Below are 144179 nucleotides of genomic sequence, written 5' to 3'. Positions count from 1 at the left end.
GGAATTAAAAATACAATATCTTGTGGTTTTAAAGACACAGAAGTTTTAAGATTTAGATTAAACCAATAAGTAATTTTTGACCAAAGTTGGTTAATTTTGGGGCAGAACCAGAACATGTGCATAAGATCTGCACTCATGTGCGCACATTTGGGGCAACTACTTGATCTTATAGGATAGAATTTAGCAACTTTCTGCGGATACAGATAGAAATTATTTATCAGCTTAATGTGAGATTCTTTCCAGCCCACAGAAACCTTACATTTCTTTAAGATAGAAAAACTCTTTTCAATTGTCTCCTGGTCTATTTCCATTCCCAAATGGGACCAGAAATTACACATTCTATTTACATAACCTTGACTTTGTTTAGAGAGCATGATGTCATAAATTAGTGAGATTGAAGTATCTCTTCTAGTAAACTTCTGAATAATGATTCTGACTTCGGACCATGCAACTGAGGGAGGAAAGATCCAACCTTGAGCTGAAATAAAATGTCGGATCTGAAAAAATGCAAACAAATTAGACCTAGGAAGATCATACAAACGAAAAAAAGATTCGACATCAAGCACTAGATAATTGCCATCTAAAAGCTGATTTACCATATCTAAACCTTTTTCAGACCATTCCAGGAGTAAATTGTGGGTTACCCCTAATTGGTAAGAATTCTGAGAAAAAGGGATCTATGCCTAATATAATACAGAACTTGTGCCAAGCCACGACTATGTTCTTAAATGATATAAGAGAGAACACATTGGTTGGCAACTGTCGCAACTTACAATGAAGGATAGCTTTTAAAGCAAAAGGTTGTATATAAAACGTCTCCTCCTCCACTGATGTGACGCTATTCGAATCTGCTACCCAGTCAAGCGCAAATTTAGCTAAGGTGGCTATATTATAAAGCTTGATATCAGGCACAGATAGCCCACTGGAGGAGGACTTCTGCATCAGCCTTTTCAGCGCAATACGTGGTTTTTTATCTTTCCATAGGAATTTAGAAATATATCCATTTAATTTCTTAATATCTTTATTCGGTATAAAAACTGGTAGATTTTGTAAAGGATAAAGAAGGCGGGGAAAAACAATAGTTTTAATTAAATTCACCCTAGCAGTAATGGCTAGAGGAAATGAAGCCCATAATCGTAGGTCATGTTTGATCTTTTGCAACAAGGGCATATAATTTGCCGAATACCACAACTTAGGATTCCTATGTAATATTAACCCTAAATATTTAATGGCATCGACCGTTTTAAATGGAAGTTCAGCCTTCGCAGCAGTAACTTTCCCTACAAACATAAGTTCGCTTTTTTCCAAGTTGACTTTATATCCTGAAAAGGAACTAAACTCTTGAAGCAATAGCAATAGTGCTGGAAAAGATTGATAAACATCCTGCAGGAAAACTAAAATGTCATCAGCATATAACAGAAGCTTAAGGCTTTGGGACCCCAGAGGGACGCCGGATAGACCGTGCCTTAATCTAATTGCAAGAGGTTCAAGGGCGATATTAAACAAAGATGGTGATAGCGGACAACCCTGTCTAGTACCCTGTTGCAGAACAATAGGAGGGGAGCAAGCTCCATTTATCAATAAATATGAAATAGGCTTAGCATAGATCCTCTTGATAAAATGAACAAAATTTCCCTTGAACCCGAACTCGTCAAGCGATCTGAATAGATGTTCCCATATAATGGAGTCAAATGCTTTGACTGCATCTAGTGTAAGCACGGCCCTATCCGGAATCCCCCGCCCTGCATCAACCTGACTGCTGTTCCAAGCATAATCTAAAAAGGTAATGAGCTTACGAAAAAATTTTATAGGATTTCTAGAAGTCATGAACCCCGACTGATCTGGATGTATAAGATCCTGTAGACAGCGAGATAGTCTAGCCGCTAAAATAACTGTTAATATCTTGTAGTCGGTATTTAATATTGGTCTATAGGAAACTGGATCTTCCTGGTCTTTACCTTTCTTAAGAATGAGGGAAATATTAGCTGATGAAAAATAGGCTGAAATAGGATTGTCCAAAGTATAATAGGAGTTAAATAGGTCTTCTAATATATCCAAGAGTTCTTCTTTCAGACATTTATAAAATTCAGCCGGAAACCCGTCCGGTCCTGCTGCTTTATTCAATTTCAACTGGTCAATTGCCTTGCTAATCTCTATAGATGTTATAGGGTCATTCAATAAAACCAATTCCTCCGAGAGAATCTTTGGGGTTTTGATCTTGGACCAAAATGAATCTTGGATAGAGCGATTTATGCTAACCGAGGCATATAGTTTTTGGTAATAATTAAAAAATGCCTGACCAATATCCTGACTGTCCGTATACCTTACATCCTAGTATTTAATAGCTGCTATGAAATTTCTTCTTTTCCTACTTCTGGTTAGTCTCGCAAGATATTTAGCAGAGCTCCCATTAAACCCTCTGTAGTGTCTATTAATTCTCAATTCTTCTTCCTGTGATCTTTGTTTTATAAAAGCGTCCCTTTCCTTCCTGCTTTCTAAATATCTATCCCAATTAGCCGACGAGGGCTCCAGCTGTAGATCATTATACGCATTCTTAACCCTGTTAGATAATTGGCGCTCCCTCATATTAATGGTCTTATCTCGTTTTTTCAGATAAGCAGGAATCTCCCCCCGTAAGACCGCCTTCAATGTTTCCCAAAAAATGTCTACCTTATTTCTATAAGCGGCATTAAACCTACTAAAGTCAAGCCATTTTTGTCTAATCCAAGAGCAAAACCTGGAATTTGTATATAGATGCCTGGGGAAGACAAAAACACAGTTACCGGGGTTAGTTTTTCCCGATGGGGGAAAAGATAAAGAAATAATTGCATGGTCCGAAACCAGAATCTGACAGATTTCTGCTTGCAACTTCCAATTAGATAGAACTTCCGAAACTAAAAACAGATCGATTCTTGAAAAAGTTCTGTGGGCTTTGGACTCACACGTGAATTCCTGGGTATCTGGATTTTGCGTGCGCCAGATATCTACCAAATTTAATTTATAGCAAAAAAATTTAAAAAACTTGGCATCTTTCTTATATATTAGCATATTTTTTTTTGAAAATCTATCTAGTGCGGGTTGTGGCGTCATATTAAAATCTCCACAAAGCACCATATTCTCAGCTTTAAACGGATATATTTTGCCTTTAATATTTTCCCAGAATTCAGGAGAAAATCTGTTGGGAGCATAAATGTTACAGAATGTAAATTTGATATTCTTAACACTAATTTGAAGTAGAATAAATCTGGCTGCTGGGTCGATATCAGTTTTGATAATCTTATAATCAAGATTCTTATGAATTAGTATAGCTACTCCTGCTTTCTTCGTAGAACCCCGACGAAGAGATTACCTCTCCTACCCATTTAACTTTAAGCTTAGCAGCTTCCTGATCATTTAAGTGTGTTTCCTGTAAGAAAACCAAATCTGGTTTATGCTTGGTGAGAATCTTAATAATTAATTTACGCTTAGTCGGCGAAGAAATCCCCCCCACGTTCCAAGATAAAGTCTTAAAACCTTCCACTAATGTGCCCTTTCCTTAATTCCCTTATTCCCCTTCATATTACCTTGCCAATAAAAACCGGGGGGGAAAAAAAAAGAAGAAAAAAAAAAGAAAGGGAAAAAAGGGAAGAATGGGGTAACCAAAATATCAAATAAAACTTAAACCTTTCCACTTGGAATACCTTCATCACAACAATCCAAACACAGAAATAGCTTCTATGCTTAACAAATCTAACTGAGGAGATTATCTAGAAAGATAGATATTTGGTCCTAACTACCTTTATGCATCTTAATAACATTTTTAACTTCCTCAATTTGATTAAAAATGTGTCTTACACCTCCGTCTTGTACTACAATTCTAGCTGGGTATAATAATCGCGCATTAAGGCCTCTGTTTATTAACTGGGTGCAGTATGGTGCCATACCTTTCCTCCTGGAGGAGGTTTCTGAGGAAAAATCCTGAAACAAGAGGATCCTACTATTGCCAAAAGTCAAAGGGCCAGAATTTTTAAAGCATCTTAATATTTCAATTTTGTCCTGAAATTTCAAAAATTTACATATTGTCATCCTTGGTCTAGTAGTCCCCGTCTCTGCAACTCTCTTGTGGCCAACTCTGTGCGCCCTTTTGATTGTGAGTGGCAGAGAATGGGTTGGTATACCAAGAGCCTGTGGTAATTTGAATGATGCGAACTTAGCTATATCCTCAAATTCTGGTGATTCTGGTAAACCGATGATTCTAATGTTATTGCGTCTGGAGCGATCTTCAAGATCCTCCAGACGCAATTGCATAGCATTAATCTTGGCCTCCTGGCTGTGGACAAAAATCTCCTGACTGTTAACCTGATCTTCCAGTGTGGAGATCCTATTCTCTGCCTCTATCATCCTAGAAGAAAATTGTTTGACTTCTAAAGAAAGAACCCCTATTTCAGATGATATAGACCCTAGCTCCTTTTTTATTATCTCAAACTGAGGAGAAAACAGGGCTGTGAGTTGACCAACAAGGGCCTGTGTATCAATGGCAGATGGATTAGTATCCATTACTATATCAGTACTAGTGTCAGCCATTTTAGCTTTTTTGTCCTTGGACTTTACTGGCATCTTTGGGGAACTGGTTTTAACCTGGGATACAAACTTATCCATACACTGCAGTGACAAAACAATAATATAAAAGTGAGAGTAATAAAAATAAAAAGAACAAAACAGGCCAATGCCCTAACTAATACTCTAGGACCGGCAAGAAAGTGTTAAAAAAAAACAAAAAAACAAAACAAAACAAAAAAAACAATAAAGAAGGAGAGAAGAGATATCCAACAGCCAACATATATCATGGACCGTATAGGCCCCTTCAAATATTCTCCTTCTACTTGTGATTGTGGTATTTTAGATAAATAGTGATTGTGCAATTTAAACTAATCTGTATAAAGTTGAGACAGTGACTCTGTCAAGTGATATATATATACAAGTGCTATGAGGATAAGTCAGGATCCAGGACTAATCTAAACTTCAGCCTGTAGCATAGATTACAATTCTGACTGAAAAACATAGACAAATAGGACTCCAGTGAAACAGTTTGACAATAATTTCAGCAGACTATTGCCTAGAACTGGGTATACTCTAACAATACCTGGGCTTGCTCTAATAGCCTATAAATTTTAAACACATATTGGCCTACTATTTAGCCCATATAACATCCAAGAATCATTAGATACTAATAGCATCGAGAAAAGACAATATTTGGAAGGGACTAAAAGCCCTTTCAATTTCTTCAATAGAGACAGTTCCTCTGGGGTTTTCTCTTTAGATTTCTTTATCTCCAACACGAGTGCCCTTAGAATAGTTTTGTAGTTTGGCAGAAAATTACTTGCTAGGCATCTTATGGTATAATAACATATGCTCCAACGCAATTTTATAGCCCAAGGTCTTAGAAAGGTCTATTATATCATTTTGTTCCCAGTAGCCTTGGACCTTTAGAACATGAACAGACAGATTCTGGGCTCCCAGGAGTTATAAGGCCTCAGCTAGAAAAAAAAACGTTTAGCTCTGCAGCAGCCCTTAGCTGTAACCTTAACAATGATGAAATGGATAGCAATAGCTGCGGCAGATATAGCAAACACCAAGACAGTCAGTATTATAAACCCTTCAAGTGATACTCTGTATACTAGCAGTCTCTAGGGAAGCGGCAGGTGTCCACAGCTTCACCGGTTGTTAGTTTACCATTCCTTTCCGGATTCTGCTGCCACTTTACTGCACCAGCTTCTTAGGGTCCAAAAGGGAGAACTACCAACGGTCCTCCTGTCCCCCAATCCTCCAATCCTCAGGGCAATACTGCACCACCGATCCTCACTGCTGTAGGAGAGAAACACGACGCTCGGATCACTCTGCGTGCCGACAGCACCTCCCACCACAGCGTAGCCGGAACGCTGCACGTAGCTCTCTGAAGCTGCTGTATGCCAGGATACACCCTTCAATGCCGCTTCCAGGTCTGGACAGGAAATCTTCCGTGAGTAACCATCAGTGTTGCTACGCCTCCGTAGTGAGCTTGTCAAGGTAGATTGCATATCACCGGGTAATTTAGGCAGTTATACATCCAAGTTTCTTGAGATAAGTGGTAAAATGTTTATTGAGCGGTTCCCCCGCTAGGCTATTTTAGCCAATCTGGTTTCCTCCTCTTGCTGACACTTGGCCACGCTACAGCCCACTGAACCCCTGGCAAGTAGGGGCTATGAGGCAAAGAGAGGGAGCAAGCTCTTTTCCTCGGTCGAACCACCACGCCGACATGGAGCGTGTAGCTGTTGCGCTCCGCCCCCTAACCGGAAACCACCACAATAATGGTAAGTAAATATTTTCTATGCCTGTTACTAACTAACTACCCCAAATACGCTTTTTATCAATAGCATTTCATTAACATATCTCTACCGTATATCAAAAATCTTGTCTGCAAATTTAATTGTTTTCCAAACCCACTCTGTGGGTATCCTTTGCTCTGTACCAATCCGTTTACAATACCTAGGTTTCAAAATGGCGCTTTAAACACAAAGTTATTGGTTTAAGTATTTTGAACATGCAGTGCTGAAAATAGTGGGCAGGATAACGTGACATCAACGGCGAATAAAAGATATAACTTTTAGAACGTTATGAAACTTCGTTTTGGAGAAAATATAGGTCAGTAGGTTTTAATTAATGTTTATTAACTTTAATATGTTAGTTGTTTGGCTTAAAAATTATAACAGAAAGTAATCCTTTAACAAAGGAGTCTGGTATTTACTACCATCAAGGGAAAATATTAATTCCAACACCACTTAGACCTACAATATTACGTTATCACCATGATACTCCCATGTCAGATCATCCAGGAATAAAACGCACATATGACTTAATATCACAAACTTTTTGGTGGCCAGACATGAAAACCTCCGTTGAAGAATACATACGCTCATGTATCACATGTGTCACATCAAAGACCCAAAGACAACTACCTTATGGCTTACTTATGCAATTACTATTCCTGAAAAACCATGGCAACAAATTTCCATGGACTTCATCGTAGATTTGCCACTCTCTCAAAACCAGAACACCATACTAGTAGTAATAGACATGTTCACCAAGATTGCTCACTTTATTCCTTTTTGAAAATTACCAACCTCATCTGAGACTGCCAAACTGTTCCTTGACAATATTATTAAACTACATGGAATGCCTGCAATCATTGTTACTGATCGAGGTACGCAGTTCACCTCACGATTCTGGACCAAGCTTTGTCTCATGATGCAACTGGATCACCGCTTCAGTACATCTTTTCACCCGCAAACTAACGGGCAAACCAAACGACTTAACCAATGGTTAGAAGAATATATTAGATGTTACTGTTCCTATCAACAACATGAGTGGCTTAACTTTCTCTCCATGGCAGAATATGCTTACAACAGTACGATCAATTCCTCAATAAAGACGTCACCATTCTTTGCAAATTATGGCTATCATCCTGCTTTCAATTTAACACCTTCTACAGCTACAGACTCCCCAAAGGTTGAGGAATTATGTAATGGCCTCTTAGATAATTTCAAGGTCATCAGAGAAAACATCCAACTTGCCCAAGCGTCTCAAAAGCATTTTTATGATTTAAGACATAGAACACCACCAAAGTATGCCATCGGAGATAAGGTCTGGCTCTCTACTAAGAATTTGTGCTTACAAGTCCCTAGCAAGAGGTTTGCTTGACGGTTTTTAGGACCATTTACCATTAGCAAAGTAGTTAACGACAATGCTGTCACTTTGACTTTACCACCCCGCGCTCAGAGTTCACCCTACTTTCTAGTGAAACCTTACCACCCAACCAGGGTCATGGATCCAGTATTACCTCCTGTTGCTACATCTCCTGATTCTGATATTTACGAAGTCCAGTCTCTTCTTGATTCTAGGTACCGAGGTCAGGAATTACAATATCTAGTCCACTGGAAGGGCTTCTCATCGGAGGAAGACTCATGAGAGTCAGCCTCTAACCTTGCCGCTCCCAGGCTTGTCGCCTTATTCCATCGAAGGAATCCTGACCGGCCTAGAGCGCAAGCTGAGGATCAGCTTGTTAGGGGAGGGGGTCATGTCAGGGATTCTATGTAATTGAAGTACTTCTCCTTTAAATCTCCTGTTTGTCTTTGGGACCTGCCCACTTTATCTTTATAGGTAACTTCCTCCCTAGGCATTGTGCTTAGTGTTTTGTTGCTGTGCAACCTGTCAGCTGCATTAACTTGAGCCTTGCACTGGATTACACTTGTGTGAAACTTTTCCAGAGACTAACTTTTCTATTTTGCTTGTTACAAGTTCTAGGGTGAAAAACTCTGTATTTATACTTTCTGCAGTGCTACCGGAACCTACAATAGACTGTATTGACTAACTTGTATTACAAAAGACCTCCCAGGGGGAATCATTCCTTCCTGACTTAAAGGCACACCACCTGGTGTTACTTATAAACCTCATTCATTCTGAAATATATTTGGGACACTTTCACTTACCATAGTGTTCTTAAACTTCAGAGGAGTGACACAAACAAAATTCTCTACACATAATCTGCAGTTGTGTTCCACTGAACTCTTCACTTGTTGCAAATCAAGTGCATGAGCTCAATGTTATCTATATGAAATACGTGAATTAACACCCTCTAGTGGTCAAAATGCATTCAGATTAGAGGCGGCCTTCAAGGTCTAAGAAATTAGCATATGAACCTCCTAAGTTTAGCTTTCAACTAAGAACACCTAGAGAACAAAGCAAAGTTGGTGATAAAAGTAAATTGGAAAGTAGTTTAAAATTACATGCCCTGCCTCTTCTACAGAGTCGAAGAAGAAAATTTGACCCCCAAGTGTCAGCTTAAGTCTGGCAGGATAAATAACCGTAGCCTGCCACCCAGCTTTTATCATTTGACCACAGATTGGGGAGAGTTCCCTCCTTTTTAAGGAAGTCTCAATAGAGAAATCTTGAAAAAGCTAAATTTTGGTATTGTTGTGGAAAATAGGTTGATTTTTGCGATAATGTTGTAGAAAAGCATTTTATCCTAAAAATTCAGGAACCTTGCAATAATTGGTCTAGGTTTAACCAAATTAACAGAGCTATCCACGAATCTCCACAATATGTGGACTCTTTCAATGAGGATGGGAACCTGTGATGAAGGAATGTTTAACATTTGGGGCAAAGTGTGTGTCATAAATTTCATAAGATCTTCTTGGTTAGGCGATTCTGGATAGCCAATAATTCTAAGGTTATTCCTTCTCGATCTATTTTCTAGATCATCTATCTTGACCTGAATTTTAAATATCTCGCTCTGGTTACCCTCCATTTTGGGAATGTAGGTATTTATTACGTCTTCTAAATCTGAAATTCTTTGTTTTACTTCCAGGAGCCTTTTAGAAAATTGCCTTATCTCTGTTATTAATAATTGAATATCTTGCTTAATTTCATTTTTTAAACGATCAAACTTAGGAGATATGGCTTCTAGTATATTGGATGCTAGGGCTTGAGTATCTTGCGTGGTCAGGAGATTTTGAGAATCTGTTGGGATTGTTTCGGCGTGGGTCTCTGCAGGAGCCTCTGTAGGATTCTTGTTCCTGCATTCCCTGTTCTTAGCTGCCATGCCTGGATTATTTTTTGAAGTGAAGGATGGTGAAGTGATGTACTTATCCATGAAAAGTAGTGCAATTATAGAAATTGTGGTGAGACACGGAATTAAATTAATCGGAATTAAAGGAGAAAAAATCCTATTGGCTGATGCAATCAGCCAATAGGATTGAGCTTGCATTCTATTGGCTGATTGGAACAGCCAATAGAATGTGAGCTCAATCCTATTGGCTGATTGGATCAGCCAATAGGATTGAAGCTCAATCCTATTGGCTGATTGCATCAGCCAATAGGATTTTTTCACCTTTAATTCCAATTGGCTGATAGAATTCTATCAGCCAATTGGAATTCAAGGGACGCCATTTTAGATGACGTCACTTAAAGGAACATTCATTCGGGAAGAAGACTTTGTTTGAAGAGGATGCTCCACGCCGGATGTCTTGAAGATGGACCCGCTCCGCGCAGTATGGATGAAGATAGAAGATGCCATCTGGATGAAGACTTCTGCCCGTCTGGAGGACCACTTCTGCCGGCTTGGATGAAGACTTCTCCCGGCTTCGTTGAGGACTTCTTGCCACTTCGCTGAGGACTTCTTGCCACTTCGCTGAGGACTTCTCCCGGCTTCGTTGAGAATGGATGTCTGTCTGGTCTTCAAAACTGTAAGTGGATCTTCAGGGGTTAGTGTTAGGTTTTTTAAGGGTTTATTGGGTGGGTTTTAGTTTTAGATTAGGCTTTGGGCAATAGAAAAAGTGCTAAATGCCCTTTTAAGGGCAATGCCCATCCAAATGCCCTTTTCAAGGCAATGGGGAGCTTAGGTTTTTTAGTTAGGATTTTATTTGGGGGGTTGGTTGTGTGGGTGGTGGGTTTTACTGTTGGGGGGGTTGTTTGTATTTTCTTTTACAGGTAAAAGAGCTGATTACTTTGGGGCAATGCCCCGCTAAAGGCCCTTTTAAGGGCTATTGATAGTTTAGTTTAGGCTAGGTTTTTTTTTTATTTTGGGGGGGCTTTTTAATTTTGATAGGGTTATTAGATTAGGTGTAATTAGTTTAAATATCTCATAATTTCGTTTTTTATTTTGTGTAATTTAGTGGGGGGGGGGTTGTAATTTAGGTAATTGTATTTAATTTTGTTAATTTATTTAATTGTAGTATAAGGTTAGTTGTTAGTGTAACTCAGGTTAGGTTTTATTTTACAGGTAAATTTGTATTTATTTTAGCTAGGTAGTTAGTAAATAGTTAATAACTATTTAGTAACTATTCTACCTAGTTAAAATAAATACAAACTTGCCTGTAAAATAAAAATAAACCCTAAGCTAGCTACAATATAACTATTAGTTATATTGTAGCTAGCTTAGGGTTTAATTTAAAGGTAAGTATTTAGTTTTAAATATGAATTATTTAGGTAATGATAGGAATTTGTATTTAGATTTATTTGAATTATATTAAAGTTAGGGGGTGTTAGGGTTAGACTTAGGTTTAGGGGTTAATAAATTTAGTATAGTGGCGGCGACGTTGGGGGCGGCAGATTAGGGATTAATAAATGTAGGTAGGTTGTGAAGATGTTAGGGGCGGCAGATTAGGGGTTAATAATATTTAACTAGTGTTTGCGAGGCGGGAGTGCAGCTGTTTAGGGGTTAATATGTTTATTAGAGTGGCGGCGATGTCCGGAGCGGCAGATTAGGGGTTACTAAGTATAATGTAGGTGTCGACGATGTCGGGGGCGGCAGATTAGGGGTTAATAAGTGTAAGATTAGGGGTGTTTAGACTCGGGTTCATGTTAGGGTGTTAGGTGTAAACATAACATTTGTTGCCCCATAGGAATCAATGGGGTTGCGTTACGGAGCTTTATGCTGATTTTTTGCTGGTGTTAGGCTTTTTTTCAGCTGGCTCTCCCCATTGATGTCTATGGGGAAATCGTGCAAGAGCACGTAAAACCAGCTCACCGCTGACTTAAGCAGCGCTGGTATTGGAGTGCTGTATGGAGCACAATTTTTCTCTACGCTCACTTCTTGCCTGTCAACGCCGGGTTTATGAAAACCTGTAATACCAGCGCTGTAGGAAAGTGAGCGGTGACAATAATGTGCAAGTTAATACCCCACCCCTCATAGCGCAAAACTCGTAATCTAGCCGAAAGATAGCAAGAGAATGAAGAAAAATTGTTAATAGGTGTAAATTAGAAAGTAGAGAATGTAGATGAATGAGGGTGAAAGCTATTTCTAGGTCTGAGAATATGATTCCATATTTCTGGATTATAACTGTAAAGATTCTTTGGAAATCATACTCAATGACTTTATAGCATATTAGCCTCAAAAGGTGTTCAGAAAAGAAATAAACAAGATATATATTTGTAACCATGCCCTGCATATGCTGTGACTACATGATGTTATTCTTCATTCAGCCTGGAATATGCCTAATACCTCAGGGGAAACTGGAAATGTAAGTTCAGATGTGTAAGCATTCCAGCCACTGGCCAAGACAGACTGGATTGGTTCCTGAATATAAAGATGCAGTGTGGATATGGCAAGCATGGATAAGTCAAATGCAACGGAAATACCACATCCAATGTTCTCCTTTTTGTGAGAAGTTATGTGAGGAATACTGGACTTTAGGTGATTTATCTGCACAACATGTCTCTTAAAAACAAAATTTATGCTTACCTGATAAAAAGGAAATTTATGCTTACCTGATAAATGTATTTCTTTTACGATATGACGAGTCCACGGATTTCATCCTTACTTATGGGATTACGCCTCCTGTTCAGCAGGAAGTGGCAAAGAGCACCACAGCAGAGCTGTATTTATAGCTCCTCCCTTCCCTCCCACTCCAGTCATTCGACCGAAGTTAGGAAGAGAAAGGAAAAGCCAAAGGTGCAGAGGTGACTGAAGTTTAACAAAAATAAATACCTGTCTTAGAAATGACAGGGTGGGCCGTGGACTCGTCATATCTTGTAAAAGAAAAGGAAATTTATGCTTACCTGATACATTTATTTATTTTCATCCTTACTTATGGGATACAATACCAAAGCTATAGGACACGGATGAAAGGGAGGGACAAGGCAGGAACCTAAATGGAAGGCACCACTGCTTGAAGAACCTTTCTCCCAAAAGAAGAAGAGACTCTAACCGAGTCCACACACCCTGCTTAAAATTGCTGCTCTATCTGAATCATGAAAGAAAAAAAATGGGTCTAGTATCCCTTTAAACGCATGATTGATAAATGCCATTTCTCGATGCTATGGTTGTGACTTCCATTTTCTCAGATTTCCTGCAGATCTCATTAGCTGTATGAGATATCAAATAGCTGTCAAATAAAAACATATATGTAATGTCTATCCCACCCACTACCGAGAGATTATGCTATAGTGCTAAATATAGGTTTAATAAATCTAGACCATATATTTATATATACATTTATAATGGTGTCTATGACTGTTTCAGAGTGTATTGCACATGCACAAGATAAAAGAATTTATTAAAAATCATCTTGGAATACCATTAAACATGCTGAAAAGTAAACTGCATGGGTGATTTTCCATCTAATGCTGGTATTGCTTAGATTGTGATCACTCAAAACGTAAAAAACACAGATTGGGGCCTGAAAAATAACCAATAAACCGTAACAGATGGATTGGAATTGACCACCATGTGTTTAACCCATTTCCAGGGGTAAAACATGGATATAAGCCAGCAAAAGAACAATAATAAAATGCCCCAACTCATTAGAGCATATACTCTTTGCACTTTTATGTCCCTTTAAAGGGACATGAAACCCAAACTTTTTCTTTCATGATTCGGAATAAGAATACAAGGTCAAGATCTGTATCCAAAAATTCATAGCTGGAGACATATCAATCTCCTTAATCTACGATATTATGCTTACTAAACAGGGCATACTGATGGGTGAAAAATTGGTTAATTTGTGGCTTACCTGTATTCCTACAATTGATCAAGAGAAGATCTCTCGTAGCCTTGAGATGGTAGCCAATTATCCTATCTCGGTAAGTTGGAAAGAACCTCATGTTAAATTAATGAATAAATTCTATTTATCTCCCTTTAGGATAGCGAAATTTTATCATCTTAAAAAGTCTGATTGCCCGCGTTGTTCATATGGTAAAGCAGATCTTATGCACATGTTATGGCACTGCCCTAAAATAAAACAACTCTCTCTCAGTATTGGTTTAATAGACTTTATAATGGGACTTACTTGTTTTCTCTGGAAGATATAATCTGTTTGATACTTAACTCCACATCAGACCCGAAAACTCAGATTCTGAATACCATTATATTAATAGTCAGATACAATATCTTTAAATCTTGGATCGCTAAGAGGCCTCCTAGCCTAGGGTTAATTCTTAAAGGGATACAATCCCAAATTATATATGAATCTTTTCATCTATCTCAGGCTTCAGAGAAAATAATCAAGACATTCTTGTTAGAATGGGCACCCACCATCAAGACTTATCCATTACAACTTCAGTGGCGGATCCTGTCTCCATTTGTTTCCTCTATCAGCTTCGCTGAACTAGTTTTGTTACAAGTATTCCCCGCCTCCTGGATAAGAAACTTTAGAGATATACCATAAGAAAAAAAGGTAGGAGCTACTGCTTGTAAGGTGGATCCTTGTGGGCTCGGAGACCCATTATTCCCTTCTCCTTCCTTTTTCTTCACTCTGGTTCTTTTTCTTTTTCTTTTTTTTCTTTTTTTTTACTTTATTATTTTATTTCTAGATTTTAGCGCAAAAAAAAAATACATAGCTAATTATTTCATTCAAATTGCTTCTTCCTTATTTGTGAAGGACTAAAATACATTTAAATTTGTAATGCTTATGTTATATTTTTTTTTTCGAATTTTGCCTCAAAACCAATTAGAAATAGATATGTAAATGCTGGGTACCAAGTCCGGTACAATGACGAATGTGTGGTTTCTTATTGTTTGTATTTCATGTTCGCTATGTATAATAAAAGTAATTTAAAAAAAAAAAAAAGAATACAATTTTAAACAACTTTCTAATTTACTTCTATTATCAATTTGGCTTAATTCTCTTGGTATCTTTTATTGAAGGAACAGCTATACACTACTAGGAGCTAGTAACCCAAATGAAAGAGAAATATATTTCACATATATATGAAACATATATTTAACAAAATAATGGCCTTCAACAATGTATTTTAACATTCTTTTAAAAAATGTAAATATATTTTCAAAAGACATATATTTGAAAATGTATTTTTAAAATATATTTGCTAGATATTTTTTTTTAGTCTAAAAAGGGCATTTATACATGTATTTTTAAAATATATTTGTAAATGAATTCTAAAAATATAATTAAAAATGTAATTTCCAAGCACATATATTTAAAAATGTATTTTTAAAATATATTTGGCAGATATTTTTAACATCTAAAAAAGCAATTTAAACATATACGGCTAGATTACGAGTTTTGTTGGTAAAGCATAGAGCAAAATTTAGCTCCACATCTCACCTCAATACCAGCGCTGCTTACGGTAGCTGTGAGCTGGTAAAACTTGCTCGTGCATGATTTCCCCATAGGAATCAATGGCCGAGAGCCGGCTGAAAAAAAACCTAACACCTGCAAAAAAGCAGCGTAAAGCTCCTAACGCAGACCCATCGATTCCTATGGGGAAATACATTTTATGTCTACACCTAACACCCTAACATGAACCCCGGGTCTTAACACCCCTAATCTTACACTTATTAACCCCTAATCTGCTGCCCCAACATCACAGACACCTGCATTATATTATTAACCCCTAATCTGCCACTCCGGACACCGCCGCCACCTACATTATACTTATGAACCCCTAATCTGATGCCCCCAAAGTCATCGCCACTATATTAAATGTATTAACCCCTAAATCTAAGTCTAACCCTAACCCTAACATCCCCCTAACTTAAATATAATTTAAATAAATCTAAATAAAATAACTATCATTAACTAAATTATTCCTATTTAAAACTAAATACTTACCTATAAAATAAACCCTAAGATAGCTACAATATAAATAATAGTTTTATTGTAGCTAGGTTAGGTTTTATTTTTATTTCACAGGCAACTTTGTATTTATTTTAACTAGGTAGAATAGTTATTAAATAGTTATTAACTATTTAATAGCTACCTAGATAAATAAATTCAAATTTTCCAGTAAAATAAATCCTAACCTAAGTACAATTACACCTAACACTACACTATAATTAAATTAATTACCTAAACTAAATACAATTAAATACAATTTAAAAAAATTATCTAATGTACGAAAAAAAAAAAAAAATTAAAGAAAATAATAAAATAATTACAAGTTTTTTAAACTAATTACACCTAATCTAATCCCCCTAATAAAATAAAAAAGCCCCCCAAAATAATAAAAAACCTTACCCTATACTAAATTACACATAGCCCTTAAAAGGGCCTTTTGCGGGGCATTGCCCCAAAGTAATCAGCTCTATTACCTGTCAAAAAAAGTACAATACGCCCCCTCAACATTAAAACCCACCACCCACACACCCAACCCTACTCTAAAACCCACCCAATACCCCCTTAATAAAACCTAACACTAACCCCTTGCAGATCACCCTACCTTGAGAAGTCTTCACCCAGCCGGGCCGAAGTCCTCAATGAAGCCGGGCGAAGTGGTCCTTCAGATGGGCAGAAGTCTTCATTGAAGCCCGCCAGAAGAGGTCCTCCAGACGGGCAGAAGTCTTCATACAGGTGGCATCTTCCATCCGGCGCGGAGCGGCTCCATCTTCAAGACATCCGACGCGGAGCATCCTCTTCAAATGAAGTCCAAGTTCATTAAGGTAGAAAAAATCCTATTGGCTGATGCAATCAGCCAATAGGATTGAGCTCACTTTCTATTGGCTGATCCAATCAGCCAATAGAATGCCAGCTCAATCCTTTTGGCTGATTGGATCAGCCAATAGGATTGAACTTCAATCCTATTGGCTGATTGCATTAGCCAATAGGATTTTTTTTCTACCTTAATTCCGATTGGCTGATAGAATTCTATCAGCCAATTGGAATTCAAGGGATGCCATCTTGGATGACATCATTTAAAGGAACCTTCATTCTTCAGTTGGACTTCGTTTGAAGAGGATGCTCCGCGTCGGATGTCTTGAAAATGTAGCCACTCCGCTGTGTAAACATTAATTTGTGCTGTGTTTATGCTGATTTGTGCTGCAAAAATTAAGATTTGGAGATATTAAGCATTATATATGATCAAACTCCGCCCACTTTGCACTCTACGTTATTACATTTTAAAAACAATATATACCATTTGTTTATGCTGATTTGTGCTGAGAAAACGAACATTAGTGCCGTTTTAGTTTTTGAAATATTGAGCATTATATATGATCAATCTCTGCACACTTTGCACCACATTTTAAAAAAAATAAATATATCATTAGTTTGTGCTGAGTTTGCAGCATAAATCAGCACAAATGCAGCGCAAACAAATTGTATATTCGCTTTTAAAATTGAATAAACATGGATTGAAAAGTGGGCGGAGCTTGATCAAATATACTACTAAATATTTCCAAGACCAAACTGGCACAAACGTTATTTTTATTATTTTATTAAAATATTTTTTATTCATTAAAGTTTTCCATGTCTTTGTTAAGGTTATAAATACTTTGCATACAATCGTATTAGAGACAGAAAAAACAAACAAATCCTCACTGTATACAGTAGATACAATAACAAAACTATATAATTTAGAAAGATTCATCCCTTCTTCTCTGTACATATAACCATGTTATAGTATAACAGTGAAATTAATCAGTTTTGGAGAAACTGTAATTGGCATCTAAAGATTTTAGATATATATGAAATAGAAATAGAGATAAAGAAGGAAGAGAGAAAAGATAAAGAGAGAGGTCAGATTAAGAGGAGGTTATTGGTCAGTTAGTAAGTCATTCGTGTAGAGGTTCTCCGCTCTCAAGTAATCTCCCATTATTGTCATCATCCGTTCATAAGCTTTGTCTATTTTGCATACTTTCGGCTAGATTACGAGTTGTGCGTTAGGGTAAAAAAGCAGCGTTGAGGTCCTAACGCTGCTTTTTTGCGCCCGCTGGTATTAGCGCACACTTCTTTGGCCTTACCGCAAAATGACTTATGTAAACTTTCTATGAGGCTTCCATAGCGCTGATATTACGAGTCTGTCCTGGGAGGCCAAAAAGTGAGCTGTACACCATACCCCGTCAAGAGTCCTAATGCATTTAAAAGTCAGTAATTATGAGTTTTATGGTACAACGCCGTAACATAAAACTCATAACTAAAGTGCTAAAAAGTACACTAACACCCATAAACTACCTATTAACCCCTAAACCGAGGCCCTCCCACATCGCAAACACTATAATAAAAATTGTAACCCCTAATCTGCTGCTCCGGACACTGCCACCACTTTCATTATATTTATGAACCCCTAATCTGCTGCCCCCAACATCGCCAACACCTACATACTATTTATTAACCCCTAATCTGCCGCCCCCCAATGTCGCCGCAACCTACCTACATTTATTGACCCCTAATCTGCCACCTCCAACGTCGCCGCCACTATATTAAAGTTATTAACCCCTAAACCTAAGTCTAACCCTAACACCCCCTAACTTTAATATAATTACAATAAATCTAAATAAATATTCCTATCATTAACTAAATTATTCCTATTTAAAACTAAATACTTACCTATAAAATAAACCCTAAGCTAGCTACAATATAACGAATAGTTACATTGTAGCTATTTTAGGATTTATTTTTATTTTACAGGCAAGTTTGCATTAATTTTAACTAGGTAGAAAAGTTATTAAATAGTTATTAACTATTTAATATCTACTTAGCTAAAATAAATACAAAAGTACCTGTAAAATAAAACCTAACCTAAGTTACACTAACATATAACACTACACTATAATTAAATAAATTAACTAAATTAAATACAATTACCTAAATTAAATTAAATTAAATTAGCTAAAGTACAAAAAAAACACTAAATTACAGAAAATAATAAACAAATTACAGATATTTAAACTAATTACGCCTAATCTAATAGCCCTATTAAAATAAAAAAAGGCCCCACATAATAAAAAAAAACCAAGCCTAAACTAAACTACCAATAGCCCTTAAAAGGGCCGTTTGCGGGGCATTGTCCCAAAGTAATCAGCTATTTTACTTGTTAAAAAAAGAAAATACAAACACCCACCACCCACACAACCAACCCCCCAAATAAATTACTATCTAAAAAAACCTAAGCTCCCCATTGCCCTGATGTTAGAGTTTTTTCCCTGTTGTGTTTGCCATGTGCTGCTGGCAGCCATTTTACTCACCTCTCTTCCTGACTATGTTGCATTGTGGGTGATGCTGCTCATTTCCTGCACTTCCTTTTATGGCCAGACTGGTGTGCATCATCCATGCATCATCCATGTGAGACAGGATGCAGTCTCAGAATTGTGATGTCATCACTTATTATTTAAAGGGCCTCTGTTCAGTATGCTTTGACTTTGCGTTGTCTCAGACCTGTTTGTGAGAGCTCCTGTGTATTACCTGGCTGCCTGACGTCCTTCCTGGTTCCTGATCCCTGGCTTGTTCCTGACGCTGCTGTTTTTCTTGTTCCTGATTCCGGCTCGTCTGACTATTCGCTTTGGCTCCTGACTCGGCTCGTCTGACTACCAGCTCTGGTTTTGACTCCTGGCTTGTTATTTGACTTGTGGACTTTTTATTATTTTTTGCTATTAATAAAGGTGTAATTATTTTTGCACTTCTCATCTCAGTCTGATTCCTGGCACCCTGACATTATGCAAAGGCCATGAATCCTGATGGTGCTAATAATACACCTTTACCTGCCATCATTTCCAGGATGGATGAACAGGATCACCGCTTGGATCAATTTACACTAGCCCTGAAAACCCTGCTTACTCGCATTGCACATTTGGACCAAAGTGTCCCGTAAGTTATGACTGCTCTTGTTTCCGCTGCTGCACCTATGCCTACCAGGAGCATAGCTGGTTCTGCACCTCTACCTCAGTGATATGGAGGCAATCCTATTCAGTGCAGAGGATTTTTGAACCAGGTGGGCATTTACTTTGAGATGTTACCTCAGGCATTTCCCTCTGACAGAGCTAAGGTGGGATTTCTCATATCGTTACTCTCTGACACAGCTCTTGCCTGGGCAAATCCCTTGTGGGAGACTAATAAACCTGTGATTTCAAATTACCCTGAATTTGTGGCCTCCTTTCGAAGGGTATTTGATGTTGCGGCTAAATGACTCATGTCTATTCAGCAAGGTACAAGATCTGTTGCTCAGTATGCTATTGAGTTCCGTACGCTTGCCGCAGAGGTAGGTTGGAACAATGAAGCCCTTGTTGCCGCCTTCTTTCATGGGCTCTCTGATGTTATTAAAGACAAAGTTGCTGCCAGAGATTTACCAGAGGATCTCGAGGTATTGGTGTCTTTTTGAATCCTAATTGACATCAGACTCAGAGAGAGGCCCTCTTTCAAGGAGCACTTGCGGAAGCCTCCTGTTCCGTTGTCTCCTACGTATTCGTTCCCACCCATGCCTCCCTCTCCTCCCATGCCTCCTGGTCCCGAGTCACCAGGTACTGCTGAGCTGATGCAGTTGGGATTCACGCATCTCTCCGCGGCGGAGAGGGCCTTTAGCAGGAGGGAGGGGCTCTGCCTCTATTGTGTGTTACAGGGCCACCTTTTGAAGTCTTGTCCTACACGGCCTGGAAATGCTCACACCTAAGGTCCTGTCGAGTTAAGACCATGTATCGATTATAGGGGTCTTAATCGTCTTACCATTAAGAATGTTTACCCTATTCCGCTCATTACGGAACTCTTTGACCACCTCAAGGAGCTACGGTTTTTACTAAACTTAATTTGAGAGGAGCGTACAATCTCGTTAGGATTAAGGAGGGCCACGAATGGAAAACAGCATTTAACACCAGGAGCGGCCATTATGAGTATCTTGTAATGCCCTTTGGCCTATGTAATACTCCTGCTGTTTTTCAGGAATTTATTAATGATGTCCTACGAGATATGTTGCAACAGTGTGTTGTGGTGTACTTAGATGACATCCTCATACACTCACCCACACTTGGGACTCATAATTCTGATGTTACACGAGTTCTTCAGACACTACGTGAGAATGGCCTGTTTTGTAAATTCGAAAAATGTGAGTTCCATCAGACTCAAGTAACCTTCCTAGGTTATGTTATCTCCATCGCAGGGTTCTCCATGGATCCTGACAAGTTATCTGCAGTTCTGCAGTGGCCTCGCCCAGTTGGTCTTCAGTCTATTCAACATTTTTTGGGGTTCGCCAATTACTATAGAAAGTTTATTAAAAACTTTTCTTCCTTGGTCAAACCTATCACAGACATGACCCATAAAGAGAATTATCCACTTCATTGGTCACCTACTGCCATTAAGGGCTTTGATAGTCTTAAGACTGCCTTTGCTGCTGCTACAGTTCTGGCTCATCCTAACCCTGTCCTGCCTTTCGTTCTTGAGGTCGATGCGTCTGAGACTGGAGTAGGTGCCCTCTTGTTTCAACGCCCTACGCCTGACGGTTCCTTGCATCTGTGTGGTTTCTTCTCTAAGAAATTGTCTCCAGCGGAGTGCAATTATGAAATTGGCGACAGGGAATTACTGGCCATAATTTTGGCACTCAAGGAATGGAGGCATCTTCTCAAGGGTACTAGCGTGCTAGTACTCATTCTTACTGATTACAATAATTTAACTTATCTATCTGAAGCGAAACGTTTGTCGCCCCGACAGGCCAGATGGGCACTATTTTTGTCTCGGTTTAATTATGTGGTCTCCTACCTGCCTGGTAGTAAGAATGTTAGGACTGATGCCCTCTCTCAACAATTTTTACCTCTGTCCAGGGAGGAGTCTGTACCTACTCCTGTTATACCTCCTGACCATATTTTGGCTACCATACGTACTAATTTGACTTCTCCCTTGGGGGAGGAGATCCTGGCTGCACAAACCAATGCACCTTCTGAGAAACCTAGTGGTAGGTGTTTTGTTCCTGAGAATCTTCAAACTAAACTTTTGCACACTTACCACTATCCTAAAGCCGCAGGTCACCCAGGCAAGAACCAAATGGTCTGTCACGCGACATTTCTGGTGGCCAGGTCTTCGTTCTGATGTTGCTGCGTATGTTGCCTCCTTCTCAGTTTGTGCACAGAATAAGACTCCTCAACGTCTTCCTGTGGGTCTTCTTCAACCTATTGCTAATGGTGAGCGTCCTTGGACACATCTTTCCATGGACTTCATTGTCGAGCTCCCTGTTTCCAATGGCAATACTGTTATCCTTATGTTGGTTGACCGTTTTTCTAAAATGTCACATTGCATTCCCTTGATGAAGCTGCCTACCGCTCAGGAGCTTGCTTCAATTTTTGCCCGGGAGGTCTTCCGTTTACATGGGTTACCCAAGGAGATAGTGTCAGACAGGGGTAGCCAGTTTGTCTCCAGATTTTGGTGTTCCTTTTGTGCTCAAATGGGCATCCAGCTTTCCTTCTCCTCGGCATATCACCCTCAATCCAATGGGGCTGTGGAACGGTCTAATCAAGCTCTGGAATAGTTCCTCCATTGCTATGTCTCAGATCACCCCAATAATTGGTCTGAACTGTTACCTTGGGCAGAGTTTGCTCGTAATAGTGCTATTAATGCTTCCTCCAAGTTATCCCCGTTCATGGCAAATTATGGGTTTCAACCATCCTTGTTGCCCGATTCATTCATGTCTCAGGGTATTCTGGCTTTGGAGGAGCATCTCCGGCAACTCCGTTCCACGTGGGTGCAGATTCCGGATTGCCTTCATCGTTCTCTGCAGCGCCAAAAGTTGCAGGCTGATCGTAGGCGTCTGCCCGCACTTTCCTACTAGGTTGGTGAGAGAGTTTGGCTGTCCTCCCGCAACTTGATCCTTCATGTGACTTCCAATAAATTGGCTCCCTGTTATGTTGGTCCTTTTTGAATACTCCGACGGGTTAATCCTGTGGCCTACGCTCTTGACCTTCCTCCTGCTATGCGCATATCCAATGTTTTTCATGTCTCCCTCTTGAAACCATTGGTTTGTAATCGGTTTACCACTGTGTTGCCTCGTCCCCATCCTATCTTTGTTGACAACCATGAGGAGTATGAAGTCAGCAGCATTATTGACTCTCGTATGTCCAGGGGCCGTGTACAGTATTTAGTTCACTGGAGGGGTTACGGTCCACAGCAGCGTTCTTGGGTTCCCTCCTCTGATGTTTATGCTCCTGCCTTCCATGCCCGTTTCCCCAATAAGCCTTTTGTCCTCCCGCAGGGGAGGGGTCGTTGAGGGGAGGGTACTGTCAGAGTTTTTTCCCTGTTGTGTTTGCCATGTGCTGCTGGCAGCCATTTTACTCACCTCTCTTCCTGACTATGGTGCATTGTGGGGGATGCTGCTCATTTCCTGCACTTCCTTTTATGGCCAGACTGGTGTGCATCATCCATGTGAGACAGGATGCAGTCTCAGAATTGTGATGTCATCACTTATTATTTAAAGGGCCTCTGTTCAGTATGCTTTGCCTTTGCGTTGTCTCAGACCTGTTTGTGAGAGCTCCTGTGTATTACCTGGCTGCCTGACGTCCTTGCTGGTTCCTGATCCCTGACTTGTTCCTGACTCTGCTGTTTTCCTTGTTCCTGATTCCGGCTCGTCTGACTATTCGCTTTGGCTCCTGACTCGGCTCGTCTTACTACCAGCTCTGATTTTGACTCCTGCCTTGTTATTTGACTTGTGGACTTTTTATTATTTTTTGCTATTAATAAAGGTGTGATTATTTTTGCACTTCTCATCTCAGTCTGATTCCTGGCACCCTGACACCTGAAAAGGGCATTTGGATGGGCATTGCCCTTAAAAGGTCAGTTAGCTCTATTGCAGCCCAAAGTCCCTAACCTAAAAATAAAACCCACCCAATACACCCTTAAAAAAACCTAACATTAACCCCCTGAAGATCGACTTACCGCGATACGTCTTCATCCAAGCCAGGCCGAAGTCCTCAACGAAGCCAGGAGAAGTCTTCATCCAAGCCAGGCAAAGTGGTCCTCCAGACGGGCAGAAGTCTTCATCCAGACGGCATCTTCTATCTTTATCCATCCGGCGCGGAGCGGGTCCATCTTCAAGACATCTGACGCGGAGCATCCTCTTCATCCGGAGTCTTCTTACTGAATGAAGGTTCCTTTAAGTGACATCATCCAAGATGGTGTCCCTTAGATTCCGATTGGCTGATAAGATTCTATCAGCCAATCGGAATTAAGGTTGAAAAAATCCTATTGGCTGATGCAATCAGCCAATAGGATTGAAGTTTAATCATATTGTCTGATCCAATCAGCCAATAGGATTGAGCTCGCATTCTATTGGCATCAGCCAATAGGATTTTTTCTACCTTAATTCCGATTGGCTGATAGAGGGCAATGCCCATCCAAATGCCCTTTTCAGGGCAATGGGGAGCTTAGGTTTTTTTAGATAGTATTTTTTATTTGGGGGGTTGGATTTTTTCAACCTTAATTCCGATTGGCTGATAGCATTCTATCAGCCAATCGGAATCTAAGGGACGCCACCTTGGATGACATCATTTAAAGGAACATTTATTGTAAAGAAGACGTTGAACGAAGAGGATGCTCCTCGTCGGATGTATTGAAGGAGCCGCTCCACGCCGGATAGATGAAGATAGAAGATGCCGTCTGGATGAAGACTTCTGCCTGGTTGGATGAAGACGTCGGCCCGCTTGGATGAAGACTTCTGCCGGATTCGATGAGGACTTCTGCCTCTTGGTTGAGGATGGATGACGGCTCTTCAGAAACTGTAAGTGGATCTTCAGGGGGTTAATGTTAGGCTTTTTTAAGGGTTTATTGGGTGGGGTTTAAGTTTAGATTAGGGTTTGGGCTTTTGAAAAAGAGCTAAATGCCCTTTTAAGGGCAATTCCCATACAAATGCCCTTTTCAGGGCAATGGGGAGCTTAGGTTTTTTAGATTAGGTTTTTATTTGGGGGGTTGGTTGTGTGGGTGGTGGGTTTTACTGTTGGGGGGGTGTTTGTATATTTTTTTTACAGGTAAAAGAGCTGATTTATTTGGGGTAGTGCCCCGCAAAAAGCCCTTTTAAGGGCCATTGGTAGTTTATTGTAGGCTAGGGGTATTTTTTATTTTGGGGGGCTTTTTTATTTTCATAGGGCTCTTAGATTAGGTGTTATTAGTTTAAATCTTTGATAATTTATTTTTTATTTTGTGTAACTTAGTGTTTATTTTTTTTGTAACTTAGTTGTTAGTTTTTGGTAACTTTGTAATTTGTAATAGTAGATTTAAATTATTTGAGTAGGGTTAGGTTTTTAAATATATAATATATTTAATTTAAGTTGTAGTTTAATGTAATTTTAGTATAACAGTTAGGGTAGGTTAATTATTAGTTTAATATAGTTTAATGTAATTTAGTATAACAGTTAGGGTAGGTTAATTATTAGTTTAATATAGTTTAGTATAGTTTAATTTAAATCTAAAGTTAAGTTTAAATTTATTATAAGATAGGGATGAGTTAATATTTAATATAAAGTTAGCGGGTTGTTAGGTTTAGGGGTTAATAGATTAATTTAGTTTATGGCGATGTGGGGGGCTGGCGGTTTAGGGGTTAATAGGTTTAGTAAGTGGTAGTGATATGGGAGGCCAGAGGTTTAGGGGTTAATACATTTAGTTAGTTGCGGCGGTGTTGGGGAGCGGTGGAATAGGGGTTAATAAGTTTATTAGAGTTGCGGCGGTGTCAGGGAGCAGCGGGATAGGGGTTAATAACTTTATTTAGTTGCGGCGGGGTCCGGGAGCGGCGGGATAGGGGTTAAACAGTTTAGTATGGTGGCGGTGTCTAGTGACAGGGTATAAATAAAGCTGTGAAAAAGCCGAATAGCAGCAAGATCGATGACTGTTAGTTAACAACAGTCCGCTGCTCATCGCCCCGTATTTGGTGCACGGCTCTTTTACAGCTTTTTATATAAATATGGAGAGCGTATTCAGGTCCGTGGCCGCGATGTTAGGCGATGTCAGGCGAGCGTATTGTTGCCGTCGAATGCAAGTAAGTTAATGGCTTGATAAGTAGGCCTCATAGTTTTATACACATATGCACATTTAACAATGCACTTATTTAGGGTATTGTTAATGTTAACACAAGTTATGAGCTCCTTGTAAATACATGTCTTAATGTGTTACAACATGTTAAATTGTTTGAATACCAGCACTTCGGAATTTGGCGGCGCTATACAAATAAATGATAATAATAATACTGATTAATTCTGATTGAGACCATCAACATGATGTGTGTTTAAGATATGAGGTAATAACATACATTTATCCATTGAGTATTTTATGTGATCTTTCCAATGTAAATATTAATTTTGTAAAGTTATTGATAAATTGTCTCTAATTTTCACTATACTGTATATACTAAATGTGTTATCAATATCGAATATACCTCTATGTACATGTATTTAATTCTTATTGAGAGTGTATTGCTTTAGGATGTATAGAGTTAAATTCCTGGCTACTTTGTTTTTAACCAATCAGGAAGTGATGCATTTTGTTTAAACAGGTGCTTCACATGACAGATGTTAGTCTATGATTACGGTCTGGAAGACCGAAACCGGTCAGACTTTGTTTTGCCAAGACAGTTACCTACATAGTTCCTGTTTATTTTAATTGGAATAAAGCTAAGTGAAGTTTGTTTAAGTGGCTTCTGTTGGAACTTTTTTTTCTTATTAGAATTTTATATTTAGTAGCAGAACACTATAATGGTTTTAATTATATTGTAATGGTCCAATCTCATACTACATTTGTGACATTGCCTGTGAGTATCAGTACTGTAATTTTTAACTACAAGAAAATAAAAGCAGACTTTCATTCTAGTATCTTTCCATTACAGCTGTTTTGTATTTATTCATATATTTATTTTGATAGAAATTATGTTGAATGTATAAAAAGTTATTTTACCCAGAAAACAAACTGCTATAAATTGGGTTGACAACTGTGCATCATGCATGGGAATTGTGGCCAAACAAGTGGTTAAATTATTTGCAATAAAAGGGTTAAATAGCTGTCTCTGTGATACTATTAATGCTGTAAAATACTAACTTGGTAACATACAACAACCCAGGGGGTCAGGAAGTCATGGCTCATAGAATTACAATTCTTGTTCTTCGCTCTTTGAACCATTTGATTTAGGTTCCTTTGATATTTGATTTTTATTTAATATAATAATAATAATAATAACAATAATAAAGATTTGTTATTCCATGACCTTACATGGTGATAACTGTAATGTACAATTAAACTGAAGTTTAAACCAATTGGCATGTGTGTGTATGTGTGTGTGTGTATGTCTGTGTGTGTGTGTATGTGTGTGTGTATATGTCTGTGTGTGTATGTCTGTGTGTGTGTGTGTGTGTATTTATGCATGTATGTTTGTGTTTATGTGTATGTATGTGACTCCGTGTGTATTTATGCATGTATGTTTGTGTGTATGTGTGTGTGTATATATGCATGTATGTTTGTGTTTATGTGTGTGTATTTATGCATGTATGTTTGTGTGTGTATATTTAAGCATGTATGTTTGTGTTTATGTGTATGTGTGTGTGACTGTGTGTGTATTTATGCATGTATGTTTGTGTTTATGTGTGTGTGTATGTGACTGTGTGTGCATTTATGCATGTATGTTTGTGTGTGTGTATGTATGTGACTGTGTGTGTATGCATGTATGTTAGTGTTTATGTGTGTATGTATGTATGTGACTGTGTGTGTATTTATTCATGTATGTGTGTGTGTGTGTGACTGTGTGTGTATTTAAGCATGTATGTTTGTGTTTATGTGTTTATGTGTGTGTGTCACTGTGTGTGTATGTATGCATGTATGTTTGTGTTTGTGTGTATGTATGTGACTGTGTGTATTTATGCATGTATGTTTGTGTTTATGTATGTGACTGTGTGTGTATTTATGCATGTATCTTTGTGTTTATGTGTTTGTGTGTATGAATGTATGTGACTGTGAGTGTATTTATGCATGCATGATGTGTTTATGTATGTGTGTATGTATGTATGTGACTGTGTGTGTATTGATGCATGTATGTTTGTGTGTATGTGTTTATGTGTATGTATGTGACTGTGTATGTATTTTTTTTTTTAAGTTTATATTAACATTTTCCATATTACAACAAGAAATCTTCTCAACACAAAGACACAAACAAAATGGTCTCAACAATGACATTTGTAAAGTAAGGAAGAAAAAGACTGCTTGTTCCATATGTTATAGACCTTACGGTGTTATCACTGCTGGTTTCAGTCCATATTGAAATAAAAACAGGTGTTTTAGCATGCCGTTATTTGGTTCTTCTTCCATATAAAAAACAGAAACATTAAGTCCACCAAGTTCAGGTACTATTGTGCATGGTCTGAGAAAATATTCTGTCTAAAAAGAAAACGTATTGTCAGCTGCAATTGCTATTTATATAGAAGTGGATGTTGTTCAAAATAGTAATTGACAAGCGCCGCAAAAGAGGTTGGGCCCTGTATCTAGTGAAATACTTTTGTAGTATAGTTTGTTTAATAGAAAAAAAGTTAATAAAGTGGAGAGATACAGATAAGAGGAGAGTGGTAGGGGGAGAGGGGAAAAAAGGGGGCGGGGTGATGGGGGGAAGTATTTGGGAAGGGCTTCTCTGCCTCGGCGGGGGGGGGAGGGAAACTGGTTGGTGGATCTCAGGATGCTCTCTTAGAGGGAGAAGCGGGGAAAAGGGTGTGGATATTTTATTGGAGGTGGAGATGAATTTGTCCCATTCTTTTAGTGTTTATTGGGTGATTGGGTAATGGGTTAGTATGGGTGGTCTGTAGCGTGGCGTGATCCACACTAGTGTTGCCATGTTGCTCCTCGAGAAAATTAGGTTGTCTAGTTGAACTCATGCTTTCTGTGTGGTGTTGTGGCTCCAGTCTATTATATGCTACAATATTACCGCCTTTCCATATAAAGTAAAATTTGGTAGCCCTAGACCTCCTCTGTTTTTGGGAAGGTACATGGTTTGTCTATTAATTCTGCTTTTTTCCCCCTGCCATATGTAGTTATTTATTATTTTTTGTAGTTGTATGATAAAAGGAGACGGGAGAGGGATGGGGAGAGCTTGAAGAAGATATAAAATTTGTGGTAATATGTTCATTTTTATGATGCCAATTTTGCCAAACCACGAAATTAGTTTGTTACTCCAGGATTGCAAGTCTCTCGATATTTCATTCTAATGTTTTGATAATTAAGTGTGAAGAGGTTGTTATTATTATTTGCTAGGAATATCCCTAAGTACTTCAGTTTTCCCTTTGCTATATGTATGTGGTAGGTTTTTTTCTAGTTGGGTGATAATGTGTGGAGGTGCGGATATGTTGAGAAGTTCTGTTTTTGTTACATTTAGATGGAAGTTGGAGACTTGTCCATAAGCGTCCAGCTCTCTTAATATTTGTGGGAGTGTGTGCTCCGTGTCAGTTACTGCAAAAAGAATGTCGTCTGCATACATGATCATTTTATGATCTCTGTCCCCTATCGTGATGCCGGTTATATTTTGCTTTAGTCTTATTTTTAACGCTAGTGCTTTGATGGAGAGTGTGAAAAGCAGCGGAGAGAGAGGACAGCCCTGTCATTTGCCATTAGAAATTTTGAATGAGTCTGACAGGGTGCCATTGGCTCTGACCTTAGCATTAGGGTTAGAGTATAAAGAAAAAAACATGTTTAAAAAAGGGGTTCCAAAATTCATTTTACGCATGACCTCCCTAAGGAAGTGCCAGTCTACTCTATCAAACACCTTTTCAGCATCTGACGAAAATAGAGTGAGCGGTATAGAGTGATGTTTTGCATAGCTAATAATCTGATGAACTCTTATCCCTTGCCTCTCGACCTGGCACAAATCCAGTGGACACAAGGTCCGGGAGAAATTTATTTAATCTAATTGCTAGTGCTTTCGCTAGGATTTTTATATCTGTGTTCAAAAGTGAGATAGGCCTGAAATTACTTGGTGTATCGGGTATCCTTCCTGGCTTTGGCAGGACCGTTATATGTGCTTCTAACATGCTTGGCGGGAGGGTTTTTATTGTAATCAATTAGTTGAATAATGTTTGTAAGTGTGGAAGTAGAATGTTCTTATAAATTTTATAATACTTAGGTGTTAGCCCATCCGGCCCAGGGCTTTTGCCCGAAAGGAGATCTTTAATTGCTTGCTCTATCTCTTCCGCGGTAAGGGTGCATCCAGAGAATTTGAGTTGTCTGCTGTGAGGCAGTTAAGTGGGAGATCTGACAAGTAGTCTTTGTTAGTTGTGTCTTCTGGAGCACCCGATCCGGGGGGGGGGGAAGAGTCGATGTTATATAGAGTATTGTAAAATATACGTAATGTATTGGCTATATGTTGAGAAGTTCTGATTTTGTTACATTTAGATGGAAGTTGGAGACTTGTCCATAAGCGTCCAGCTCTCTTAATATTTGTGGGAGTGTGTGCTCCTTGTCAGTTACTGCGAAAAGAATGTCGTCTGCATACATGAAAATTTTATGATCTCTGTCCCCTATCGTGATGCCTGTTATATTTTGGTTTAGTCTTATTTTTAACACTAGTGCTTCAATGGAGAGTGCAAAAAGCAGTGGAGAGAGAGGACAGCCCTGTCATATGCCGTTAGAAATTTTTAAGGAGTCTGATAGGGTGCCATTGGCTCTGACTTTAGCATTAAGGTTAGAGTATAAAGAAAAAAACATGTTTAAAAAAGGGGTTCCAAAATTCATTTTACGCATGACCTCCCTAAGGAAGTGCCAGTCTACTCTATCAAACACCTTTTCAGCATCTGACGAAAATAGAGTGAGCGGTATAGAGTGATGTTTTGTATAGCTAATAATCTGATGAACTCTTAGGGTGTTATCCCTTGCCTCTCGGCCTGGCACAAATCCAGTGGACACAATGGCCTCTAGTTATCAACTGTCTACTTACCTGCATTCGCCGGCCCAATACGCTTGCCTAAGCTCGCCTTACATCGACGCCGCGGACCTGAATACATTCGCCAAAGTTATCAAGAAAGCTGTCAAGAAGCCGCGCACCAAGTACGGAGCGATGAGCAGCGGACTGTTGTTAACTGACAGTCATCGATCTCGCTGCTCATCGGCTTCTTCGCAGTTTTCTTGCTAGCCTCTCACTAAGCATCCACACTAAACTATACTGTTTTACCCCCTAAACCACTGCTCCCAGAGCCCCCCGCACCTAAATAAAGTTATTAACCTCTAAACCGCTTCTCCTGGACCCCGCTGCAACTATAATAAATATATTAACCCCTAAACAGCCACTCCCGGACCCCGCTGCCACCTACATTATACCTATTAACCCCTACTCTCCCCCCCACACCCCCGCCACCTACTTTATACTTATTAACCCCTAAACCGCCGCTCCCAGACCCCGCCGCAACTATAATAAATATATTAACCCCTAAACCGCCGCTCCCGGACCCCGCCGCCACCTACATTATACCTATTAACCCCTAATCTGCCCCCCCTACACCGCCACCACCTACTTTATACTTATTAACCCCTATCCTGCCGATCCCGGACCCAGCCACAAATAAATTAATTGTTTAACCCCTAAACCGCCGCACCCCTAAACCGCCACCTACATTACATTCATTAACCCCTATCCTGCCCCCCCTACACCGCCGCCACCTACAGTACATTGATTAACCCCTAATCTACCCCCCTACACCACCGCCAATATATAAAATGAATTAACCCCAAAACCTAAGTCTAACCCTAACACCCCCCTAACTTAAATATTATTTAAATTAATCTAAATAAATATTCTTATAATTAAATAAATTATTCCTATTTAAAACTAAATACTTACCTATAAAATAAACCCTAAGATGGCTACAATATAACTAATTTAATTACATTATAGCTATTTTGGGGTTTATTTTAATTTTACAGGCAACTTTGTATTTATTTTAACTAGGTACAATAGCTATTAAATAGTTAAGAACTATTTAATAGCTAACTAGCTAAAATAACTACAAAATTACCTGTAAAATAAATCCTAATCTAAGTTACAAATACACCTAACACTACACTATCAATAAATTAATTAAATAAATTAACTACAATTATCTATAATAAAATACAATTAAATAAACTAAACTATATTACAAAAAAACAAACACTAAATTACAAAAAATAAAAAAATATTACAAGAAGTTTAATCTAATTACACCTAATCTAAGCCCCCTAATAAAATAAAAAAGCCCCCCAAAATAATAAAATTCCCTATCCTAAACTAAATTACAAAGTAATCAGCTCTTTTACCAGCCCTTAAAAGGGCCTTTTGCGGGGCATTGCCCCAAAGTAATCAGCTCTTTTACCTGTAAAAAAAAAGAAATACAATACCCCCCCAACATTACAAACCACCACCCACACACCCCTACTCTAAAACCCACCCGATCCCCCCTTAAATAAACCTAACACTACCCCATTGAAGATCACCCTACCTTGAGCCGTGTTCACCCAGCCGGGCACCACTGGTCATCCGATGCGGCAGAAAAGGACATCCGGACCGGCAGAAGTCTTCACCTGATCGGGACAGAAGAGGTCCTCCATCCGGCAGAAATCTTCATCCAAGCGGCATCTTCTATCTTCATCCTTGCGGCGATGAGCGGCTCCATCTTGAAGACCTCCGGCATGGAACATCCTCCTTGGCCGACGACTACCCAACGAATGACTGGTCCTTTAATTGACGTCATCCAAGATGGCGTCCCTCGAATTCCGATTGGCTGATAGGATTCTATCAGCCAATCGGAATTAAGGTAGGAAAAATCCGATTGGCTGATTGGATGAGCAAATAGAATGCGAGGTCAATTCTATTGGCTCAGCCAATCGGATTGAAGTTCAATCCGATTGGCTGATTGGATGAGCCAATAGAATGCGAGGTCAATTCTATTGGCTCAGCCAATCGGATTGAACTTCAATCCTATTGGCTGATTTCATCAGCCAATCAGATTTTTCCTACCTTAATTCCGATTGGCTGATAGAATCCTATCAGCCAATTGGAATTCAAGGGACGCCATCTTGGATGATGTCAATTAAAGGACCAGTCATTCATCGTGTAGTCGTCGGCCAAGGAGGATGTTCCACGCCAGAGGTCTTCAAGATGGAGCTGCTCATCGCCACAAGGATGAAGATAGAAGATGCCGCTTGGATGAAGATTTCTGCCGGATGGAGGACCTCTTCTGTCCCGATCAGGTGAAGACTTCTACCGGTCCGGATGTCCTCTTCTGCCGCATCGGATGACCAGTGGTGCCCGGCTGGGTGAACACGGCTCAAGGTAGGGTGATCTTCAATGGGGTAATGTTAGGTTTATTTAAGAGGGGATTGGGTGGGTTACTATTATTTGTAGTTTAGGATAGGGAATTTTATTATTTTGGGGGCTTTTTTATTTTATTAGGGGGCTTTGATTAGGTGTAATTATATTAAACTTCTTGTAATATTTTTTTATTTTTGGTAATTTTAGTGTTTGTTTGTTTTTGTAATATAGTTTAGTTTATTTAATTGTATTTTATTATAGATAATTGTAGTTATTTATTTAATTCATTTATTTATAGTGTAGTGTTAGGTGTATTTGTAACTTAGGTTAGGATTTATTTTACAGGTAATTTTGTAGTTATTTTAGCTAGGTAGCTATTAAATAGTTAATCACTATTTAATAGCTATTGTACCTAGTTAAAATAAATACAAAGTTGCCTGTAAAATAAAAATAAACCCTAAAATAGCTAAAATGTAATCATTAGTTATATTGTAGCTATTTTAGGGTTTATTTTATAGGTAAGTATTTAGTTTTAAATAGGAATAATTTATTTAATTATAAGAATATTTATTTAGATTAATTTAAATAATATTTAATTTAGGGGGGTGTTAGGGTTAGGGTTAGACTTAGGTTTTGGGGTTAATTCATTTAATATAGTGGCGGCAGTGTAGGGGGGTTAGATTAGGGGTTAATCAATGTAATATAGGTGGCGGCGGTGTAGGGGGGGCAGGATAGGGGTTAATAAATGTAATGTAGGTGGCGGCGGTGTAGGGGGGGCAGGATAGGGGTTAATAAATGTAATGTAGGTGGCGGCGGGGTCCAGGTGCGGCAGTTTAGGGGTTAAACAATTAATTTATTTGCGGCGGGGTCCGGGATTGGCAGGATAGGGGTTAATAACTTTATGTAGGTGGCGGCGGTATAGGGGGCAGCAGATTAGGGGTTAATAGGTATAATGTAGGTTGCGGAGGGGTCCGGGAGCGGCGGTTTAGGGGTTAATAAATTTATTATAGTGGCGGCGGGGTCCGGGAGCGGAGGTTTAGGGGGTAATAAGTTTATTATAGAGGCAGTGGGGTCCGGGAGCGGTGGTTTAGGGGGTAATAAGTTTATTATAGTGGCGGCGGGGTCCGGGAGTGGCAGTTTAGGGGTTAATAAGTATAAAGTAGTTGGCGGCAGTGTAGGGGGCCAGATTAGGGGTGTTTACACTCGGGGTACATGTTAGGATGTTAGGTGCAGACACTTCCCATAGGAATCAATGGGATATCGGGCAGCAGCGAACATGAGCTCTCGCTGCTGTCAGACTCTCATTGATTCCTATGGGATCCGCCACCTCCAGGGCTGCGGATTGAAAACCAGGTACGCTGGGCCGGAATAGTGGCGAGCGTACCTGGTAGGTATTTGATAACTACCAAAAGTAGTCAGATTGTGCCGAACTTGCGTTCGGAACATCTGTAGTGATGTAAGCATCGATCTGTGTCGGACTGAGTCCGGCGGATCGTATGTTACGTCACTAAATTCTACTTTTGCCGGGCTGTAGGGCTTGATAACTACGGCGAATCAGCCTCGCCACAGATATGCTGTGGAATTCCAGCGTATTTGCGGTTGACGGCTTGATAACTAATTCCTAGTGCTTTCGCTAGGATTTTTATATCTGTGTTCAAAAGTGAGATAGGCCTGAAATTACTTGGTGTATCGGGGGTGTCCTTCCTGGCTTTGGCAGGACCATTATATGTGCTTCTAACATGCTTGGCGGGAGGGTTTTTATTGTAATCAATTTGTTGAATAATGTTTGTAAGTGTGGAAGTTGAATGTTCTTGTAAATTTTATAATATTTAGGTGTTAGCCCATCTGGCCCAGGGCTTTTGCCCGAAAGGAGATCTTTAATTGCTTGCTCTATCTCTTCCGCGATAAGGGGTGCATCCAGAGAATTTGAGTCGTCTGCTGTGAGGCAGTGAGTGGGAGAACTGACAAGTAGTCTGCGATAAGTAGGTCTTTGTTAGGTGTGTCTTCTGGAGCACCCGATCCGGCGGGGGGTAGAGTCAATGTTATATAGAGTATTGTAAAATTGACATAATGTATTGGCTATACCTCTACTGTCTTGTGTAATTGTGCCGTCGGGATTAGACAAGGTTTGAATATAAGTTTTGTATTTCTTGCGTTGAATAGACCTAGCAAGAAGCTTGCACCGGAATATTCCCCTGATCATAGTACATTTGTTTCAGATATATATATATATATTTTTACTTTTATTTTAACAGCTCGCCCTGTATAACGCATTTATGCGCTTCCCAGTACTTGGTGTTAGAGGTGTCTACGGAAGAGTTAAAGGAAAAATACTCTGTCAGTGTTGTGCCAACAGAAGCCGCTATCAGCGGGTCCTGCAACAGCTGATCGTCGAGCCTCTATATGTAGTCAGTCAGGGGTGCCTCTGGCCAGACAACATTACTCGTTGCTGGCACATGATCTGCCAATGTAATAGAGCCTATGTCGCAAGAATGTATAATTGGAAGGCTAATGGAGTCTGTAAACCAGTAGTCAATTTGTGAATATTTATGAAATACATTTGAGAAATAAGTATAATCCCTTTCTGTAGGATGTAGATTTCTCCAGACATCATGGAGATTGAGTTCCGCTAGTGATGTTTTGACCGTCTTTAGTATGGTTTTGGGCATACTAGATGTAGAGTTGAAGAAATCAAGTGTAGGATTTGATGGTACATTGAAATCCCCACCTAGTAATACTGTTCCCTTTGTATGGTCTAGAAGTAGTCGCTAAACATTTATGCAGTTGGGTGTTTGGGGCGTATACGTTGAGTAGTGTTATCTGTCTGGCAAATAGCAGCCCCATTATTAGTATGAACCTACCATCTGGGTCTTTAGTTGTTGTTAGAGTTTGGAAAGAAATTGAGTTATGAATCAGTATCCCAACCCCATTCTTTTTCTGAGGTTCCAACGCGAAAAACATATTTGGGTATTTAGCATTGGACCATTTGGGCTCTTTGCCTTTTTGGAAGTGTGTCTCTTGTATTAAAAACAATGGAACTGTGGAGTTTGGTTAGCTCCCGAATTGTTATGGAGCATTTCCCAGGGCTGTTAAGGCCATTAACATTAACTGTCGTCATTGTCAGAGAGTGTTCCAAATTGTGGGTGCGCCTAGCAGTAATTTTGTGGTACTTAGGGGTGCTAGGGGAGGTGAATGAGGTTACTAGGGAGGGTGTGAGAGGGGGAGAAATAAAAAAAATAAAAAAATAAAAAGGGGGAGAGGGAAGGACAAGGAGAGTGAGATAGAGAGAAAGATGATATAGAAGTTGTTGAGAGAGTACGGGTTTAAAAGGAATGTTAAGAGAGATAATCTAGTTATTGAAAACTGAGCCAAATCAGAAAATTAATCAGTTTTAAGTATTGCAGGGTGAGGTTTGTTAATTCAGTTCGTATTAGAGGTTTTTAAGATTAAAAGAATGTAAGAGATTGAGATTGGTACTCTCTTTGAGAGTGTACAACAGAAGAAAAGTACAATAGTGGAGATGTGTCCCGGTGGTGTTGGGCTGTGTAATGTGATTTAACTTAGATAGAGGCGAGTAATCTTTTCATCTCGTCTCTCTGTGAGGCTTGTAATACTGTGAGAAGGGAGACTATGGGGCCCATTTATCAAGCTCCGAATGGAGCTTGTGGGCCCGTGTTTCTGGCGAGTCTTCAGACTCGCCAGAAACACCAGTTATGAAGCAGCGGTCTAAAGACCGCTGCTCCATAACCCTGTCCGCCTGCTCTGATGAGGCGGACAGGAATCGCCGGAAATCAACCCGATCGAGTACGATCGGGTTGATTGACACCTCCCTGCTGGCGGGTCAGCAGGGGGCGGCGTTGCACCAGCAGCTCTTGCGAGCTGCTGGTGCAATGTTAAATGTGGAGAGCGTATTGCTCTCCGCATTCAGCGAGGTCTTGCGGACCTGATCCGCACTGTCGGATCAGGTCCGCAAGACCTTTAATAAATAGGCCCCTATGTGTAGAGTAATAAGTAGAAAAGATAGGGTTCTATCTATAGAGTTATTTTACTTTATGTTTGAGCACTTGGTGTGGGTTTGCATATAAAAGTTGTGTATGTCTATCCAGGCTAAACATATACCATAACAATTATAATATATATAAATTATAATATTTCAAAACAGTTAGATTAAAAAATAAAAAAAACAAGAATAAACATTACAATTCAAAACAAGAAGAACCTTCCCAGGTGCAACTGGGCTCAAGTGATGTCTGTGCTGGTGTGTTGCTATACATAAGACCAATCACAATTTGGGGATTTCACTTAGGAGTGGCTATTTGAGTATGGTTTCCCCTCGCCAATCCTATATGATATGCATGTATTTCCAAGCTGTCGTGGGTTGAAGCAGAAAAGACAACAATGCTAAATGCTTAATACAGTGTAGCCTTTTTAGTGAGACTAAGTGGCGGCATAAATAAGGATGGTTCCTTTTAGGAGTTAGGTTATGATGCACTACAAGTGGGGTAAGCAGGTCCATGTGTATCTTATGTGAAATTGTGGTTGAATGAGCAAAGCCTTGTCTAGTTTGATGCCATTACTTTGCTATCGTAATAGTTGAGATATTGTTAAATAGTTGGCTTGGTTAATAACCTGGTCTGTGTGTATGGCATCCTAGATTAAGTAAATAAGTAGGCTTAGTTATAGAGATGCTTTGCAACTAGTGTGATTGCGTCAGTGACATGTATGACCTTGCATAATACCGAAAACAGGCACCATGTTTTAAGGATACTTGCATGAAGGTTGTGAAGTGCATGTTAGAGCGGGTGGCCTTAAGTTTGTGCACTTGGAATGGACTTGCATGTGTAAATTGGGTGTAACTATCCAGATTAGACATGTCATACTTTGACATATCATAACATAAATAACAAAACAGGTAATAAGGAAAATCAGTACAATTCAATGCTATTCATACCTTTTACAGGTACAGTTGGGCTCAAGTGATGTTTGTGCTGGTGTATTGTCGTACCCCTGGCCAACCCCATTTTTCTGGTTTCACCTTAAAGTGGCTGATTGAGTAGGGTTTCCTCTAACTGATACTGTATGGGCTGCATACGCCATTGCGCTGTTGTGAATTAGTGCAATAAGGACATCAATATAACTGGTACTGGATCAGAGGTTATGGGAGGTGGGAACAACCGGGGAGAGCATTCTGCTCAGGTAGGGTGGGAGCTTCCCAGAAAAGCTCTTAAACACAAGGCTGGAAAGATGGAGGGTGCGTCTGGATTCCAGCGACAGCCAGTTTAGTTCTTTTAGCATGTCACAATGGTGGGTCCTGTAGTTACATTGTAGCACAAAGCGGCAGAACGAGTTATACTGTGTATTAAGTTTATTAAAGGGACACTGTACCCAAAAAAATTCTTTCGTGATTCAGACTGAACATGAAATTTTAAGCAACTTTCTAATTTACTCATATTATCAAATGTTCTTCATTCTCTTGGTATCTTTATTTGAAATGCAAGAATGTAAGTTTAGATGCCGGCCCATTTTTGGTGAACAACCTGGGTTGTCCTTGCTGATTGGTGGATAAATACATCCACCAATATAAATGTGCTGTCCAGAGTACTGAAACCAAAAAAAAGCTTAGATGCCTTCTTTTTCAAATAATGATAGCAAGAGAACGAAGAAAAATTGATAATAGGAGTAAATTAGAAAGTTGCTTAAAATTGCATGCTCTTTTTGAATTACAAAAGAAAAAATTTGGGTTCAATGTCCCTTTAAGGTGAGTTTGCTGTGCAAGTGCATATATTACATCTCTATAACCCATGATTGGCATCAGCATTTGCTGTACAATCTTTTCCTTTACTGTAGGGCTGAGGCAAGATTTGTTTCTGTACAGGGCACCTAGTTTTGTATAGAGTTTAGATGCAAGTTTTTCTATGTGGAGTCCAAAAGATAGATTGGGGTCTAACAACATACCCAAGTATTTGAAAGAGTGGACTGCTGTCAGTGTGCAATTTGATTTTGTTTTAATGCGTAGATGGGAATTTTGTAGTTTGTGTAATTTAGGTACCGTTCCAAAGATCATTGTGACCGTTTTGTCAGTGTTTAGGAAGAGTTTGTTTTTTGAGATCCATTTTTCTACCTCTGTGAACTGGTCTTGGAGCACTGCCTCAAGCTGCGGCAGATCGGATTTGTTTGCATAGTTTACCATGTCGTCAGCGTACATGTGTACAGTTGAGGATTTGCAGACATTTGGCAGATAATTTATAAATAATGTGAATAGTAGGGGGCTGAGAATGGAACCTTGGGGAACTCCACACTTGACTGGGAGAGGGAGGGAGTCGCTGTCAGAAATGGAGATATTCTGTGATCGATCCGATAAATATGATCAAAACCAGGTTAGCGGACGATAACCAATACCTGAGTTTTTTAGTTTGAGCAGTAGTATGTAGTGGTCTACTGTGTCAAAGGTCTATGCAAAATCAAGAAAAATAGCTCCAGTTAGGTCTCCTTGTTCCATGCCAGTTTGGATGTTGTTGCAAACTTTTAAGAGGGCAGTTGTAGTGGGTGATTCAGGCAAAAACCCGATTGAACAGGGGTCATATAGCTAGATTGTTGGTAATACTCACATAGTTGTGTATGGACAAATTTTTCGAATTTTTTTGACAATACTGGGAGTAATGATTTTGGGCGATAGTAACCATGGTTAACTCACCACTTTTATGGATAGGCACTACTCTTGCAATCTTCCAAAGTTTGGGTATGTATCCAGACAACAAGGATTCGTTAATTAGGGTTGTGACAGGTTTAGCAATTGCTGGCGCACTGAGCTACAACAGCATTGCTGGGATAGACTGAGATAGACTGAGATCTGCCTTAGTCACGTAGTCGGTGGGTAGTTGGTCATGAACATGTGCCTGTGTAGCACTTGTTTGCTGCCTATCTTCTGCAGGGCTGGGCTGAGAGGGTGTTGCTCGTTCTGCAGGTTTCAAGTATTGGCTTAAAGTTTTTGTAGTTGATCCTCTCTCCATTTTGAGAGATATCTTATTTGGCATATCTGATGGAGAGTCCTAAGACACTTAACAAAGAGTATCTCCTGCTGTGCAGTGTTTTTGTGTTGTTTGAGATATGTATGGTTATCCTCTGTTTCCCTGTCGTTCTTATCCCTCACTCCCTGTAAAAAACCTCTGTATCGGGCATTATGTGCTGTATGCTGCGTTGCGTCACTTATATTACCAGAGTGACCAACTTTTTATGAGTGTCCAGCTCTCTGTGGGGCTTAATCTTTTATTGACCCCCAATTATTTGTTTTTACATAGACCTGCTATACCCTGCTTTCATAGAACTGGGGTTTATCTCTGTCAGCCGTGCCACCCACGTGTATATTTGGGAGGTGAAGTTGCGCACTTACTTTATCACACATCCGTTCCGTTCCTGCTCCGTTGCTGTGCTTTTTATGTGCTGCGTGCTTAGAGTGTGTGAGCCGTCCAGATAATGGGTGCCGAGTACACAGTCAGCGGCAGCTCAGCCTTCTTCTCTGTCAGGATCGCTCCGGTCTGTTCCGGTAATACCTCTTCACATATCTTTTTGTTGCGGTCCCAGCTATTCAATCCCAGCTGTTTTATTGACCTTTGTACACCACCGGGCCTAAGAGCTCTAATTATGTGCTACCATTCAGCTCTGTACCTAGGCTCCGCCCCCACATTCCAACCTTTTATACTGTCGACTGTGTGTGTATTTATGCATGTATGTTTGTGTTTATGTGTGTGTGTGTATGTATGTATGTGACTGTGTGTATTTATGCATGTATGGGTGTGTGTGTCTGTATGTATGTATGTGACTATGTGTGTATTTATGTATGTATGTGACTGTGTGTGTATTTATGTATGTATGTGACTATGTGTGTATTTATGCATGTATGTTTGTGTTTATGTGTGTGTGTGTGTGTGTGTGTATGTATGTGACTGTGTGTATTTATGCATGTATGGGTGTGTGTGTGTGTATGTATGTATGTGACTATGTGTGTATTTATGTATGTATGGGTGTGTATGTATGTGACTGTGTGTGCATTTATACATGTATGTTTGTGTTTATGTGTGTGTGTGTGTGTGTGTGTGTGTGACTGTAAATGTATTTATGCATGTATGTGTGTATGTATGTGACTGTGTGTGTATTTATGCATGTATGTTTGTGTTTATGTGTGTATGTATGTATGTGACTGTGTGTGTATTTATGCATGTGTGTTTGTGTTTATGTGTATGTGTGTATGTATGTATGTATGTGACTGTGTGTGTATTTATGCATGTGTGTTTGTGTTTATGTGTATGTGTGTATGTATGTATGTATGTATGTGACTGTGTGTATATTTATGCATGTGTGTTTGTGTGTGTGTATGCATGTGACTGTGTGTGTATTTATGCATTTATGTTTGTGTTTATGTGTATGTGTGTATGTATGTGACTGTGTGTGCATTTATGCATGTATGTTTGTGTATGTGTATGTATATATGTGACTGTGTGTGTATTTATGTATGTATGTTTGTGTGTATGTATGTATGTGATTGTGTGTGTATTTATGCATGTATGTTGGTGTTTATGTGTATGTGTGAATGTATGTGACTGTGTGTGTATTTATGCATGTATGTTTGTGTTTATGTGTATGTGTGAATGTATGTGACTGTGTGTGCATTTATGCATGTATGTTTGTGTGTGTATGTATATATGTGACTGTGTGTGTATTTATGTATGTATGTTTGTGTGTGTGTATGTATATATGTGACTGTGTGTGTATTTATGTATGTATGTTTGTGTGTATGTATGTATGTATGTATGTATGTATGTGACTGTGTGTGTATTTATGAATGTATGTTTGTGTTTATGTATGTATGTGACTGTGTGTGTATCTATGCATGTTTGTTTGTGTTTATGTGTATGTATGTGTGTATGTGACTGTGTGTGTGTATTTATGCATGTATGTGTGTGTTTATGTGTGTATGTATGTGACTGTGTGTGTATTTATGTATGTATGTGTGTGTGTATGTATGTATGTGACTGTGTGTGTATTTATGCATGTATGTGTGTGTGTATGTATGTATGTGACTGTGTGTGTATTTATGCATGCATGTGTGTGTGTGTGTGTATATATGTGACTGTGTGTATTTATGCATGTATGTCTGTGTTTATGTATGTATGTATGTGACTGTGTGTGTATTTATGCATGTATGTTTGTGTTTATGTGTGTGTGTGTGTATGTGTGTGTGTATGTTTGTGTGTATGCATGTATGTGTGTGTGTGTATGTATGTGTGTGTATCTTTGTGTGTATGTGTGTGTATGTATGCATGTATGTGTGTGTGTATGTGGGTGCGTATGTATGTATGTATGTATGTGTGTGTGTGTGTGTATGTGTGTGTGTATGTTTGTGTGTATGCATGTATGTGTGTGTGTGTGTGTATGTTTGTGTTTATGTGTGTGTGTATGCATGTATGTGTGTGTGTATGTCTGTGCGTATGTATGTATGTATGTATGTATGTATGTGTGTGTGTGTGTATGTTTGTGGAACCAGCAGATTACAGACCTTGTTACTACAGCATGGGGGGAGTGGGTAAACAGTGTCAGTCTATAAAGTACCACTATATACAGTACGGGGGGGGGCTGGACCATTTCACAGACTACTGTGGTCACTTTATAAAGTACTGGGGCGGGTAGGGTCAGGCCAGCCATTTCACAGGCAGATTACAGACTGTGTCACTAACTCACTATATACAGTACTGGTGGGTTAAACAGTGTCACAATATACAGTAATAGGGGGTCAGACCATCTCACAGACTGTGGGCACAGGGTACTTCCTTTTTCAGACATGTAATCTAATTCACAATTTTTTTTTCTGTGTTAAATGTTAAAAAAAAATATATGTATCAAATACACATTTTTTGGGGTGGCTTGGGGGGCCCTTCTTAGATTCTTGCACCTGGGCCCTGTGGTTTCTAGTTACACCTCTGTGGTGGCCCATGGGCCACATGCAGTACTCTGCACTATTTTTTGCTACACCTGGCTTAAACCAGAACTAAGAATGTGCATCATGGTTGTGTGGTCCAAGGAAAAGGTGGGACTAAGATGTGGGCTTTGGGGACTTCTGGTTAGTGAGCAAATAAGGTAGCCACAACTCAAAAGAGCCCTGTGGGGGGGAGAACAGCAGAAAGAGGGTACCCTGCAAATTCACTTTAATCTGACCCTGTGCCACTGGATAGCTGGGTAACGTATTATTATTTAGTTCTACATTTATATGTGGCCCTTAAAGGCTTCCGAAATATGGCCCTCGTGTGTTAAGAAGAACATAGTCTTACATTAAATTCATTACAAATTATACAAAGTGCTTTATTAATCCAGTATAGTTTAATCAAATAGAAGTTAAATCTTATATGACTGTTTACAACTGAATATTTATTTCAGCATATCATTCTGAATAACAAAAAGCTTCGAAAATATCAAGTTTTAGTAGAATTCTTCTCCACCAAGCACCATGAACCTGATTTTGATAGCCCTGTTTTATTGGCCCTGAAAAAGAAAAACGAAAAGTGCACATAAATAATATTTCTTACACTTATATTAGGGACTTAAGGATAATAATTTGTTGTTTGCTGTTTTGATCCAGCCTTTCAATTCTGAGTCAAATAGTTCCAAAGATAGTTACATAAAATGAGTACAGTGAAAGGAAAGGAAACAAAAATGACCAAATTAAACATTCATGATTCAGATAGAACATGCAATTTTAAGAGATTTTTCATTTTATTCTATTTTTAATGTTCTATTTGTATCCTTGGTTGAAAAGCATTCCTAGGTAGGCTCTTGCCATTGGCTCACCAGTTGTGTTCATCTAGCTCCCAGTAGTGCATGTTACTCTGGAGCTGACTTTAACTGTGTGTTTAAAACCTTTGCAAGTTATATGCAAGCAACAGTGCATTATTACAATGTGTTTCTTTTTAAACTTTTATGTCCTTTTAAATTTACAACGTAAAACAGATAGAAACGGTAATCTAATATAAAAAGTATTCCTGTACCAAACAGATAGACAGACTGACAGACAGAGATAGACTGACAGACAGACTGACAGACAGAGATAGACAGACATGATCACCAAAAGGTTAGAAAAACAGCACACCTTCTTTGCTTGTAGTAGGGCACGGAATAAAGGACTTGCCAGGTCCCAATCAATCCAAGTATAAAGAATATTCCAGCCTCCAATTTCTTTAAAAGACCTTTATTTCATATAGGGTCCTGAGTAGAAATTACAACGTTTCAAGCCTAAACAGGCTCTTAATCATGTATAATTGAATACACACAGGTACATGTCTTTAACCCCTTAATGACCACAGCACTTTTCCATTTTCTGTCCGTTTGGGACCAAGGCTATTTTTACATTTTTGCGGTGTTTGTGTTTAGCTGTAATTTCCCTCTTAATCATTTACTGTACCCACACATATTATATACAGTTTTTCTCGCCATTAAATTAACTTTCTAAAAATACCATTATTTTCATCATATCTTATAGTTTACTATAAAAATTTTTATAAAATATGAGGAAAAAATGGAAAAAAAACACACTTTTTTTAACTTTGACCCCCAAAATCTGTTTCACATCTACAACCACCAAAAAAAAAAACATGCTAAATAGTTTCTAAATTTTGTCCTGAGTTTAGAAATACCCAATGTTTACATGTTCTTTGCTTTTTTTGAAATCTATAGGGCCATAAATACAAGTAGCACTTTGCTATTTCCAAACTACTTTTTTTCAAAATTAGCGCTAGTTACATTGGAACACTGATATCTTTCAGGAATCCCTGAATATCCCTTGACATGTATATATATTTTTTTAGAAGACATCCCAAAGTATTGATCTAGGCCAATTTTGGTATATTTCATGCCACCATTTCACCGCCAAATGCGATCAAATACAAAAAATCGTTCACTTTTTCACAAATTTTTTCACAAACTTTCGGTTTCTCACTGAAATTATTTACAAACAGCTTGTGCAATTATGGCATAAATGATTGTAAATACTTCTCTGGGATCCCCTTTGTTCAGAAATAGCAGACATATATGGCTTTGGCGTTGCTTTTTGGTAATTAGAAGGCCGCTAAATGCCACTGTGCACCACACGTGTATTATGCCCAGCAGTGAAGGGGTTAATTAGGGAGCATGTAGGGAGCTTTTTTGGGGTAATTTTAGCTTTAGTGTAGGGTAGTAGACAACCCCAAGTATTGATCTAGGCCCATTTTGGTATATTTCATGCCACCATTTCACCGCCAAATGCGATCAAATTAAAAAAAACATTAAATTTTTCACAATTTTAGGTTTCTCACTGAAATTATTTACAAACAGCTTGTGCAATTATGGCACAAATGGTTGTAAATGCTTCTCTGGGATCCCCTTTGTTCAGAAATAGCAGACATATATGACTTTGGCGTTGCTTTCTGGTAATTAGAAGGCCGCAAAATGCTGCTGCGCATCACACGTGTATTATGGCTAGCAGTGAAGGAGTTAATTAGGAAGTTTGTAGGGAGCTTGCAGGGTTAATTTTAGCTTTAGTGTAGAGATCAGCCTCCCACCTGACACATCAGACCCCCTGATCCCTCCCAAACAGCTCCCTTCCCTCCCCCACCCCACAATTGTCCCCGCCATCTTAAGTACTGGCAGAAAGTCTGCCAGTACTAAAATAAAAGTTTTTTGGGGGGTTTAGGTTTTTAAAAAAAAAATTAAAAAATTCTTCTGCTGTGTAGGACCCCCCTTAGCCTCCAACCTCCCTGATCCCCCCCCCCAACACCTCTGCAACCTTCCCCATCTGCCTTATTGGGGGCCATCTTGGGTACTGGCAGCCAGTACCCAGTTTGCAGAAAAAAGGGCTTTTTTTTCTTAGTTTTTTTTTCTGTAGTGCAGCTTCCCCCCCCCCAGACAAACCCCCACCACCTCACTGATCGTTTTTTTTTTTTTAACAGATTCCTTTTTTACCATTATTTTTTAACACCTTTTTCTGTAGTGTAGCGGTTCCCACCCGCTCCCTCCCCGTGCATGCACCCGCCCCCGCCCTCCCGTGCACGCGCGCACGTCCGTGCGCACCCCCGGGCATCCCCGCCCACGATCCCGCCCCCTCCACATCTCCAGGGCCATCGATGGCCGCCACCCGCCTCCCGGTCCTGCTCCCACCCACCAACGAAGGAAGCCACCGATCTCCTGTGCAGAGAGGGCCACAGAGTGGCTCTCTCTGCATCGGATGGCTTCAAAAGGTTATTGCAGGATGCCTCCATATCGAGGCATCACTGCAATAACCGGAAAGCAGCTGGAAGCAAACAGGATTGCTTCCAGCTGCTTTCCACACCGAGGACGTGCAGGGTACGTCCTCAGGCGTTAACTGCCTTTTTTTTGAGGACGTACCCTGCACGTCCTCGGTCATTAAGGGGTTATATCCCCTTACCTGTTTATTCAACATCCTGTGTTAAGCTAATTGCACAACAGTGCCATCTTGTGGATATAAAATTCAATGCAGCACAAAGTTATCACAGGATGTGCACAAACATACAACAAAACATTTACTTAAAAAAAACACATATATCTATGTACAAAATTTAAAAGAGGTACATAACACAACTTTTTAGAAAAAATGTGTGGTTCAACTCATGTTTTTTTATATATTATTCAAAATGTATACATAATTCTTTTCTCAATAATTATTCGGAAAAAAAGACTAATCAAAATCCTTGTTCATGCCTTTTGGTCTCATTGATTCCAATTTATATACCCAAAACATTTCCCTCATCTTCAACAAATGTTCTCTATCTCCACCTCTTCTAGGCCTATCAACCTGTTCTAAGATTTGAAACCTAAGTTGGCTGATATTATGACCCATAGAGAGGAAGTGAGAGGATACTGGAGCTTCTTTATTTTTGCATCTAATGTTGGATTTATGCTCAGTTATCCTCTCCCTTACCTCTCTACAGGTCTCACCAATATAAATTTGGCCACATGGGCATTTAATAAGGTAGATACAGTATGTGGCTCTACAAGTTAAATATTTGTTAATTTTAAATCTCTTCCCAGTGGTGGGATGATAAAAACTATCTCCCTTGATCATGGAACTGCAGTTGCTGCAATTCAGGCATGGGTAGCAACCTAGTTTCTTAGGCCCAATAGTCTCTGGCTTTCTTGTTTATGGCTACCAATGTCTGAATGCACCAACATATCTCTAATGCTCCTGTTCTTTTTATAAGCCACCATTGGGTTTTCTCTGAATTCAATAATTTCTGGGTGGCACTCTCTTATTATACGCCAATTCTTCTTTAGAATACCAGTGACTTTGTTGCTCAACCTATTATATTGTGTAACAAAAATCATACGATTAGTTTTTGGTTGCTTACTTATCTTATCTGTTCCCTCCAAAATCATATCCAATTGTTTAGAAACAAGCAGAGGAGGATCATTTCTATCTATGAACTTACTGGCCATCTGCTGCAGTCTATATTTACATTGGTCCTGATCTGTTACTATTCTTTTAACTCAAGTAAATTGACTCTTAGGGATTGATTTAAAAATGTTTTCTGGATGACAACTCCCATATTTTAACAAATTATTCCTATCTGTACTCTTAACATAGAGGTCTGTATGTAAGAACCCTCCCTTGTTATACACAAATGTATCCAAATATTCAACTCCTACTTCATTCATGTTCAATGTAAATTTAAGTCCCATAACTGAGTCATTAAGATCTTGTACAAATGACAAGAGGCTACCAACGTCGCCCCCCCCCACACGCCAAACACATCATCAATATATCTCCACCAGGAGGCGCCATATCATTGGAATAATGGATGGGAATATACAAAATATTCCTCAAAATTATTCATGAAAATGTTGGCGTATGTGGGGGCGACGTTGGAGCCCATTGCCATCCCTTGTCTTTGTAAATAATATACATCACCAAATAAAAAATAATTTTGATATAGTATAATAGTAAGTAATTCAACAAGAAAGCCAATTTCCATCTCAGTATAATCACCATTTGATCTCAAGACATTCTCAACTGCTGTAACCCCACTAGTGTGTTTTATAGAGGTGTATAGGCTAGAAACATCCAAAGTATATCAAATACATTTACTTCCAACAAATCCAAGATCTTTAAGTTTAGCTAGAAAGTCACTGGTATCTCTAATATATGAATTTGCTTGTTTTACAAATGGCTGCAATACCCTGTCTAAAAAGACAGAGATAGAGGAAAAAATGGAGCCCATACCTGCCACAATTGGCCTACCAGGGGGCTTTTTTGGGGCTTTATGAATTTTGGGTAATACATTTATCACTGGCCTAATTGGATTAGTAACATATAAATCCTCTCCAAATGTTTTTGTTATTATTCCCAACAGACTATATGGCAGAAATGTACAAACAATTGGCTGATAGTCAAGTATATCAAGAATTAAGCAGAGATCCAACTATTGAGATCAATAAAGAAATTAAGAGCATTTTGGATCGTGCAGTCAAAAGGGGAATAATAAAAACATTTGGAGAGGATTTATAGGTTACTAATCCAATTAGGCCAGTGATATATGTATTACCCAAAATTCATAAAGCCCCAAAAAAGCCCCCTGGTAGGCCAATTGTGGTAGGTATGGGCTCCATTTTTCCTCTATCTCTGTCTTTTTAGACAGGGTATTGCAGCCATTTGTAAAACAAGCAAATTCATATATTAGAGATACCAGTGACTTTCTAGCTAAACTTAAAGATCTTGGATTTGTTGGAAGTAAGTGTATTTTATATACTTTGGATGTTTCTAGCCTATACACCTCTATAAAACACACTAGTGGGGTTACAGCAGTTGAGAATGTCTTGAGATCAAATGGTGATTATACTGAGATGGAAATTGGCTTTCTTGTTGAATTACTTACTATTATACTATATCAAAATTATTTTTTATTTGGTGATGTATATTATTTACAAAGACAAGAGATGGCAATGGGCTCCAACATCGCCCCCACATACGCCAACATTTTCATGAATAATTTTGAGGAATATTTTGTATATTCCCACCCATTATTCCAACAATATGGCGCCTCCTGGTGGAGATATATTGATGATGTGTTTGGCGTGTGGGGGGGCGACGTTGGTAGCCTCTTGTCATTTGTACAAGATCTTAATGACTCAGTTATGGGACTTAAATTTACATTGAACATGAATGAAGTAGGAGTTGAATATTTGGATACATTTGTGTAGCAGTCAATTTACTCGAGTTAAAAGAATAGTAACAGATCAGGACCAATGTAAATATAGACTGCAGCAGATGGCCAGTAAGTTCATAGATAGAAATTATCATCCTCCTGCTTGTTTCTAAACAATTGGATATGATTTTGGAGGGAACAGATAAGATAAGTAAGCAATCAAAAACTAATCGTATGATTTTTGTTACACAATATAATAGATTGAGCAACAAAGTCACTGGTATTCTAAAGAAGAATTGGCGTATAATAAGAGAGTGCCACCCAGAAATTATTGAATTCAGAGAAAACCCAATGGTGGCTTATAAAAAGAACAGGAGCATTAGAGATATGTTGGTGCATTCAGACATTGGTAGCCATAAACAAGAAAGCCAGAGAACTATTGGGCCTAAGAAACTAGGTTGCTACCCATGCCTGAATTGCAGCAACTGCAGTTCCATGATCAAGGGAGATAGTTTTTATCATCCCACCACTGGGAAGAGATTTAAAATTAACAAATATTTAACTTGTAGAGCCACATACTGTATCTACCTTATTAAATGCCCATGTGGCCAAATTTATATTGGTGAGACCTGTAGAGAGGTAAGGGAGAGGATAACTGAGCATAAATCCAACATTAGATGCAAAAATAAAGAAGCTCCAGTATTCTCTCACTTCATCTCTATGGGTCATAATATCAGCCAACTTAGGTTTCAAATCTTAGAACAGGTTGATAGGCCTAGAAGGGGTGGAGATAGAGAACATTTGTTGAAGATGAGGGAAATGTTTTGGGTATATAAATTGGAATCAATGAGACCAAAAGGCATGAACAAGGATTTTGATTAGTCTTTTTTTTCTGAATAATTATTGAGAAAAGAATTATGTATACATTTTGAATAATATATAAAAAAAACATGAGTTGAACCACACATTTTTTCTAAAAAGTTGTGTTATGTACCTCTTTTAAATTTTGTACATAGATATGTGTTTTTTTTAAGTAAATGTTTTGTTGTATGTTTGTGCACATCCTGTGATAACTTTGTGCTGCATTGAATTTTATATCCACAAGATGGCACTGTTGTGCAATTAGCTTAACACAGGATGTTGAATAAACAGGTAAGGGGATATAAAGACATGTACCTGTGTGTATTCAATTATACATGATTAAGAGCCTGTTTAGGCTTGAAACGTTGTAATTTCTACTCAGGACCCTATATGAAATAAAGGTCTTTTAAAGAAATTGGAGGCTGGAATATTCTTTATACAGAGATAGACAGACAGACAGACAGACTGACAGACAGAGATAGACAGACAGACAGACAGACTGACAGACAGAGATAGACAGACAGACAGAGATAGACAGACAGATATACTGACAGACAGAGATAGACAGACAGACAGACAGAGATAGACAGACAGATAGACTGACAGACAGAGATAGACTGACAGACAGACTGACAGACAGAGATAGACAGACTGACAGACAGAGATAGACTGACAGACATAGAAACATAGAATTTGACGGTAGATAAGAACCAAAAAGGCCCATCAAGTCTACCCATATTACATGTTACTTTTTCCTTAGGATAGCCTTATGCATGTCCCAGGCATTTTTAAATTCCTTTACAGTCCTTCGGCTAGATTTAGAGTTTTGTCGGTAAAGACCCGCGTAGCTAACGCTGCTTTTTTTCCCAGCGCACCCTTAAGACAACGCTGGTATGGTGGACTGTAATAGTTATTTAGACTTTAACAGTCACCATCATTTTCCATGGAAACGGAACGTGCCCTATGGCCAATTCAAAAGAATTTGTCGCAATTGTAGCACCATGGTGGACTATGAGGCTCAAAGTTTGATATTGAAAGAACGTTTCAGGGAAAAACATTATCCATCACAGATTATAGAAAATGGTTACGAAAGAGCCAAACAAGATAATAGGGACAATTATTTTTTGACAAACAATAAAGAGAAATCAAAATTCATGGAAAACTTTACTCCATTTATCACAGAATATAATTGTAACCATAAAAGAATACGTCAAATTATCAATAAACATTGGGGTATTATTAAAAAATACCCTATACTAGGAAACCTAGTTAGTAATAAACCAAGGATAGTATATAAAAAAGCACCTAGTTTAAAATCCCTTCTAGCTCCCAGTAAGATAGTCAAACATAAAATTCTTAATAGTCGCCAACGAGTGGGTAATATACCAGTAGGATCCTATAGGTGCAAAGATAGGAGATGTAAACTTTGTGTCAAGATTACACACCAACAAACCACTTTTAAATCAAATATAACTGGGAAACATTTCTCTATAATTGGTCATATTACATGTGCCTCCAGATATGTAATATATCTGTTGTCCTGTGTCTGTGGAGTTCAGTACGTGGGTAGAACCTGTAGATGCCTTAGTATTAGATGGTCCGAACATGTGAGAAACATGAAAAAGAACTATAAGAATCACAGTGTTCCCAGACATTGCAATCAATCACATAATGGCAATAGTGACTGTTTTAGTATTTGCCCTATTGAACACATCCCTGTATCACATTTATATAATAGATTGTCCAGACTTAGACAGAGGGAGACCTACTGGATACATATCCTTAGAACCCTCCATCCCACTGGCCTTAATTTAAATATAGACTTGGCAGCATTTTGAATAGGGTCGGTGTCCAGTGGGCCTCCCTCTGCCATACATATTATGTACATGTCTCCCATATTTAGGGATCTATCTTAGTGACACAATTTTTTCTCATTTTTTTCAATTGTTTGGGTCATATATTATAGTGCCAATGTTATATATGTGTTGTTGGCATCTGACACATTCTTTTTATATATCTGTTCCAACTTGTATATTAATTTGATCTCGGTCTAGCAAATCAATTTACCTTATTACATCCATTTAATCCTCCAAGATCAGTTTCCCACACCATAGTCATTAATTGACATGATTTAATTATTTGTTTTTAGGAACCAGTATGATCACTATTTGAACTGATGATGGTATAGATGTTTATTTATTTATGTTTATTTCATTTTATTTTTTATATATTTTGCCGATATATTAATTCTGTTAATGTTTGTATATTTATTATAACTTTATATTGTATATATTATGTTTTATATGATAGTTCATTATGTTTTTAATTATAGTCATTACTATGAAATGTTAGGCTTTTAACTTTTAGCCATTACAATGAGATGTGAACAGCTTCCAAATAGTTAAAGATTTGTCAGAGACAGGAACTTCATGTTAGAACCGCCCATTAAGACAGGTGTAGCAAGGTATAAAAGGTGTGATAATGTATTCACTGATACAGCCTCATGAAACGGCCATCCAACCGAGAAACGCGTTGCTGTGATTGCTTTTAACAAATAAACCTTTTTATATTTGAGATACCTTGCCGCCTGTGTATCTATTGCCGTTGTGCAAATTCTATCCATGCCGAATTAATAGCGTCTCTGTCAGGGTGCTGATTACCTTTCTCAGCTGCACTTGTAATATGAGTTGGATTCTCAGCTGCGGAACTGGTACTGAAGTGTATCACAGTGTATTCAGGCTGTAACATACGGAAGGTAACAGCAAGGAATATGTTGTGATATTAATATATTAAATTGCTACTATTCCCCAATGTTATGTTTAGCACAATTGGGAAAAATATAGCAGCAGCAAAATAAACATAAGGAATAACTATCCTAAGAATAACCCTAATGTAGACTAACATAAAACTAACAGCTAAATGAAAATAGGAACGGATACCTGTTTCTTCACAGGAGTAAGTATACAACTAAAGTAAAACTTGCACTGAACACAAGAGTCTCTGCACTCTAAGAGGAGTGAATACAGTGTAGCAGAGATTGCGCAGACAGCGCATATGGTAGTAGCGGTTCGTTACTGAATCTGTGAGCCGTTACCTGTTACGTCACAGGTGGGCGTGTTGAAGTGCCGTGTAGCGGCGAGTAAAATACAATCCGGTAAGGATGTTTGTTTGAAGCTTAAATCCGTATGAGGTATGGAGGTTGGTGCAAGAGAGTCACTCAATTGATTGTGGAAAGTAAAGCGTTTGCCACAATGTTTCAGATGATGAGCTGAGTTAGAAGTTGTGACGTTGTAGTACTTTGCAGTGGTAGATAAAAGGCAGAATCCAAGAGAAGTGATTTCCAGTATCAGTGAGTAGAAAGTAGATGAAAATCCGTTGTTGAATCCTTAGCATCAGGATATATTGGAAATTTGGTTTGGCGGTTTAGCTTGTATTGAAATCAGGAAACAGACAGGAACTGCAGGGAGGTGAGACATGCAGGTCTGCACACAAAATACTAAGCACCTGTCTGCACTAAACTGGCAGGCTTTATAGGGAAAGTGGGTGGAGTGTAGTAAAGGTGATTTCCTGACATCACCCCCTCCTCAAAGAAGCGCTCCCAGAGCTTGAGGTCTCGGTCTATCCGGATGTCTACGGTGAAATAGAGAGACAAGAGCCGGAGCATGAAGATGGGTAGAGGGCTCCCAGGAATCTTCATCCGAAGAATAACCCTTCCAACGGATAAGATATTCGAGAACGCCACCCCGGTGACGGGAATCAAGAATCGATTTCACCTCATACTCCTCTGAGTCAGGAAATTGGGAGGATGGAGGCATGACAAGATGGGTACCACTACCTCGTGAAGCTGGCTTCAGTAGGGAGACATGAAAACTGGGGTGTATACGCAAAGTAGCAGGTAAGTCCAGTGTTACTACATTGGGGTTTATAACCCTAGTGACAGGAAAAGGACCAATGTATAATTTACCCAGTTTCTTGGTAGGAACACGAAGCTTGAGATTTTTCGTAGATAGCCAGACAAGGTCTCCCACAGCATAAGATGGGGGAGTACGGCGCCTTAGATCGTAATGATGCTTCTGAGACTTTTGGGCATGGAGGATGTTCTCCCGAACGGTCCGGAAAGTTTCCAGCAGGGAGTTGGATAGATCATCAACTTTGGGTGAATTGGGAACAGACCCAGGTGAAATATGGATAGTGGGATGGTACCCGTAATTGGCGAAGAAAGGTGTCATCTTCGTAGTTGAATTGAGAGAGTCGTTGAATGCGAATTCGGCCATAGGTAGGAAACGGACCCAGTTGTCTTGATGTTGCGAACAGTATGCTCGTAAAAACTGTTCAAGCCACTGGTTTGCACGCTCCATTTGGCCGTTGGTTTGAGGATGGAAAGAAGTGCTGTACCGATGATCTATTTGGAGAAGAAAAGAGAGTTGTTTCCAAAAATTTTGAAGTAAATTGTGTTCCGCGATCAGATGTCAGGATACGAGGAACACCATGTAAGCGGACTACGTTCTGTAGGAATAAGTCTGCCGTTTCCGAAGATGAAGGTACCTTATGGAAAGGGATAAAGTGTGCCATCTTGGTGAACAAGTCTATAGCAACCAATATGGTATTTTGTTTAGATGAAAGTGGAAGATCGACGATGAAATCCAAGCCTACATGTTGCCACGGTTTGTCTTGGACCTTTATGGGCATAAGGAAACCATATGGTGGTTTATTCTCTGATTTTGTTGTTATACAGACCACACAATTTTTTATGTATTCAGAGACAGACTGGGTTAAGTCGGGCCACCAATAACATCTTGAAATCTTTTCAGCAGTTCTGGTAATGCCTTGATGACCTGAAGTAGGGGGAATGTGGTGGCGTTGGATGATGGTTTGTCTGAGAGAAGGAGGTATATACAGTCTTTTGTCATGATAGTAGAGACCATCTGAACCTTTAGTGAGCTTGTGGAGTGGTAATTGTATGTCAGACAACAAGGAATCTCGTAACTGGTTTGGAAGCGGATCAGAAAAACTAATGAAACGTTCAGTGGGTATGATCTGCTTTATGGAAGTAGGAGAAGGAGGAGTGTCCACCATCCTGGAGAGAGCATCAGCTTTATGGTTTTTGTTTGCTGGTTTGTAGACTATGTTGAAATTAAAGCGTGTGAAATACAAATACCACCGGATTTGTCGAGAGGATAGGGTTTTATTCGTTTGTAAGAATTCAAGGTTTTTATGATCAGTAAATATGGTTATTGGTTTCTCAGTCCCTTCTAGGAGATGCCTCCAATGTTCTAATGCGCGTTTGATAGCAAGAAGCTCCTTCTCTCCTATTGGGTAATTGCGTTCGGCAGGTAACATGAGCTTCGAATAATACGCAACTGGATGAATGGGTCCGGAGGAAGTGGGTCTCTGGGAGAGGACGGCGCCTATAGCGAAATCTGAGGAGTCAACCTCGAGGATGTATGGTAAGGACTGATCAGGAAAGGCTAGGATTGGGGCAGTGGTGAAACGGTGCTTTAAGTTGTTGAAAGCTTCTGTAGCCTGAGGTGTCCATTGAAAAGGAGTATTAGTAGCAGTGAGACGTGACAGAGGTTTGGCAATTTGTGAGAAATTTTTTATGAACTTCCTGTAATAATTTGCGAAACCTAGGAAGCGCTGTACCCCTTTTCTAGTTTTAGGTCTGATCCAGTCCCTAACAGTTTGAACTTTAGTGTCTTCCATCTTAATTCCATCAGGACTAATGTGGTACCCGAGATATGAGAGCTCTGTGGTATGGAAGGTACATTTCTCCAATTTTGCAAATAGATGGTGTTCTCTCAATCTCTCAAGAACCTTCCTGACGTGTAAAACATGCTCTTGTTCTGAGTTGGAAAAAACAAGAATATCATCAAGATAAATTACAAGGCATGTGTCTAGAAGATCTCTGAAAAAGTCATTGACGAAGTGCTGAAAAGTAGCAGGGGCATTGCAAAGCCCGAAAGGCATAACGAGATACTCAAAATGCCCGTATCTTGAGCGGAAAGCTGTTAGCCACTCGTCCCCCTTTCTGATTCGGACAAGGTTGTATGCCCCGCGTAAATCAAGTTTTGTGAAGATCTTTGCCTGATAGAGCCTTTCAATAAGTTCAGGGATGAGGGGTAATGGGTAACGGTTTTTTATGGTTCTCTTGTTCAATTCACGGTAATCTATTATTGGTCTGAGGCTGGAATCCTTATTTTTGACGAAGAATATTCCGGCCCCAGCGGGAGAGGTGGAGGGACGAATGAAACCCTTCCTGTCATGATCCGGTGTACATGCGCTCAGGAAACAGACCCTCGGGGCAGTGGTAGGGATTTGAAGACACCGACCCCTGACCCGGGGAAGAGTATCCTGGACGTGGATAGATGATATTCTGTGATTCATAGTTGCTAGAAGTTATTGTAGAATAAATGGAGAGTGCAACATTTGTATACAATATATTCTGAGTTCACTGTGACTTATAGTTAGTTAATAGAAGTAACTGCAGGATTCAATGAGAGAGAAATATAGCAAAGTGGAATGTTCAGGCTTCAGAGTAATCTGGTGAAAGTTTGACACTTAGATGCAAACTAAGGATTGTTGCAGGTTCACAGTACATAATATTATATAAAGCTGTATGTCAGAGTTAAAGCACAGCTGCACAGGTACTTAGACAAGCTGCAAGTTTAGGCATTAATTACTGTTTGTGCATTTAGATGCAAACTTGGTTTATTGCAGGTTCACAGTACATATTATTATAATGAGCTGTATGTCAGTAATTAGCAGAGCAGCACAGGTGAAAGTTAAGTTTAAGGCATTAATTACTGTTTGAACATATATTGGAGAATCACAGGAAAGCTTTTAATTGAACACATAGATGCAGAGTTCAGAATATGTTAACATATTTGCAGCAGGATATTTCAGCAATGACAACTTGTAGCAGAGAAATAGTTATAAAGTTCTGAGTAAGATGCTGTTGTAATTAGAGAGTGATGGTAAGCAAAAGCATAGTTGAATTATAATAAAGTTCAGAGATTGTTAAGTAGCTGTGTCCAGGAAACAGAATGGAGATATTTTTGATACTTGCGGTTTGATGATATTTTGCATAGGTAATAGGAAATGCTGTATCTTGGAATAGTTGCTAAGTTCATGCAGGAAACAGTCACAGACCTCTGTTCAGGATCACAACTTCATTGTTAATGCAAGGCACATTAGACCTGAGAAGGCTTAAAAAGAGGCTGAGGTAATCAGGTGCATGAATGATTAATCAGGCAGGCAGGCAAGCTGAATGTGAATACTGCCCAAATGCAGCAGTCAGAAAAGGATTTCTTAAAGGGATAGTGACATTAGGCTGAGATATGTTACAGATTCCCCTCCTTAAAGGCGACCTCCGGGCGCCCAATACAATCCAAAAGGAGAGAGAACAAAATTGATATGGAGAATCGGTAGTAGGTGTATGGAGGTAGTGAGTCCAATCGGAAATCAAGAAAGGAGGGTTGGAGATCTCTTGAAAAAGTTGAATGACGAAGTAAAGGCCATGTAATTCAGGTATCAAAAGATCTTGACAATGATGAGAGCAAAACTTGAAGTCAACTTTTTTGTAGTCATCGTGAGAATGCATGAACGTAACATACAATGAGCTTCCTACCACAGAATCATTCTGAGGGTAGACAGGTGGATGTTCTTCATGATAGATGACCATGTATATAGCCAATGAAAAGGCAGCCAGTCCTAGAGATATGAAAAGGCTTTCCTCAGCTTCAGAAATAGAGATGCAGCATTCTGGATTGATAACCAGATTAACCACCTTTGGGTCAGAGATTTGAGTATCCTCAGAATTAACCTCTTGGCTGAGGATTAGATATACTCCAAAAGAAAAAGCTATAGCCACTTCTAACGCAATAGCAGGGCTTTCTTCAAAATAGGAGATAGGAGTGTAGAGTGCAAGATTTGTCCAGTTCTTGCCATCTTCTAATTCAAAATGAAATGTCTCCTTACTGGATTCAGAATCAAAAGTGTTCTCACTAAGAATAGGTATATGAATGTCCACACCAGGGTAAGGTTCAGGAATACCCACATCTGGGCAAGGTTCAGTCATATCCTCAGTAGGATCAGGTGAAGGAATGCCCATGCCAGGGCAATGTTCAGAAGTACCCACATCTGGGCAAGGTTCAGGACTATCCTCAGTAGGATCAGGTGAAGGAATGCCCATGCCAGGGCAATGTTCAGAAGTACCCACATCTGGGCAAGGTTCAGGAATATCCTCAGTAGGATCAGGTGAAGGTATGCCCATGCCAGGGCAAGGTTCAACTATAGAGAAAGAAAAAGAACCCACTTTAGAGCCAGGAACCATACTCTCTTCTGAGCAGAGGGCAAGGCTTTCTTCAGGGTTCATAAACGAAGAATTAACAAGACCCACTTTAGAGCCAAGAACCATACTCGCTTCTGAGTAGAGGGCATGGCTATCTTCAGGATCAAGTATTATTACACCCATTTCTGGGTTAAACAAAGGAATACCCATACCAGGGTCAAAAACAGGAGAGTCCACCTTGATGTCAGGTTTAGTAGTATAATCATGGAAAACAGGAACAGGAATGGGCACAGGGGAATCTTCTTGAAGAACTTTTGTACAAGTTTCAGGTTCAAGAATGTCCACTTGCAAACTTGGTTCAAAGTTGTCCTCACAGGATTGAGTATCAGGAATTCCTGTACAGGAAACTGATGTAGTAGAAAATGTAGGTTGATGCAAAGTATCTCCCAAGGGAAACAATTTCTTAGATGCAATAACAGAAGAATTTTGAGAAGGTGAAGTGTACTGCAATATGCCACACTCAGGTAGATGCGGAGGAATTGTGACACAAGATTCTGACTGAGAAGTTATCTGGAGTTCAGCAGGCATGCTTATTTGAGTTTGAATATCAGAGCTAAATTCTCCAGGGATTATCTCTGGTAAACTGAAAGGTTGTATATCTGGAACAGAATTATCTTTTGCTTCTAGCACAGGGTTTACAGGTATTGAGGCAGCATGAGAGGGATGCAAGAAATCAATAGTTGGAAACAGTTTTTGTAGTTGTTGTAGAGTCTGAGAAGAGATACCATTAGATGCTTTAAGAAGAGACTGATAGTGACTATAGACATCATCCAGCTCGGTGTTGACAGTGTCAGGAGGCAAGAGAGGGTCTGGTACAACAGAATCTAAAACAGGGGAATCAGGCTGAGTTTCCTCTTTGCACTTCTGATTTTCTGTGGGCAGAAGGATTTTCTTCTTCTTCTTCTTTTTCTTAGAGAGCTTAGATTTCTTCCCAGTATGAGGCTTCTTAAGTTGCTGCCATTGTGGCTTGTAGTAAGGTTGAGAACAGAAATCCTCTTCATCACTGGATGCATAATTCTGATGTGATAAATCAGCATAGTAGTTGAGCGGACCTTTACTCCTAACAGCAGTCTGTAAACCAGATGTCCTTTCTTCCAGCTCTGAATCTGTCCAATCTAACGAATCCATGGTAATATCAGTATTTCCATGAGAGGTTTCATGATGGGAGCTGTCTGTATCATCCATGTTGTAAATATAACAACCAAGGATGTCATTATAGCAAATAGGTTGAGGTCTTGTCTGAGTTTGTGGCGAATTAAAGTTGCGCTCATACCAGTCTAATGCCAATTCAGCTGGATCTGTGAAGTCATCCTCCTTGTTGACATATACAGACTCAGAATCAGTATCATCAGGATAGGAATCACAAACATGAGGAACAGATGAAATTCTAGAAAAGTGGTTCTGTCTCTTTAAATCTTTAAAGATCTGATTTTTTTTTCTGCTGAAGCTATGGTTAAATCCTCTTCATTTTCATAGTCAGATTCAGGATCAGTTTCACCAAAATGGTAACCACGAACATGAGTAGAGGATTGTCTAGAATGGGAGTACTGTGTCTTTAAATTTTTTAAAGTTTGAAAATCTTCTGTTTTTCCTTTAGGGATTGCTTGGGTCTGAGTTATGTTGTAATTTTTTATTTTCCTTTGAGGGTCGGTGCATCCACTACCACTGCGGATCCCTTTTTTAGGCATTAACATTCTGTCATGATCCGGTGTACATGCGCTCAGGAAACAGACCCTCGGGGCAGTGGTAGGGATTTGAAGACACCGACCCCTGACCCGGGGAAGAGTATCCTGGACGTGGATAGATGATATTCTGTGATTCATAGTTGCTAGAAGTTATTGTAGAATAAATGGAGAGTGCAACATTTGTATACAATATATTCTGAGTTCACTGTGACTTATAGTTAGTTAATAGAAGTAACTGCAGGATTCAATGAGAGAGAAATATAGCAAAGTGGAATGTTCAGGCTTCAGAGTAATCTGGTGAAAGTTTGACACTTAGATGCAAACTAAGGATTGTTGCAGGTTCACAGTACATAATATTATATAAAGCTGTATGTCAGAGTTAAAGCACAGCTGCACAGGTACTTAGACAAGCTGCAAGTTTAGGCATTAATTACTGTTTGTGCATTTAGATGCAAACTTGGTTTATTGCAGGTTCACAGTACATATTATTATAATGAGCTGTATGTCAGTAATTAGCAGAGCAGCACAGGTGAAAGTTAAGTTTAAGGCATTAATTACTGTTTGAACATATATTGGAGAATCACAGGAAAGCTTTTAATTGAACACATAGATGCAGAGTTCAGAATATGTTAACATATTTGCAGCAGGATATTTCAGCAATGACAACTTGTAGCAGAGAAATAGTTATAAAGTTCTGAGTAAGATGCTGTTGTAATTAGAGAGTGATGGTAAGCAAAAGCATAGTTGAATTATAATAAAGTTCAGAGATTGTTAAGTAGCTGTGTCCAGGAAACAGAATGGAGATATTTTTGATACTTGCGGTTTGATGATATTTTGCATAGGTAATAGGAAATGCTGTATCTTGGAATAGTTGCTAAGTTCATGCAGGAAACAGTCACAGACCTCTGTTCAGGATCACAACTTCATTGTTAATGCAAGGCACATTAGACCTGAGAAGGCTTAAAAAGAGGCTGAGGTAATCAGGTGCATGAATGATTAATCAGGCAGGCAGGCAAGCTGAATGTGAATACTGCCCAAATGCAGCAGTCAGAAAAGGATTTCTTAAAGGGATAGTGACATTAGGCTGAGATATGTTACACTTCCGTAAGTTCTCATCGATGTAAGCCTTCAGATGTTCTAACTCAGGTTGGCTGAGAGGGTAAAGGTGTCCATATGGTATTGTAGCACCTGGTTGTAATTCAATAGGACAGTCGTACTCACGGTGTGGTGGTAAAGTCTCTGCCTGTTTTTTACTGAACACATCAGCGAAATCTGAGTATTGTTGAGGAAGAGTTGGTGGAGCTTCTGAGAGTTGTAAACAGCAATTTGTCTGAAGGTGGCAGTGTTGTTTGCAATAAGGGGAAGAGAAGGTAAGTTGTAAGCTACCCCAATTAATCTGGGGCTGGTGTCTTTGGAGCCACTGTAAGCCGAGAACAACTGGGAATAGAGGAGAAGGAAGGACGTCAAATGATAAACATTCAGAGTGTCCATCAGTAGTAGCGACAAGTATGGGGAGTGTTTGATGTGTAATAGGACCAGAAGAGATGGTAGAGCCATCAATAACTCGAATGGAGACAGGGTTAGGTTTGCTAATCAGTGGAATTTTATTTCTTTTAACCAACTCCTTATCTATATAGTTGCAATATGCACCAGAGTCGATGATGGCTTCAAGGTTGCAGGTTTTGTCTACTCCCCACTGTAAAAGTAAAGAAAGATTACAGTAATTAGGTTGAATTCCAGTGACATGAGAAGAGAAGAAATGGAACTTACTTTTCTTAGACTTGAGCAGAATATCACAGTCCTGTATGGTATGAGCAAGGTTAGCACAGTACATACACAGTTGTAGGTTTCTACGTCTAGCTCTTTCGGTAGGTGAAAGTGGACCACGAATCACACCAATCTCCATTGGTTCAGTTTGTTGTTTGGGTGGCGTGGTGTTTGAGACTCTGTGTGTGGTAGAGGGAAAAGGGTCAGACTGAGCTCTTTCCTGTCTTCTTTTTCTGAGCCTTCTATCTATTTGTATGGCGAGTTTCATGAGGGCTTCAAGTGTTGAGGGAAGGTCAATTCGAGCCAGTTCGTCTTTCAACTGGTCTGAGAGACCAAGCCGGAACTGGTTTCTAAGAGCCACTGTATTCCACTGGGAATCAGTTGCAAACTGCTTGAACTCAGTTATATACTCTTCCACGGCCCTACGGCCTTGTTTTAGCCACCTCATCTTAGTTTCAGCGGTGAGCTGTACGTCAGTATCTTGATACAACTCGTCCATAGTGGTGTAGAAATCATCCAGAGATGATAGGATGGGATAATTGCTCTCATAGCAGGTATCGGCCCAAACCCTGGGTTCACCTCTCAGGAAAGAGATGATTGTGAGAACCTTAATGCGGTCATTATTGTAGGTTTTGGGTTTGAGGTTGAATAGTAAATTACAAGCATTTTTGAATTGCCGATACTGTTTTCGGTTGCCTGAGAAAAGATCTGGTAGTGAGACCTGCGGTTCAGGTGTGGAGTCAGGCAGTGGTGATTTGGACATAGAGTCCTTTATTATTCCTCGTAAAGTCTGATTCTCCATCTGTAGTTCGCGTAAGCCATGACTTAACTGGTCGACTCTCTGTGATAAATTGTAGACAATCTGAGGGAGTTCCGCTGGATACATTTTGAGGCTTAGTATTATGTCAGGGTGCTGATTACCTTTCTCAGCTGCACTTGTAATATGAGTTGGATTCTCAGCTGCGGAACTGGTACTGAAATGTATCACAGTGTATTCAGGCTGTAACATACGGGAAGGTAACAGCAAGGAATATGTTGTGATATTAATATATTAAATTGCTACTATTCCCCAATGTTATGTTTAGCACAATTGGGAAAAATATAGCAGCAGCAAAATAAACATAAGGAATAACTATCCTAAGAATAACCCTAATGTAGACTAACATAAAACTAACAGCTAAATGAAAATAGGAACGGATACCTGTTTCTTCACAGGAGTAAGTATACAACTAAAGTAAAACTTGCACTGAACACAAGAGTCTCTGCACTCTAAGAGGAGTGAATACAGTGTAGCAGGGATTGCGCAGACAGCGCATATGGTAGTAGCGGTTCGTTACTGAATCTGTGAGCCGTTACCTGTTACGTCACAGGTGGGCGTGTTGAAGTGCCGTGTAGCGGCGAGTAAAATAGAATCCGGTAAGGATGTTTGTTTGAAGCTGAAATCCGTATGAGGTATGGAGGTTGGTGCAAGAGAGTCACTCAATTGATTGTGGAAAGTAAAGCGTTTGCCACAATGTTTCAGATGATGAGCTGAGTTAGAAGTTGTGACGTTGTAGTACTTTGCAGTGGTAGATAAAAGGCAGAATCCAAGAGAAGTGATTTCCAGTATCAGTGAGTAGAAAGTAGATGGAAATCCGTTGTTGAATCCTTAGCATCAGGATATATTGGAAATTTGGTTTGGCGGTTTAGCTTGTATTGAAATCAGGAAACAGACAGGAACTGCAGGGAGGTGAGACATGCAGGTCTGCATACAAAATACTAAGCACCTGTCTGCACTAAACTGACAGGCTTTATAGGGAAAGTGGGTGGAGTGTAGTAAAGGTGATTTCCTGACAGTCTCCCTTGTTTGAGACCAGTTTTATCAACCTTCAGTGAGCTACGGGTGATCCGGGTCCAACAGGTGAAGTGGTCTGTGATTGGAGTCCTGAAAACCACGTGCACCGGCTCCTGGGTGTGTCTGTCGGGTGACTCTGAATAGTCCCAATCTGCTTCAATAGGCACAGTACGTGTGCCGCTTCACTTGTGAGTATATCCTGAACGGGGGGGGGTAACGTTGGGTAACCTGGTCCTTTGCCCCTACGATAATGTTTTATGGTTGGCGCCTCTCTTGTCTCTTCCTCTTGTCTACAGCTGGTATTTAGAGTTGTCTGAGGGGCTGCGTTAGGCTCAGAAAAGGGAGCGTTAAGCAGAATTTAGCTCCACTTCAACCCTCAATACCAGCGTTGCTCACGGTAGCGGTAAGCTGGAAAAACAAGCTTGTGCACTATATCCCCATAGGAAACAATGGGGCAGTTTGGGCTTAAAAAAAAACGAACACCTGCAAAAAAGCAGCGTTCAGCTCCTAACGCAGCCCCATTGTTTCCTATGGGGAAACACTTTCTAAGTCTGCACCTAACACCCTAACATGAACCCCGAGTCTAAACACCCCTAACTTTACACTTATTAACCCCTAATCTGCTGCCCCCGCTATCGCTGACACCTGCATTTTATTATTAACCCCTAATATGCCGCTCCGTACACCGCCGCAACCTACATTATCCCTATTAACCCCTAATCTTCTGCCCCTAACATCGCTGACCCCTGTATTATATTTATTAACCCCTAATCTGCCCCCCCAACGTCGCCGCCACCTCACCTACACTTATTAACCCCTAATCTGCCGACCGGACCTCGCCGCCACTATAATAAATGTATTAACCCCTAAACCGCCGCACTCCCGCATCGCAAACACTAGAATAAATAGTATTAACCCCTAATCTGCCCTCCCTAACATCGCCGCCACCTACCTACAATTATTAACCCCTAATCTGCCGACCGGACCTCGCCGCTACTATAATAAAATTATTAACTCCTAAACCTAACTCTAACCCTAACACACCCCTAACACAAAATATAATTTAAATTAAACTACATAATATTCCTAAAATTAAATAAAATAATCCTATTTAAAACGAAATACTTACCTAGAACATAAACCCTAATATAGCTATAATATAATTAATAATTACATTGTAGCTATTTTAGGATTTATATTTATTTTACAGGCAACTTTGTATTTATTTTAACTAGGTAAAATAGCTATTAAATAGTTAATAACTATTTAATAGCTACCTAGTTAAAATAAGTACAAAATTACCTGTAAAATAAATCCTAACAAATACACCTAACACTACACTTTCATTAAATTAATTAAATAAATGAAATACAATTAGCTAACTTAAAATACAATAAAACAAACTATTCTATAAAACAAAAACAAAAAAAAAAAATTACAAAAAAAAGAATTATAAGAAGTTTAAACTAATTACACCTAATCTAAGCACTCTAATAAAATAAAAAATCCCCCCAAAATAAAAAAATGCCCTACCCTATTCTAAACTACCAAAGTAATCAGCTCTTTTACCAGCCCTTAAAAGGGCTTTTTGCGGGACATTGCCCCAAAGTAATCAGCTCTTTTACCTGAAAACAAAAATACAATACCCCCCCAACATTACAACCCCCCACCCACATACCCCTACTCTAACCCACCCAAACCCCCCTTAAAAAAACTATCGCTAACCCCCTGAAGATCATCCTAACTTGAGTCGTCTTCACCCAGCCGAGCCGAATTCTTCATCCAAGGTGCGCAGAGGAGGTCCTTCATCCGGTAGAAGTCTTCATCCAAGCGGGGCAAGAAAAGGTCCTCCATCCGGTAGAAGTGTTCATCCAGGCGGCGTCTTCAATCTTCATCCATCCGGAGCGGAGCGAAACCATCTTCAAAGGAGACGACGCGGAGCCATCCCCTTCAACCGATGACTGAACGACAATCGGCCAATAGAATGCGAGCTCAATACGATTGGCTGCTTGGATCAGCCAAGAGGATTGAACTTCAATCTGATTGGCTGATTGCATCAGCCAATCAGATTTTTTCTACCTTAATTCAGATTGGCTGATAGAATCCTATCAGCCAATCGGAATTGAAGGGACGCCATCTTGGATGACGTCCCTTAAAGGAGCCTTCATTCGTCGTTCAGTCGTCGGTTGAAGAGAATGGCTCTGTGTCGGCTCCTTTGAAGATGGCTCCGCTCCGCTCCGGATGGATGAAGATTGAAGACGCCGCCTGGATGAACACTTCTACCGGATGGAGGACCTTTTCTTGCCCCGCTTGGATGAAGACTTCTACCGGATGAAGAACCTCCTCTGCGCACCTTGGATAAAGAATTCGGCTCGGCTGGGTGAAGACGACTCAAGGTAGGATGATCTTCAGGGGGTTAGCGATAGTTTTTTTTAAGGGGGGTTTGGGTGGGTTAGAGTAGGGGTATGTGGGTGGTGGGTTGTAATGTTGGGGGTGTATTGTATTTTTATTTTCAGGTAAAAGAGCTGATTACTTTGGGGAAATGCCCCGCAAAAAGCCCTTTTAAGGGCTGGTAAAAGAGCTGATTACTTTGGTAGTTTAGAATAGGGTAGGGCATTTTTTTATTTTGGGGGGATTTTTTATTTTATTAGGGGGCTTAGATTAGGTGTAATTAGTTTAAACTTCTTGTAATTCTTTTTTTTTGTAATTTAGTGTTTGTTTGTTTTTGTATTATAGAATAGTTTATTTTATTGTATTTTTTATAATTTATTAAGTTATCTAATTGTAGTTCATTTATTTAATTAATTTAATGATAGTGTAGTGTTAGGTGTATTTGTAACTTAGATTAGGATTTAATTTACAGGTAATTTTGTACTTATTTTAACTAGGTAGCTATTAAATAGTTATTAACTATTTAATAGCTATTGTACCTAGTTAAAATAAATACAAAGTTGCCTGTAAAATAAATATAAATCCTAAAATAGCTACAATGTAATTATTAATTATATTGTAGCTATATTAGGGTTTATTTTCTAGGTAAGTATTTAGTTTTAAATAGGATTATTTTATTTAATTTTAGGAATATTATTTCGTTTAATTTAAATTATATTTATGTTAGGGGGGTGTTAGGGTTAGGGTTAGAGTTAGGTTTAGGGGTTAATAATTTTATTATAGTATCGGCGAGGTACGGTCGGCAGGTTAGGGGTTAATAATTGTAGGTAGGTGGCGGCGATGTTAGGGAGGGCAGATTAGGGGTTAATACTATTTATTCTAGTGTTTGCGAGGCGGGAGTGTGGCGGTTTAGGGGTTAATACATTTATTATAGTGGCAGCGAGGTCCGGGGTTATTAATTGTAGTTAGGTTGCGGCGACGTTGGGGGGGGCAGATTAGGGGTTAATAAATATAATATAGGGGTCGGCGATGTTAGGGGCAGCAGATTAGGGGTTCATAGCTATAATGTAGGTGGCGGCGGTGTCTGGTCGGCAGATTAGGGGTTAAAAAAAATTATTAGAGTGGCGGCGATGTGGGGGGGCCTCGGTTTAGGGGTACATAGGTAGTTTATGGGTGTTAGTGTACTTTGTAGCACAGTAGTTAAGAGCTTTATATTCAAGCGTTAGCCCATTAAGCTCTTAACTACTGACCTTTTTTGCGGCTGGAGTCTTGTCGGTAGAGGGTCTACCGCTCACTTCTTCCAAGACTCCAAATACCGGCGTTAGGCAGATACAATTGAAAAGATAGGATACGCAATTGGCGTAAGGGGATCTGCGGTAGCCTGGAGTCGCGGTGAAGAAGTGAGCGTTAGACCCTTTCCTGGCTGACTCTAAATACCAGCGGGCGGCCAAAAGCAGCGTTAGGACCCCTTAACCCTGCTTTTGACGGCTAACGCAGAACTCTGAATCTAGCCGATAGTGTTTACCACCTCAAATGGAAGTTCATTCCATGAATCCACCACCCTTTCTTTAAAAAAATCCTTCCTTAAATTTCTCCTGAATATGCTACCCTCTAACATTAGATTGTGATCCCTAGTTTTGGCATTTATTTTTTTGTGAAAAATGCTTTCAGCTTCTATTTTAATATGTCCCTTCATATATTTGAAGGTTTCTATCATGTCACCGCTTTCCCTTCTATCCTCTAAACTACAGGGAGTGCAGAATTATTAGCCAAATGAGTATTTTGACCACATCATCCTCTTTATGCATGTTGTCTTACTCCAAGCTGTATAGGCTTGAAAGCCTACTACCAATTAAGCATATTAGGTGATGTGCATCTCTGTAATGAGAAGGGGTGTGGTCTAATGACATCAACACCCTATATCAGGTGTGCATAATTATTAGGCAACTTCCTTTCCTTTGGCAAAATGGGTCAAAAGAAGGACTTGACAGGCTCAGAAAAGTCAAAAATAGTGAGATATCTTGCAGAGGGATGCAGCACTCTTAAAATTGCAAAGCTTCTGACGCGTGATCATCGAACAATCAAGCGTTTCATTCAAAATAGTCAACAGGGTCGCAAGAAGCGTGTGGAAAAACCAAGGCACAAAATAACTGCCCATGAACTGAGAAAAGTCAAGCGTGCAGCTGCCAAGATGCCACTTGCCACCAGTTTGGCCATATTTCAGAGCTGCAACATCACTGGAGTGCCCAAAAGCACAAGGTGTGCAATACTCAGAGACATGGCCAAGGTAAGAAAGGCTGAAAGACGACCACCACTGAACAAGACACACAAGCTGAAACGTCAAGACTGGGCCAAGAAATATCTCAAGACTGATTTTTCTAAGGTTTTATGGACTGATGAAATGAGAGTGAGTCTTGATGGGCCAGATGGATGGGCCCGTGGCTGGATTGGTAAAGGGCAGAGAGCTCCAGTCCGACTCAGACGCCAGCAAGGTGGAGGTGGAGTACTGGTTTGGGCTGGTATCATCAAAGATGAGCTTGTGGGGCCTTCGGGTTGAGGATGGAGTCAAGCTCAACTCCCAGTCCTACTGCCAGTTTCTGGAAGACACCTTCTTCAAGCAGTGGTACAGGAAGAAGTCTGCATCCTTCAAGAAAAACATGATTTTCATGCAGGACAATGCTCCATCACACGCGTCCAAGTACTCCACAGCGTGGCTGGCAAGAAAGGGTATAAAAGAAGAAAATCTAATGACATGGCCTCCTTGTTCACCTGATCTGAACCCCATTGAGAACCTGTGGTCCATCATCAAATGTGAGATTTACAAGGAGGGAAAACAGTACACCTCTCTGAACAGTGTCTGGGAGGCTGTGGTTGCTGCTGCACGCAATGTTGATGGTGAACAGATCAAAACACTGACAGAATCCATGAATGGCAGGCTTTTGAGTGTCCTTGCAAAGAAAGGTGGCTATATTGGTCACTGATTTGTTTTTGTTTTGTTTTTGAATGTCAGAAATGTATATTTGTGAATGTTGAGATGTTATATTGGTTTCACTGGTAAAAATAAATAATTGAAATGGGTATATATTTGTTTTTTGTTAAGTTGCCTAATAATTATGCACAGTAATAGTCACCTGCACACACAGATATCCCCCTAAAATAGCTAAAACTAAAAACAAACTAAAAACTACTTCCAAAAATATTCAGCTTTGATATTAATGAGTTTTTTGGGTTCATTGAGAACATGGTTGTTGTTCAATAATAAAATTAATCCTCAAAAATACAACTTGCCTAATAATTCTGCACTCCCTGTATACATATTTAGATCATAGAGTCTTTCTTTGTACGTTTTATATTTTAGACCATGTACCATTTTAGTAGCCCTCCTTTGGACAGCTTCTAGTTTATTTATATCTTTCTGAAGATATGGTCTCCAGAACTGTACACAGTATTCCAGATTTGGTCTAACTAATGATCTGTAAAGTGGCATAAGAACCTTACTATTTCTGCTACTAAAACCTCTTCCAATGCAACCAAGCATTTGACTGGCCTTGCTGGCTGCACTGCGGCATTGTGTACCAAATTTTAAATCATCTGAAATAATAATTCCCAAATCCCTTTCTTCTTTAATTACATTAATGTACAATTGAGACTATAATTGGCCTTTGGGTTTTTGGATCCTATATGCATAATTTTGCTCTTGGTAATATTAAATTATTTATTTGACCAGTCCTCTAGTTTATTAATATCACAGTTCATTTGATCAACTCCTCCTGGAACATCTACCCTGTTACAAATGTTTGGATCATCAGCAAACAAGCAAACCTTCCCCTTAAACCCACTTCCAATATCACTTATGAACATGTTAAACAAAACAGACCCAAGAACTGACCCTTGGGGAACACCACTAGTAACTGATGCCTCATTTGAATGTATTCAATTAATTGAAACCCTCTGTTGTCTATCTTTAAGCCAGCATTCTACCCACTTAACAATCTTACGCCTAGATTACGAGTTTTGTCGGTAAAAACTTGCGGAGCTAACAAGCCTTTTTTTTCCAGCGCTCCCTTAAGCCAACGCTGGTATTACGAGTTTTCTGAATGGCTGCGTTAGCCTCAGAAAAGTGAGCGCTGAGCCAAATTTAGCTCCAATTCAACCCTCAATACCAGCATTGCTTACGGTAGCGGTAAGCTGGAAAAACTGCTCATGCACGATTTCCCCATAGGAAACAATGGGGCTGAACTGGCTGAAAAAAAACCTAACACCTGCAAAAAAGCAGCGTTCAGCTCCTAACGCAGCCCCATTGTTTCCTATGGGGGAACACTTTATAAGTCTACACCTAACACCCTAACATGAACCCCGAGTCTAAACACCCCTAATCTTACACTTATTAACCCCTAATCTGCCGCCCCCGCTATCGCTGACACCTGCATTATACTATTAACCCCTAATCTGCCGCTCCGGACACCGCCGCCACCTACATTATCCCTATGAACACCTAATCTGCTGCCCCCAACATCGCCGACACCTATATTATATTTATTAACCCCTAATCTGCCGCACTCAATGTCGCCGCCACCTACCTACACTTATTAACCCCTAATCTGCCGACCGGACATCGCCGCCACTATAATAAATGTATTAACCCCTAAATCGCCGCACTACCGCCTCAAACACTATAATAAATTGTATTAACCCCTAATCTGCCCTCCCTAACATCGCCGCCACCTACCTACAATTATTAACCCCTGATCTCCTGCCCCCAACGTTGCCGCTACTATAATAAAGTTATTAACCCCTAAATCTAAGTCTAACCCTAACACCCCCCTAAGTTAAATATAATTTCAATAAAACTAAATAAATTTACTATAATTAAATAAAATATTCCTATTTAAAAATAAATACTTACCTATAAAATTAACCATAAGATAGCTACAAAATAATTAATAATTACATTGTAGCTATTTTAGGATTTATATTTATTTTACAGGCAACTTTGTATTTATTTTAACTAGGTACAATTTATTGATAGTGTAGTGTTAGGTGTATTTGTAACTTAGGTTAGGATTTATTTTACAGGTAATTTTGTAATTATTTTAACTAGGTAGCTATTAAATAGTTATTAACTATGTAATAGCTATTGTACCTAGTTAAAATAAATACAAAGTTGCCTGTAAAATAAATATAAATCCTAAAATAGCTACAATGTAACTATTAGTTAAATTGTAGCTATCTTATGGTTTATATTATAGGTAAGTATTTATTTTTAAATAGGAATAATTTATTTCATTATAGTACATTTATTTCGTTTTATTTAAATTATATTTAACTTAGGGGGGCGTTAGGGTTAGGGTTAGACTTTAGGGGTTAATAACTTTATTATAGTGGCAGTGGGGGCGGGAGATTAGGGGTTAATACAATTTATTATAGTGTTTGCGAGGCGGGAGTGCGGCCGTTTAGGGGTTAATACATTTATTATAGTGGCGGCGATGTCCGGTTGGCAGATTAGGGGTTAATAAGTGTAGGTAGGTGGCGGCGACGTTGGGGGGCAGATTAGGGGTTAATAAATATAATATAGGTGTCAGCGATGTTAGGGACAGCAGATTAGGGGTTCATGGCTATAATGTAGGTGGCGGCGGTGTCCGGTCGGCAGATTAGGAGTTAAATAATTTTATTATAGTGTTTGCAATGTGGGGGGGGGGCTCGGTTTAGGGGTTCATAGGTAGTTTATGGGTGTTAGTGTACTTTGTAGCACATTAGTTAAGAGCTTTATGTTCCGGCGTTAGCCCATAAAACTCTTAACTACTGACTTTTAAATGCGGTAGGAGTCTTGGAGGTAGAGGCTGTACCGCTCACTTCTTCCAAGACTTGTAATACCAGCGTTAGCCAAATCCCATTAAAAAGATAGGATACGCAATTGACGTAAGGGGATTTGCGGTAGCCAAAAGTCGCGGAAGAAAAGTGAGTGTTACACCTGTACCTGCCATACTCGTAATTCCAGCGGGCGTTAAAAAGCAGCGTTAGGACCCCTTAACGCTGCTTTTTAAGGCTAACCCAGAACTCGTAATCTAGCCGTTAGCATCTATTCCAAGGCAATACATTTTGTGAATAAGTTTGTTGTGTGGGACGGTGTCAAATGCTTTGCTAAAGTCTAGATATGCAACATCTACGGATCCTCCCTGGTCTATTATTTTAGTTACATGGTCAAAGAAATCAATTAGATTAGTCAGGCATGATCTTCCAGCAGTGAAACCATGCTGTCCTTTGTCCTCTAAATTGTTTGTCTGAATGAAAGATTCAAGCCTTTCCTTTAAAAGAGTTTCCATTAATTTCCCTGCAATTGAGGTCAAACTGACTGGCCTATAGTTATCAGAATCTTCCCTACTACCCTTTTTATGAAGTGGGACAGAGATAGACAGACAGATAGACTGACAGACAGACAGAGATAGACTGACAGATAGACAGATAGACACAGACAGACAGACAGACTGACAGACAGAGATAGACTGACAGACAGAGATAGACTGACCGACAGAGATAGACTGACAGATAGACTGACAAATAAAATCCATATAGCTATTATGGAATTGTACAACACCTGGCCATGATACAATTGTTTTGTTGTCCATATAATCTTTTCTCAAAATTGCATAACATTTTATAAGAGAGTTATTTATACAAATTCAGAAGCGAATAAAGTTTTCATGTGCCTTTTAACGTGCTACGTTAGTAGCAGATGACATAGGACAATTATGGGGCTGCATACAATAGTTTTAACTCACCATACTTCCCCAATAAACAGGTCGATCATTGCATAGAAGGTTTATGCTGGTCCCAAGCTGTGTATAGTTTGACTTTTTAATATCCACAAAATTGTAGGATTCAGCGTTGTCAATCTTTCCATCCTGTAGTAAAATGTATAGGGTTACACGATAATAATCTGACACCAGTTAATTTCTAAGGAAATGTTCATAATGCAGAGACGTCTTCCAGACATTTTAACTGATCTGCTTGCATTCATTTTTTATTAGGACACAGCAGCTATATTCTTATCAAATGAGTTGTAGTATTTTATCTACTCAAAGAGGGTCAAAGGGTCCTAAAGAAATTTTAGAAAGTCACCAGACCACCACCAAATGGCTAGATGTCTTAGTCTTATGATTAATGACTTTGGTAACACACTAATGGATGGGTACAACCATAATCTCACTCAAAATTTATAAAATTCATCCAGATCACATATTGCAAAATATCAAATTTTTCATCCTTCAAACTAAAAGGTAATAACAAGGCTTTTCACAAGGAGTTCAAGATCATTAGATTTTGTTCCGTTAACAGGGACAATGTTTATGGACATCATGGCCTGGATTCCAAATAGTGTGACAATCTGTGCAAAAAAAAGAGGATGGCGCTAAAAAGCTATTCTTTTCCCAAAGTAAAAATGTTTAATAAAATCAATACTATGAAATACTTAAAACAGGATGCATCCATAAATGTAATACAAACAATATGTCATACAGTACATGAATAAGTAAGAAACTAATGGGCCGATTTATCAAGTGTCTGGCGGACATGATCTGCTGTAGCGATCATGTCCGCCAGACATCGATAAATGCCGACAGCATACGCTGTCTGGTGAACTGCTTGTGCAATGCCACCCGCTGCAGATTCGCAGTCAATCGGCCGCTAGCATGGAGTGTCAATCAACCCGATCATATAAGATTGGGCGGATTGATGTCTGCAGTCTCAGAGGCAGGGGACGAGTTAAGGAGCAGCGGTCTTAAGACCACTGCTTCTTAACTCTTGTTTCCGGCAAGCCTGAAAAACAGGGGTATACGGCCCCATTCAGGCCATGATAAATCGGCTCCTAGCTATCAATATCTTACTCAAACTTAAAAAAAGTCTCTCCTTAATAATATAATCGTGAGTGATACAGTATCGTAACAAACTGAATTAGTATCCCAAAGATGGTGTAGATACACTACCCTTTAACTCCCTGTTACACAACTAAACTTATCCATTAGCTACTGTCCCTGTGATTGTTGATAAATGTAACAAATATTCCAATCCTTACCCTATCTTATTTATTTAAACTGGTATCAAATTTGATTGTGTCTAAATGTTCTATTTATGATGCCATAAAATAGCAATAAGAGATCATAAGGCCTATTTATCAAGCCGTCAACTATGCTGCATTCAGCGGCACCAATACGCTCGCCTAACATCGCGGCCGCGGACCTCAATATGATCTCCATATTTATAAAAAAAGACGGCAAAAAGCCGCGCACCAAGTACGGGGCAATGAGCAGCGGACTGTTCTTAACTAGCAGTCATCGATCTCGCTGCTATTCGGCTTTTTACCAACTTTATTTATACCTTGTCAGTAAACACCGCCACTATACTAAAATGTTTTACCCCTATCCCGCCGCTACCAGACTCCACTGCCACTAAATAAATGTATTAACCCCTATCCCGCCGCTCCCGGACCCCACAACAACTAAATAAATGTATTAACCCCTATCCCGCCGCTACCAGACCCCACTGCCACTAAATAAATGTATTAACTCCTATCCCGCCACTCCCGGACCCCACAACAACTAAATAAATGTATTAACCCCTATCCCACCGCTCCCGAACCTCACCGCAACTAAATAAATGTATTAACCCCTATCCCGCCACTCCCGGACCCCACCGCAACTAAATAAATGTATTAACCCCTAAACCCCTGGCCTCCCACATCACTACCACTTACTAAACCTATTAACCCCTAAACCGCCAGCCCCCCACATCACCATAAACTAGATTAAGCTATTAACCCCTAAACCTAACAACCCGCTAACTTTACATTAAAATGACCTCATCCCTATCTTATAATAAATTAAAACTTACCTGTACAATTAAAATAAACTATATTAAACTATTAATTAACCTACCCTAACTATTATACTAAAATTACATTAAACTATATTAAACTATTAATTAACCTACCCTAACTATTATACTAAAATTACATTAAACTATATTAAACTATTAATTAACCTACCCTAACTGTTATACTAAAATTACATTAAACTACCAATTAAATTAACTATATAACATACAAAAAGCTAGAAACCTAGCTACTCAAATTATTTAAATATACTATTAAAAATGACTAAATTACAAAAAATAAATAAATGCTATGTTACAAAAAATAAAAAACACTAACGGCTAGATTTAGAGTTTTGTCGGTTAAGAACCGCATAGCTAACGCTGCTTTTTTCCCCAGCGCACCCTTAAGACAACGCTGGTATTTAGAGTTGTCTGAGTGGCTGCGTTAGGCTCATAAAAGGGAGCGTTGAGCAGAATTTAGCTCCACATTAACCCTCAATACCAGTGTTGCTTACGGTAGCGGTAAGCTGGCAAAACGTGCTCGTGCACGATATCCACATAGGAAACAATGGGGCTGAGCTGGCTGGAAAAAACCTAACACCTGCAAAAAAGCAGCGTTCAGCTCCTAGTGCAGCCCCATTGTTTCCTATGGGGAAACACTCTCTAAGTCTACACCTAACACCCTAACATGAACCCCGAGTCTAAACACCCCTAACTTTACATTTATTAACCCTTAATCTGCCGGCTCCTCTATCGCTGACACCTACATTATATTATTAACCCCTAATCTTCTGACTGGACACCGCCGCCACCTACATTATCCCTATGAACCCCTAATATGCTGCCCCTAACATCGCCGACACCTACATTATATTTATTAACCCCTAATCTGCCCCCCCAAATGTCGCCGCAACCTAACTACAAGTATTAACCCCTAATTTGCCGACCGGACCTCGCTGCCACTATAATAAATGTATTAACCCCAAAACCGCCGAACTCCCACCTCGCAAACACTAGAAAAAATTGTATTAACCCCTAATCTGCCCTCCCTAACATCGCCACCACCTACCTACAATTATTAACCCCTAATCTTCCGCCTGCAACGTCGCTGCTACTATAATGAATGTATTAACCCCTAAACCTAAGTCTAACCCTAACACCCCCCTAACATAAATATAATTTAAATAAAACGAAATAATATTCCTATAATTAAATAAATAATTCCTATTTAAAACTAAATACTTACCTATCAAATAAACCCTAATATAGCTACAATATACATAATAATTACATTGTAGCTATTTACGGATTTATATTTATTTTACAGGCAACTTTGTATTTATTCTAACCAGGTACAATAGCTATTAAATAGTTATTAACTATTTAATAGCTACCTAGTTAAAATAATAACAAAATTATATGTAAAATAAATCCTAACCTAAGTTACAAATACACCTAATACTACACTATCAATAAATTACCTAGAATTAGCTAAACTAAAATACAATTAAATAAACTAATCTATAATACAAAAAAAACAAACACTAAATTACAAAAAAATAAAAAAAATTACAAGAATTTTAACCTAATTACACCTAATCTAACCCCACTAATAAAATAAAAAAGCCCCCGTAAATAATACTAAAATTCCCTACCCTATTCTAAATTACAAAAGTAATCAGCTCTTTTACCAGCCCTTAAAAGGGCTTTTTGTGGGGCATTGCCCCAAAGTAATCAGCTCTTTTACCTGTAAAAGAAAATACAATACCCCCCCAACATTAAAACCCACCACCCACATACCCCTATTCTAACCCACCCAAACCCTCCTTAAAAAAAACTATCACTAACCCCCTGAAGATCTCCCTACCTTGAGTCGTCTTCACTCAGCCAAGCCGAAGTCTTCATCCAATCCGGCAGATGTGGTCCTCCATCCGGGCGAAGTCTTGATCCAAGTGGCAAAGAAGAGGTTCTCCATCCGGGCGATGTCTTCTTCCAAGCAGCATTTTCTGTCTTCTGGATCCATCTTCATCCTGCCGACGCGGAACATCCTCCTTCCCCGATGGACTAACGACAAATGAAGGTTCCTTTAAATGACGTCATCCAAGATGGCGTCCCTCGAATTCCGATTGACTGATAGGATTCTATCAGCCAATCGGAATTAAGGTAGGAAAAATCTGATTGGCTGATTCAATCAGCCAATCAGATTGAATTTCAATCCGATTGGCTGATCCAATCAGCCAATCAGATTGAGCTTGCATTCTATTGGCTGTTCCGATCAGCAAATAGAATGCAAGATCAATCTGATTGGCTGATTGAATCAGCCAATCAGATTTTTCCTACCTTAATTCCGATTGGCTGATAGAATCCTATCAGCCAATCGGAATTTGAGGGATGCCATCTTGGATGACGTCATTTAAAGGAACCTTCATTCATCGTTAGTCCGTCGGGGAAGGAGGATGTTCCGCGTCGGCGGGATGAAGATGGATTCGGAAGACAGAAGATAGAAGATGCCGCTTGGAAGAAGACATCGCCCGGATGGAGGACCTCTTCTTTGCCACTTGGATCAAGACTTCGCCCGGATGGAGGACCACATCTGCAGGATTGGATGAAAACTTCAGCTTGGCTGAGTGAAGACGACTCAAGGTAGGGAGATCTTCAGGGGGTTAGTGATAGTTTTTTTTTTAAGGGGGGTTTGGGTGGGTTAGAATAGGGGTATGTGGGTGGTGGGTTGTAATGTTGGGGGGGTATTGTATTTTCTTTTACAGGTAAAAGAGCTGATTACTTTGGGGCAATGCCCCGCAAAAAGCCCTTTTAAGGGCTGGTAAAAGACCTGTTTACTTGGTAATTTAGAATAGGGTAGGGAATTTTATTATTTTGGGGGGGCTTTTTTATTTTATTAGGGGTCTTAGATTAGGTGTACTTAGATTAAAATTCTTGTAATATTTTTTTATTTTTTGTAATTTAGTGTTTGTTTGTTTTTGTATTATAGATTAGTTTATTTAATTGTGTTTTAGTTTAGCTAATTGTAGTTAATTTATTTAATTTAATGATAGTGTAGTATTAGGTGTATTTGTTACTTAGGTTAGGATTTATTTTACAGGTAATTTTGTAATTATTTTAACTAGGTAGCTATTAAATAGTTAATAACTATTTAATAGCTATTGTACCTAGTTAAAATAAATACAAAGTTGACTGGAAAATAAATATAAATCCTAAAATAGCTACAATGTAATTATTATTTATATTGTAGCTATTTTAGGGTTTATTTTCTAGGTAAGTATTTAGTTTTAAATAGGATTAATTTATTTAATTATAGGAATATTATTTTGTTTTATTTAAATTATATTTATGTTAGGGGGGTGTTAGGGTTAGGGTTAGACTTAGGTTTAGGGGTTAATACATTTATTATAGTAGCGGCGATGTTGCGGGCGGGAGATTAGGGGTTAATAGTTGTAGGTAGGTGGCGGCGATGTTAGGGAGGGCAGATTAGGGGTTAATACAATTTATTCTAGTGTTTGCGAGGCGGGAGTTCGGCGGTTTAGGGGTTAATACATTTATTATAGTGGCGGCAAGGTCCGGTCAGCAGATTAGGGGTTAATAAATGTAGTTATGTCACGGCGATGTTGGGGGGGCAGATTAGGGGTTAATAAATATAATATAGGTGTCACGATGTTAGGGGCAGCAGATTAGGGGTTCATAGCAATAATGTAGGTGGCGGCGGTGTCTGGTCGGCAGATTAGGGTTTAAAAATTTTATTATAGTGTTTGCGATGTGGGGGGCCTCGGTTTAGAGGTTTATAGGTAGTTTATGGGTGTTAGTGTACTTTGTAGCACAGTAGTTAGGAGCTTTATGTTCCGGCGTTAGCCCATAAAGCTCTTAACTACTGACTTTTTTTGGCGGTAGGAGTCTTGTCGGTAGAGGGTCTGCTGCTCAGTTCTTCCAAGACTCCAAATACCAGCGTTAGGCAAATCCCATAGAAACGATAGGATACGCAATTGACGTAAGGGGATCTGCGGTAGCCTGGAGTTGCGGTAAGGAAGTGAGCGGTAGACCCTTTCCTGGCTGACTCTAAATACCAGCGGGCGGCCAAAAGCAGCATTAGGACCCCTTAACGTTGCTTTTGATGGCTAATGCAGAACTCTAAATCTAGGCGTAAGTTACTAAAAAAAAACACAGTATCAAAAATAAAAAAGAACTACACCTAATCTAATAGCCCTATCAAAATACCCCCCCACCAAAATAAGCCTATATAAACTACCAATTTGCTTTAAAAGCGCCTTTTGCGGGGCATTGCCCCAAAGAAATCAGCTCTTTTACCTGTAAAAAAAAAATTACAAACACCCCCCAACAGTAAAACCCTATCTAAAAAAACCTAAGCTCCCCAATGCCCTGAAAAGGGCATTTGTATGGGCATTGCCCTTAAAAGGGCATTTAGCTCTTTTACTGCCCAAAGTCCCTAACCTAAAAATAAAACCCACCCAATAAACCCTTAAAAAAAACTAACAATAACCCCTGACAATCCATCCTCATCCAAGCGGGCTGAAATCCTCATCGAAGCCTGCAGAAGTCTTCATCCAGACGGCATCTTCTATCTTCATCCATCCGGCGCAGAGCAGATCCATCTTCAAGACATCCGGCGTGAAGCATCCTCTTCTTCCAATGGTCAACGTAGAATGAAGTTTCCCTTTAAGGTACGTCATCCAAGATGACGTCCCTTACATTCCGATTGGCTGATAGAATTCTATCTGCCGATAGGAATTAAAGAGGAATCAGCAATCAGCAAATAGGATTGAGCTTTCATCCTATTGGATGAAAAAGAGCTTAATGCCCTGTTAAGGGCAATGCCCATACAAATGTCCTTTTCAGGGCAATGGGGGGCTTAGGTTTTTTAGATAGGTTTTTTATTTGGGGGGTTTGGTTGGTTGGGTGGTGGGTTTTACTGTTGGGGGGTGTTTGTATTTTTTTACAGGTAAAAGAGCTGATTTCTTTTGGGCAATGCCCCGCAAAAGGCCCTTTTAAGGGCCATTGCTAGTTTATTGTAGACTATGGAGTTTTTTATTTTGGGGGGGGGGCTTTTTATTTTGATAGGGCTATTAGATTAGTTGTAATTCATTTTTATTTTTGATACTGTGGTTTGTTTATTTTTGTAACTTAGTGTTTTTTATTTTTTGTAACTTAGTGTTTATTTTTTTTTGTAATTTAGTAATTTAGTAATTTTTAGTAGTATATTTAAATAATTTGAGTAGGGCTAGTTGTTTTTTTATATGTAATATAGTTAATTTAATTGGTAGTTTAATGTAATTTTAGTATAATAGTTAGGGTAGGTTAATTAATAGTTTGCTATAGTTTAATGTAATTTTAGTATAATAGGGAATGTTAATTAGTAGTTTAATATAGTTTATTTTAATTCTACAGGTAAGTTTTAATTTATTATAAGATAGGGATGAGGTAATTTTAATGTAAAGTTACCGGGTTGTTAGGTTTAGGGGTTAATAGCTTAATTTAGTTTATGGTAATGTGGGGGGCTGGCGGTTTAGGGGTTAATAGGTTTAGTAAGTGGTAGTGATGTGGGAGGCCAGGGGTTTAGGGGTTAATACATTTATTTAGTTGCGGTAGGGTCCGGGAGCAGCGGGATAGGGGTTAATACATTTTATTTAGCTTGCGGCGATGTCGGGGCGGCAGACTCGGGGCTTATGTTAGGGTGTTAGGTGTAAACATAATTTGCTTTCTACCATAGAAATCAAAGGGATATCTGGCAGCATCGAACATAAGCTTTCGCTGCTTTCAGAGTCCCATTGATTTCTATGGCATCCACGGCCTCCAGGGTTGCGGATTGAAAACCAGGTATAGTGGCGAGCGTACCTGTTAGAAATTTGTTAACTTCCAAAAGGTGTCAGATAGTGCCGAATTTGCATTCGGAACATCTGTAGTGACGTAAGCATCGATCTGTGTCGGATTGAAACCGGCGGATCGTATGTTATGTCACAAATTTCAACTTTTGCCGGTCTGTAGGCTTTGATAACTAGGTCGAATCAAGCTTGCCACAATTACGCTGCGGAATTCCGGCATATTTTTGGTTGACGGCTTGATAAATAGGCCTCCTAGACTTTTTTTGTGCTTATTTATTTGGTAGAAAAAATAAATAATTCTTCACTAACCCAATGGAAGTCAGTGTAGTTTTAGACTGTTTACAGATCAGTCTGTGGCTGTGTACATAACTTGTCACCATCTTTTTTAACCCCTTCCTGCCATTAGGACATCCTATCTATGCCATCCTAAGTGCGCTGGGCTTTAGGCCCGTTAGAATGGCATGGAACGTCCTAACCATTCAGTTCTGAAACCTTAGCCACTTCCTATATGGGATATAGAATGGTGACTAGTAGCAATGCTACTGTTGTTATACCCAGCAGTTTAATGACCCTTTAAGTATTTCTTTTTTTAAGTTCAGCCACTGTGGTTAAAAAAAATAATAATAAAATAAACTCTATTGAATATGAAGTGAAGTTATTTAACATAATTTCCCTTTAAAGGGGAAAATTGGTTTCCCTTTGTTGCTTGTCATTGGAAACAAATTAGAGTATAAAATGTATGAGAAATTGCTGCTTTGGGTTTAGTTTTGCATAAGAAATGGCTGATTGTGTTCTTTGAAACCACAACCCATTAAAATGGGCTACGCTTGCAGGGAAATTAGACCTTATCATATCACTTTCTATACATACAAATGCTTCCTTCTGTTATCTATTATCTTTGTCTGTATACCAAAGCCCAATACTTTGAGAGAACAATTGAAAATCAATACTTTATTAGTTATCTCTCCTACCTCTCACTGAGGGTGTAATTACTTCGTCTGGCTATATTTACATAGCTTATCTTTAGCCAATAATTAAATACTGAACGTTTAAGTGTACGTGGGAATACTATATATGAAAAAGAAGCTATTTCAAGTGCCAAAACAAAGGCAAAATAGCTATTTGAAAACACTAATACACTCCAGCAGGTAAAATGGATCATTGGGAACAAGTTTCTTTAAAATGACAGCATTTAAACCATTTGGGGATATTTAGAACACAGTGTTTGCTTACATTTTGCTCAAAATAGTGCATTCCATTTATGACATCATCCAAGCTCGGCACATGGTTTTTATTCATATTCATGACAAAGCAGTGGTCCATGTTTGACTGTTTAAATGCAATTAAGTCCTAGGTAAAAAAAATAGAGTAAAAAAACAGTAATTTTGATGCATTTTGGATAACAAAAATATCTAATTAAACAAAACTTAAGATGTAAGTTAAGGGACAAAGAAATCAACATTAAACTTTCATGAATCAGATAGAGCATACAATTTAAAGATTAAAAACATCCAATTTTGATATGAAACGTTCCTTCATTGTTTGGTATCCTTTGTTGAAACAGCTCCTTTTCATGAGAGCATACTGAGGTAGGCTCAGGAAAGTGCACATGTTTTGAGCACTAAATGGAAGCAGTGTTTGCACCAATATTTGTAACAATGTTATAGATATTGTACTTGAGAACTTTTGCATACTCCTGAGCCGACCTCAGTTTGCTCTCATAGAAAGGAGCTATGTATTAAAGGAGCAGTGTACACCAATTTTTGGTCATTGGTTACACCAAATTTGGGGATTGGTTAGGAGTCAGAACACATTACAACTATACTTTGTTACAAAAACACTCCCAGACGGGCTATATAAATGGATCAAAAAATGTATGCAAAGAAAAATCTAGTATACAATGTCCCTTTAAATTAACATTAAATACTGTAGATTTGTATAATTAACAAGTGCACAACTAAAAAGAAAATGACTCAAGACTTTGAGGTAGATTTACTAAAGGTCGAGCGGACATGATTCGCTGTAGTATACGCTGTTAGCATTTAACATTGCACAAGCATTTCTTGTGAAATGCTTGTGCAATGCTGCCCCCTACTCACTCGCGGCCAATCGGCCGCTAGCAGGGGCCACCTGTGGAAAAGTTAGGGAGCAACAGTCTTACGGCTGCTGCTTCTTAACTTCCGTTACTGGCGGACCAGAAACTATGGGGCATCGATGGAGCATCCGCTGCTTGTTTAATTGACCCCATAATCCCATGCGGCCAGATTACAAGTTTTGTCGGTAAAGACTTGCGGTGCTAAGGAACCTTTTTTTTCCAGCGCTCACTTAAGACAACGCTGGTATTACAAGTTTTCTGAATGGCTGCGTTAGCCTCAGAAAAGTGAGCGTCAAGCAAATTTAGCTCCACTTCTCACTGTAATACCAGCATTGCTTACGGTAGCGATAAAGTGGCTAAAACGTGCTCGTGCACGATTTCTCCATAGGAAACAATGGGGCTGAGCTGGCTGGAAAAAAACCTAACACCTGCAAAAAAGCAGCGTCCAGCTTCTAACGCAGCTCATATTGTTTCCTATCGGGAAATTAATTTTATGTCTGCACCTAACACCCTAACATGAACCTCAAGTCTAAACACCCCTAATCTTACACATATTAACCCCTAATCCGCTGCCCCCGACATCGTCGCCACCTACATTATATTGTTAACCCCTAATCTGCCGCTCCGGACACCGCCGCCACCTACATTATACTTATGAACCCCTAATCTGCTGCCCCTAACATCGCCGACACCTACATTATGTCGCCGCAACCTAACTACACTTATTAACCCCTAATCTGCCGACCGGACATCGCCGCCACTTTAATAAATGTATTAACCCCTAAACCGCCACACTCCCGCCTCGCAAACACTAGTTAATTTGTATTAACCTCTAATCTGCCTGCCCATAATTTATTTAATAACTACAATTAAATAAATTATTCTTATTTAAAACTAAATACTTACCTGTAAAATAAACCATAAGATAGCTACAATATAACTAATAATTACATTGTAGCTATCTTATGATTTATTTTTATTTTACTGGCAACTTTGTATTTATTTTAACTAGGTACAATAGTTATTAAATAGTTATTAACTATTTAATAACTACCTAGCTAAAATAAGTACAAAATTACCTGTAAAATAAATCCTAACCTAAGTTACAATTACACCTAACACTACACTATCATTAAATAAATTACCTAAACTACCTACAATTAATTACAATTAAATACAATAAACTAAATTACGGAAAAAAAACCCACTAAATTAAGAAAAAAAAAAAACACTAAATTACAGAAAATAAAAAAAATTACAAGAAGTTTAAACTAATTACACCTAATGTAATCCCCCTAATAAAATAAAAAAGCCCCCCAAAATAATAAAATTCCCTACCCTACACTAAATTACAAATTGCCCTTAAAAGGGCCTTTTGCGGGGCATTGCCAACACACCCCTACTCTAAAATTCACCCGATTCCCTCCTTAAAAAACCTAACACTACCCCATTGAAGATCACCCTACCTTGAGCCGTCTTCACCCAGCCGGGCACCACTGGTCATCCGATGGGTCAGAAGAGGACATCCGGACCGATAGAAGTCTTTATCCTATCCGGGCAGAAGAGGACATCCGGACCGGTAGACATCTTCATCCAAGCGGCATCTTCTATCTTCATCCATCCGACGAGGAACGGCTCCATCTTGGAGACCTCCGGCGCGGAACATCCTTCAAGGCCGACGGACTAACGATGAATGAATATTCCTTTAAATGACGTCATCCAAGATGGCGTCCCTCAAATTCCGATTGGCTGATAGGATTCTATAAGCCAATCGGAATTAAGGTAGGAAAAATCTGATTGGTTGATTTAATCAGCCAATCGGATTGAAGTTCAATCCTATTGGCTGATTAAATCAACCAATCGGATTTTTCCTACCTTAATTCCGATTGGCTGATAGAATCCTATCAGCCAATCAGAATTTGAGGGACAACATCTTGGATGACATAATTTAAAGGAATATTCATTCGTCGTTAGTCCATCAGCCTAGAAGGATATTCCGCGCCGGAGGTCTTCAAGATGGAGCCGTTCCTCGTCGGATGGATGAAGATAGAAGATGCCGCTTGGATGAAGATGTCTACCGGACCGATCCGGATGTCCTCTTCTGCCCGGATAGGATAAAGACTTCTGTCGGTCCGGATGTCCTCTTCTGACCCATCGGATGACCAGTGGTGCCCGGCTGGGTGAAGACGGCTCAAGGTAGGGTGATCTTCAATGGGGTAGTGTTTTTTAAGGAGGGAATCGGGTGGATTTTAGAGTAGGGGTGTGTGGGCAATGCCCCGCAAAAGGCCCTTTTAAGGGCTATTTGTAATTTAGTGTAGGGTAGGGAATTTTATTATTTTGGGGGGCTTTTTCATTTTATTAGGGGGATTAGATTAGGTGTAATTAGTTTAAACTTCTTGTAATTTTTTTTATTTTCTGTAATTTAGTGTGTGTTTTTTTCGTAATTTAGTGGTTTTTTTTTTCGTAATTTAGTTTATTATATTTAATTGCAATTAATTGTAGGTAGTTTAGGTAATTTATTTAATGATAGTGTAGTGTTAGGTGTAATTGTAACTTAGGTTAGGATTTATTTTACAGGTAATTTTGTACTTATTTTAGCTAGGTAGTTATTAAATAGTTAATAACTATTTAATAACTATTGTACCTAGTTAAAATAAATACAAAGTTGCCAGTAAAATAAAAATAAATCATAAGATAGCTACAATGTAATTATTAGTTATATTGTAGCTATATTATGGTTTATTTTATAGGTATTTAGTTTTAAATAGGAATAATTTATTTAATTGTAGTTATTTTATTTAGATGTATTTAAATTATATTTAAATTAGGGGGGTGTTATGGTTAGGGTTAGACTTAGGTTTAGGGGTTAATAACTTTATTATAGTAACGGCGACGTTGGTGGTGGCAGATTAGGGGTTAATAAATGTAAGTAGGTGTCGGCGATGTTAGGGCAGGCAGATTAGGGGTTAATAAAAATTAACTATTGTTTGTGAGGCGGGAGTGCGGTGGTTTAGGGGTTAATACATTTATTAAAGTAGCTGCGATGTCCAGTCGGCAGATTAGGGGTTAATAAGTATAGTTAGGTTGCGGCGACATTGGGGGCGGCAGATTAGGGGTTAAAAAATATAATGTAGGTTTCGGCGATGTTAGGGGCAGCAGATTAGGGGTTTATAAGTATAATATAGGTGGCGGCGATGTCCGGTCGGCAGATTAGGGGTTAAAAATATTTATTATAGTGTTTGCGATGTGGGGGGCCTCGGTTTAGGGGTTAATAGGTAGTTTATGGGTGTTAGTGTACTTGTTAGCACTTTAGTCAAGTGCTTTATGTTCCGGCGTTAGCCCATAAAACTCTTAACTACTGACTTTTATATGCGGTAGGAGTCTGGACAGGAGAGGGTCTACCGCTCACTTCTTCCAAGACTCGAAATACCAGCGTTAGGCAAATCCCATAGAAAAGATAGGATACGCAATTGACGTAAGGGAATTTGCAGTAGCCTCGAGTCGCGGAAGAAAAGTGAGCGGTGAGCCTCTACCTGCCAAACTTGTAATACCAACGTTAGAAAAAAAGCAGCGTTGGGAGCTCTCAACGCTGCTTTTTAAGGCTAACGCAAAACTCGTAATCTGGCAGTTAGTTCCCATGGAGGGTCATCTTAATACATCTAGATACAAGGATATTTTAGACAAATGGGTGCTTTGTGTCAACAGTTTGGGAAAGGCCCTTTCCTATTCCAGCATGTCTGTACCCCTCTAAATGTCATTGTTTATCTTATCGCTTGTGTACATTGGGAAGCGCTTATATTACAAGTTGAAAGTAAAAAGTTTTTGCTCAAGCACTAACCCTATGTTCGCAAAAAGACAAACTTGGAATATCGCAACCGCATCAACGTATTCCCCCATAGACTTTGATAGAGCCGGAAAAGTTGAAAAAAACACCTATTCTCGCGAAACCTGATCGCATTATCAAGTGCTCTAACGGCAAACTAAATATTAATATTTCACATTACAATGTTTTTTACAATTTGCGCTATCCTGACGTGCGTTAAATTCAATTGTGCTCAAGTAAACGAGTTTTCTTTTAACCTGTAATATGCACGCTACAAACACCTGCGATAACCCCCTTTTTGCTCGCTTGCAACAGTTAGTGCACCACTTATAAACTAGCCCTAAATAAAGCTGACAGTTGAGGGAAATACTAACTTAAAGGGAGATGAAACCCAAGATTATTTTAGGTAGAACATACAATTTTAAACAACTTTCCAGTTTACTTTATTTGCTTCATTCTCATTGTATCATTTGTTGAACGAGCAGCAACGCACTACTAGTTTCTAACTGAACACATGGGTGAGCCAATGACCACCGGTATATACTGTATATGCAGCCACCAATCAGCAGCTAGAACTTAGGTTCTTTGCTCCTCCTGAGCTTACCTAGATAAACATTTCAGCAAAGATTAACAAGAGAAAAAAGCAAATTAAATAATAGAGTAGATTTAAAATTTGTTTAACATTCTATGCTCAGTCTAAATCAGGAATGTCTAGTTATGTTTCTACTGTCCCTAATTGAATTCTCTGACCTTATCTTGACTTTGTTGCAGGTTGCCATCGTGACAACAACGCTTTTGCAGAACTATTAATACTGGATACCACTTTCACATAACCACAATATTTTCTGTGACAGAAGCTGATTACTGAAGACTAAATACTTTTATATGAGAAATACTGCACAGATTTTAGAATATTTCACAATGGATGGCAAATAAAAAAACTTATTGTGGTTTTGAAAATAGAGAAGTATAGAAACACTGTAATGTTGGTCTCCATATTAAAAAGATGCATAAAATTTTACTTAAAGGGATAGTAAAGACCAAAAGTGTTGTTGTTTAAAAAGATAGATAATACCTTTATTTACCACAGTTTTGCATAATCAACACTGTTATAGAAATATACTTTTTACCTCTGTAATTACCCTGTATCTAAGCTTCTGCAGACTGCCTCCTTATCTCAGATCTTTTGAAAGACTTGCATTTCAGGTAGTTAGTGCTGACTCTTAAATAGCTCCACGTGCATGAGCACAATGTTATTTATATAAAACTCATTAACTAACGCCCTCTAGCTCAGATAAGAGGCGGCCTTCAAGGGCTCAGAAATTTGCATATGAGCCCACCTAAGTTAAGCTTTCAACTAAGAATACCAAGAGAACAAAGCTCACTCTGTGGCTCTCTGCATTGCGCAGCGGTGTTGCCGATCGTTGGTAGGTAGGAGTGTAATGAGGGAGGCGGGTGGGCAGCTTTGCCACGCAACACGTTAGCGGGGGGGAAAAAAAGACCCTGGAAGTAAGGGGCAAGGAGGGAGGAGGGAGTAAGGGCAATGAGGGTGATCCTATGTGGGATCCATTGAGGGAAAGGGATCTGGGAGGGTGAGGGGGGAGGGTAATGAGGGGGGGCAGCTACACAACAGAAAAAAAGGGTATTTTAATTTTTTTTTTTTTTATTTTAAATTGCCAAATTTTCTGCAACCTGGGTACTGGCAGTACTGCCAGTACTTAAGATGGCGGCAAATAGGTAGAGGGGGGGGTCAGGGAGGTTGGAGGTAAGGGGGAATAATACACTGAAGAAAATCTAAAAAAAATTATAAAAAAAAAGCAGCCTTTTATTTTAGTACTGGTGGGGACCTTTTGAGAGGGGTCAGGGAGGGATCAGGGGGTGGGATGTGTCAGGTGGGAGGCTGATCTCCACACTAAAGTTAAAATTAACCCTACAAGCTACGTAATTAACCCCTTCACTGCTAGGCATAATACAAGTGTGGTGCACAGCGGCATTTAGCGGCCTTCTAATTACCAAAAAGCAATGCCAAAGCCATATATGTCTGCTATTTCTGAACAAAGGGGATCACAGAGAAGCATTTACAACCATTTGTGCCATGATTGCACAAGCTGTTTGTAAATAATTTCAGTGAGAAACCTAAAATTGTGAAAAAGTTAACAATTTTTTTTATTTGATCGCATTTGGCGGTGAAATGGTGGCATGAAATATACCAAAATAGGTCTAGATCAATACTTTGGGTTGTCTACTAAAACCAAATATATAAAAAAAGGCTCTGTTTATGTTTAAATGTAGTGATGGCAAAAATGTTCTGGTCTTTTGGGGAAGTATTTGTCTGAAATGCCCGGGGACACTAAACCCGAATTCCTTCATGATTCAGATAGAGCATGCAATTTAAAGCAACTTTCTAATTTACTCCTATTATCCATTTTTTTCGTTCTCTTGCTTTATTTATATGAAAAAGAAGGCATCTAAGCTAAGGAGCCAGCCAATTTTTAGTTCAGGACTATGGACAGCACTTGTTTATTGGTGCTGTCCACTCACCAAGAACAAACCAGGTTGTGAACCAAAAATGGGCCGGCTTCTAAACTTACATTCTTGCTTTTCAAATAAAGATAGCAAGAGAACAAAGAAAAATTGATAATAGGAGTAAATTAGAAAGTTGCTTAAAATTGCATGCTCTATCTGGATCATGAAAGAAACAATTTGGGTTTAGTGTCCCTTTTTAAGGGGTTAAAATTACATGTCCTATCTGAATTATGAAAGTTTAATTTGGACTTTACTATCCCTTTAAAATAGACATATTATACATACAAATTATACATACATTATTACATATAAAGTAATAGTGAATTCAAACGTTTATTTGAGACAATTTTGACAATTTGCTAATTCTAAGGTTAAATCATGAGTTTTTATTGCACAGAGTGTGGTCTTTATCTCAGCTATGTTATGCGGAAAAATAATTGCTACATCATTGTAACTAAAAAATTGTGCCATTCATTAGATTTGTACACCCACCTGGAGCCCAATGATCAAAAACTCACGCCATAGGGAGAACTCACATAATATTTAGGGATTTTTGTAGACCTTATTTTTAATATGGGAGTATTCCCTTCAGTTACAGAACAAGCATAGTGAGATAAACCTCACCATACTGACAAGACTTAGATAATATCACCTGAGCAGAGCACTTTAGATTCTCGGTCCCCTGGTGACAGTTGTGTTTTCTGAGTCACTTTCTAGTATAATCAATTAAAGGGACAGTCTAGTCAAAATTAAACTTTCATGATGTACATAGGGCATGTCATTTTAAACAACTTTCAATTTACTTTTATAATCAAATTTGCTTTGTTTTCTATGTATTCTTTGTTGAAAGCTAAACCTAGGTAGGCTCATATGCTAATTTCCAGCTAGACAGCGCTAGTGTGCCATATAGATAACTTTGTGCTCACTCCCATGGAGTTATTTATGAGCCAGCACTGACTGGCTAAAATGCAAGTATGTCAAAAGGACTGAGATAAGAGGGCAGTCTACAGAGGCTTAGCTACAAGTTAATCACAGAGGTAAAAACTGTAATATAACAGTGTTGGTTTTGCACAACTGGGGAATGGGTAATAAAGGGAATATCTATTAAACCACATCTATATGGCAATGGTTCACATTTCTGTCCCTATAACTAGTTCCTCTGTGAAGGATTCTGTAATTGCAAAAAAAAAACCTTGAAAACATTAGAAAAAAATCATTAAAATTAAAAAAACCTCCTCCTAAAAAGATCACTATAACATGCAAAAAGAAAAACTTCAAAATATTTAAAGCGACAGCAAACCCCCAAACGTTTCTTTCATGATTTGGATATAACAAACAATTGTAAACAACTTTCTAATTTACTTCTATTATCAAATGTGCGTCATCTTCTTGTTATCCTTTGGTGAAGGAACAGCATTGCACTACTTGCAGCTAGCTGAACACATCTAGTTAGCCAATCACAAGAGATAATTGTGTACAGGCACCAATCAGCAGCTAGCTCACACTACTGTTGGATATGTGTGTATTGTTTTTCAACAAGGGATACAAAGAGAACGAAGCACATAAGTGTGTTAACATGACTTGCGTTATATGAATTGTGCAAGTTTAATTTTGACTTTCCTATCTCTTTAAAGAGACATTAAACACTATATAAATGCTAGATAGAATGATGCATTCAAATAAAAGATTAGCCTGAGAATAACCTGTAGATTTATGTTTTAAAGTAGTATTAGCTGTTTAAATAGTGACAAAATAAGTGTAAACTTTTAGTGTCTATAACACAATGGGGGCTGCCATGTTGTAACTTAGGTTACCTTCTCTTTTGTGGCCAATTAGAGACAGTTATAAATAGGTCACTAGAGTGTGCAGCCAATGGCTTTGTGGAATATAACAGTGCTCTGCACTTCCATTTCTAACAGGAGCTGAAATTCTCACAATTTCAGAATGGAATTACAGGAAATGGGGAAAAAATAAATACTGAAAGTATATTGCAGAGTTAGACCGCTCCATACGGAACTTGATAGATATGCCCCATTATGAATTCCTCACGCTTGAACAAATTGTATCTGAAAAATCCCAAAAACCCCAGAACGCCCACAGCCAGCCCCTGAGACACCTCTTGATCTATCCAGTGACAGCAATTTACTCTAACAAAGCAGAAAAGTCAATGGCCTCTATTTATCAAGCCATCAACTTGCTTGCATTCGACGGCACCAATACGCTCACCTAACATCGCCTAACATTGCTGCCGCAGACCTGAATACGTTCTCCAAAATTATCAAAAAAGCTGCCAAAAAGTCGCGCACCAAGTACGGCGCGATAAGCGGCGGACTGTTGTTAACTAATAGTCATCGATCTCGCTGCTCTTCGGCTTTTTTACAGCTTTCTTGGTACTATGTCACTAAAAACCCACACTATACTATACTGTGTACCCCCTATACCGCCGCTCCCGGACCCCGCCGCAACTCTAATAAATATATTAACCCCTAAACTGCCGCTCCCGGAGCCCACTGCAACTAAAGTTATTAACCCCTAAACCGCCGCTCCCGGAGCCCACCACAACTCTAATAAATGTATTAACCCCTAACCCGCCGCTCCCAGAGCCCACCGCCACCTACATTATACATATTAACCGCTAATCTTCCACCCCCTATACCGCCGCCACCTACATAAAGTTATTAATCCCTATCCTGCCGCTCCCGGACCCTGCCGCAACTAAATAAAGTGTTTAACCCCTAAACCACCGCTCCTGGAGCCCACCGCCACCTACATTATATTTATTAACCCCTAATCTGCCCCCCCCTACACTGCCGCCACCTACATTATATTTATTAACCCCTAATCTGCCCCCCTACACCGCCGCCACTATAGTAAATGTAGTAACCCCTAAACCTAAGTCTAACACTAACCCTAACACCCACTAACTAAATATAATTTAAATAAATCGAAATAAATTAATCCTATTTAAAACTAAATACTTACCTGTAAAATAAACCCTAAGCTATCTACAATATAACTAATAGCTACATTGTAGCTATTTTAGGCTTTATTTTTATTTCACAGGCAACTTTGTATTTATTTTAACTAGGTACAATAGTTATTAAATAGTTATTAACTATTTAATAACTACCTAGCTAAAATAAATACAAAAGTACCTGTGAAATAAAACCTAACCTAAGTTACAATTACACCTAACACTATAATATCATTAAATGAATTACCTACATTAACTACAATTAACTTCAATTAAATAAAATGTAATAAAATTATCTAAAGTACAAAAAACAAACACTAAATTACAGAAAATAATAAAAAAAAATTTAAACTAATTACACCTAATCTAATCCCCCTAATAATATAAAAAAGCGCCCCAAAATAATAAAAAGCCCTACCCTGAATTACGAATAGCCCTTAAAAGGGCCTTTTGCGGGGCATTGCCCCAAAGTAATCAGCTCTTTTACCTAAAAAAAAAAAAACAATACCCCCTCCAACATTAAAACCCATCACCCACACACCCAACCCTACTCTAAAACCCACCCAATCCCCCCTTAAAAAAACCTAACACTAACCCCCTGAAGATCACCCTACCTTGAGACGTCTTCACCCAGCCGGGCCGAAGTCCTCCACGAAGCCGGCAGAAGTGGTCCTCCAGACAGGCAGAAGTCTTCATCCAAGCCTGCCAGAAGAGGTCCTCCAGATGGGCAGAAGTCTTCATCCAGGTGGCATCTTCTATCTTCATCCATCCGGCGCGGAGCGGGTCCATCTTCAAGCCATCCGATGCGGAGCATCCTCTTTCAATGACATCCGATGACTGAATGAAGGTACCTTTAAGTAACGTCATCCAAGATGGCGTCCCTTGAATTCCGATTGGCTGATAGAATTCTATCAGCCAATCGGCATTAAGGTAGGAAAAATGATATTGGCTGATGCAATCAGCCAATAGGATTGAGCTCGCATTCGTATGTTACGTCACTAAATTCTACTTTTGCCGGTCTGTAGAGTTTGATAACTAAGGCGAATCAGGCTGGCCACAAATATGCTGCTGAATTCCAGCATATTTGCGGTTGACAGCTTGATAAATAGAGGCCAATATCTTCCAATTGCACATACATAACCCGTTTTACAAGTTTGTTTCCTAAGTGTTGCAGTTGTAATTATGTTTACCTGTGTTGCTAGCTGTGTGAGATATCATGTACGGGGCACCTTACACAACTATAGAAGGAAATTAAACTGCTGAGTACAACTACAGTATCATAGTTACTACTCACAATCCTATTGTGCTTTCATCCTGTGCCTGCAGCTCTCTTCAAAGCTTTTATCTTCAAATGCGCTAGTAAGTAAAGCTCTGTATAGTCACGCTGGGTGCCGCCATCTTGGATTTGAGGTACTCTTGTACCCTGTGACAGAAGTGTTGCACAGATCAGTGATATTGTTTTGTTCTTAACAAACCATATCATGCACTTCATATTAGCGCGCACAATACAGAGTGGCAGCTGTACACATGGGCATATGGAGGGGGGAACAAGCACACAGCAATTGCTTTCTGTTCACACTATAGATGATATTAATGGGGCCAGTCATGTTGCAGGTACATATCAAACAGAGACAGATGTGCCACATGGCCCAATATTGTAGTTTCCAAATTTATGTAGATTTTACTATATAGTTGAACTCACATGTATTGGAGCACCTCAATTGGTGCAAATGACACAGTCTGGGATCTATAACAGTCACCCAGCAGACCGGCCTCTCGAGTTTGTTCAGGGTCTGTGTAAAATAGAAAACACAAAAAAGCCTATATGGCCTAGTATTGTATGACTAGAGTGATTCCACACCAGATAGTAGTATAAGATTTTGAACTCACATTTGGTGAAGCATCCCCAATGATGCTATAGAGACAAGCTGGGATTAATTCAGTCACCCAACAGACTTAGCTCGTGGCATACAGCATGCAATAGTCCTCTCAGTGGTCTTTAGGTCAGTGATATCCTCAGATAAAAACCAGTTCATAGGCAGCAAGTGTTTATAGTAAAAGTTAAAATCACTTTAATAAAATAATATTAAATTGCGACGCGTTTCTCAGTCTCAGACTGTTTCCTCAGGCATAATGTTGCAGGTACAAAGGTCTCAGTGATTGGCAAACTGTTCATAAACATATTTTGTACCTCACATTGCAGCTGTACCGGTTGTTAGCACAGCTGCTTTACTTTCATGTACAGTGCTGTTTCAGCACAGTCTGCTCCTCATTCTGAAGTTCCTGCACAGTGACTCACAAACAAACGGGAGTGTATGCCTATGTGAGTCATCATTTGCTAGGCTAACATTCTCTCCACCCAGCTTGTGCTTCTACGTGCTGCTGAGGGAAGGGAGGTGCAGAAGGGATATGGGAACTAGCTGGTGCTCAGGTGCAAAATGAGCTTGGGAGCCAGCTAATGCTCAGAATAAAGTTCAGCCCCTGAAGTTGTGCTGTGTAGGAGATAGAGATCAACAACTGGCATGTGTCAATATTTGTGTTAAAGTGTTTTTTATATGTATGTGTGTGTCACTGTAAGGAAGTAAGTTTGTTACTGTGAGTGTGTGTAAGAGAGTTAGTTTATTCCTGTTTGTGTGTGTGTACATAAAAGTTTGAGCTTGTTCCTGTGTGTGTATATATGCATGTGTGTGTGTATGTGTGTGTGTGAGCAAGAGTGTGAGTTTGTTACTGTGTGTGTGTGAGCAAAAGGTTGAGTTCTTCCTGTGTGTGTGTGGGTGAGCAAGAGTTTGAGTTTGTTCCTTTATGTGTATGAGCAAAAGGGTAAGTTTGTTTGTGTGCTTGTGTGAGCAAGAGTGTGAGTTTATTCCTGTGTTTGTATGTATATGAGCAAGAGTATGAGTGTGTTCCTGTATGTGTGTGAGTGTGAGTTGTTCCTATGATTGTGTGTGTGTGTTAGCAAGAGCATGAGTTTGTTCCTGTGTGTGTGTGTGTGTGAGGAAGAGTGTGTTTGTTCCTATGTGTGTGTTTGAGCAAGATAGTGTTTGTGTACGTGTGTGAGCAAGAGTGTGAATTTGTTTGTGTGAGCAAGAGAGTGAGTTTGTTCCTATGTGTGTGTGAGTGAGCAAGGCTATGAGTTTGTTCCTGCGGGTATGTGAGCAAAATTGTCACTTTGTTCCTGTATATGTATGTGTGTTTGTCTAAGAGTGACAAATTGTTTATGTGTGTGTGTGTGAGCAAGAGTATGAGTTTGTTCCTCTGTGTTTGTGTGAGCAAGAGTATGAGTTTGTGTGCATATGTGAGCAAGAGTTTGAGTTTATGTGCTTGTGTGAGCAAGAGTATGAGTTTGTTTGTGTGCATGTGTGAGCAAGAGTTTGAGTTTGTGTGTTTGTGTGAGCAGGAGTGTGAGTTTGACTGTTCCTGTGTGTGTGTGTGAGCAAGAGTATGAATTTGTTCCTGTGTGTGAGCAAAATTGTCACTTTGTTCCTATTTGTGTATGTGTGTTTGTCTAAGAGTGACAGTTTGTTCCTGTGTGTGTACAAGTTTGAGTTTGTTTCTGTATATATGTTAGCAAGAATGTGAGTTTGTTCCTGTTTGTGTATATGTTAGTGTGAGCAAGAGTGTGAGTTTTTTCATGTGTGTGCCAGAGTGTGTTTGTGTCAGAAAAAGTGTGGTGTGTGTGTTTATATATATATATATTTTTTTTTTTGAGCTGGCTTCAAGATTTTAGATTCATATTTATCAAGCCCTGCCTTATATCTAAGTATAAGCACTCACTTGAGTCAATCTTGGCACCAATGAGCTACCATGTTTAAAAAAATATGTGCAGCTCATGGGAGCAACAAGTAACTGTTTCTGCTTTACACATTGAGGCCCATTTATCAAGCTCAGTATTGAGCTTGTGGGCCCGTGTTTCTGGCGAGTCTGAAGACTCGGCAGAAACACCAGTTATGAAGCAGCGGTCTAAAGACCGCTGCTCCATAACCCTGTCCGGCTGCTCTGAGCAGACGGACAGGAATTACCTCAATTCAACCTGACCGAGTACAATCGGGTTGATTGACATCCCCCTGCTGGCGGCCGATTGGCCGCGAGTCTGCAGGAGGCGGCGTTGCACCAGCAGTTCTTGTGAGCTGCTGGTGCAATGCTGAATACGGAGAGCGTATTGCTCTCCGCATTCAGCGAGGTCTGGCAGACCTGATCCGCACTGTCGGATAAGGTCCGCAAGACATTTGTTAAATAGGCCTCAGTGTCACTGATATTATTCTGCTTAGGGCATTTTATTTACCCTACCCCCTGGAAAATTTCTGTGGATGCCCCAGGCTGTACATTTTTGTATTGCTGTATTTCTCTATGTTATTCCTGAGGGCATTTTTACACTTGTTGTGCAAATGTTTAACTGTCTAATAAAACTGTAAATTTGTAACTCATTTGCTTTCTATTTTGCAAAGTAATCCAAAGTGCAAGGTACAGCTGTCAAACAGCTAAAAACATCACTGATCTGTGAAAAACACAGCTTCTGTCACAGGATACAACAACACGCACGTGCCAAGATCGTGGCGCCCAGGATAAAGATGCAGAGCGTTACCAACTGGCTTCTGTAATCTTTTAAAATAAGAGCAGAGAAACACCAACCAACAACTATCCTATTTATTTCTGTTATCTAATTAGCTTTGTTCTCTTTGTATCCTCCGTTGTAAATCATACCTAAGTAGGGCGAGGAGTAGTTTTGCACTAATGGGAGCAAGCTGGTGATTGGTGGCTGCACATATATACCTCTTGTTATTGGCTAGCCCTATGTTTAGCTGGCTACTAGTGGTGCAATGCTGCTTCTGCACCAAGTAAAACTAAGAGAATTAAGCAAAATTGATAATAGAAGTAATTTGGAAAGTGATTTTAAATTGTATGCTCTGTTTGGATCATGAAATAACTTTGTTTCATGTTCCTTTAAGGCTTTCCAGAACTAGGAAGTGAAGGGAATATGTGACCCACCAGAGGAACTTGTGGCCAGTGTTATGGGGGTAGGGCACAGCAGAGGAGTGTGGCTGTGAGGGGGAAGGGTTAAGCGGAGTTGCAGAGTTTGAACAAAGTTGAATGAATGTCCGGTTTTTAAAAATACTATTTAAACAGGGGCACTTTCATTCATTAAACTTTACAGTGCAGCGGGTTTTTTTAAAATACCTTTTTCTTTAGGAAAACCAGACCGGCTCCACTGTACTTATCATCGCAATGACGAAACCGGCTTCCTCCAATCATGGCATGCACCCCATAGGTGTCCAGCTCGTGAGGCCACACAACAATTGGAGGAAGCCGGTTTCATCCTCAATATGCTAAGTACAGCATGAGCAGCGGGCGGAGGATTGCCGGTCTGATTTCCCTAAAGAAAAAGGTATTTAAAAAAAAAACGCTGCAATGTAAAGTTTAATGAACATGCTCTTTTTTGAATAGTATTTTTAAAAACCGGGCACTTATTCATTAAAATTTACATTCACTTTAAGAAAAGAAAAGAACTGCTTTTGCAATGTTAAATGCCGACAGTGTATGTTGTCAACATTCAGCGATGTCGGCCGGACATGATCGCTACAGCGGATCATGTCCGTCCTACTCTTAATAAATCGGCCCCTTAATCTCCCTATAAAATGTTAAATTAAGGAAAATAAAACAATATTGCTGTATATATTTATATTATTTCTTGCACCTGCTTTTGCTGTAAACAGAGGAGAAACTACAGCGGGTGCAGGGTACGCAACTGCGACTGGGCCCCTGAGGGTGGGAGCCCAGTTTCCAAATTTATTTATTTTTAATAAAAAACGTTAATCTGCCACTGCCTGCACTGATATCATGTGAGTGTGACATGATGCCTCACTAGTGTCTCTGACTACAGGGGTTAGTGTTTCTGTTTTACCCATTGGTGTTTATGTGTGTATGTACGTATGTGACTGTGTGTGTATTTCTGCATGTATGTGTGTGTGTGTGTGTGTGTATGTGTGTATGTGCATGTGTGTGTTTGTGTGTATGTGACTGTGTGTGTATTTATGCATGTATGTGTGTGTGTGTGTGTATGTGACTGTGTGTGTATTTATGCATGTATATATGTGTGTGTGTGTGTATGTTTGTGGAACCAGCAAATTACAGACCTTGTTACTACAGCATGGGGGGGTAAACAGTGTCACTATACAGTACTACTATATACAGTAAGGGGGGCTGGACCATGTCACAGACTACTGTGGTCACTTTATAAAGTACTGGGGCGGGTAGGGTCAGGCCAGCCATCTCACCGGCAGATTACAGACTGTGTCACTAACTCACTATATACAATACTGAGGGGTTAAACAGTGTCACTATATACAGTAATAGGGGGTCAGACCATCTCACAGACTGTGGGCACAGGGTACCTCCTTTTGCAGACATGTTTAATTCAAGTTTTAAAAAGTGCTAATGTTTACAGCATTATTTTTGGATTGCGTTCAAACACAACACTTAACCCCTTAACAGCCAAAGATGTGCCAGGCACGTCTTATGAAAAGTGTCAGTTAGTGATCAAGGACGTGCCTAGCACGTCCTCTGGGGTTTTAAGCGCTGGAAGCGATCCTGATCACTTCCAGACGCTTTTAGGGTATTGAGTGATGCCTTGATATTTGGGTTGTCTACTACACTACACTAAAGCTAAAATTAGCCCTACAAGCTACCTAATTAACCCCTTCACTGCTGGGCATAATACAAGTGTGGTGCGCAGCGGCATTTAGCGGCCTTCTAACTGCCAAAAAGTAATCCCAAAGCCATAAATGTCTGCTATTTCTGAACAAAGGGGATCCCAGAGAAGCAGTTACAACCATTTGTGCCATAATTGCACAAGCTGTTTGTAAATTATTTCAGTGAGAAAAAAATTGTGAAAAAGGTAACCATTTTTTTTTATCGCATTTGGCGGTGAAATGGTGGCATGAAATATACCAAAATGGGCCTAGATCAATACTTTGGTTGTCTACTAAAAAATATATATACATGTGAAGGGTTTTTCAGAGATTCCTGAGAGATATCAGTGTTACAATGTAACTCTTGCCTCCGGGATTAAACACAAAATTCTCACTCTGACATACAAAGCCCTCAACTGCGCTGCTCCCCCTATATCTCAGACCTTGTCTCCAGATACTCTCCCTCCCATCTCCTTCGCTCTGCTCATGACCTCCTACTCTCCTCCTCTCTTGTTACCTCCTCACATTCCCGCTTACAGGACTTCTCCGGACTGCCTCCCATCTTGTGGAATTATCTGCCTCGCTCCACAAGACTCTCCCCTAGTTTTAAAATCTTCAAGCCCTCCGTAAAGACTCTACTGTTCAGGGATGCATACAACCTATGCTAACCTTACTTTATACCAGTTCCTCTCCTCCATTGCTATCCCCTGAACCCCCTTAGCATGTAAGCCTAAGGGGTATATGTATCAATGTGCTAGAGGACATGATACAAAGTAGCGTATCATGTCCGCTGCACATCGCTACAATTCCGCCCCTGCAGATTTGTGGCCAATCGACTGCTAGCAGGAGGTGTCAATCAACCTGATCATATTCGATCGGTTTGATTTCTGTCCGCCACCTCTGAGCAGGCGTACAAGTTATGAAGCAGCGGTCTATATACCGCTGCTTCATAACTTCTGTTTCCAGCGAGCTTGATAAATATGACCCTTAGAGTCCAGCTGTTTGTAGATCACCTTCTTAAGAGATGACTACAACAGTTCGACTCTTGGCAGGGCCCTCTACCCATTTGATCCCTATATATGTTTTGTGGTACTCCACATTTGTTTATAGCTCTGCGGAATCTGTCGGCGCTCTACAAATAACCGATAATAATAATAATAACTATCGCTAATTTTAAAAAAAAAATGCTTTGGAAATAGTAAAGTGCTACTTGTACTTATTGCCCTATAACTTGCATAAAAAGCAAAGAACATGTAAACATTGGGTATTTCTAAACTCAGGACAAAATTTTGAAACTATTTAGCGTGGGTGTTTTTTGGTGATTGTAGATGTGTAACAGATTTTGGGGGTCAAAGTTAGAAAAAGTGTGTTTTTTTCCATTTTTTCCTCATATTTTATAAAAAAAATTATAGTGAATTAACTTTCATGATTCAGACACAGCAGGCAATTTTAAGCAACTTTCGAATTTACTCCTATTATTATTACATTTTCTTATTGTTATTTGAAAAACCAAGAATGTAAGCTTAGGAGCCAGCCCATTTTTGGTTAAGCATCGGGGTAGGGCTTGCTGATTGGTTGACTACATGTAGACACCAATCAGCAAGTGCTCCACAGGAGCTGAACCAAAAATAGGCCGGCTCCTCAGCTTACATCCAAATAAAGATACCAAGAGAACGAATACAAATTGATCATGGGAGTAAATTAGAAAGTTGCTTAAAATTGCTGCTCTATCTGAATACTGAAAGTTTAATTTCGACTTGACTGTCCCTTTAACTCACCATTATGAGCGCTATGAATATGCTAATATATCTCCCTGTGCCACCCATTAAAAGTACGGGACACGCTAAAAGTCTTGTTGTGTTAAGATGCTTTGTTTAATGCACACTGTACTACTTGTAAGCGAGCACACAGTGATACGTAAACAAAAGTGCAATAATAAAATACACATTAGAGCCTTTTCTTTTTGCACTTTTATGTGCGTTTAAGTTTGGTGAAATTTACTTGAGTCTGCAACATTCTACATAGTGATTGGTTAGCTCAGATCACAAACTCATTTACATATGTACCTTATTGGCCACAGCAAAGGAGACCAGGGACATGAATTTACACCAGGCTTTTGAAGAGGAGTGTCCCTAAAGTGCTTTTTATTTGCAAAACCATGTACAGTAGGCTAAGAAAATTAGAGTTAAAGGGATAGTAAACGCCAAAATTGTTATTGTTTAAAAAGATAGATAATCCCTTTATTTACCTGTCAAGGTATTTGAAATATTATTAAATAATATATAGAAATATATTTAACTTTATCTAATAAATCTGTGGATGTGAACATGGTCTGTAGGACAAAGGATTAGATCTCCCCCACTCCAATTGCACAGGAGACATTCTTGGCTGAAAGGAGAACAAAGGATTATCTCTGGCAGATCTCACACACTCAATATGTTAAATTATGCAATTGTATAATTTAGCAAGGAACTAAAATATAACAGTTTCAGGATACAGGCAAATATATGGAGACGAAATGTCTGAATTACCCTTTTGGAACTGATCAAAATCATGGAGAGGCAGCTTTTATGCACATGGTGTTAATTTTTAAATCCACATCTGCACTGCTGGCTAAACAGGAAATATGCTGCATTAAGACTTTTACAACTACTCGTGGATTGACCCCATGTGGTGAGTATGAGACAAAAAGTCTGGCAACTGAAGTTACTGAAAAGTTAGAATGTTAGGATAATACAGTGAAGGCCCATGACTTACATTATGATTTCAAAACAACTATATATATTTTAATGGATATGAGATGTATATTTATGTGATATCAAACATTAACATCTAAATATATATATATATGGAAAGTAAAAGATTGAATGATATATATATATATATATATATATATATATATTTTGAAGGCATGAATATCTTAGCCTCTGTGTGTTTAAGAACATGAATAGATGTTTATGGACCTGAAGAGAAGTGATTATTAACATTTATTTTTATTTCAGATCGACATAAACAGGATTTATGTATTCAGGAAGAAATACACAGAAATGTCACATACTATATCTGGGTGGATGCAAATATCAGGAGTTTTAAATACTACCAATCTGGAGATATAAAAATAAGCTGTTATTTGCAAAGAAATGCCAGAATACTGATAAAATTATAATGCATTTTAAGCTAATAATTAGCAGTGTTAAATTACCTTAATATAATAAAATGTTAATAATATAACATATTTGGTATCAGAATAATCAGAAAAAATAACCTAATATTAACCATCTGTAATTGGGGTTATATATGATTAATGCAGAGAGTGTGATCTGATTAAATAACCATTTTATAAAAAAAAAATTAACTTGCTTAAAAATGTCAGAAATGCTGTATTGTATTGCTATGTTGTACTGTATGCTGCCACCTAGTGTTATGATGCGGAATTGCAACCATGAGATGATTGGTTGTTGCAAAGAATGCATTTCCTTGACAACACATTTACCAAATAAACCAATCCATGTTCAGTTGCAAAGAACTAATCCAAGACAAGGCCGTGGGCGTTTCCAATATTCACCAATGACTGATAAATAATCAAAAAGGGGAGGGGTGAGATCAGATGATTTAACCCCAGCATAGAGACTAAGAAGGGGTTGTGTTATTTTGATCCAGAAAGGAGTAACTGCGGCAGTTATTAATCAAAAGCACACACCTACCATATGGACTCCATATGCTTTACCCCAATTTTGAATTTCTGAGGTGAATTGGATCTGTTGCAAAACATTGGGAACCGGATTGCTGTTTATTTGGGTGATGTATATAAAAGTTTTATTATAAGATAAGTTATATGCATAGTCAATTTGTATTTAATAGATTTAAAGAAACAGTGTGTTTTAGTTAGCATTTCACAGCCTATATATATATTGTTTAAATCTGCGTCTGATTGACCAAGTAACTCATCTATGCAAGTTCTGATATTGTCAGTTAATTTTGTATTAGGATAAATTGCAGTTAAATAGCAGAATATATATATTATCCTATTGTTTTATAAACACTGTTTAGAATTGTATTGCTTGGATGTTAAAGGTTTTTAATCCCATTGTGTTAAATAAATAAAAGGCTGAATTGTGAAGGTATATTTTTCTGGGTTTTGTAAGAAGGATAGCATATCTTAAGAGTTGGTTTTAACGCATATAAACTTTTATTTAGTTTCCTTTTACTGCAAATATAGTTCAATATGTTTATGGATATTAACTAAATAAAAGAATTCAGATATTTATATTAATTGTATGGTCTAGTAGGTGCATGGTTGATAAGGGTTTCTATTTCTTTGTATTGTGTTTATAACCCTGCCATAAACTTATATATATTATTTGGATAGCACTACTAAGATTTTCATAAATATACTGACATAATAATTGGAGGCACTGTTCTGAGATTTATTAATATTCCATCATATTTGATATAATATATTTGTAAGTAAATAGAAATTATTATAAAAGAGAAAAAAAAAAAAAAAAATTCATATTTCGATATTAATATTTTGAAGATATAATTTTTTTTGTGTGAAAAGTTGAAATATTAATTTTCATATTTCGAGATTGACATTAATATCTTGAAATATTATTAAAGATTAATTTTGAAAAATTAATAAAAATATTAATTTTTCATATTTCAAAATTAATCAAAAATATTAATTTTTCATATTTCGGAATATTAATTTTTCATATTTCAAAATTAATAATTTTTTTTTTGAAATATAACATTTTTCTCTCTTTTTATTGGCAAAAATTGTATTAGCATTTTAGTTAAATAAATACTAAACCAATACAATAATGTCTGTAGCCAGAAGTGACTCATTTAATTCTATACATAGCAATGAAATTGGTCCCATAACCATACCTATTACTAAAGGTCAGGTCCTTAAGAAAGATATCTTAAGTTACCTTAAAGGGAAGTTTAATATTGCGGGTGAATTAAATGATTTTATGGATATGCTTGAAACTAGGGCTAAAAATATTACCGTTAATAATAATATGTGGAATGAAGAGAATGAATTCTTCCAGGAATTATTAATGATTAATCAATGCAAAGATCCCAAAAAGCGAGAAAAACTAATACTAAAATCTTGGCCCCTTCTAATATGCATAATTGACGAAATGTCGTTTTGTGTCACAGACAAACGATTGCGAATACAGGAGCTAGAAAATAGTATTCGTTCCTCGCGCAGACGCGAAGAGGGTTTAAAAATAGCCAAAAATAAAATGGATGAATTTGCCCAAAACCTAGCCACCTTAGATAAGCACAATATGGACTTAATCGCGCAGATACAAGATTTAAATAAACAGCTTGCGCAAAGCCAGAGAGAATTAAGCGATTTAAAAAGGTCATATCGCCATAATGAAAACCCCTATATTAGCAATGAGAATAATACAGATAATGCTAACTCCTTTAGCGAACGCGTCAGGGACGAGGTACGAAAATATATAGAACAACATAGACAAATGACCCCTAACGGGTCAGAAATAGATTTCCCAAATAGGCAATCCCCTCAGGATGTAAATCCAGAGGACAGCTGTAGCGCAGCTGATGCAGGGGAGGGAAACTCTAACAGAGAATCCCAAAATAAGTCTGATAAAGTCTATGATTCACATAAAATAATCACCTTTGTACAACGCGCAGTACCTATATTCTCCAATAAGGGAACAACATCTGTAATTGATCATTTACAGGCTTTTGAAAATGCGTTAGCTATAATGAATGTTACAAGTGAGAAATTGAAAATTGAATTTCTGCCTTGGGTATTTGACAGTAAGCATCACAAATTCTTTGCTTCACTAAAGGATATGAATATTCATTCCTGGAATGGGGTAAAACAACAATGCAGAAAAGAATTCGGGCAATATCGCACTAAAACTGCCGCAAAAATAGCGGTATATGGTTTAAAGTGTCGTGCGAATCAGAGTCCAGTCGAATTCCTTTCTGTATTGAAAAATGCGTACAGTATGGCTGAAGATAATCCCAGATTTGATGGCTCAGAATTTGTAAATTTATTTTTTGAAGCATTGCCTACACCCATCAAAATCAACTTAGCTAGAGATTTTGATGAGGACTGCTCATTGGAATGGCTGATCAAAGAGAGTACGAAGTTATACTCTATTCAGCAGTCCAGTGAGCAGGGGGTTAAAAAGGAGTCAAAACCCAAAATTGTGGCAGAAACTAGGGTGTCACCTAGCCCCCTCAATTTGGAGTCCAACAAGAGGACTTATGCAGAGGTGGCCAGTCAAAACAGGCCATCTCCACAGAGGTTTAATTCTGCCCCTCCCCCTACACAGGTTGAGGCGCAGGGAGACTATAACCAAAGTGGGGGACATAATCAGGTGAATAATTACTCACAAAGAGAATACTCACCGAATAATTGGTATCCGCGCAAGGGTAGATACAATAGACGGCGAAGATATTCTCAGGGTAACCAGACACCCCAGGTATATAATGCTCCCCAAAGTACTAATGCTGAACAAGCTGAACCCCAGGGGCAACCACGCCAGAATAGAAATAGTGGCCCTGATTCTGAGGGAACCCAATGGTCCAGGAATCAGTACAATGGGGCACCAAGAGATAGGCCCAGGGGTAGAGGTAACTTGTACAATCAGGTAGATATGCTGTTTACCCAATTAAATCGGTTGAGCGAACAAATCGCTAATATGAGTCAAAAATCTACGGCTCAGCAACCGAACAATACTTTTTTAGGGGTACAGCCAGTGGTCAGCAGTGGACCACAGGCACAGTCATAAATACTGCAGTATCACCTGAAGGGGAGGGGAGAGATATACAAAATGTAGTAATAAATATCAATGATACTAATCATGTTATCTCCCCACAGACCGGAAACGGACAAATTAGCTGTGACAATGAGCGACATCAGCCGGGAAAAATTAACCAAACTTTTCCTCTGCAGTGTTCTCTTAACATTATTTCCACAGATGCAGTACACAAGAACCCAGCTGACCTTGTCATAGGGGAAACAGGTAGGTATGAAATTTCCTCTGCATCGAATGACACAGCGGATCCAGGTAAAACGTAGCGAAGCCCACAGATGTACAAGAATGCAAATTTTATGTGTGAAATGATAGAAACTACAGGAAGATATTATGTACTAGTTGAGCTGCAAGATTCAGTCTCCAACCCTATCAGGGGATTAATTGACACTGGGTCACAGGCAACTATCTTGTCCCACAGGTACTACACACAGCTAAATGAGCTAACACCCCACAAACCCAAAATAAGAGAATTTGACGGTTCTCTAATAGGTGTTGGGGGTGACTCCCTAAAAGTCTACGGTACTGCCTGGTTAAAATTTAAATTGGGGAACAGGGTCATAAGACACCCTGTCATTATAGTGGATCTGCCAACTGATCGTTTAATTATTGGTAGTGATCTCCTGAAACGATTAAGCACCATAATTGATTGCATAAATAATGTAATTTGGTCGCAAGTTAAACGGCCTATCAATTATGAAAAATCTGGTATATCTCGCACCCGACACAGCTGTCACGTGGTGGAAGAGAAACCAGATGCTGTGGAGATTCATTTCAGGAATAACTCTACACCTGAAATCACTATTCTGCAAATAGATGATCAGAATCCTTTTAGTGGCTCTGATGGTAATACTTTTAAAATATCGCCTGGAAAGATAGCGAATATTTCCCTAGATAGCGATGTATTAACCATATCACTCCACAAGGGGGATTATAAAATCCCTAAGGGGGGAGGCCACACTCAATACCTCACAGGGATTGAGAGAGTTAAAGAGGATCTATTTATCCCTATACAAGTGCATGACCTTGGTAAAACCGAGTATGCTAAAATAAACTTAAAACAGGAAGCTAGCTATATAAGCGAAGGTTTATTAACGCAAATAGCTGAACCTAAAGTGATTAAATATCTTTCTCCCCAAGACCACTGCGTCAACGGCCTGGATGACAGGTCTGAAAGCTATAACATCACAGCTAAGTGCTTATTATCTATCTCTATTGGTAATAAGTCAGTGAAGCACCTGTTTTTAGTTTTAAATACTCCCAATAATCAAATATACATTGGCAATGATATCTTACATAGATATGCCATACAAATAGATTTGATTAATTCTTGCCTCTGGAGCAGGTTAAAGGGGGACCCTGAAGTATTTCAGGATGAAAATGCAGCCCTGAAATCAAACCAGCAATTGCCATATGCTGTGAATATGCAGGTATCTAGCGATGTTATAATTCCTGCTGGGGCTGATAAATTTCTTTTACCCTTACAGGTAAAGAGAGGTCAGAAATTAAAAACTTCTGAAACACTGATTTGCCTCTCCCATAGAATACAAAATCTGGGTGTCACAGTGACTTACACTCCTATGGTGAATATTGGAACTGTTCCAATACATATTATTGTACATAACATGACCCCACAGGATATAACCTTATCCAAGGGAACTACCATAGGATATGCACTGGAATCAAGTTATTACACTTTTGGATTCCAGAATAATGTAATTGGGCTAATACCTGAAGGATACCTAACTGAAGAACAATTAATAGAACAATCCTTTGCATCCATGCCAGAGGGTCTATTTAATGTTCAATCTATTTATCCCTTCAGCTCAGAGGAAGGCATCTGTAAAATTGAAGAAGCCTCTCTAGTGTTTGATCAGCCAATCAAACAGCAAGATTACCCCAATACCCAGAATCATGGGAGCAATGTAAATTATAATCAAGGGGACCTCACCTCTAGATTGGAAGAAGCCTATGAAATAGGACAGCCTGAAATATTTCCAGGATTTCAGCAAATAGTCGAAGAGCAAATATCCTTAGCTAATGGCTGTTCCAGCGATGACGAACGCCAACAGCTGCGAGAACTCCTAATGGAATACAAGGATATTTTCGCTAAGGATTCTTATGACTGTGGTACTACAGACTTGCACATTGCAAGAATACAAACAGATCCTAATGCGCCACCTGTATTTGTCAAACAATACAGACTTCCCTTAGCCTCATATGATTCTCTTGCAGAGATCATAAGGAATTTGGAAGAAAGAGGTATTATCAGACAGGTGCACAGCTCTTATAATAATCCTATTCTAGGTGTCCTTAAGCCCAATGGACAATGGCGTTTGTGTGCTGACTTAAGACAGCTAAACAAACGAGTATACATGTCTGGCTGGCCTGTACCATACATTGACCAGTGCCTAGCACAAATGCAGGGATCCAAAATATTCACTGCCATTGATTGTGCACAGGGATATTGGACCATAAAGGTACATGAAGAGGACCAATATAAGCTGGCATTCTCTTTCCAAAAGGTCCAATATGCATTCCAGAGACTTCCATTTGGATACATAAATTCTGGACATGAATTTGCTGTATTCATGCATAAGGCTATGCCTGACGCACTGGAAAGGGGGACCTTATCTTATGTTGATGATGTTTTAATCAAAAGCACAGACTTTGAAAAACACATCACAGAACTTAAACACGTCCTCAGCCAACTTAAAAGGGCAGGTGTCAAATTATCCCTGCAAAAAGCTCAATGGTGCCGCACTCGTGTAAACTTCTTGGGACATGAAGTTACCTCTGAAGGATTAAATCCCCAAAAGAAAAAGGTGGAAGCTATAGTGAATTCTAAAAACCCAACTAACTTAAAGGAATTGAGATCATTCCTGGGTATGACAAATTATTCTCGCAAATTCATTGATAATTATGCGGAATTAGCTAAACCACTACTACTTCTTCTAAAGAAAGATGTGAAATGGCACTGGAGTGAGTCTCAAGAGACAGCCATCAGAGAGCTGAAGAGAAAACTCACTCAAGCACCTTGCTTAGCGTACCCTGAAGGTGGTAAACCTTTCTACTTAGAAACAGGGTACACAGATGTAAGCATGAGTGCTGTGTTATACCAAAAGCATGATAATTTGAACAAAGCCATTGCTTATGCGAGCAAAAATCTATCCCCAGTAGAAATAAAGTTTAACGATTGCGAAAAAGCCCTCTTATCTACTGTATGGGCTCTACAAAATTTCCGCAGCTATATACAGGGCGAGAAAATTATTGTAGAAACGGCCCACCAGCCTTTGCTATATTTGCAAAGTGAGAGAATAAGAGATGGGAATTTGTCTAATAGCCGCATAACAGCGTGGACTCCTTCCTTGCAAGGCTGGCCATTAGAAATTCGCTACAAGCAGAATAAAAAGAATCCAGTCGCACAAGGACTTGCTGAGCTCCACGACTGTACTGATAGAGATCCTGGGGAAGAATTATCAGAAGATGATTTTCTGGAGGAACAATTGCTTTCCCCATATAAAATGTACAATGAGGAAAATTGCCAAACATTACCTTGGGTGTATGTTGATGGTTGTTCTTACCATGCCACTATTGATAATGAGCGCAGATTAGTCGCTGGCATTGGTATAACTGGGGCAAATGGATTCCCAAATATATCTGTAGGTTTCAACATTGGACCAAGATCCAGTCAAGTTGCAGAACTAACTGCTGTTTTCAAAACCATTGAAATGGCTATTGAACATGGTATTCATGAATTTGTGATCATAACTGACTCAAATTATGTGCGTGACAGTTTTGTTGAATACCTGCCAACTTGGAAAAGAAATGGCATGCAGAAAAGCAATAACAAACCAGTCAAGCATGACAAATTGTTCTGCGAGATTGATAATCTGGTAGTATCCAATGATTTAACCATACACTGGAAAAAGACCAAGGGTCATTCCAGAGTTTTAGGTCCTGATAAGGAAGGCAATGACCTTGCGGATTCATTAGCCAAACAAGGAGCAATAACTGGAGAACTCCTTAATATTGACCACTTAATGGGTGCAATTCAGGTAGAAGCCATTACCAGAAACCAGGCAAAACAACAGAGTGAGCCTAACTTGGTACAATGGAGTCAGGATTCTCCTAGTGAGGACCTGATCACTAGTCAAAAAGAAGACCCCATTGTAGGCATCTTCTATAAACACATAGAAGATCCTGAAAGCAACCCCATCTCAAAAGATGATTGTATTGGCAAAGAAGATCTGAGAATCTTAATAAAATCTAAATCACAATTCAAATTACAGGATGGTTTGTTAATTAGAACCTCCAAAACTGGCATCCAGCAGTGGGTAGTACCCGCCAAGTTCAGAGGTCTAATGCTTCAACATGCCCATGATGCTCCCACATCTGGTCATCGCGGTGCCAAACTCACGTATGAAATATTGCGTGATTATGCTTTTTGGCCACACATGTTGAAAGATGTTCAAACCTACTGTCAAGGGTGTTTAATCTGCCCACAGTTCCAACCCACTGCACCAATGCATAGAGCGCCATTGCAGAAAAGGGGGATGGTAATGCCATGGTCAGATATACAAATTGATTTTATTGGTCCAGTAACAAGGTCATCAAGAGGTAACAAATACATGTTAACAGTGACATGCCTGTTCACTAAATGGGTAGAGTGCATTAGTGCACCTAACAATAGTGCTGAAACATGTGCAGCATTGCTCATCAACCATGTATTTTCCAGATTTGGTTTGCCCCAAAGAATCGAATCAGATCGGGGGACCCACTTCACTAGCGAAGTGATGACAAAAATGTGGAAAATACTAGGGGTTAAAAGAAAGCTCCATATTGCTTATAGAGCTGCCTCAAGTGGTGGTGTAGAGCGTTACAACCAGTCTATTGTTAAAATCCTCAAAAAGTTTGTGAGTGAAACAGGTAAAGACTGGGATGTAAAACTACCTCTAGTCTTAATGGCATTAAGAGCAACTCCAAGTAGTGCTACCAAGATGTCACCTTTTGAACTGATGACTGGTAGAAGAATGGTTCTACCTCAGCATCTGCTGTACCGTACATCAGACCAAAATTTGATAAACGCTGCCAATACACATCAATATGTGGAAAACCTAAGGAAACACCTGCAACATGCCTTTGCATTTGCTCAAAGGAATTTAGAAAGAGCCGCAACTGCCACTAAAACCTATTATGATCTCAAAACATCCAAAAAGGAATATGAAATAAATGATAAAGTTTATCTTTATAACTTTGGAAGAGATCAGGTTAGGGAGAAGAAATTTCTTCCCTCATGGAAAGGTCCTTTTGTCATTACTGACAAAATATCTCCAGTGGCCTATAAAATACGGATCCCCAAAAATGAAGGTTTCATAAATAAATGGGTCCATATCAATCAATTGCGAGCGTGTCATCCCAGATCCCAACTACAAGTCATAGAGGGAAAATGAAGTGTCCTATCCCCAAATGAACTAGAGACATACTATAGTTTAAAGATGCCTAACTGATAAACATGAAGGTTCAAAATTGACAGACTATCTACATAGAAGACTGTCCATGATGTGTACGGTCAACATCCTCACCAAATACCACTAACCTTGATCCAATTCAAATACATGTGTCCTACATATTTTTGAATTGGAAAGGGGGATTTATGTCAAGGTATTTGAAATATTATTAAATAATATATAGAAATATATTTAACTTTATCTAATAAATCTGTGGATGTGAACATGGTCTGTAGGACAAAGGATTAGATCTCCCCCACTCCAATTGCACAGGAGACATTCTTGGCTGAAAGGAGAACAAAGGATTATCTCTGGCAGATCTCACACACTCAATATGTTAAATTATGCAATTGTATAATTTAGCAAGGAACTAAAATATAACAGTTTCAGGATACAGGCAAATATATGGAGACGAAATGTCTGAATTACCCTTTTGGAACTGATCAAAATCATGGAGAGGCAGCTTTTATGCACATGGTGTTAATTTTTAAATCCACATCTGCACTGCTGGCTAAACAGGAAATATGCTGCATTAAGACTTTTACAACTACTCGTGGATTGACCCCATGTGGTGAGTATGAGACAAAAAGTCTGGCAACTGAAGTTACTGAAAAGTTAGAATGTTAGGATAATACAGTGAAGGCCCATGACTTACATTATGATTTCAAAACAACTATATATATTTTAATGGATATGAGATGTATATTTATGTGATATCAAACATTAACATCTAAATATATATATATATATGGAAAGTAAAAGATTGAATGATATATATATATATATATATATATATATATATATTTTGAAGGCATGAATATCTTAGCCTCTGTGTGTTTAAGAACATGAATAGATGTTTATGGACCTGAAGAGAAGTGATTATTAACATTTATTTTTATTTCAGATCGACATAAACAGGATTTATGTATTCAGGAAGAAATACACAGAAATGTCACATACTATATCTGGGTGGATGCAAATATCAGGAGTTTTAAATACTACCAATCTGGAGATATAAAAATAAGCTGTTATTTGCAAAGAAATGCCAGAATACTGATAAAATTATAATGCATTTTAAGCTAATAATTAGCAGTGTTAAATTACCTTAATATAATAAAATGTTAATAATATAACATATTTGGTATCAGAATAATCAGAAAAAATAACCTAATATTAACCATCTGTAATTGGGGTTATATATGATTAATGCAGAGAGTGTGATCTGATTAAATAACCATTTTATAAAAAAAAAATTAACTTGCTTAAAAATGTCAGAAATGCTGTATTGTATTGCTATGTTGTACTGTATGCTGCCACCTAGTGTTATGATGCGGAATTGCAACCATGAGATGATTGGTTGTTGCAAAGAATGCATTTCCTTGACAACACATTTACCAAATAAACCAATCCATGTTCAGTTGCAAAGAACTAATCCAAGACAAGGCCGTGGGCGTTTCCAATATTCACCAATGACTGATAAATAATCAAAAAGGGGAGGGGTGAGATCAGATGATTTAACCCCAGCATAGAGACTAAGAAGGGGTTGTGTTATTTTGATCCAGAAAGGAGTAACTGCGGCAGTTATTAATCAAAAGCACACACCTACCATATGGACTCCATATGCTTTACCCCAATTTTGAATTTCTGAGGTGAATTGGATCTGTTGCAAAACATTGGGAACCGGATTGCTGTTTATTTGGGTGATGTATATAAAAGTTTTATTATAAGATAAGTTATATGCATAGTCAATTTGTATTTAATAGATTTAAAGAAACAGTGTGTTTTAGTTAGCATTTCACAGCCTATATATATATTGTTTAAATCTGCGTCTGATTGACCAAGTAACTCATCTATGCAAGTTCTGATATTGTCAGTTAATTTTGTATTAGGATAAATTGCAGTTAAATAGCAGAATATATATATTATCCTATTGTTTTATAAACACTGTTTAGAATTGTATTGCTTGGATGTTAAAGGTTTTTAATCCCATTGTGTTAAATAAATAAAAGGCTGAATTGTGAAGGTATATTTTTCTGGGTTTTGTAAGAAGGATAGCATATCTTAAGAGTTGGTTTTAACGCATATAAACTTTTATTTAGTTTCCTTTTACTGCAAATATAGTTCAATATGTTTATGGATATTAACTAAATAAAAGAATTCAGATATTTATATTAATTGTATGGTCTAGTAGGTGCATGGTTGATAAGGGTTTCTATTTCTTTGTATTGTGTTTATAACCCTGCCATAAACTTATATATATTATTTGGATAGCACTACTAAGATTTTCATAAATATACTGACATACCATTCCCCAGTTTTGCATAACCAACACAGTTATATTAATATATGTTTTACCTCTGTAATTTCCTTGTATCTAAGCTTCTACAGACTGCCCCCTTATTTTAGTTTTTTTGAGTGCTGACTCTTAAATAATTCCACGGTCATGAGCACAATGCTATCTATATTAAACACATGAAATAACACCCTCTAGCTGTGAAAAAACTGTCAAATGCATTTAAATAAAAGGTGGCCTTCAAGGGCATAGAAATTAGCCTATGGGGGCTATCTATCAAGGTCCGAATGGAGCTTGAGGCCCCGTGTTTCTGGCGAGCCTGCAGGCTCACCAAAAACAACAGTTACGAAGCAGCGGTCTAAAGACCACTGCTCCATAACTCTGTCCGCCTGCTCTGATGAGGTGGACAGAAATCCCCACAATTCAACCTGATCCGCGCTGTCAACAGACATTTGATAATTCTGCCTCTATGAGCCTACCTAGGTTTAGTTTTCAACTAAGAATAACAATGATTTTAGAACATTTCTTTCACAATTCAGTGCTTAAAGGGACAGGAACCCCCATCAATTTATTTCATGATTTGGATAGAACATACAATTTTAAACCACTTTCCAATTTACTTCTATTATCAAATTTGCTTCAATCTCTTGTTATCCTTTGTTGAAGGAACAGCATTGCACTACTGACAGCTAGCTAAACACATCTAGTTAGCCAATCACAAAATAACAAATGTTTGCAGGCACTAATCAGCAGCTAGCTCCCACTAGTGCATTATATGTTTATATTATTTTTCAACATGGGATACCAAGAGAACAAAGCACATTTGAAAATAGAAGTGAATTTAAAAGTGTCTTAAAATGACCGTCTCTATCTGAATCATGCAGGTTTCATTTAGACTTTCCTATCCCTTTAATTGCTGATAAATGCAATATTTAATCCAGCTCATTGTCTCCTCTTACTTTAAAAATCGTTCTTTCTACGTTTAGTTCGTCCAAATACTTACCCGCTTGTAATCGAACAGCACGGTTGCAGTGTTATTGGTGACATTAATAAAGAAGGCGGCTATGTTTTCCGCTCCGTCTGAATAATGTTGTGTCTGGTGAAAGAGTTCTGTTGACTGCAGGAGAATTTAATAAGATGCATTTATAAGAATATACACAGAAAGGAATTGCTTTAGATATTTAATAAATAATGTTATATATATTTTAATAGACAAACTCTATTCAGACATTTAATTTAATTAACAGACAGTACCCTAGATTTACTAAAGCTTACTATGATTTCTGATCTAGCTGTCACTCTCTCTGTGACAATTATTATTTAATTCAGTAAGGAAAGAGACTGAACCTAGATCTCACTATAAAATGAGACGTTTCCTGTAGCACATAATGATAATGTTTTCCCCAGTGACTTGTTATACTAACTGTATGGGAAATTGCTCTTTTAGTTTTATCTTTCTATATATGAGATACCTCTTTCTGCTTGCTGAAACATCAACCCATTTACATGGACTGAGCTTGCAGGGAGAGCAAACATATGTATCTTATATATCTCTCTATACACAAAGGCCTCCTGATTTTATCTCTATATACACAAGCGCTATACTTAAAGAGAGCAATTGTAAATGAACATTCTAGTACCTTTCTCTCCCATCCCCACTAGAAGATTTCACATTCTGCTTCATGATTACATAGTTTTTCTATAGTCAGTACTTCCTGCTATCCAAAGTTTATAGTGAATAAAATGTGTGCTTTATTAAGTACTATATATGGAACAATTGTATATATAGTTAAATATATAGATTTTACAAGACCTCTCTGTTCTCATTGACTCAAAAAGCATTAATAAGTTTAGTCCACAGTGATTATAGTATAGATGCCCCTGCAACACTATAGTTGCATATTTTGCTAATGGTGAATTTGATGTGTTTCTGTTTTAGTAAAGTGTCTATGTTAAAGTGCAGAAGATTTACCTTTAAACTATACTGATTATTTAAATGAGTTCCAATTAAGGATGCTGCTGCTATGACAATCGTCATGACCACCAGAAACACAGCACCCAATATCCATTTCTTATCCAACGTATTACTTTTAGGAGGGGAACTGTATACCTAAAAAATGAAAAGCAAAATTTAGTATACAGAAGTGCAGAGCCGGAATATAAAAAATATAGCTTACAGCATTTTACTAGTAAAGGGAACTAATAATATTCAAAATTTAACAAAGAATAAATAAATAAATGTCAAGATTAAAGGGACAGTAAAGTCAACGTTAAATGTTCATGACTTAGATAGAGTAGGCAATTGTAAACAACTTGCCAAATTACTTAAATTATCACATAAGGGGCGAGATTACATATGCAGCGTCACCAGTTTTTAGTCGGGTATTGGAATCACATATACGGCACCGCATATAAATGTGGCGTGTATATATCACAGGTCGCCCACTAATTTTACTCCCATAAACTAACATAGAACTGCGTTGCAAATCGGTATCACATATTCAGCGCAAGGACTTTGACAGCGAAAAAGGAGACATTTTACTCCATTTTCACCTCGCCACACATAGGCAGGTGCAGCAATCCTTGCGCTATATATATTAGTACCATAACTCCCTGGAAGTTCTAACTAACACCTAAAGCATGCGCAATATCTACCTGTCAACTGTCATCCCCCCACCGCAATAACTAAATAAAATATATTAACCCCTAATCCGCCAACCCCCATGTCGCAAAATATCTAATTAACCTATTAACTTCTAAACCACCAACCCCCCACAACACAAATAACTAATTTATTTACTAAGCCCCCTAACCTAACACCCCCTAAATTAACCCCAGTTACATAAAATAAAAAATACTAGGCTACAATTAAAATAAAAAACCTAATATTAAATTAAATAAATATAAAATTACAGAAATAAACCAAATTATAAAAAATAAAAAATTAAACCTAATCTAATACCCCAATGAAAATAAAAAAGCCCCCCCAAAATAAAAACACCCCCAATCTAAACTAATCTACCAATAGCCCTTAAAAGGTTCTTTTGTAGGGCATTGCCCTAAGTTAAAAAGCTCTTTTACATTAAAAAAATACTAATTCCCGACTAACAGTAAAACCCCCACCCACCACACACCCCAAAATAAAAAAACGAACACTAAAAAAACTAAAGTACCCATTTCCCCTAAAGGGGCATTTGTATGAGCATTGCCCTTAAAATGGCAATCAGCTCTTTTGTAGCCCAAAAAATCCTTAATCTAAAAAAAAAAGCCACCTCAAAAAATAAAAAAAGCTTAAGTATAACCCCCAAATAGGTACTCACTGTTCCTGAAGTCCGGCGGAGAAGGTCTTCTTCCAGGTGGTGATGATCTTCTTCCAGGCGGCGATATCTTCTTCCAGCGCGGGGACCTCTTCTATCTTCATCCAGGACCAAGGCGACGTGGAGCGGAGGTGACCGCGGAAAAACAGGACCGGCGACCGCAGAGCCATACATACGATCGTCGATGCACGCTGAGGATTGAATGCAAGGTACCCGTTTTATATTTTGGGTACCTTGCATTCCTATTGGCTGACATTTTTAAATCAGCCAATAGGATGAGAGCTACTGAAATAAATGTTTTTCTGTAATTTTAGACTTTTTTATTTTTGTAATTTTAGATTTATTTAATTTAATGTTAGTTTTTTATTTTAATTGTAACTTAGTATTTTATTATTTTATTTAATTGGGGTTAATTTAGGGGGTGTTAGATTAGGGGGCTTAGTGATTAAATTGCATTGTGGGGGGGTTTGGCAGTTTAGGGGTTAATAGGTTAATTAGGTTTATTGCATTGTGGGCGGAGTGGTTTAGGGGTTAATAAGTTGTCGGGGGTGGTGGTTTAGGGGTTAATCACTTTATAAGTAGATTGCGATGTGGGGGGTTGGCGGTTTAGGGGTTATTACTTTTATTATTAGTTGTGATGTGGGGAAATAGCGGCTATAGGGGTTTTGACGTGTCGGGTTTATTTTTGGGAGGCGGGTTAGACTGTTACAAGAGATTTAACTTTTTTTTTTCTTATGCGCCGGCAAGTTCTAAACTGCCGTAAGTCACTGGAGACTCCAGAAATGTGTATTTACTCACATTTCTAGACATCGCCAGTTTATGAACTGCCGGCGCGGTTTATGTGATTCCCCTGATGTGCAAGGTGAATTTACGGGCGACGCGGCTTTCAGCTGAAGCTTGCACCGCATATGTAATCTCACCCTAGGTTCGTACCCTTGGTATCCTTTGTTGAAAAGCAAACCAAGGTAGGCTCAGTTGCAGCAATGCACTACAGGGAGCCATCTGCTGATTGGTGGCTGTACATATGTGCCTCTTGTCATTGTCTCACCTGATAGGTTCACCTAGCTCCCAGTACTGCATTGCTGCTCCTTCAACAAAGTATACCAAGAGAATAAAGACAATTTCATTAAAGAGGTCATTTAAAAATTACATGCTTTATCTAAATCATAAAAGAAAAATGTTGGGTTTCATGTCCATTGGAAGTTTCATGATTCAGATAGAGCATGTGGTGAAAAACCCGTATTACATCCGTTATCAAATCTCTCTCTTGGTATCCCATGAAACCCACGTTATACATTGTTACCCACAACACTTCCATATAATGCTCCCTACATAGCTATTCTGTCATGGTAAGGGAGTTAAAGTGATGGTGAACTTGAAATGCTTTAAAATCAGACTCAGAGTCTAAGCGATATTTTAGATGGACTTTAATCAATCACTTTTAATGAAGATAATTTCAAAACTCCTTTTTTAGTGAGCTAACCGTTTTAACTCTTCTCCAATCGGTGCTCTAGCCGTAGGACACTTTTTTGTAGCTAGAGAGTCGATTGGAGAACAGGTCACACCTATAGATCACTAAAAATATGAGTTTTGATATGGGTGGTGTGACGAAACCAATCTCGCCACTGTACATTGGAGGGCCTGTTATGGAACATTCTTTGGGCTGGAGGTACATGGGCTTAAGGATACCCAGAGACTGCATGGAAATATGGAATTTTATATGCTGGACACCCCATGTACTTCCATAACTGTGTCTTATGTCTATGTCACCCTGTATCCATAAATACAGGATGGGTACAGGGTGTGAGTGCACCTTTTGGGAGCAATTGTGACTCTATAAACCAAGTGGGCATAAAAGACTTTATAGCTAATAAGAACTGTTCCTATATTCTGTAATAAGATGTATTCTATGTATGTTTAAGATCTGATTGTGTGTCAGGAGTCTGTCTGGGTAAACTGATTGTGTCCTTGTGTGATTATGTTAACTAGACTGCCCAACATCAGATTGTCTGAGTACTTAATATGTTAATCTGTTTTACCTGTGAATAGACAATTGTTAGAGGTTTGATGCATTGTTCATATGTTTGCTTTACTGTTAAACCAATGCCCTTTGTAACCTGAAGCCAGGGTGTATAAATCTGTGTGCTGCCTTCAAATAAAGTAGTCATTCTGTTTTAAACCTGAAATGTGGAGCTTGGTCTCATGTTTGCAGGGAAACTGATCAAGGTTGTGAAGTGCTGATTCTGTATGCAGGACATTGTTCCCTGGTATTAACCCTTGGTATCCTGTTGGTACCGTAACATTGGTGGCAAGCGACGGGATTGATCCTACAGCCAGAAGGACAGCTACAGGAGACACCATTCCGTGGATTTACAAGTTGGGGGCAACGCATGTCCCAGTACAGCGACCCTAAAAGCAACAGAATGGAACCAGCGGTGTTATATGAGGAGGAGGACCTGGATGGCCGGGATGCATTAAGGAAAGGCATCTGGTACCAGGCCCTGGATAATGTACAATACCAGCAGGGTAAGAGTCTCCCCAGTGAAGAGCAGCGGTTGCAGAAGCAAGTGGCCCTGCGGATGCCCTTCCTGGGAGAGCAGCCCCTGGAGGAATGGGTGAAGGCACTAGAGCACCGGGTATGGCAGGAGCTATGGCTGGAGGATGCCTACCAGGCGCTCTGGTGGTATATGGCACAGTATATACCCTGGACAGCTGAGCATGACAAACCAGAGGGAGAGGAGTTTGATGGTCCTGGCTTGTTATGGGAGTCCTTTGCAGAGCCTGACTTTGGGAGCCCTGTGCAGACCAGACTTCAGGACATTTTCTATGAGAGGGAGGCTAGGCATGACTGGGCTGACCCCCATGAAGTAGAGCCAGACCTGGCTCACTTAGCAGCCCTGGAGTGGGAACTGGAGCAGGACTACAGAGATCTCTTCCACTACATTGGGAGGGCTCAGCAGGACAGCAAGGTGGGAGACCCAGATCCAGACCCATTCAGCTGGGAGGATGTTGTGGAGATTTGCTGGGAAGGACCCCAGGTGGCCGGGGGATATGGGACCGAGGTCTCTCCACCGGTCCTGCAGGGAATTGGGAGCCCAGACTCCATTCCCCAGCGGCAGGCTGAGTTACAGGGGGCAGAGACAGTTGGTCCTGTCCCCCAGCAGCAGAGTGATATACAGGGAATTGGGAGCCCAGACTCCATTCCCCAGCGGCAGCTTAACGCATCAGGGGGAGACAGTAAGCCCCACAACTGTGCAGATGGGACCGTGGTCTCTGCCCTTACAGCACAGGGGGTAGGGACAGCTGTTCCTGTCCCCCAGCAACAGGGCTGTTTAGCCAAAGGGGAGATGATCGGTCTCCCCCTCCAGCAGCACAGCTATGTATCCAAAGGGGAGACAGTCGGTCTCCCCCTCCAGCAACCAGGCTCCCACCAGGCTACTTCCAAGGTAGTGCTGGCACCCGGGCAGAGTACAGCTGGTCTCTGCCCACCTCGCAACCCACCAATTCAGCGTACCAGTCCCCCACACAGCTGTGGTGAGGCACCTGGACATGGACAAGTTTTCCCCGTACTCAGGTGTAGTAACCATTTATTGTGGGTGGGCTGTACTACTAATTGTGTTTTATGGGTGGGTTGCTGGACTAACCAGGGCACTGACCGGCAGGAGGTCAGATACCCTGTTAGTCTGTTTGGAAAAGGGGAGAGATGTGACGAAACCAATCTCGCCACTGTACATTGGAGGGCCTGTTATGGAACATTCTTTGGGCTGGAGGTACATGGGCTTAAGGATACCCAGAGACTGCATGGAAATATGGAATTTTATATGCTGGACACCCCATGTACTTCCATAACTGTGTCTTATGTCTATGTCAACCTGTATCCATAAATACAGGATGGGTACAGGGTGTGAGTGCACCTTTTGGGAGCAATTGTGACTCTATAAACCAAGTGGGCATAAAAGACTTTATAGCTAATAAGAACTGTTCCTATATTCTGTAATAAGATGTATTCTATGTATGTTTAAGATCTGATTGTGTGTCAGGAGTCTGTCTGGGTAAACTGATTGTGTCCTTGTGTGATTATGTTAACTAGACTGCCCAACATCAGATTGTCTGAGTACTTAATATGTTAATCTGTTTTACCTGTGAATAGACAATTGTTAGAGGTTTGATGCATTGTTCATATGTTTGCTTTACTGTTAAACCAATGCCCTCTGTAACCTGAAGCCAGGGTGTATAAATCTGTGTGCTGCCTTCAAATAAAGGAGTCATTCTGTTTTAAACCTGAAATGTGGAGCTTGGTCTCATGTTTGCAGGGTAACTGATCAAGGTTGTGAAGTGCTGATTCTGTATGCAGGACATTGTTCATCTGGTATTAACCCTTGGTATCCTGTTGGTACCGTAACAGGTGGCGGGAGCGCAGGGTATTCAAATAAAAAAGTAAGTTACAACTCATATTTATTAGAAGTGATCAAATTAAGTCCCTGTAAAATATTGCTTAGTTTCCGGAGCTGATTTGAGAATATGCCAAGTTTACCCTCACTTAAAGTTTCAACAAGGATACCAAGATAAATTAGTATATTTCACAATAGAATTAAATTGCAATTTATTTTTTAAATGATTTGTTGTAGCTGAATCATGGAACTCCTTTTGACTTCCATACCCCCTTTAAAGGGCCATTAAACTCAAGTATTAAAAACATGAAATTGAACGTATCACATTATTACAGTGCACATTCACTATTTATTGTGCTATCTTTTGCTGTAAATCACATGTGAATTGGTGCTTGCTTCACTCTTCCCCAAGGAGGACTGGTTTAATACTCGTATCTGCTTTTCTACGAACTACTTTGTTCCTCTCCCTCTTCCTCCCCTTGGGCCCGATGTTAAAGGATCATCAGACCCATACAAAAATGCCTTTCTTGTCTGTCAGTCTTGCCATCCGTGTGTCCAGCAATATATTTTATAGAAAGTGGGCTGCCCCTCTGTGTGCAGACGAGTGACAATGGGCCTTTAATAGGAAACAATAGGGATCACTGCCTGAACAAAGATTGGCCCGCATCACAGTGGGGAGTGGGGCGTATATTCAAAGCATGTTTACAGAGCAAAGAATGTGTGCTGACTAAAAATAAAAATGCTTTCTGTACATTCTATAGATTTCTTACAATTAAAAATCTTGCCTCTGAAAGGCTGGCACGACTGGTTTGGATGAAAAGGTGCAGCCAACATGGAGGATATTTATTTTAAAATTAGAAACTTCAATAGAACATTTATATATTTGTTATGTATGTGATCAACATTGTTAATAAATATTTACAAAAACAGTGCAAGACTGAGAAAAATGTACAACTTGAAGCACTCAAATTCCCTGTGGCTAATGGTTGAACAAGTTGAAATAGGAAATTAAAATATAACTTTTATTAAGGCTATGTTAAAATAATGGTAGCCACCAATCAGCAAGCGCTAACCAGGTCCTGAACCAAAAATGGGCGGCTCCTAACCTTACATTTCTGCTTTTTCAAATAAAGATAGCAAGAGAACGAAGAAACATTGATATTAGGAGTAAATTAAAAAGTTGCTTAAAATTGCTGCTCTAGCTGAATCATGAAAGGAAATATTTGGGTTTAGTGTCCCTTTAATATGGATGAAAGGAAATTTTTGGAAACAATATCTTTTTAACTTTTCTGTCCTTTTATACAAATAGGCAATATCAACAGATGGAAAGCTATACTTTTGTTGTGCTGTTGAAGGGGCGCAGCTTTGATTTGTGGTTGCACTGCTTACTCACCCTCTAATTAAGTAATATATAAACTAATTAGTGTACAAATAACTATAGCATATGTGAGCTGCCACTAAGCATTTAAAGGGACATGTGAGTGAATAGAAGTGACTTTAAAGGGATATGAAACCCAATTTTTTTCTTTCATGACTCAGACAGAGCATGCAATTTTAAGCAACTTTCTATTTTACTCCTATTATCAATTTTTCTTCGTTCTCTTGGAATCTTTAATTGAAAAATCACGTTACAAATGTAACGCAGTGATTTGTTACAGTGCTATGGAATTTAGTGGCCAAGCTTCAGCTTCCCTATAGTGACTACAACTGATAAAACATGACATTTGAATAGGTTGCCACAGGACTACTGTATCATATAAATTTATCCTCAGCAAGACAACACTTCAATGGAACAGAGTCAATGGGCAACCACAAAACACTCTGACTTTTCATGTGAAAATTCTTCTAAAGAACAAAACAGAGATGTTCCCTGGTTTAGAAACATCTCTGACATTACACAGGTACAAGTCACAAATCACTGATACCAATTTTTTTAAGAGAATTAGATAGTTTCAAATAGTGCTTTTCACATCTATCCTTTTCCTTCTTGACCAAATCCTTCTTCAGGTTGTGTGGCTACTCCAAGCAGTGTTTAATGGGCAGCAATGTTTATTAGTAATACAAAATTATTTTAATCAAACCCCGTTATTTAATTCTGATGGGTACATGCAGAATACATAAAAATGTTAGCGCTAATGAATCCTAATCATAAGACATAATTAGGACAATGTAACTTGACATTGTATCTGTATTTAGGCATTAATGAATTCATTTTGAATATACTTCCTTTTTCTTGGTGACACTGTTTATTTGTAGAGGAAGCAATGTGACTGCATGATTAAAAGCAAAATATGAATTGTGACATTCTTTAAGACTTTATTACCTTGTATAACAAGGATATACACAGATGATCAGTAAGATAAATAACTTTTTATTTATATATTAAGAATTGTAATATCAGTAAGTACCCAGCTTAATGGTTTTTCACTGCTATTTTAACTAGAAAATGTGCTATGAGATGTCATATTAACAAATTAATTATACAATTAATACAAACAAGATATATTCTGAGCTTACTGGTGGTAGGTCCACAGATGTAGAATTTGGCTTCTCCATTATGCACGTCCTTCTTTGAGATGACTGCTCAGCAAATCACTAGGAGCATTTATGAGCAAAACAATGCAAAGGGTGTCTCCTGCAGAAGGAATTTAAGTAAAAATGACCTTCAAACAAAAATGTGACTTTTGAGCAGGTATTATAATGCTTTTCGTCACGTTTATTTTTTACTTCATGTTGTATAATCACTATACACTCATAAAATCAATGCACAATGAATAATAACTATACCCCTTTAAAATTATTTAAAATCTATGTTCTGTAATTATTGATAAATGTACTTTAATTATTTAAAGGGATAGTAAACACCATAAAAATATAATGTAAAATGTTTTGTTATGCAAAATAAAACAACTTTGCAATATACTTTTATGATTTATTTTGCCACCTTTCATGTAATTTAGCTATGAAAAGTGTTGATTTTCTAATTTTCAGAACTGGAAATGTACCCTGCAGCTGTATCAAGGCTAACGCTGCTACATATCTTTCCCCAATTGAGTTAACAGAAAACAACTGCAAAACAGTTTGTTAATGACTATGGCTAACCTTGTAGTCTGTAGATCCAAGCCCAGATTAGTTCCTCCAAATAAAGCAAGTGGTGGTAGATTTAATCCCCCCCCCCCTCCCGTAGCATAGAGTTTGGTTATTGATAAACAATTATAGCAAAAATGGAAGTTAATTTATTTTAAAATGTTTAGACTTGGCTGACATCTATTTTACAGAAACGCAACAGAAATGTCTTTTAATTACAAGCTGTTCACTGTCTTTAAGATTATTTATTTATGTTAGTTAAAGGGACACTGAACCCAATTTTTTTCTTTCGTGATTCAGATAGAGCATGCAAATTTAAACAACTTTCTAATTTACTCCTATTATCAATTTTTCTTCGTTCTCTTGCTTTCTTTGTTTGAAAAAGAAGGCATCTAAGCTTTTTTTGGTTTAGAACTCTGGACAGCACTTTTGGTTCAGACCATGGAAAGCACTTGTTTATTGGTAGGTGAATTTACCCACAAATCAGCAAGAACAACATAGTGTGATCACCAAAAATGGCATCTAAACTTACATTCTTGCATTTCAAATAAAGATACCAAGAGAATGAAAATAATTTGATAATAGGAGTAAATTAGAAAGTTGCTTAAAATTGCATGCTCTACTCCTCGGGAAAAAGATAATGACCAGTGGCTTAGAGATTCTCAATACACAGGTAGACCCAGAGGGGAGATTTATACTGTTAAAAATCAAGGTGGCGAAAACCATATACACATTATGTAACCTATACGCACCTAATGTGATAGACGCATCTTTTTGGGATTCCTTATTAAACAAAATTATGTTATTCCAGGAAGGCTTTTTGATATGCGGGGGTGATTTCAACATGGCCCCACAATATCCGCTAGACAGACTAAGATCAGCCGCCAATCAACTTAAAAATAAAAGAGATAATTTAGAAACCAAGATTTTTAAAAAAATTACACAGAACTTGGCAACAAAAGACATATGGAGAGTGCAGAATCCAGAGATAAGAAACTTTACATGCCTATCTAGGGCCCATAAATCATTTTCCAGAATTGACCTATTTTTAGTAGATACTAAGCTCCTTGAGCGGAAAATAAGGACAGAGATCTTACCTATCTCCCTATCGGACCATGCCCCCATTGTTCTTCAGTTTCAGGAACTTGATAAGAGATGTAAGCAAGTACGTTTTTTTTTTCCTAGGTATCTATCAAAAGATTTAAAATTTAAAAATTGGCTCAATCTCAAATTTAAAGAATATGCGGAGCATAATGTTGAGTATAGTAGGCATCCTATGATATTTTTGGAGGCAGCAAAGGCTGTTCTAAGGGGTGAAATAATATCCTACACAGCCAATCTCCAGAAAAAAATCAAAAGTAGAGAGAAAGAAGTGACTAGCTCATTAATTAACTCTTATAACCATTATCTCTTAGATAAAACAAGGATTAACTGGCTTAAATATATAAAAGCCAAAAATGAGAGAGATACGTATTTATCCTACCAGGCTTCGCAAAAAGAATTAAAACTTCAAGCCAGACTTTACAGATTTGGAAACAAAACAGGTAAGCTCCTGGCTAATTTAGTGAAAGGATCAAAAGGAGCAACCTTGATTGAGTCACTCCAACAGGAAGGCAAAACAATAACTAGGTCAGAGGAGATAGCAGACCTCTTGTTCATATATTTTCAGGAATTATACTCAGCCAAAAAATCGGACGAGACCCAATCTGCTCAATTCTGGAGACAGCTGACACCCCCTTCTTTAGGGAGGGATGAGTTAGAGATCCTAAACGCTCCTATTATGGAGCTGGAAATAGAGAAAGCCATTAATAAACTTGCATTGGACAAGGCACCCGGCCCAGACTCATTACCAAATGAATTTTATAAAATTCTTTCGCCATTGATAGTTCCAAATCTTTGTAATTTATATAATGCAATATACATAGACCAGCTTCCAATCCCCCCCTCTTTCTCGGCATCAAACACAATATTAATACCTAAACAGGGTAAAGACCCCACCTTGAAAGAGTCATACAGACCTATAGCTCTACTGAATATAGACTATAAGATTTTAACATCTATCTTAGCAAATAGACTACAATCTATCCTACCTATAATTATACACAAAGATCAAGCAGGTTTTCTTTACAAACGCAATTCATCAGCAAAGATAAGAGAAGCTCTATTGACGGTAGACTATTATAAGACAGAGGTGGATGGGGAGGGGGGGGGAGGACATCTCTGACAAGGCAGTCATTTCTATAGATGCGGAAAAAGCATTTGACTCTGTTCATTATGATCATATAACAGAGTCTTTACTTAAATTTGGGTTTGAAGGTAAATTCTGTCAACTGATTAAAAATCTATACAACAAACCATCTACAAGACTGCTGGTTAACGGCTCCCTTACCCCAGAGATCATACTGGAGAGGGGGACCCGACAGGGATGTCCTCTTTCCCCCCTGCTTTTCGATATTTCTATAGAGCCCTTAGCTATGATGGTAAGACACCAATTAGAAGGCATAAAAATACGAAATAAGGAGCTTAAAATTGCATTATATGCAGACGACATTCTTCTCTACATAGCAAATATTAAAGACAACCTGCCAAAGTTAATATTGATTATTAAACAATTTGGTTCTTTTTCAGGCTACAAAGTCAATACTTCAAAATCAGAACTGCTATGGCTGAGAAAAAATAAGAAATCACCATCAAACATACCCTTTAAGATAGTGTCAGAGGCCTTTAAATATCTAGGCGTCCTAATTCCATCTAATATAGACAAGCTTTATGAATTAAATATTCCCCCAATATTGCAGGATATTAAACAGAGGTTAACAAGTTGGCAAAGTCTCCCCTTGTCTATAACGGGTAGGATAGCCTTGTTCAAAATGGTACTATTGCCAAAACTGTTATATATCCTCCAAAATGTTCCAATAATTCTCAAAGGGAAAGACATTCGGCAGCTGAACGTGGCATTGAGAAGATACATCTGGCAGGGCAAAAAACCAAGAATTGCTTTTTGTAAATTACAACTACCAAGAAATCAAGGGGGGTTGGCACTGCCGGATGTACGTTTGTATAATATAGCTTACTCAGCACGCATTGTGGCAGATTGGATCTTTTCTAAAGATTATATAACAAATAATGATCTGGAGAACAACATATGCTACCCATTCCTTCCAGTAGCCTTAATACATTGTAAACCTAAATCAATACCACAGGAACTGAAATCATTTAAAACTATTTACAACCCTATACAAAGTTGGTGGAAATTGGGCAAGCTTCTATCAATAGATGGTAATGCATCTAAGTTTGTTCCATTTCGGGGTAACCCGAAATTTCCGGTTGGCCTAGACTCAGCCATATTCCAAAGATGGCATACGGTAGGATTGGATAGGGCTATTCAGTTTATAGATAGAGAGAATCAAGTGATTAAAACCTATGAATCACTCAGGCAGGAATTTGATATTCATAATAGAGAGTTCTTTGCCTACCTGCAAGCCAGACACTTTGTAACAGATCTCAGGAGGGAGGCAAACGGAAGATGGACGTGGGGGAAATTGGAGGGGTGGTTGGAAATGGTGAAAAATGGTCAGTGCTCCATCTCACCATGTTATTATATGTTAGCCTCCCTTAGGGGTACATCAAATCTTGAGAGACTCTCGGCTGATTGGAACAACTTAATACCAGAGAGCAATGTTGATGCCCAGCTGGTACAGGGCTCCTTTACAAGAATAGCTCAATCCACACTATCCTCAACCTGGAGGGAATCACAAGTTAAATTGCTATATAAGGCGTATTTTACCCCAGAGAAAGGTTTAAAATGTGGGAACAATAAATTCAACAAATGCCCAAAATGTTCACAACCCGCAGCGGATTTGGTCCACATGATATGGAGCTGCCCTAAGATGGGTCAATTCTGGAAAAAAGTAGAATATTGGTTAAAAAATAAAGTAAAGATTCCTCCATTTGAAATAACCCTGAGTTATTGTGTTTTCCTGAGAAATGTTAGAGAAAAATCACATCCCCAACATAAACTAATTAACATGACAGTGGTTGCAGCCAGATATTTGATCTTTAAGAAATGGAAATCGACTGCAACACCCACGATTACGGAGATCAAAAACTGTCTAAAAAAACAATGTATATTAGAACAGCTCGACACCAATATGAACGACGAAGGGGACATTAGAAAGTTTTTCGCAAAATGGTCCTTGTTTATTAAGAGCTTTTCGGCAGTGGAAATAGATTATATGATTTTCCCATTTAGAAATTCGGAACTGGTACTATTGGGGATATGGTAGATTTCATTGGGAGATATTCCCCCTTCTTCTTTTTTTTTTTTTTTTTTTTTTTTTTTTTTGGCGGGGGGGGAGGGACAGGGGGGAGCAAAATCAGGGAGCAAGTGATAAATATGACTTGTCTCCAAGATATGACATAGTATGACAAAACAAGGTAATTTAGGGTATATGTGGCATTTGAAAGTCTAAATTACATGATTATTTTGCGGAATAGAACAAATATTATGTCACTAGGTTTATTTCTTTTCGTTATGAATACCTTGAAGCTGGTGGGAAAATAGAAAACAGAAAAAAAAATAAGGTTGAGACTACTTTTGTTCTTTTTGTTTTTTCTTTTTATTTCAGAGATGCAACAGAAACAATAACAGGTTTATTACGATCGTATATTGTGAATATCTTTGCTGTATTTATGTATTTTGCTCTTTGTGGTTTTTCTTTTTTTTTCTGTTCTGACGCATTACATTTTATGCTGTATTGTGAACTCAACCTTAATAAAAATATATATAAAAAAAAAAAAAAAATTGCATGCTCTATCTGAATCACGGTAGAAAAAAATTGGGTTCAGTGTCCCTTTAATTAACTAATTAATTAATTATTCCATTTAGTATTTTTTAACATTATAGTAAAATCTATGGACCTCATTGAATTCTTCTAAGGGTTATTAAGAAATGTAACTCTGTAATAGCCAAGGCATTATTACTAATTTTGCCCTTTTTAATAGTCTTAAACGTGGTAGAATTTGAGAGTATTTTTTTCTGAGTTTATGGCTACAGAAACTCTAATGCACAGGCTGTAAATTATTACCATATTTGTGCCTAAAGTCACGTTAAGGCCGGCCTTGTGGCCATAAAAAATGGGTTAACAGGGGCATAACAATTTACAACCATAATTTTATTACTTCAATTTTACAATGTAACAGTAGACTGTGAACACAATGTTCCTGTACTGTTTTATGCATCTAAATGTTCAGTACAGATCACCCTTGCCTGATACTTGTGAATTGCTATCTGCTTATACAAGAATCTAATTTGCACAGATGTCTAAACACTAGAGCAAACACACCAATGGTTTAATGGTCTCTGTGTCTGAGATTCTCTAAGAAATCTCGCCGGTACTATAACTCTTTGTCCTAATTGCAGTATTGGTCCCACAGAGAATGCCCCTTTAGTAGATTATGATATCTTTTAATGGACCTACAAAATAAAGGCTTTTATTCCATAAGCTTTCAAAACCTCACAGATCTCTTCTTTAGATGTAGAAGGGACCTGTGATGTCTACAAATCTTATGGAATAACAAAAAACTTAATTTTGTTGGTCCATTAAAAGGTATTACAATTTAGCATAGGAACAGTGTGCCTAGCAAAAGGGGTGTTCCCTGAAATTAAAGGGGCAGTCCAGTCAAAATTTAAATGCACATAGATAAATTACATTTTTGAATAGAAACATATTAGCAATATACTCGTGTTGGCAAAAATGTTTCTGGAAAAAATGATCACTGTTTTAGTGTTAACATTTTTCTCTGCACGTGCATGTGAAGCAGAGCTAGATATTTTCAGAGAACAAGCACTTTAAACTGCAGCAGTTCAGAGAACTAGTGGGGTTGTGTCATGCCAGCAACTAACAAATTGAGTCATCACCAAATGGTACAAGCACCTTAGGCTCTCTGAACAAGTGCTGGGTTTAAAATACTGGTGCAGTAGACTTGCATAATTAACAAGCGCATAATAAAAAGACAATGATTTAACACCTACTCTGAATTTCAAATAAGCAGTAGATTTATTTAGTTTTTCTCCCACTTTCCGGCCCCCTGTATCATGTGACAGACATCAGCCAATCACAGACTAGTAAACGTATACCCTGTGAGCTTGTGCACATGCTCAGTAGGAGCTGGTTCCCCAGAAAGAGTGAATATAAAAAGACTGTGCAAAATTTGGTAATAGAAGAAATTTGGGAAGTGTCTTAAAACTGTTGCTCTTTCTGAATCATAAAAGTGTATTTTGCCTTGAGAGTCCCTTTAAATATACTTTTGAAAAAGCAATAGCTTTAATTAGAAATATTATTGCTAATAAATGTTTATTACAAAAATGCTTCTGTTCAAAACTGAAATGCTTCTATGTGGATTCCAATATTGGCTGGAATGTCCCTTTAAGTACGTGAATACATTACAAAAGGGCTCACAAAAATGAATTATTGATACTCTGTATAAAATTTGCAGCAAGAAATGGTACTGCTTAATCAGATTGAAAATTGTAACAAAATTGTACTGCAAAATTCATATTAAAAACTGCTCAAAATAGAAAATGTAATAAAACTACACTGCACATGCAAAAAACAAGCAAAAGGAAATGAGTTATTAGAAGTACAATTGAAAGTGCTTTATTTTCCTTATAGTAAAAGTAGTTCCCTGCCTCTGCTTGTGGCCTATACAGGGGCATTTCACAGGTGTAGATAGAAGTCTACTCAATGCTTATCCATGTTGATAAATATCTTTTATTTATCCCCACTCCTCAAGTGCAGCTTTCTTTTCTTGTTATTATCTTTAGAAAGTGTAAAATGCACAATACAAATATTTACTTTGCTTGTAGCTGAAAGATCTTCGCCATAACTGACATATTCTCTAAACATGGAAAAGTGTCAACAATTTAAAAAATATCCACACAAAATGATAGGATTGTAAACTACTATAGGCTGAAAACAGTGTAGGCTGATTTTTATTGGCTGTAGGATTTTGTTTTCAGTGCGCCTATTGCTCACTCTTATCTTTACTCTCCCTTTCCATAAAAATTAATTCATTCTATAGGAGACATCTCATAAATAGCAGCGGAAGCCTTTACTGAGAGAAAGTTGTTTGAAATGTTATGCTCTATCTGAATCATGAAAGAACATTTTTGGGTTTCATGCCCCTAAACAAAAAACATTTTTTGGAATGAGTAGTACAGGTAGCCCTCAGTTTACGCCGGGGTTAGGTTCCAGAAGGAATGGTTGTAAATCGAAACCGTTGTAAATTGAAACCCAGTTTATAATGTAAGTCAATGGGAAGTGAGGTAGATAGGTTCCAGGCCCCTCTCAAAATTGTCATAAGTAACACCTAATACATTATTTTTAAAACTTTGAAATGAAGACTTTAAATGCTAAACAGCATTATAAACCTAATAAAATAATCACACAACACAGAATATATAATTAAACTAAATTAAATAAACAAAAACATTTGCTAAACAACATTATAAACCTAATAAAATCACAGAACACAGACTTCACTTGCATTTTTCTGCAAACAGTTCTTTCTATGCATTCCAATCTAGACTGATTTATAGACAGGAAGATCTTGTTCCTTTAAAATCTGCTCGATAGCTCAGGTCTGGTTAAACTGATTCATTTCAGCTTGCTTTGCTTTGCTGCAACACAAGCGGACAGCTCCACCTACTGGCTATTTTAATAAATGCACAGCTTCTCAATGCTTTTCAATAGCAGTCACATGACTGGAAAAAAAAGGTTGTTATTCTGAAACGGTGTAAATTGAACCGTTGTAAAACGAGGGCCACCTGTACTTTGAAAAAGTAATTGATAAAAGATAACTGTTGGCTTTATTTTATGTTTTGTATCACTTTGTTGCTAAATTGCTTTATGGCAATACATTTAACCTGCTGGCTTTATTGGAGAAGTATCGCTTACCATTAAGAGGGGCAGTAAACTTTCAAATGATTCAGTGTAGCTTAAAAACGTTTTGAATTCGCTCTGTATGTAACTTTCTTTATGAATGTATAGGAGCTTTTACAGCTCACACATAGCAATGAATTTTCTGGAGTGTCCTCAGCACCCCATTAATGGTGCCAGCTGCATTGCTTGCAAGGTTGTCACATTTTTACATGCATAATACTCTACCCAGTTCAAAGAGATTAATACGCAAAAGAGGCATTAAAAACATTAAAGGTAGTTATAAGTCCTACAAGATGAGGGGCACCATTGGTAGCAACAAACTGTTGATAACTAACGTTTAGATGTCATTATTAGCTGCCCCAAATTAAAGCTTGCTTCCATTGAGCCGTTAAAAATGGAGCTTTACCGAAGCGGCCGACAGCTAAAAGGAATTTACGGCTCCATTTTAGTACCAGGTTTCCATTGAAAAGGTTACCGCTTTGCGAGCGGTCGCTCTTTTCGTGTAGGTGTAAGTTAGCTTTGTGTTAACGCTTCCACCCGATGCGTGATTTATAAAACATTAATAGGTTACTATGGCAACTCGACCTTACACTACACTCGATCGCATATACGATGCCACATACAAGTGCGGCGCCATATATTTTACCCGCCGCTTGCTGTTAAAATTAAATCAAACAACTAACGCATGCGCAATATCTACTTCTCAACCGCAGCCCCCTCACCGCAATAACTATGTATTAACCCCTAATCTGCAATGCCCCCACAACACAAACTATCTATTAAATCTATTTACCCCTAATCCGCCATCCCCCACAACGCAACTAGCTATTTAAACTATAAACTCCTAATCTGCAATGCCCCCAAAATGCAAACTATCTATTAAATCTATTAAACCCTAATCCGCAATGCCCCCACAACGCCATCTAGCTATTTAAAATATTAACCCCTAATCTGTCAATAGCTCATTATCGCAATTAACCTAATAAATCTATTAACCCCTAAACTGCCAATAACCCAAATCGCAATTAACTAATCACTAAGCCCCCTAACTTAACACCCCCTAAATTAACCCCATTACATAAATTAAAATAATCCTAAATTTACAATTAAAATAAAAAACTAACATTACTTTGAAAATAAAAAAACTAAGTTTAAATTAAGCTAAAATTACATAAAATAAAAAAGTCTAACATTACATAAAATAATAAACAAGATTATCTAAAATAAAAAATTAAACTTAATTCATGAAAATAAAAAAGGCCCCCCAAAATAAAAACACCCCTAATCTAATACTAAACTACCAATAGCCCTTAAAATGGCCTTTTGTAGGGCATTGCCCTAAGTTAAACAGCTCTTTTCCTTAAAAAATTCAGTTCTGTTACTGCCCTTAAAAGGGCATTAAGCTAAAAAATAATAAAAAAAAACTAACTCTAAAACCCAGATAGGTACTCACGGTTCCTGAAGTCCGGCGGTGAAGTCTTCTTCCAAGCGGCTACCGGTTCTTGAAGTCAGGCGGTGAAGTCTTTTTCCAAGCGTGACTTCTTTTATCTTTATCCTGGATCATGGAACTGAAGACCGGCGACCGCTGAACCATGGAAAGTGGAGTATCCTCTTCATACGATCGCCGCCATAGACTGAATAGTGAATTTAAGGTATGCGATTAAATATGGCGTCCCTTGCATTACTATTAGCTGATTTGATTCTTCAAATTCAAATCAGCAAATAGGATGAGAGCTACTGAAATCCGATTAGCTGATTTGAATTTGAAGAAAAAATAAGAACAAAAATGTTGGGAAATAGTAGAGTTAGCAATAACAAATATTTAAAAATCTTTAAATAGCTAATGAGAGGAATGTTCATATGTTTTTTAGAAAACTTAGCATGACCTTATTTAACTTTATATTCAACAGCAACACCAAAAAAAGTATTTAACCCTTTCTATGAGTATGAGCTGTTGTTTTTGTCCATAATATCAACAAAGGGAAATCTCTGCTTTATAGAGCTCCATATCATCACCTTCCTCAGTAAGATACCTCTGCTTCATACAGCTCCATATCATCACCTTCCTCAGCATGTTACCTCTGCTTCATACAGCTCCATATAATCACCTTCCTCAGCTTGTTACCTCTGCTTCATACAGCTCCATATCATAATCTTACTCAGCTTGTTACCGCTGTTTCATACAGCTCCATATCATCACCTTCCTCAGCTTGTTACCTCTGCTTCATACAGCTCCATATAATCACCTTCCTCAGCTTGTTACCTCTGCTTCATACAGCTCCATATCATCACCTTCCTCAGCTTGTTACCTCTGCTTCATACAGCTCCATATCATCACCTTCCTCAGCTTGTTACCTCTGCTTCATACAGCTCCATATAATCACCTTCCTCAGCTTGTTACCTCTGCTTCATACAGCTCCATATCATCACCTTCCTCAGCTTGTTACCTCTGCTTCATACAGCTCCATATCATCACCTTCCTCAGTAAGATACCTCTGCTTCATACAGCTCCATATCATCACCTTCCTCAGCTTGTTACCTCTGCTTCATACAGCTCCATATCATCACCTTCCTCAGCTTGTTACCTCTGCTTCATACAGCTCCATATCATCATCTTCTTCAGCTTGTTACCTCTGCTTCATACAGCTCCATATCATCACCTTCCTCATCTTGTTACCTCTGCTTCATACAGCTCCATATCATCACCTTCCTCAGCTTGTTACCTCTGCTTCATACAGCTCCATATCATCACCTTCCTCAGTAAGATACCTCTGCTTCATAAAGCTCCATATCATCACCTTCCTCAGCTTGTTACCTCTGCTTCATACAGCTCCATATCATCACCTTCCTAAGTAAGTTACATCTGCTTCATACAGCTCCATATCATCACCTTCCTCAGTAAGTTACCTCTGCTTCATACAGCTCCATATCATCACCTTCCTCAGTAAGTTACCTCTGCTTCATACAGCTCCATATCATCACCTTCCTTTGCTTCATACAGCTCCATATCATCACCTTCCTCAGCGTGTTACCTCTGCTTCATACAGCTCCATATCATCACCATCCTCAGCTTGTTTCCTTTGCTTCATAAAGCTCCATATCATCACCTTCCTCAGTAAGTTACCTCTGCTTCATACAGCTCCATATCATCACCTTCCTCAGCTTGTTTCCTTTGCTTCATAAAGCTCCATATCATCACCTTCCTCAGTAAGTTACCTCTGCTTCATACAGCTCCATATCATCACCTTCCTCAGCTTGTTACCTCTGCTTCATACAGCTCCATATCATCACCTTCCTAAGTAAGTTACATCTGCTTCATACAGCTCCATATCATCACCTTCCTCAGCGTGTTACCTCTGCTTCATACAGCTCCATATCATCATCTTCCTCAGCTTGTTTCCTTTGCTTCATAAAGCTCCATATCATCACCTTCCTCAGCTTGTTACCTCTGCTTCATAAAGCTCCATATCATCACCTTCCTCAGCGTGTTACCTCTGCTTCATACAGCTCCATATCATCACCTTCCTCAGCTTGTTACCTCTGCTTCATAAAGCTCCATATCATCACCTTCCTCAGCTTGTTACCTCTGCTTCATACAGCTCCATATCATCACCTTCCTCAGCGTGTTACCTCTGCTTCATACAGCTCCATATCATCACCTTCCTCAGCGTGTTACCTCTGCTTCATACAGCTCCATATCATCACCTTCCTCAGCTTGTTACCTCTGCTTCATAAAGCTCCATATCATCACCTTCCTCAGCTTGTTACCTCTGCTTCATACAGCTCCATATCATCACCTTCCTCAGCTTGTTACCTCTGCTTCATAAAGCTCCATATCATCACCTTCCTCAGCATCTTACCTCTGCTTCATACATCTCCATATCATCACCATCCTCAGTAAGTTACCTCTGCTTCATACAGCTCCATATCATCACCATCCTCAGTAAGTTACCACTGCTTCACACAGCTCCATATCCTCAACTTCCTCAGTAAGTAATCTCTGCTTCATACAGCTCCATATCAACACCTTCCTCAGCATCTTACCTCTGCTTCATACAGCTCCATATCATCACCTTCCTCAGCTTGTTACCTCTGCTTCATACAGCTCCATATCATCACCTTCCTCAGTAAGTTACCTCTGCTTCATACAGCTCCATATCATCACCTTCCTCACCTTGTTACCTCTGCTTCACACAGCTCCATATCCTCAACTTCCTCAGTAAGTAATCTCTGCTTCATACAGCTCCATATCAACACCTTCCTCAGCATCTTACCTCTGCTTCATACAGCTCCATATCATCACCTTCCTCAGCTTGTTACCTCTGCTTCATACAGCTCCATATCATCACCTTCCTCAGTAAGTTACCTCTGCTTCATACAGCTCCATATCATCACCTTCCTCACCTTGTTACCTCTGCTTCACACAGCTCCATATCCTCAACTTCCTCAGTAAGTAATCTCTGCTTCATACAGCTCCATATCAACACCTTCCTCAGCATCTTACCTCTGCTTCATACAGCTCCATATCATCACCTTCCTCAGCTTGTTACCTCTGCTTCATACAGCTCCATATCATCACCTTCCTCAGTAAGTTACCTCTGCTTCATACAGCTCCATATCATCACCTTCCTCCGCTTGTTACCTCTGCTTCATACAGCTCCATATCATCACCTTCCTCAGCATGTTACCTCTGCTTCATACATCTCCATATCATCACCTTCCTCCGCTTGTTACCTCTGCTTCATACAGCTCCATATCATCACCTTCCTCAACTTGTTACCTCTGCTTCGTACAGCTCCATATCATCACCTTCCACAGTAAGTTACCTCTACTTCATACATCTCCATATCATCACCTTCCTCAGCTTGTTACCTCTGCTTCATACAGCTCCATATCATCCCCTTTCTCAGTAAGTTACCTCTACTTCATATATCTCCATATCATCACCTTCCTCAGCTTGTTACCTCTGCTTCATACAGCTCCATAGCAGCACCTTCCTCAGCATGTTACCTCTGCTTCATACAGCTCCATATCAACACCTTCCTCAGCGTGTTACATCTGCTTCATACAGCTCCATATCATCATCTTCCTCAGCTTGTTACCTCTGCTTCATACAGCTCCATATCATCACCTTCCTCAGCATGTTACCTTTGCTTCATACAGCTCCATATCATCACCTTCCTCAGCTTGTTACCTCTGCTTCATACAGCTCAATATCATCACCTTCCTCAGCTTGTTACCTCTGCTTCATACAGCTCAATATCATCACCTTCCTCAGCTTGTTACCTCTGCTTCATACAGCTCCATATCATCACCTTCCTCAGCTTGTTACCTCTGCTTCATAAAGCTCCATATCATCACCTTCCTCAGCTTGTTACCTCTGCTTCATACAGCTCCATATAATCACCTTCCTCAGCTTGTTACCTCTGCTTCATACAGCTCAATATCATCAACTTCCTCAGCATGTTACCTTTGTTTCATACAGCTCCATATCTTCACCTTCCTCAGCGTGTTACCTTTGCTTCATACAGCTCCATATCATCATCTTCCTCAGTATGTTACCTCTGCTTCATACAGCTCCATATCATCACCTTCCTCAGCATTTTACCTCTGCTTTATACAGATCCATATCATCACCTTCCTCATCTTGTTACCTCTGCTTCATACAGCTCCATATCATCATCTTACTCAGCTTGTTACCGCTGCTTCATACAGCTCCATATCATCACCTTCCTCAGCTTGTTACCTCTGCTTCATACAGCTCCATACCATCACCTTCCTCAGCGTGTTACCTCTGCTTCATACAGCTCCATATCATCATCGTCCTCAGTATGTTACCTCTGCTTCATACAGCTCCATATCAACACCTTCCTTAGCGTGTTACCTCTGCTTCATACAGCTCCATATCATCATCTTCCTCAGCTTGTTACCTCTGCTTCACACAGCTCCATATCATCACCTTCCTCAGTGTGTTACCTCAGCTTCATACAGCTCCATATCATCACCTTCCTCAGCTTGTTACGTCTGCTTCATACAGCTCCATACCATCACCTTCGTCAGCGTGTTACCTCTGCTTCATACAGCTCCATATCATCACCTTCCTCAGCATGTTACCTCTGCTTCATACAGCTCCATTTCCTTACCTCCCTCAGCATGTTACCTATACTTAATACAGATCCATATCAACACCTTCCTCAGCTTGTTACCTCTGCTTCATACAGCTCCATATCATTATCTTCCTCAGCTTGTTACCTCTGCTTCATACAGCTCCATATCATCATCTTCCTCAGTATGTTACCTCTGCTTCATACAGCTCAATATCATAACCTTCCTCAGCGTGTTACCTCTGCTTCATACGGCTCCATGTCATCACCTTCCTCAGCTTGTTACCTCTGCTTCATACAGCTCCATATAATCATCTTCCTCAGTATGTTACCTCTGCTTCATACAGCTCAATATCATAACCTTCCTCAGCGTGTTACCTCTGCTTCATACAGCTCCATATCATCACCTTCCTCAGCTTGTTACCTCTGCTTCATACAGCTCCATATCAACACCTTCTTTAGCGTGTTACCTCTGCTTCATACAGCTCCATATCATCATCTTCCTCAGCTTGTTACCTCTGCTTCATACAGATCCATATCAACACCTTCCTCAGCTTGTTACCTCTGCTTCATACAGCTCCATATCATTATCTTCCTCAGCTTGTTACCTCTGCTTCATACAGCTCCATATAATCATCTTCCTCAGTATGTTACCTCTGCTTCATACAGCTCCATATAATCCTCATTATGTTACCTCTGCTTCAAACAGCTCCATATCATCACCTTCCTCAGCTTCTTACCTCTACTTCATACAGCTCCATATAATCATCTTCCTCAGTATGTTACCTCTGCTTCATACAGCTCCATATAATCCTCATTATGTTACCTCTGCTTCAAACAGCTCCATATCATCACCTTCCTCAGTAAGTTACCTCTGCTTCAAAAAGCTCCATATCATCACCTTCCTCAGTAAGTTACCTCTGCTTCATACAGCTCCATATCATCACCCTCCTCAGCTTCTTACCACTGCTTCAAACAGCTCCATATCATCATCTTACTCAGTATGTTACCTCTGCTTCATACAGCTCCATATCATCACCTTCCTCAGCTTCTTATCTCTGCTTCATACAGCTCCATGTCATCACCTTCCTCAGCTTGTTACCTCTGCTTCATGCAGCTCCATATAATCAACTTCGTCAGTATGTTACCTCTGCTTCATACAGCTCCATATCATCATCTTCCTCAGCTTCTTATCTCTGCTTCATACAGCTCCATATCATCTTCCTCAGCTTGCTACCTCTCCATCATACAGCTCCATATTATCACCTTCCTCAGCGTGTTACCTCTGCTTCATATAGTTCCATATCATCACGTTCCTGAGCATATTACCTCTACTTCATACATCTCCATATCATCACCTTCCTCAGCATGTTACCTCTGCTTCATACAGCTCCATATCATCACCTTCCTCAGCCTGTTACCTCTGCTTCATACAGATCCAAATCATCATCTTCCTCAGTATGTTACCTCTGCTTCATACAGCTTCATATCATCATCTTCTTCAGTATGTTACCTCTGCTTCATACAGCACCATATCATCACCTCCCTCAGCTTGTTACCTCTGCTTCATACAGATCCATATCATCGCCTTCCTCAGCAGGTTACCTTTGCTTCATACAGCTCCATATCATCATCTTCCACAGCGTGTTACCTCTGCTTCATACAGCTCCATCTCATCATCTTACTCATCTTCTTACCTCTGCTTCATACAGCTCCATATCATCACCTTCCTCAGCTTGTTACCTCTGCTTCATACAGCTCCATATCATTACCTTCCTCAGCTTGTTACCTCTGCTTCATACAGCTCCATATCATCACCTTCCTCAGTGTGTTACCGCTGCTCCATACAGCTCCATATCATCACCTTCCTCAGCTTGTTACCTCTGCTTCATACAGCTCCATATCCTCATCTTCCTCAGTATGTTACCTCTGCTTCATACAGCTCCATATCATCACCTTCCTCATCTTGTTACCCCTGCTTCATCCAGCTCCATATCATCACCTTCCTCATCTTGTTACCTCTGCTTTATACAGCTCCATATCATCACCTTCCTCAACATGTTACCTCTGCCTCATACAGCTCAATATCATCACCTTCCTCAGCTTGTTACCTCCACTTCATACAGCTTCATATCATCCTCTTCCTCAGCTTGTTACCTCTGCTCTATATAACTCCATATCAACACCTTCCTCAGCTTGTTACCTCTGCTTCATACAGCTCCATATCATCACCTTCCTCAGCGTGTTACCGCTGCTTCATACAGCTCCATATAATCATCTTCCTCAGCTTGTTACCTCTGCTTCATACAGCTCCATATAATCACCTTCCTCAGCTTGTTACCTCTGCTTCATACAGCTCCATATAATCACCTTCCTCAGCGTGTTACCTCTGCTTCATACAGCTCCATATCATCATCTTCTTCAGCTTGTTACCTCTGCTTCATACAGCTCCATATCATCATCTTGCTCAGCTTGTTACCTCTGCTTCATACAGCTCCGTATCATCACCTTCCTCATCTTGTTACCTCTGCTTCATACAGCTCCATATCATTACTTTCCTCAGCGTGTTACCTCTGCTTCATACAGCTTCATATCAACACCTTCCTCAGCATGTTACCTCTGGTTCATACAGCTCCATATCATCACCTTCCTAAGCATGTTACCTCTGCTTCATACAGCTCCATATCCTCATCTTCCTCAGTAAGTTACCTCTGCTTCATACAGATCCACATCATCACCTTTCTCAGCTTGTTACCTCTGCTTCATACAGCTCGATATCATCACCTTCCTCAGCTTGTTACCTCTGCTTCATATAGCTCAATATCATCACCTTCCTCAGCTTGTTACCTCCACTTCATACAGCTCCATATCAACAGCTTCCTCAGCTTGTTACCTCTGATTCATACAGCTCCATATCATCATCTTCCTCAGCATGTTACCTCTGCTCTATATAGCTCCATATCAACACCTTCCTCAGCTTGTTACCTCTGCTTCATAAAGCTCCATATCATCACCTTCCTCAGCGTGTTACCGCTGCTTCATACAGCTCCATATCATCATCTTCCTCAGCTTGTTACCGCTGCTTCATACAGCTCCATATCATCATCTTGCTCAGCTTGTTACCTCTGATTCATACAGCTCCGTATCATCACCTTCCTCAGCTTGTTACCTCTGCTTCATACAGCTCCATATCATCACTTTCCTCAGCGTGTTACCTCTGCTTCATACAGCTTCATATCAACACCTTCCTCAGCATGTTACGTCTGGTTCATACAGCTCGATATCATCACCTTCCTCAGCTTGTTACCTCTGCTTCATACAGTTCCATATCATTACCTTCCTCAGCGTGTTACCTCTGCTTCATACAGCTCCATATCATCACCTTCCTCAGCTTGTTACCTCTGCTTCATACAGCTCCATATCATCACCTTCCTCAGCTTGTTACCTCTGCTTCATACAGCTCCATATCATCATCTTCCTCAACTTGTTACCGCTGCTTCATACAGCTCCATATCATCATCTTCCTCAGCTTGTTACCTCTGCTTCATACAGCTCTGTATCATCACCTTCCTCAGCTTGTTACCTCTGCTTCATACAGCTCCATATCATCACTTTCCTCAGCATGTTACCTCTGCTATATACAGCTTCATATCAACACCTTCCTCAGCTTGTTACCTCTGCTTCATACAGCTCCATATCATCACTTTCCTCAGCATGTTACCTCTGCTTCATACAGCTCCATATCATCACCTTCCTAAGCATGTTACCTCTGCTTCATACAGCTCCATATCCTCATCTTCCTCAGTATGTTACCTCTGCTTCATACAGCTCGATATCATCACCTTCCTCAGCTTGTTACCTCCACTTCATACAGCTCCATATCAACAGCTTCCTCAGCTTGTTACCTCTGATTCATACAGCTCCATATCATCATCTTCCTCAGCTTCTTACCTCTACTTCATACAGCTCCATATCATCAGCTTCCTCAGCTTGTTACCTCTGCTCCATATAGCTCCATATCAACACCTTCCTTAGCTTGTTACCTCTGCTCCATATAGCTCCATATCAACACCTTCCTCAGCATGTTACCTCTGCTTCATACAGCTCCATATCATCACCTTCCTCAGCTTGTTACCGCTGCTTCATACAGCTTCATATCATCATCTTCCTCAGCTTGTTACCTCTGCTTCATGCAGCTCCATATAATCAACTTTGTCAGTATGTTACCTCTGCTTCATACAGCTCCATATCATCATCTTCCTCAGCTTCTTATCTCTGCTTCATACAGCTCCATATCATCTTCCTCAGCTTGCTACCTCTCCATCATACAGCTCCATATTATCACCTTCCTCAGCGTGTTACCTCTGCTTCATATAGTTCCATATCATCACGTTCCTGAGCATATTACCTCTACTTCATACATCTCCATATCATCACCTTCCTCAGCATGTTACCTCTGCTTCATACAGCTCCATATCATCACCTTCCTCAGCCTGTTACCTCTGCTTCATACAGCTCCATATCATCACCTTCCTCAGCCTGTTACCTCTGCTTCATACAGCAATATATCATCACCTCCCTCAGCTTGTTACCTCTGCTTCATACAGATCCATATCATCGCCTTCCTCAGCAGGTTACCTCTGCTTCATACAGCTCCATATCATCATCTTCCACAGCGTGTTACCTCTGCTTCATACAGCTCCATCTCATCATCTTACTCAGCTTCTTACCTCTGCTTCATACAGCTCCATATCATCACCTTCCTCAGCTTGTTACCTCTGCTTCATACAGCTCCATATCATCACCTTCCTCAGCTTGTTACCTCTGCTTCATACAGCTCCATATCATCACCTTCCTCAGCTTGTTACCTCTGCTTCATACAGCTCCATATCATCACCTTCCTCAGCTTGTTACCGCTGCTCCATACAGCTCCATATCATCACCTTCCTCAGCTTGTTACCTCTGCTTCATACAGCTCCATATCCTCATCTTCCTCAGTATGTTACCTCTGCTTCATACAGCTCCATATCATCACCTTCCTCATCTTGTTACCCCTGCTTCATACAGCTCCATATCATCACCTTCCTCATCTTGTTACCTCTGCTTTATACAGCTCCATATCATCACCTTCCTCAGCATGTTACCTCTGCCTCATACAGCTCAATATCATCACCTTCCTCAGCTTGTTACCTCCACTTCATACAGCTTCATATCATCCTCTTCCTCAGCTTGTTACCTCTGCTCTATATAACTCCATATCAACACCTTCCTCAGCTTGTTACCTCTGCTTCATACAGCTCCATATCATCACCTTCCTCAGCGTGTTACCGCTGCTTCATACAGCTCCATATAATCATCTTCCTCAGCTTGTTACCTCTGCTTCATACAGCTCCATATAATCACCTTCCTCAGCTTGTTACCTCTGCTTCATACAGCTCCATATAATCACCTTCCTCAGCGTGTTACCTCTGCTTCATACAGCTCCATATCATCATCTTCTTCAGCTTGTTACCTCTGCTTCATACAGCTCCATATCATCATCTTGCTCAGCTTGTTACCTCTGCTTCATACAGCTCCGTATCATCACCTTCCTCATCTTGTTACCTCTGCTTCATACAGCTCCATATCATTACTTTCCTCAGCGTGTTACCTCTGCTTCATACAGCTTCATATCAACACCTTCCTCAGCATGTTACCTCTGGTTCATACAGCTCCATATCATCACCTTCCTAAGCATGTTACCTCTGCTTCATACAGCTCCATATCATCATCTTCCTCAGTAAGTTACCTCTGCTTCATACAGCTCCACATCATCACCTTTCTCAGCTTGTTACCTCTGCTTCATACAGCTCGATATCATCACCTTCCTCAGCTTGTTAC

At 39.0% G+C, this 144179-nt stretch overlaps 1 protein-coding gene across 1 annotated transcript; it reads right to left on the bottom strand.

Annotated features, from left to right (window-relative positions):
* Window positions 1-43286: 43286 nt before the first annotated feature.
* LOC128639268 (pulmonary surfactant-associated protein C-like) lies at window positions 43287-123835 on the bottom strand. The gene is made up of 6 exons (XM_053691570.1): window positions 123683-123835; window positions 115430-115567; window positions 114461-114574; window positions 81978-82094; window positions 72807-72929; window positions 43287-43491 (listed from the first exon to the last, which is right to left on the bottom strand). The coding sequence occupies exons 1-6, from the start codon at window positions 123719-123721 to the stop codon at window positions 43483-43485; spliced, it is 540 nt and encodes a 179-aa protein (XP_053547545.1). The 5' UTR covers window positions 123722-123835; the 3' UTR covers window positions 43287-43482.
* Window positions 123836-144179: the final 20344 nt, after the last annotated feature.

The sequence above is a fragment of the Bombina bombina genome, chromosome 8 (assembly GCF_027579735.1).
Source record: "Bombina bombina isolate aBomBom1 chromosome 8, aBomBom1.pri, whole genome shotgun sequence".
Classification (NCBI taxonomy): Eukaryota; Metazoa; Chordata; class Amphibia; order Anura; family Bombinatoridae; genus Bombina; species Bombina bombina.
This window is presented reverse-complemented; position numbering and strand designations above follow the sequence as displayed.

Coding starts and splice junctions, on each gene's coding strand:
- LOC128639268 (XM_053691570.1), bottom strand. CDS start 123,721: ATGGAGAAGCCAAATTCTACATCTGTGGACCTACCACCA. Junction 115,568..123,682: donor CATCTGTGGACCTACCACCA/GTAAGCTCAGAA, acceptor TTCATTTTTTAG/GTATACAGTTCCCCTCCTAA. Junction 114,575..115,429: donor ATAATCAGTATAGTTTAAAG/GTAAATCTTCTG, acceptor ATTCTCCTGCAG/TCAACAGAACTCTTTCACCA.